The sequence below is a fragment of the Bufo gargarizans genome, chromosome 7 (assembly GCF_014858855.1).
Source record: "Bufo gargarizans isolate SCDJY-AF-19 chromosome 7, ASM1485885v1, whole genome shotgun sequence".
In the NCBI taxonomy this organism is placed as follows: Eukaryota; Metazoa; Chordata; class Amphibia; order Anura; family Bufonidae; genus Bufo; species Bufo gargarizans.
Window position 1 is genome coordinate 186,626,841 of NC_058086.1, and position 141,529 is coordinate 186,768,369.

A 141,529-nucleotide genomic window follows, 5' to 3' on the forward strand; every position below is an offset into this window, starting at 1 on the left:
TGGTGAGGGTTTATTTCCCAGGAGAACAAAAGGATTGTGTGAAAATATTTCTTTTTCTCCCCTGACATTATCTATCAGGGAGCCCCCCATACATATTAAAGGGGACCTGTCAGCAGATTTGTGCCTGTGACACTGGCTGACCTGTTACATGTGCGCTTGGCAGCTGAAGGCATCTGTGTTGGTCCCATGTTCATATGTGCCCGCACTGCTGAGAAATATGATGTTTTATGATATGCAAATTAGTCTCTAGGAGCAACGGGGGCGTTACCGTTACACCTAGAGGCTCTGCTCTCTCTGCAACTACCGCGCCCTCTGCACTTTAATTGCCAGGACCAGGCAGTGAAAACATCATCATGCCAGTCTTGCGAATCTGCTGATAGATGCCCTTTAATTTGTCTGCCAAACCTGCTGGGGGCCACTAATTTGCATGAAGACCACTGTGTTTTCGCCACATTTTATGTCATAGAGATATATCAAAAGCTTTGATCAGCGGGCTCTGAGCGTTGAGACCCCCACGGATTGCTAGAATGACGAGAGAGAAGTTCTTGCATATTGTGCGCCGTGCCCTAGCAGAAGAGGACGGAATTGAGATGCACCTATCCGTAGACTTTCTATTGAGTTCATCCCCTGCAGTGAAGAGAGGGGGCACCGTACGTGAATGGTGGGGGTCTCAGCGCTCAGGCCCCCACTGATCAAAACTTTTGGTATGTCTCTATGGTGTATACAAAGTTTTCTGAAAACTCAGAGACCCTTTAATTTCCAAACCAGCCATAGTGTTCCCATGACATGTAATACTGACATATATTACGTTCGGCGCGTGGATGTGTAAATCCGTCCATTTCCGGAAACCGTATCACCCTCCTCTGCGAGAAAAGACTTCTTCACCTCACTTTTGGTTTTAGCGCTCATTATTAGCTTCTTTAATACTAAGCCTCCGAGCCGTCTCATGGATTATACAGAGATGAGGGGACACTTATCAAGATTAGCATTTTCATCGCTGGCCTTGATTCCCCCTACGCGCCAAAGTTATGCTGTGGTGTAGATGGGCGCATCCTCTAGCAGGCTAAAAGTTACGGCAGCCTCCTAGCTGCCATCGATTTCTATCTTCATTTATGCCAGAAAACTGTCATGAATGAGGATATCTGTGCCGCCCCTGAAGGTGACGGCCGCTCCCGCTCTTGCCCTTTTCTCGCCACTTCAGAAAAGTGGTGAGGAGGAAAAATCACAAGTTATGCCGTAAAAATGGCAAGGGACGTAAACTGCAACTTTAACACCACATTAGTGGCCTAAATAACAGGATAAGAGCTCATGCACACGACCATATGTATATCGCGGTCCGCAAAAAATACAGACAAGGTCTGCGTGCATTCTGTATTTTGCGGAACGGAACAGCAGGCCTATATCAGAACAGTCCCATCTTGGTCCATAATGCGGACAATAACAGGACATGTTCTACTTTTTTACGGAAACAGAATGCACACAGTCATTTCAGTTTGTGGCCCCATTGAAGTAAATAGTTTTGCATAAGGGCCGCAAAAAAAAACGGAATGGACAGAGAAACAAAATACGCTTCTGTGCATGAGCCCTAAATGTCCTCCATTATCCTTAGCTTTAGGCTCCATTCACACGTCCGCAAATGGGTCCCCATCCGTTCCGCAATATCGGGAACTGGTGCGGACCCATTCATTATCAATGGGGCAGAACGGGATGCGGAGAGCACACTATGTGCTCTCTGCATCTCCGGAGCGCGGCCCCAAACTTCCGGGACGCGGCTCCGCAAATAAATAGAACATGTCCTATTCTTGTCCGCAATTGTGGACAAGAATAGGCAGTTCTATGGGGGGGTGCCGGCTGGGTGTATTGCAGATCCGCAATACACCACGGACGTGTGAATGGACCCTAAAGGGGTCTTCCGGTTACAGACAGTTATCCCCCATCTTGACTATTAGATCAGTGGAGGTCTCCCGTGGATCACTAGAACAGGGGTCCCATACCCAATGAAGAACCCTTGAAATGAACGGAGCAGCTGGTCAGAAAGGCCCATTTATTTCTATGGGAATTTTGGAGATAGCAGAGTACAGCATTCTCACAGGGCGGGGGGTCCCAGCGGTAGCATAGGGAATAGTTTCTGTAACAGGAATACCCCTTTAAAGAGGTTGTCCCAGAAACAATGAGCTGGGGCGACCCCCATCTGTCACCAGGGCTATGCAGACTGGAGTCATATATCACATATTCTACTTTCACTGCTAGGACGACCGCGCGACCGGTACGCAGGTTCTTGGACAGACGATGATGTAGTAATAACCGCAATCATTTCCTCCAACCATTGCTAAATAAAGAAGGAAGCGCCAGCGGAAGCGTGACACCAGGTTCTTGCCATTATAGTACACGGCATGATTTATACAGGCTGGAAGAACCGCGCACACGGGCCGTGTAGATATAACACAGATAAATGCTTAAATGGGGTTTTCCGAATGTTTTATACTGACGACCTTTCCTCTGGATAGGTAATCAGTATCTGATCGGTGGGGGTCCGACGCCTGGGACGGGACCCCCCGATCAGCTGTTTTGAGAAGGCATTGCACAGTGGCTGTTCTTGGTATTTCAGCTCAGCTCCATTCACTTCTACAGTGCCTTGCAAAAGTATTCACCCCCGCCTCCCTTGACTTTTTTCGTGTTTTGGTGCCGCACAACCTGGAATTAACATAGATTGTTTAAGGATTTGCATAATTTTATTTACAGAACACGCCGACAACTTTGAAGATGTTTGTGTTTTTTTATTATTGGGAAGCAAACAACAAATAGGACAAAATAACACAAAAAGTCAATGTGCATAAGTATTCACCCCCCTAAGGTCATTACTTTGTAGAGCCACCTTTTGCGGCAATCACAGCTCCGAGTCGCTTTGGATAAGTCTCTATGAGCTTGCCACATCTTACCACTGGGATTTTTGCCCGTTCCTCCTTGCAAAACTGCTCCAGCTCCTTCAGGTTGGATGGTTTGCGCTTGTGAACAGCAATCTTTATGTCTGACCATAGATTTTCTATTGGATTGAGATCTGGGCTTTGACTCGGCCATTCCAACACCTTTACATGTTTCCCCTAAAACCTTAAAACCAGTGTTGCTTTAGCCATGTGTTTGGGGTCATTGTCCTGCTGGAAGGTAAACCTCCGTCCTGGCCTCAGATCACGCACAGAGTGGGACAGGTTTTGCTCAAGCATATCCCTGTATTTAGCACCATCCATCTTTCCTTCCACTCTGACCAGTTTCCCAGTCCCCCCAGCATGAGGCTGCCACCACCATGTCTCACTGTGGGGATGGTGTTCTTTGGGTGATGTGATGGGTTGGGTTTGCACCAGACAGAGTTTTCTTTGATGGCCGAAAAGTTAAATTTTAGTCTCATCAGTGCTCTACCTTCCTCCATACATTTTGGGAGTCTCCCACAGGCCTTTTCGCAAACTCACAACGTGCATTTTTGTTTTCAGCTGACAGTAATGTCTTTCTTCTGGCCACTCTGCCATAAAGCCCAACTCTATGGAGAGTACGGCTTATTGTCGTCCTATGTACAGATACTCCAGTCTCTGCTGTGGAACTCTGCAGCTCCTCCAGGGTTACCTTAGGTCTCTGTCCTGCCTCTCTCATTAATGCCCTCCTTGCCCTGGTCCAGTGAGTTTTGGTGGGCGGCCAGTCTCTTGGCAGGTTTGCTGTTGTGCCATGTTCTTTCCATTTGGTTAGGATAGATTTGATGGTGCTCCTGGGGATCATCAAAGATTTGGATACTTTTTTTTATAACCTAACCCTGACTTGTACTTCTCAACAACATTGTCCCTTACTTGTTTGGAGAGTTCCTTTGTCTTCATAGCAGTGTTTGGTTAGTGATGCCTCTTGGATTAGGTGTTGCAGCCTCTGGGGCCTTTCAAAAAAGGTGTGTATATGTAATGACAGATTCATGTGACACTTAGATTGCACACAGGTGGACATCATTTCACTAATTATGTGACTTCTGAAGGTAATTGGTTGCACCAGAGCTTTTTATGGGCTTCCTAACAAAGGGGGTGAATACATACGCACATGCCAATTTTCTGTTTTCTATTTCTAAACAATAGTTTTATTTATATATTTTTATTATTTCACTTCACCAACCTAGAATATTGTGTTTTGATCCAGCACATAAAATTCGGATTAAAAAAACATGGAATTTAAGGCTGTAATGTAACAAAACACGAAAAAAAGTCAAGGGGGTGAATACTTTTGCAAGGCACTGTATATTCAGCATTTTTTCACGCAGCTCTGGTTCCATAAAAATCAATGGATCTTCAGTAAAAAAATAAAATAAAATAAAAACAGATTGCATCCGGATAGTTGCTAGTTATTTTTTTCATGCACGTGAAAAATGCATCAAAAACTGATTGCACCCGATCGCAAAATACAGAAACACTGAACGCAATCGCAGACAAAGCTGAATGAACTTACGTGCGAAACCATCAGTTTTTTCCTGAACAGATCCTGACACAATCCAGTATCGCTCATGTGAAAGAGGCCTTAACCTGTTAGGGACATAGGGCGTACCTGTACATCCTGTGTAGTTTCGATCACCGCCGCGCGGTCGGCGGTGATCAGAACTGGGTGCCTGCTCAAATCATTCATCAGGCACCCTGGGACCCCACACCCACCGTGTCGGCGATCGCAGCAAACCGGAGGTCAATTTCAGACCTGCGGTTTGCTGCGTTTCCGGGTTATTCGGGTCTCTGGGGACCCGATAACCCAGAACAGAATGGTGATCGGTGGTGTGATAATACACCACCAATCACCATCCTGAGAGGTGATGGTGACATCACCTCTCAGGATCAGCTCTGATTGGTTGCCGGGGCGGGCGGTCCATTCAAATTAGTGCAGCGCTCCTCTTCTCCTCCTTTTGTGTCTGGGAGCCGAGGAGCGAGGAGCAAGCTGCACGAATCTCCAGAGCCAGCACCCCCATCTGTGCCCCAGCACCCCCTTCTGACCCTCCACAGTAAAAGGTATTTAGGGACAGGTTAGGTTCGGCAGGGATATTCAGGGAAAGTTAGTGGGAGAAAAAAAAGTTTTTCATTGCATCACCCGAAATCGGGTGTCTGGGGTCCACAGCACAGCTGTGTGACCCTAGACCCCCCCCCCCCCCCCAGGGGTGCTGCAGCTTGCCCCCCCCCCCTTCCTCCCACAACTTTTTTTGGGGCGCAAGCATTTCATTTTTTTTCTGCGTATGCTGACTGTGGCAGGCGCTCTTAGCCTCCGGCCACTGTTAGCGCATCACACACCCCATTAGAATAAAAAAAATTATAATTTTTTGCCCTTTTTTTTTATTTAGTGCAACACGTGCCCCGATCATCCGGGCCTCTGCATTGACGGTTGCTTCAGGGAGTACCACACTTCCATGGAGTACTACATTTATATTCCCCTTCCCTAATTTAGCCACTGACAATCGGATAAAAAAAACTATGGTTCTCAGACTTGACACTAAAATGAAAAAAAAAAAATTCCAAAATATTTTGTAAAACTAAAATAAATAAAGTAGATATTTTAGGTATCGCCACGTCCGTAAGAATCTGCTCTATGAAAATACCCTATGACCTAACCCCTCAGATGAACACTGTCAAAAAAATAAAATAAAAATGGTGCAAAAATGACAAAAATTGTAATAGCAAGCGATCAAAAAGTCATATGCCCCGCAAAATAGTCCTCTCATCCCGCAAAAAATTAGCCCCTACCTAAGATAATCAGCTAAAAACAAAAAATAAAATGAGACTATGGAGATACTAAAATGTTTTTCTTTTATAAAAAGATAATATAGTGTAAAACATAAAAAATAAATAAAAGTAGACCTATTAGGTATCGCCGCGTCCATAAGAATCTTCTCTATAAAAATACCCCATGACCTAACCCCTCAGATGAACACGGTCAAAAAAATTAAATAAAAATGGTGCCAAAACAGCAATTTTTTGGCAAATTTTCTATTTTAATCCGTTTTTTTTTCCCCCAGTAACAAAGCAAGGGTTAACAGCCAAACAAAACTTAATATTTATTACCCTGATTCTGCAGTTTACAGAAACACCCCATATGCGGTCCTAAACTGCTGCATGACCAAACGGCAGGGAGCAGAAGGAAAGGAACACCGTATGGTTTCTGGAAGGCTGATTTTGATGGCCTTTCTTTTTTTTGCACCATGTCTCATTTGAAGCCCCCCTGATGCACCCCTAGAGTAGAAACTCCATAAAAATTACCTCATCTAAGAAACTACACCCCCACTTTATTAATCCTTTAGGTGTTCCTCAACAGTTTATGGCAAATGGAGATGAAATTTCAGAATTTCTATTTTTGGTAACTTTTGCCTCACAAAAATGTAATATAGATAAACCAAAAATCATATGTACCCTAAAAATAGTCCCAACAAAACTGCCACCTTATCCCGTAGTTTCCAAAATGGGGTCACTTTTATGGAGTTTCTACTCTAGGGATGCATTAGGGGGGCTTCAAATGGGACATGGTGTAAATAAACCAGTCCAGCAAAATCTGCCTTCCAAAAACCACACAACGCTCCTTTCCTTCCATGCCCTACCGTGTGCCCGTACAGTAGTTTATGGCCACATATGGGGTGTTTCTGCAAACTACAGAATCGGAGCAATAAATATAGCTTTTTGTTTGGCTGTTAACCCTTGCTTTGTAACTGGAAAAAATTGATTAAAATCGAAAATTTGCCCAAAAATCTAAATTCAGAAATGTTATCTCCATTTGCCATTAACTCTTGTGGAACACCTAAAGGGTTAACGACGTTTGTAAAATCAGTTTTGAATACCTTGAGGGGTGTAGTTTCTAGAATAGTATCATTTTTGGGTGGTTTCTATTACGTAAGCCTCACAAAGTGACTTCAGACCTGAACCAGTCTCTAAAAATTTGGTTTTTGAAAATTTCTGAAAAAATTCAAGATTTGCTTCTAAACTTCTAAGCCTTGTAACGTCCCCAAAAACTAAAATGGCATTCCCAAAATGATCCAAACATGAAGTAGACATATGGGGAATGTAAAGTAATAACTATTTTTGTAGGTATTACTATGTATTATAGAAGTAGAGAAATTGAAACTTGGAAATGTGCTAATTTTTTCAAAAACTTTGGTAAATTTTGTATTTTTTTTTATAAATAAAAATGAATTTTTTTGACTTCATTTTACCAGTGTCATGAAGTATAATATGTGACGAAAAAAACAGTCAGAATGGCCTGGATAAGTCAAAGCGTTTTAAAGTTATCACCACATAAAGTGACACTGGTCAGATTTGCAAGAAATGGCCTGGTCCTTAAGGTGAAATATGTGTCCTTAAGGGGTTAAAGGGGTTCTCTCATGTCAGCAAATATCATTTATCATGTAGAGAAGGTTAATACAAACCACTTACTAAGATTTAGTGAGTATCCATTTTTCCATCACATTATACACTGCTCGTTTCCATGGTTGCGACCACCCGGCAATCCATTACTGGTGGTCGTGCTTGCACAATATAGGAAAAAGCACTAGCTTATAGGTGATCCCATGGTACCGGCCAAAAGAGAGGCCGGCGCTTTTTCATATAGTCTGCATAGCACGACCACCATGATGGATTCCAGGGTGGTCATAACTATGGAAACGAGCAGTGTATAATGTGATGGAAAAATTAATCCAGCTAGCAAAGGAAGCAATATGGATAATAACAATACATTAGAAAGTGGCTTGTATTAACTTCCTCTAACGTTTTTTTTGTTCTTTGTATGTTTCTAACTAATTAAATGTAAAGGCTTTACCATGCACTTACTGCATCTGTAGTTGCTCCGTTCTCAGATTTCACCGAGGGTCACATGACCTGTGATGTCAGCTGTTCTCCCTGCTCTGATGATGTTTGGTGCACAAGCCTGAGAGAGCAGATATGTGTGTCTGTACAGGAGAGGTCACTGTGCTGGCCACGCCCCCCTGCACTGGGAGCTGCTGCTCTCTGCTCGGTCACTGGATTCTTCAGGAAAAACCCCTTCAGCAGCACAGACTCAGGGCTGAAGGCTTTACTGAGTAGCTGCAGGCAGGTGAGGAGACAAATGCTGGGCACTGGAGCTGATAGATGAGTTCTTCAGAGCATTGCACAAGAACAGGTAGGGGGAAGAGCCTATGTGTATCAGCAGTGTCATTGTACAGCTGGGACTTGTAGTCCTACACATACAACATGATGCTGTTCTCAGCAGGCAGACATGTCACTCAGGGCAGGAATTGTATTCATTCCCTTTGCAGAGCAGGGGAGGGGCAGAGATTGTTGTTACTGCAGGTAAACAGAGGACAGAAGAGAACCAGGGAAATGAGAGAATAGATTTATTTTATTTTTTTAAACTTGCTTAGCTCAGTTATATATTGTTCTGAACGGATACCGTAGTTTGCATTATAGGAGCGGATCCGTCTGTGCAGACACCAGACGGATCCGCTCCGAACGCAAGTGTGAAAGTAGCCTTACAGTGCTATATATATTTTTTATAACTCGGACAACCCCATTAACGGCGGGGGACCAAGAGGTCTGACCCCCACCAATCACTGTTTTGGCATTTCCTCGTGATTTTCCATCTGGGCAGAAGTGTACACAGCTTCATGAAAAACCTCCATAAATATGGCTCGTTAAAAAGTGGACTCACAGACCAATAAATATAAATGGGTTTTATTAGGAGATTTAGAAAAATACACATTCAGAAATGCAGTGGCCGGGTTAGCGTCAGTGACCGTACATGCGCTTATAGTTTCTATACAGTGTTTAGCGGACAATCTGTTAAAAAATAGTTCTGTAAGAAAGTATACAGGACAGTCAATGGAGCCCCCGCCCCACGTGTTATACATGCATTTATAATCTACTAGGAATCAAAGAAATCCAGGGTTAGGCCTCAGGCATACCACCGTGTCCGTATTACGCTCTGGAAATCCATGAATCTGCAAAGTACAGATACCGTCCCATTTTTCTCACTCCCATTACTAGAAATGACTTTTCTCACCCGCAATATGGAGAAGAACAGGACGTGTTCTATCATTTGCAGAACATACAGATTCGGGCTGCACATAGATGAGAGCCATGTGCTATGCGTTGTTTTTTTTTTAGTGGACTCATAGAAAAGAATAGGTCCATGCGCAATCCGCAATAATGCGAATCAAACCCGGGTGCAAAATAGGGTCATGTGCATGAGGCCTACAGATACATTCTATAAAATACATGTTAGTTGTATACAAATCAGGATATAAAATACAAAGTACTTAAAAATCGTAACAACTCAGAATGGTGCAAAGTAGCATTAAAGGGGTTGTTTCATCCAGGGCCTTTGATGGGATATCGCTAGGATATGCCATCAACATCAGATAAGTGCAGGTCCCACCTCTGAGACCCGCACCCATCTCTAAAACAGGGCCCCAAAAGTGAACGAGAGAGCACCGTGCATGCATTATTTCGATGGGAGTTCTGAAAAAAAGCTGAGCAAGCATCCCTGGCTGTTTTCGGAGTCCCATAGAAACTAATGGAGAGCACACAGTGCAAGCACGGCCACAGCTCCATTAACTTCTATGGGGTTGCCGGAAATTTTAAGAGCCAACGCAGATAAATGGAGGGAGGCAGCAGTGCATGATCACTTCTGGTGTCCTGTTCTGGAGACAGGCACAGGTCCCAGAGGTGGGACCTGCACCTATCTGACATTGGTGCCATATCCTAGTGATAGGCCATCCCATGTCTCAGATGATACAATCCCTTTAATGTGATAAAATACATCAGGGATCTACTGCTCACGTTCTTATTTCACAAAGCGGACCCTGACGGCAGAATCGCTCATTGAATTTTGTGGGCTCCTCACCTACCCGCTGCTGCATCCCAATGCTCTCCTGAGCAGAGGTCCACAGCTTTCCTCCTCTCTGCACATCAGGGGGGAGTTCTTTTCCGCTCCTCTGTGTCATGTCAACATGGACACTCTGCTCCCCACAATAGCCACTGCTCTCTCCTCGGCAGGAATGACAACAGCTATTATCGACAGGACAAACAAGTAGAAGAAAATGTAAGGAAACACAATTTCTTGGACTGAAGGAGGTCCATAAGACAATATTGTCCACGGGCCCACCTACACCTGGAGCTGGCCCTGATCGAAGAGTATGCTTTTCTAAAACACCATCATCCTCCAAAATTTCATCATGAAAGTGGCGCCTCTTGCACGTCCATGAGTGGTTCCAGCCCTGTCTATCTCTCCTAGAATATACAGCGAGTACAAAATTCTGAGCAGCCATGTGTAATGATCACGGCCTTGTCTGGACAAATCTACACGCTCCATGGCTTGTTCAGAGACGCTCGATCTAAGGCGCGATGCAGGGGGCTGTATTCCAGCTCCTCCATGTTGTACAGAGCCATGATAGGGCAGTGATAGAAGTATACAGTGCCATAATATACCTGCCCATGCGTCGGATGTCACCAAGAAGCTTCTTCTGTTGGGTGGTGCATCACTGGACACCATATCGTGGAGACATAAGAGGGCAATCACACACACTTGCAGAAATTTCCAGCACTGAAAATCAGTTCCATTCATTCAAATAGTGCAGCAAGCACGTGGATTTCTGCAAGCCCTATTCAGGTGAATAGAATCGAATTTCAATTGTGAAAATTTCTGCAACAAAATCCACACATTGTGTGTGAGTGCACCCTAACCCCCAAAAAACTGCTCCATGCAAACTGCCTACGGCTCCAGGATACAGAGCTAGGCAATGTGCACAGTCGAAGCTCTCTGCTTAGGTGCCCGATGTGTATAGGGTTGGCCCTGCAATGTCCGCTGCCAGGGGAATCATGGACTGGACAGAACTAGCCGCACAAAAGATTTCCCATCAATGTGGAAAATTTGTGTCTATGGTTTGCAGCAGAGCGTCCACATCCGGTTTCTGGGGATCATCCAGCCGGAAATTCAACCTTTTTCCCAGCTATAAGCACTGCCGAATGGTTATACCGCTCCGTTCTCCCGGTATAGGCTCCGGTATCTTCAGATTTTCGGCTCAACTGGGAGGAGCCTGCTGGCGTCTCCTTCTCCCAGGCTGGAGTGCTGGCCAATCGCAGCGCTCAGCTCAAAGCCTGGGAGAAAAAAGGCTTTGAGCTGAGCGCTGCGATTGGCCAGAAGGAGACGCTGGCAGGCTCCTCCCAGTTGAGCCGAAAATCTGAAGATACCGGAGCCTATACTGGGAGAACGGAGCGGCGCCCAGGGATGATAGTAAGTGCAGGGAGATCCCTGGGCGCCGCTCTCCATGTCTGTATGCTTAGTTTATATTTTTTATTGTAGTGAGAGGCCTTCTTTAATTCTAAAAAACAATTTGGGTGTAAACAGAGCAATGAAGAAGAGCAAAATACAGATAACTGAACTATGCAGCTAAGTATTTAAAGGGTCACTGAGATTTGGTAAAACTTTGATATCATAGAGACAGTGGTGGTCTGAGCGCTGAGACACCCACTGATCGCTGGTACGAGGAGAGAGAAGAGCACCCATATTGTGCTCTCCTCGTTGCAGTGGACAGGCTCAATAGAAGTCTACGGGGAGTGAGAGCTTGAGATGTGCACATTTCTCTCCTGGTTCTAGCGATCATGGGGGTCTCAGCACTCAGACTCCCACCGATCATAGGTCTATGACAGATCAAATGTTGTAAAAACTCAGTGACCCTTTAGGAGGCATACAACAGTGACGCCTATAGGTTATGAGGTGACACTACAAGTAAACTGGGCAAACTATTCTAGATTTGTTCATAACATTTTACAAATATCGTGTTGTGTCCCTTTATCTGCAGAAATGATGTAACAAAATAAAAATAAAGAGATCACTCCAGAAGATGATTTATTAGTAATCCACATAAAACCTGTCCGCTTGGGAAGGAATTTTCTGAATAAAAAGACCACAGTTTATAGAAAAATAAAAGTTAGGAGTTCATATATAATCTTATAGTCTTAAAGTTTTTTTTCAAGAGGACTATGATTTTTAACAGATCTGCTAATGTAGTTGCTTACCTCATGAACATCTTCCCCATGCTTTTTTCTTTTTAAATTTGAACTTTCCTGACCCATATTCACCATGTAAACCAATTCCTCTGGTTTGTCTCCATCTTGTATGTACCACTTCCTGTTGCTGTATCCAACCAAACCCATGATGCACTTCTCCTTCCTCTGCCACACCTCCAGCACCACCCAGCTAGTATATAGCTCCTCCCACCCAGCTAGTTACATAGACACTCCACTATCACTGCTCTGCTAATGGACAGAACATCACAAGAAACAGGAAAGAGCAGCATGGACATGGTCATGTGACCACAGCCCAGAACGGGAGATAGAAGCAATAAAAGGTAAAACAAATACATTACAAAATTACAGCTACCAAAAAAAAATGTTTAACTTTAAAAGGATATGAAATGAAATCGGAAAACCTCTTCAGCGTCCATTCACGCTAGTAATTCTGGGTCCTCATCCATTCTGCAATTTTGCGTAACGGGTGTGGACCCATTCATTTCAATGGAGCCGCAAAAGATGCAGACCGCACACCATGTGCTGTCCGCATCCGTAGTTCTGTTCTGCGGCCCCGCAAAAAAGATAGAGCATGTCCTACTGTTAACCGCAATCACGGAGAAGAATAGGCTTTTCTATCATAAGGCCGGCCATGTGCAGTGCGCAAAATGCGGAACGCAATCAGATCCGCAATTTGCGGACCGCAAAACACTTATGAACGTGTGAATAGAGCTTTAATGTAAATTATCTAGGCCTAAAGGAGTATTGAAGGCAATTACAATGATCCCCTATACAATAGTGATGTTAGATCGGTGGGGGTTTGACCAGGGGCACTCTTGTCACTCTCTGGCGGTACATGCTTAGGGCCTCCATCTTCTAGAGTTGTACTTGTATGGTGAACCTGCTGGTGGACAGGGCACTTGGGTTCTGGTCTAGCAAGTGGTGGGGATCCCAGCGCCCCACAAATTTTTTTTTTATCTATGAAACGGGTAAGTGATCAGTGTTATCATCTGGAATACCCCTTTAACAGCCGTGCTTCTTTGGATATTTGGTTTAGGCTGCGGAGGTTGTTAGGAGCAGTCATTGCAGACTCTAGCAAAAAAACGCAGGAAAAACACAGCAGTATTTTTTCCAGCAGAATACCAGAAACTGGACCGACCCCATCATAGTGCATGGGGTCCACCAGGCGCCATTCGTGAAAGAGTCTCTTCCCTTTTCAGGCTGATAAAGCATCATCATAGCGTCACTTGCTGTATGAAATCTGTGTGACAATCCCTCATAGCTTCTACAAATCCAGAATGCTCACACTTCCGCCATACCGTGACCAGCGGGCCAATACAATCCGTGTGCGGCGTGCAGCCCTGCCGTTTGCAGCTGACCCCTCCCTTGGCGTTATTTCAGATATGGGCCGTAAACATGGCACACGGTGTTCCTATATGTATTTGCTGCAAGGTGCCAATTATTTGATCAGTTACCCCCGCACAATGGCGGCATGGGGTACATATGCTGGTCATCCATAAAGAACACAGAGGCTTCACTGTTTAAAGCTTTGTGTTTTGTGTAGTGCTGTAAAAATCAGGTGCTCAAAAATACGTATTTCAGGTTGAATCACATTCTTCTGATACGCGTACGGTTTATAAACCTGGCTAGACAAGACCTAAAAAATAATTTATTGTAGAAAGACCCTATACAACCACAAGGGTCGAGGCTTCACTGTAAAAATGTGCGTTAAAAATGCGATACATTACATCAACATAATTCTCAGTCAGTCAAGTCCTAATGGGATTTTATAATATTTGGAACGATTTAATTAATGTTACCCGCAGTCATTTATAATTAGGATTAAAAAACGTATCAAATTGTAACAGGCAGTAATAATGTCTTCATGGTAAATACTCCAAAATAGCCGGCCTTGATTGTGTACAACTGCAAATCAAATCGCCTTTATGGGTCACTGAGTTTTCAGAAAATTTTTGGAATGTCATAGAGACATATCAGAGGCTTTGATCGTTGGGGGTCTCAGTGCTCATGTTGATGGAACGAAGAGAGAAGGAGTCTCTCACCTCGCTGCAGGGGACGAAACCGAGATGTGCCCATAGACTTTCTATGAAAGGGATTGGCCCATCTCATACATTGGTGGCATATCGCTAGGATATGCCACCAATATCTGATAGGTGCGGGTCGCAGAGGCCCACAAAGTGAAGGAGAGTGCACTTCTTATGCGCTGAGGCCCTCCATTCCTTTCTATGGGGCTGACGCAAATAACTGAGCATTGGCACGGCTATTTCAGTCAGCCCCATAGAAGTGAACGGAGCAGTGGCCACGCTTGCGCAGTGCGCTTTCCATTCATTTCTATGGGACTTCTGAAAATAGCAGTCCCAATCAGATGAATGATGGGGGTCCGGCAAGCGCGGTCCGCTCTCCTTTACTTTCCAGGCACCGTTCTACAGATAGGTGCAGGACCTGCATCTATCAGAGATTGGTGATAGATCCTTGCGACATACCCCCAATGTCTGGGGTGAGACAACCTCTCGCTTCCTCCTCCGCAGCGAGGAGAGTGTGAGATATGTGAGCTAGCCTCTCTCCTTGTTCTAGGGATCAGTGAAGTCTCAGCGCTCAGACCACCACTGATCTTTAGGCCATATCAAATTTTGCTGAAAACTAAGGATCCGCCAAGCTCTCCTGACCAGTCCGTTTCCGTAAATACTTTTACTCTTCATAAAATAAAAATTCTGGTGAATTTTTTTAGCGCTGTCCCATTCTCCTGAAAAAGTATGAATAAATTAATAACTGGGTGCATGCACCTACACATTCAATGTTAACGCCCAGTTGTCTCAGGCTACTTTCACACTAGCGTTTTTTTGTGGATCAGTCATGGATCTGCAAAAAAGGTACAGTTACAATAATACAACAGCATGCATCAGTCATGAATGGATCCGGTTGCATCATGTCTTCTATAGCCATGAACGGATCCGTTTGTATTATCTGTAACATAGCCAAGACGGATCTGTCTTGAACACCATTGAAAGTCAATGGAGAACGGATCCGTTTTCTATTGTGCCAGATTGTGTTAGAGAAACGATCCGTCCCCATTGACTTACATTGTGTGCCAGGACGGATCCGTTTGGCTCCGCTTCGTCAGGCGGACAGCAAAATGCTGCAGGCAGCGTTTTGGTGTCCGCCTCCAGAGCGAAATGGAGACGAAACCTTTTCCATTCAGAATGCATTAGAATGCAAACTGATCCGTTTTGGACTGCTTGTGAGAGCCCTGAACGGATCTTAGAAACGGAAAGCCAAAACGCTAGTGTGAAAGAAGCTTAAGGGTCCATTCACACGTCCGTAGAATGTGTCCGCACCCGTTCCGCAATTATGCGGAACGGGTCCAGATCCATTAATTCCCTATGGGGCAGGAATGGATGCGGACAGCACACAGTGTGCTGTCCGCATCCGCATTTCCAGAGCGCAACCCAGAACTTACGGTCTCCGGCTCCGGAAAAAAAAATAGAACATGCCCTATTTGTGTCCGCAATTGCGGACAAGAATAGGCAGTTTTATGGGGGTGCCGGCCGGGTGTATTGCGGATCCGCAATACACTACGGACGTGTGAATAGACCGTTAGTCATACGTGTCCAGGAAGAATAACAGGAGGAACAGTACAACACAGACACAGAAGAAAAGATGCCCCAGAATGGTTACGTTATGGGGATCACAAGCTCTTTCTCAAAAAAAGTGTGAGGAGAGTGGACAGGAGATCCAGAATGATGCCCGGTCTACCTTTTTGGTATCCAATCACATGCTTTTATATGTGACTATAGGCACCTACCAGTGGGGTAACTGACTACCCCGATCAGATTTTAGCTTAGTGTACTTAGACTTTATGCACGCAGAGTATAGAACCCCAATATCTCAATTGGTAAAAAATAATAATAATAATCTGAAAGTGGACAAGGAGTTAATGCCGCATGTTGATATCTGTTCCTCTTGAAAGCTGCAGTATCCAGACCAGAGCTGTGCCTGGTGCCAAGCACTGTGGCCTCTGCAAACAGGTGATTAGCTGGGGCCCCAGGGTTCGGACACCCACCAATCTAATATTCATGATCTATGCTAACAACAGGCAATCAATATCAAAGTCCCGGGACCCCTTTAAGTGCATAAAGCTGGTAACAAAGCTCTCGCTTTCGCTCTTGGAAAGGAAGGTCTAAATAATTTCATGATTCAGATTTCACTAATATTTCATGGTCAGACATGATTTCGCTTTCCTCTGTGTCCACAAATGAGTCTGTAGCACAACATTATAAAAATATCAGCTATGGATTCTGCTGTAGGTACAGTAGTAAAGAGGCCTCCAGCCTCACACCTGGAGGATCTGCAGGGCACTGACCTATGGTTGGGTCACCATAGTACTGAATGATGCGTGGCCGTAGAATGCCGGACTCATTCAGTTCTTCAATGTCTTATTGCCTTGACCCCACGCGAGTCATGAGCTGGTGGTTTTCAGCAAGATCTCTTGCAAGTCTTCAGGCAGTTCCTGAATGATGGTGTCCACCTGTCCTTGTAGCTTCTGTAACGTCTCTGTACTTACAGGGAGCAGCTCTTTCCGTGCGAAGGCCTGTCAACGGCAACACCGATTAGTTCCAGGTTCAGAAGGGAAATGATCCATAAACTGTCATTTGGGAAAACACCTACAATAAAGAGCAACTTCCAAAATCCTAATTTCCCCAGGACCTCTAATGTATAAATCTCTAGTGTTCTCCAGCGCTCGACACCAGACTGTGATGTAGTGATTCATGCACAACCCCCCGTGTAAAGTTACTGCCCCTATGCTGGATATCACATTATTTAGAAGGGGGAATATTTCGGGATGTATCACACCTTACCTGGAGGAAACAGGCCAGGCGAACCCCCAAGATCACAAGAAAATAAGATATTAAGGCATGAGGGGCAACTCCTGTTACCTTTCCAGACATGTCAATTTTAGTAAATACAAATTTTTGAATAGCTTTCCCTAGAATTCTGTTATTCTCCCTGGAAATTTTTTATTAAATTGACAAATGGACATTACAATTCCCCTTCCTAAGGCTTCTTTCACAATAGCGTTAGGCTTGTCCAGCAGGGGAACAGCCTGCCGGATCCGTACTAACGTTTGCACGCGTGTGCTGCCGGAAGTCCGCCCCAGCCGCATGCACTATAATGGGGACGGGCGGGAGATGCAAACATGCCGAGAGACGGACAGACAAAAACCACTGCCCGGAACGTCAGTGTGAAAGAAGCCCAATAAGGTGGGTCTTACACAGTAACTACCGATTGGGTAGTATTAAGAACATAGAGATACACACTCCATTAAAAGGGGTTGGCCCATCTCACACATTGCTGGCATATCTCTAGGATGTCTTATAGGTGCGGGTACCATCTCTGGCACTCACACCTATCCTTAGAACAGAGCCTGCAAAATATAGGAGAGCGAATCGTGCAAGAGCGTCCACCGCCCCATTCATTTCTATGGGACTGCCGATAATAGTCAAGCACGCCGCTCAGCTATTTTCGGCACTCTCGTAAAAATTTATGGAGGGCAGCAGCGCGTACACAGTCTGCCCTCCTTCACTTTGCGAGCCCCATTGACCTGCACCTATTAGACATTGGTGGCATATCCTAGTGATATATCACCAATGTGTGAGATGAGACAACCCCTTTAAGAAGAGCAATGCTAATAGTCAGCTGTCAAGAATAACAGAGGTACAGCACAACACAGAGTTCTAAGAAAACGAAAGAATTTCTGGGAAATACAAGAATTTACTAAAACAGGCATGTCAAGAGAGCCCATATGTCTTATGGTGGGGGTCCGACTGCTGGGATCCCCATTGATGACAAGAAAAGGGGTCCTGTGGATTGGGCGGCGGTCAAACCGACGCAGTGCTGCTCCATTAACACTCTGTGGGACTGTTAAAGGATAACCGCATACTGAATTCTGCTATAGTCAGCAATGCCACAGCGGCAGTGCACATGCTTGACCGCTGCTGGATCCAAATAGGGGTCATGGGAACCCAGTTCTGGTGATTGATGGGGGTCCCAGCAATTGGGCCCCCACTGATCAGACACTTATCACCTAACCTATGTGTAGGTGATCAGTTGTCATTCTTGGACAACTCCTTGAAGGCTAGGTTCAGACTGCTGCGGTCTACCTGCAGTTCTCCTGAACCAAACTTAGATAATCAGGGGGTTCTATAGTTATCCAAGTTCGTTTTGTAGAACTGAGGCGAGTCCAATCGGTACATCCATAATGTAAAATAAAATGCTGCGACATTGTGGCTGCCTGTACCCGGCTTTAATAAGCACTAGGTATTGTAAATAGCTATAATGGTGCTGTTCTTGCTATTACAGGCATGGGTAGGATAGATCTAAAGGGGTTTTCCAGGAGCAGAATACTGATGACCTATCCTCATCAATATCTGATCAGTGAAGGTCCGGCACCGCCACAGATCAGCCGTTTCAAGAGGCTGCAGCATTCTGGCGAGTGCTTCGGCCTCCTCACAGCAATCAGAGCAGAGCGCTGTACATTGGACAGCGGCTGTGCTTGGTATGGCAGCCCAGGCCCATTCATGTATAGGCCATGTGACCGATGAATGTGACATCACTGGCCTAGGATGAGGCCGCCGCGTTCACCGGAGCCGACAGGTGGCGGTGCCAGGAGCTGGAACCCTACCGATCAAGATATTCATGACCTATATCCCAAGGCTACATCTTCAATATTATCCTCCTTGAAAACGCCTTTAAAGGGTCAGTCATTATGGGGTTAATGGAATTATACAATTCCATTAACCCCATAATAGGTCTCAATAAGGGAACATGGTAACTACTAACCAGTTTATTTTTAAGCTTTAACACCAAATCCACAGATTCCACTTCAGTGTGTTTCTGCATCCAGATGAGCAAATCCTAAAAAAATAAATAAAAAAAAAGGATACAAAGTAATGACAACTCAATACCCATAGAGTAAGAATAAACCTCATACAGCAATCAACCCAAAAAAATAGGAGTTAAAGAGGACCTTTCACTACTCTACAAACGAAAAACTAACTATACCTGTGGGCAGAGCGGCGCCCAGGGGTCCCCCTGCACTTACTAGTAAGTCTGGGCGCCGCTCCGTTCGCCCGGTATAGGCTCCGGTGTCTGCGCTCCCTCTGACTGATTTCTTGTAGGAGGCGTGTCCCTTGCTGCACTGCTGGCCAATCGCAGCGCACAGCTCATAGCCTGGCTATGAGCTGTGCGCTGCGATTGGCCAGCAGTGCAGCAAGGGACACGCCTCCTACAAGAAATCAGTCAGAGGGAGCGCAGACACCGGAGCCTATACCGGGCGAACGGAGCGGCGCCCAGACTTACTAGTAAGTGCAGGGGGACCCCTGGGCGCCGCTCTGCCCACAGGTATAGTTAGTTTTTCGTTTGTAGAGTAGTGAAAGGTCCTCTTTAAGAGTCCCTAATGAATAATAAAGTGTATATGTAAGGGCCACGCGTGTTAAGCCTCATTCACATGTCCGTGATGTAAGATAGTCAGTGATTCATCCGTGAAGATGTCCGTAAAGGATACAGGTTTGGTCCATGTGTCTGTATTTTGCTCTCCGTGTGTCATCCGTGTTTCACGGACACCGTACAGATCAAAATTTATTTTCATTGCATCTACTCCTAATGGTCCGTGAAACATGGAAGGCATAAGTGTTTTTCACGGACCCATAGACTATAATGGGCATGATGGATCCGTGAACACGGACAAAATAGAGCATGCATCCGTGCTAAAATCACGGACCCGCACACTGTGCTAAAACACGGATGTGTGAATACACACATTAAAATGAATGGGTACGTGTGCCGTCTGTGAAGAACAGGTACTGCACACGTCCGTGAATCAATGTCGTGTAATTGAGGCTTCCGGCAATGCCCGTTGCCAGGGTTTATTGTCTACCCTCCTGTTTTTTGGTATGCACACGACCAAAAAGATACGGCCGGTTCCTAGCAAAATCTACAATCTTTTAGCAATGGACTTAAGGCTAGGGCTACATGTGTCGTGCGACATATTTTATAATGCTAGTCTATGGAGTAGAACGGCGAAACGATGTTTTTTTTTGCAACTGTCGCGTCACAGTCACGGTATGTCGCAGTGTGACACCAAGTCTAGCATCATAAAAAAAATTCGCACAACATTACTGAGACAAAATGTCACCGTGCAGCCCTAGCCTAAAGGCTATCTACACCATTTTTTTTATTAATGCATTCTAATAATTTTGGGCTAAAAATATATTTTTTCAATTGGTCTTTAATAAAAATTTCCAGTAGTTCTTGTACTACACGGGTCAATTGAGAATGTATCTGCAGACCGTCAGTGTCTGTTTACCTCCAGTCCTGTCACTCAGAATATGGCTTAATTAAGTGTTTCTGAGCTTTAGGAGATCACAGATAAGGGATTCAAATGAGCCGTCAGATGATGGGATTTAATATAAACACAGAACCCTGCTGCTCTGCAAATACACAGATTGCACCATTATACTGGGAAAATGACTGGAAATTTGTAACAAACACCAATTGAAAAAACAAGATTTTGTAAAACTCACCTGTAAAATCTCTTTCTCGCGGGGTTCATTGGGGGACACAGGACCGTGGGTATAGCTTGCTGCTGCCACTAGAAGGCGACACTAGACTTAGCTCCTCCCCTGCAGGCTATACACCCTCCAGCCTGGAGAGAACATGTCAGTTTGTGCACAAGCAGTAGGAGCAGTAGAAAACATATGCCAAGTAAAGGAGAATGCAACCATAATAAATACTGGGTGGGTGCTGTGTCCCCCAATGAACCCCGCGAGAAAGGGATTTTACAGGTGAGTTTCACAAAATCTCGTTTTCTCGCTGGTATCATTGGGGGGGGGACACAGGACCGTGGGACATCCTAAAGCAGTCCACGGGGAGGGAAAAAGATCCACGCCCATGGAATAGCACTCACAAGAATGCTAAATGCACTGCTGCCTGCGAGACCCGGAAGCCTGGAGCCGCACTGGCGATGCCTAGGAGGCACCTGGCAAAAAAACTTGGATAACGTGCGCCAGACAGACCAAGGCGCTGCCGTACACAACCGCGAAGCTGATGCAGGGTGAAACATGTATCCCCCGAAGAGCTGACCGCTGGTCAGATGTCCCGAACTCCGCTGAGCAGCGTCTTGCCCCGGGAGCGGAATGCCTAAGCAGCCGCCAACCGATCCACCCGGAACACCCCTTGGAGACCATCGAACACTTCCAAGGACCTCCAGGAATGACCAGGTGGAAATATGCACGGCGGAAGAGCTAGTCATGGACAAGCAAACTTCTGAGCTCGAATACATTCTGATGGAGAGCTCACTCTCTCGAGTGTGAGGGAGAAGGAAAAAGATGGGAAAACTATGTCCTGTCGACGCGGAAGGCCTCGACTACCGTCAGCAAAAAGAAGGTAATGGGCGGAGCACTGCCTTATGAGAGTACCTGATAAGAAAAACGTACTTACAAGAAAGGTACTCCCAACTCCCAAATTCGTTGGGTGGAAAAGCCTGCCCCCCAGGAATGCCACAGCCCAGAATAACAAGAGGGGAAGAAGACTCACAGAGAGGGGACATGTTCCTCACTGAAACACCACTAAACGACACCAGGTACCTGGCCCTAACCCTGAATGTAGATGACTTGGAAAAATGTATGTACAAGAAGGCGCCATCAACTCAGAAAGCCGCCGGGTGGAAGATCCCGCCACCCAGAATGCCGCCTTCCTAGAAATAAAAAAGGAGAAGAAGTCCCAGAGGGAAGCCCCAGAGAAGAAGAAATCCCAGTGGTGGCTGGGACGAAGCCGGCTGCTGGCCACAACTGTGGAAGCAGAACCAAAATCCAGGTCCGCAGGGTCCTCCTCTGGTTAAAAGGACCCCCCTGAGAAAGCGGTAACTTGGTAGACTAATGCCCCTAGAGCTTTCGGGCTTGTGGTGAGACTTCTAGCGAGAGAAGCTGCTTGAGAAACTACTGAGAAAAAAAATTCCTGAGCCAGGCGTGCCCAACTGCAGGCCAAAGAACTATTACCTCGGATAAAAGGTAGAAGCAAAAAACGAGGTGAGCATCACCGGTGATGGAAAGCCCCATAAGTGATATATATTGACCATGCGGAGACACTGCCTGGACGGGCAGATGACCAAGAAACAAGAATACTCCTCGTGGAAAAGAATAGATAACAGATTCCCTAGCCGTACAACCCAGTGCTACCGGTCGAGTAGATCGAAGGGGAAGATGGCCAGCCATATCCAGCTAGAGGAAGGACAGGAAAGAAAAGGGTGTCCCGTTCCAGGAACGAAACCCCCAACAGTGGTGGCAAGGCCCGTAGACCACCCCCGGAATGAGCAGTGAAAGGAAAGACCACCAACGGCTTGAGGAGACACAGACAGTAATCATATCTGAAGAAAGGTATCACTGTAGTGGTAGACAAGTGCCGCAGGGACTCAGCTACCCCGAAGAGCGCACCCAAAGTAAGGCGCTGATAGCTATGGCATGTACGTCAATGCAAAGCCAGAGTTGACGTCACCAGAACAACAGTTGTCAGGGCAACGGTCAATTAACAGTAGTATAGACCATTAAGAGGCCAGGGCTAAAGCCCATTGCCATAAGAGACTGGCACTCTACAGAATCTCTTGTTAATGCAATACACCGCCTGAGGAGGAGCCCGGACAAGGGAAGCCACAAGAGTAATGCTAACGCCATACTCTGGCTGAGGAGGAGGCCTCACCGTAGAGGATACCGATTCCAGAGTCAGTAGAAACCCTAGTATGTAGTGGGGGTGCAAATACCCCTTGTACAGTAAGAGCTACAGCATGCTCCGCCAGCGAAAAATCGAGGGAGAGGCCTAAGGATACCCAGAAGTAGCATGGTACCATGGTGTCTCAGTTAAGTGGAGCCATCCTGAGGTACTTTGTGAATAAAGGGGGCTGAACCGGAGCGACCGCCGAAGCAGTGGCAGGGTAGAACTCTTACTTGAGGGGCTGTCCCACTGCCGAGACTACGATCTCCGGCCCTAGTGTGAAAGCTTCCCCTGCTTAGAAGAACACTCTGTAGTTGCCATTGCAGATTGTCAGCAAAACACCCTCACCTAGATAAGGAAGAGTGGTGTCACAAGGACGACACATCTGCTCCCCCAACCAGCACCGGAAGAAAAGGGAGGATACAATATGAGAGTAGCCACAGTATCCATATTTTACTAGATGAAGAGTACAAGGCACCAGGAGTGACGACTGTTGCCACGGCCCACCTGAAAGACGGCAAGGCATCTAGTGTCGTGGCTTAGTTGAAATAAAGCATGCAAAATGCTTAGTGAATTCCCGTTAGTTGTAGAAGGGGGTAATGCCACGACTGTTGAATAGTATTCAGTAGTAGCGCAATCCCCTGGTCAAGGAAGGGGGGTAGCGAGATAATCAGAACCGTATCCAACGGAAGTGTAATCACCCCTCCATGGGGGGGGAATTACCTACGGTAAGCACTGAACTCAGTGGAAGTGTAATTACTCCTCCTATGAAAGGGAGAAAAATATACAGGAAGTACTGTATCCTGAGTTAGCACAAAAACCTTGCCTATGGCAGGGAGTAATGCACCCAGCAGGAACTGGACAATGGTAGAGAATTACGCCCCTAAGGAAGGGGGTAATGCATATGATCAGTCCTGTACCCGGTGGGAAGAGAAATTCCTCCACCTATGTAAGGGGGAAAGCTTACGGTGAACACTGCACCAGTGATATTGCCATAACGTCCCCTAAGAGAGAGGCTAATGTATACTGCCAGTACTGTACCCAGTGAAACGGCAATTCCATCAAGTACGGAAGGAGGGACGTGAATGGCTGGCACTGAGACCAGTGCAGTCAGTCCACCTATCCAGTAGTGGTGCAATGCCGCCTAAGGAAGGGGGTAATGCATACCATCAGTACAGATGCAATACTAGAAAATTGAACTGGATTCATATCAGAGTCCGCAGAACAGATCCCCCCCCTTTCCTCAGAATCAACCCCTGCCGGAAGGGAGGGTTCTGAATATCACCTTATTGAGGAAGGGAGGAGGTGCGGAGGAGACCGAGGAGGAAACATGTCCTGCTCTGGCCCACTCGTGCGAAGTTCTACCTCTCAGCATCAGCCATGGCGGATGCAGGCTGTGTCGGTGATGAAATAACAATCAAACCACCCAGGAGGTGGTACTTACCCACTCCGGACTACTCACCTGCCTTCATCTGTGTTCTTCACCCTTCTGACATCTACCAGCAGAGCCACCTCTTCAGTCCCTGGCACAAGTGACAGGGACCGGGTTAAAGGGTAGGAACAGGTGGCCCTATGGCTGGGGGGAGCAGAAAGGTCCAGCCCTCCTGGTCAACTTTGTCTTTCTTGTGGGAGGCAGAGCGGTGGAATAAGCCCTGGAGTAGCCCTGGACCCCCAACCTAAAAGGAAAATAAAATAAAATAAATAGCCAGAGCAGGGGGTCTGCCTCCTACGACACTAAGCTAAAAACTGACATGCTCTCTCCAGGCTGGAGGGTGTATAGCCTGCAGGGGAGGAGCTAAGTCTTTTTTCAGCCTAGTGTCGCCTCCTAGTGGCAGCAGCAAGCTATACCCACGGTCCTGTGTCCCCCAATGATACCAGCGAGAAATGATTTTTAGCCTAATAAGTAGAATTCAGTAATTTAAAAATGCTAGAGAAAGTGTCCATAGCCTTTAACTTGTATTTGTAAGGGTGTCCAGATGCTTTTCTGTTACCCAAATTTTTAAGTTCTGATTTAAAAAAGGTGTTACTTAAGGGGTTTTCCATGCCGATTTAAAATACAGAAAAGTACCTGAATGCCCACTACACAAGGCAACCATAGCCCAGAATTTTATTTTATCTTGCCCAGCTCTGGACAGTACCTTTGTTTTGATGCTGCCTGGGCTTGCTGTGGGTAGAATTGCCAATGTCATGGACTATGGTTCCCATGGTTCCCATGAATCATCTCTCACAGACATTGGCACTATTTACAGATGCCTGCGTAGACTTCTATTATAATATGTAAGGTAGGTCACACACATCACAGATCAGTCACTGATGCATTGCTCTGCTGTACTACTCACTGAACATCTGCTGCCCAGCATGTGAAACACATTCCCTCTTAAGACAGGAAGGGAAGGTGGATCCAGGAGTAGAGATAAGAGACATGTGATGTACAGCAGGATGAAGTGGATGGGAGATAACCAAGTGAGGAGATAGAGGCATCTCGGCTACAGTGACTCCTCTTACTGCATGTAAAACATCTGGACATAGTTTTTAAAAATCTGTAAAATACTTTTATGAGCCAGCATTAGGCATTCAGATGAGATTACCTCATTACAAAGTGCTTCTAGCTGTAGAGCCTCCAGCTTCTGCATCATTTCTTTTCGGCGAGCTCTAAACCATCCGTCAAAGTTGGGCGATCTCAAAAAATGTCTTCATGGAAAAAAAAAATATAAATATGGAGGAATGGATTAAAGAAACTGACACAGACTCCTTTCTTGCAAAAATTTGAAATGCGATTCATGCGGTATTAGTCTGAAGTTGCTTTAGAGGGCTTGTCCGGGCTTTTTAATATTAATGACCTATCCTAAGGGTAGGTCATCAATATTAAAAAGCCTGGACCTCCTCTTTAAAAAGTGTACCTGCAGTCTTATGGAAAGTTACATAGTGCTCATGCTCGTGGCAGGGAGGAGTGACAGTGTGTACAGCAGGCATGTCAAACTCGTGGCCCTCCAGCTGTTGCAAAAACGAGATTTTTGTGAAACTCACCTGTAAAATCTCTTTCTCGCGTGGTTCATTGGGGGACACAGGACCGTGGGTATAGCTTGCTGCTGCCACTAGGAGGCGACACTAGGCTGAAAAGTGATAACTCCTCCCCTGCAGGCTATACCCCCTCCAGCCTGGAGAGAGCATATCAGTTTGTGCCCAAGCAATAGGAGTAGGAAAAAAATAACCATACGGTAAACAACCAACAAATGATCAACGCCAGCCGGAGCAAACCAGAACTGGGGCCATACTGGCTCCACAACCGCCAACAATCACAGCAAACAGAAATTACTGGGTGGGAGCTGTGTCCCCCAATGAACCACGCGAGAAAGAGATTTTACAGGTGAGTTTCACAAAAATCTCGTTTTCTCGCTGGTATCATTGGGGGACACAGGACCGTGGGACGTCCTAAAGCAGTCCACGGGGAGGGAACAAATCACATGCCCATGGAGAAAGAAACGCCCTCGAGGATGCGTAACTCACTGCCGCCTACAAGAATTTGCTGCTTGGAACAGTACCCGCCGGCGCCTAGGAAGGCACCCGGTAAGACTTGATGAACGTGTGCCCGGAAGACCAAGATACCGCCTTCCACACTGGAAGCTACTGCATGGAGGAGATGGACCCGAGAAACGCCGACCGCTGGTCGGGTGGGCCAAGACTCAGCTGGGCGTTGCCTACCCGAGGGCGCATGCCCGAGCAACTGTTGAACGGATCTATCTGGAAAACATCCCTTGGAGGCCGTCAGCCTTGACAAGGACCCCAAGATAAGAATTGGTAGAAGTCCGTAGGGCTGTAAGCGCTAGACAAGGACAAGCAAGTTCAGAGGCCAAATCACATGGCTGATGGAGAGCCCGGTCCATGTACTACGAGGGAGAAAGAAGAGAAACCCATGTCTGCAAGGCGTGGACAGGCGACCACCTTCTGCGAAAAAAGAGGATCCTGGACGGAACACTGCCCTATGCCATACTCAAAGAAAAAAGTACGTACAAGAAGGCAAATCAATTCAGAGAAAGAAATAAAAATAAAAAATAACGCCACCAAACAGCTGGCTCCTGGCCGCAGCTGTGGAAGCAGAACTAAAAAGGCCAAGTCCGTAGGATTCACCTCTGGCCCAGAGAACACCCCCTAGGGAGCGGAATATTGGTAGACCAACGCCCTTATAGCCATAGAGGCTGGTGGTGAGATTTCTAGTGAGAGAAACTGCCTGAGAATCACTAAGAAACAAACGCCTGAGCCAGGCGTGCCCCACTGCAGGCCAAAGTATCAATGCCCCACGGGAAAGGCAAAGTAAAGCCAACGAGAGCACCGCCAGTGATGGGAAGCCCCGTCAGTGACCATATTTCAACAAAGCGGCAACGCTGCCTGGAAGGGCAGATGAGTGGAACAAAGATGAGAGAAATACTCTTGTCGGGTGAAGTTCGACTACGACGTCCAACGCCTCCACCATACCCGAGGAACCCTGGGTCCGTGAAAAAATAGAGATGGGCTTCCAGAGCCGTACAACCCACGACTACTGGTCAGCTAGACAGGAGGATAAGGAGATCAGTCATCCACCACGAGGGGAGACCGGAAAGGAAACGTGTGATCCGTACCAGGGACGAAACCCCTACTAGCGGGGAACGTCGTAACAGACACCCGCTCTGCCCGTCTTGGGAAGGCTCTCAGTCAACACCCGGAATGAGCAGTGAATGAACAACCACCATTGGCTTGAGGCGATATCACTGACATCTGAAGAGAGGTAGCACCAATGGCGTTACGGTATGACTACTAGAATCCAGGTCCCGCTTAGAACGGCAATCTAGTGTTGACGAGTGCCGTAGGGACTGATCTACTCAGTAGAACGCACTCAAAAGGTAGGTGCTGATCAGCCATGGTAACTACACCATCGCCATCTCCGAGCCGACGACAGAAGGACAATAGTCAACAATAATAATGAAGAGGACCGGCACTCATTGTAGTCTTCAACAAAAGATGATGTCTCTATTGGTCACATACAACACTGTGACGCGTTTCGGCTCACATCTAGAGCCTCTCTCAAACATATGGATATGGATTGGATGTGGCAGAAGGACAACAGTTGTCAGAGCCACGGACCCCCATTGGTAGTAAACCAGAAAGAGGCCAGAACTAAAGCCCATTCCCATGTGAGACTGGAGCTCCACAGCGTCCAGTGGTGATGCGATCCTCCGCCTGAAGGGAGGCCCTACAAGGGAAGCCCCAAGAGTAATGCTCACGCCATACTCCAGCCGAGGAGTAGGCCACACCGTAGAGGTCACTGAAACTCTTGTTAGAGGAATCCGTTGCCTGACGAAAGAACTGTGCAGAAGGAACCTCAGCATGTAGTGGTGACTCAAACACCCCTTGTGCGGAAGGGGCTACCGCATGCTCCGCCAGAGTGGACATGAGGGGAAGGCCTGAGGACATTCAGTAGAAGTGCTGGTATCAAGCTGGCCCAGCCAGTAGAGCTAACCTTAAACCCTCCACCTGACAAGGGCGCTGAATAGGAGCAACTGCCGAATTAGTACCAGGGCAGAACCCCTACCTGAGGGGGGCCGACTCGCTACAGCGATTAGGAGCATCTAGCCCTAGCATGAAGACTACCCTGCGAAGGAGAAGCCGTTGTAGTAGCCACTGCAGATTGCCAGCATAACGCCCTCACCCAGATAAGGATGAGTGGTGGACGAAGCACCCGGAGTCGGTGGAATATTCGGCTTGCTGGATCTTGACCACAGTACTCTGTGCAGTGTGATTGACATGAAACGGTGGAGGCTCATAGGGATAGGGAGTCTCTAGGACACACAAGGCTGGTGACCCCCTTAGAGCACAAAGGCCACAATCTTGTGTCCAATAAGTGCATGAAGAAAAAGGGATACAATATGAGAGTATCCATAGTATCCAGTGGCAGAATCCATATGCCACTAGATGGAGAATATCAGGCACCAGCGGTACCGACTGTTGCCACAGACCACCTGTGAAAGAAACCAAGGCATCTAGAGTCGTGGCGTAGCTGAAATACAGCATGCAAAGAGGCATAGTGATTCCCCCGTAACTGGATCGTTTGTAGAGCGTAATGCCCTAGGAAGTATGTGATGGCAAATGGGAGACCAACGGAAGCGCAAACCCCCGGTTAGGGAAGGGGGTAGCGAGATAGTCAGAACCGCGATCCACGGAAGTGTAATTACCCACTCAATGGAGGGGGAAAAATCTACGTCAAACACTGCGCCCAGTGGCAGTGCCAACGCTTTACCTATGATCGGGAGTAACATATCCAGTAAGTACAGTAACCCGAGGTAGTGCAAATACAACACCCATCGAAGGGGGTAACGCACCTAGCAGGAACTTGCAAATGACGAGTTCTGTGGGAAGTGTCATCATCCTACCCCAGTAAGGGGGTAATGCGTACGTAAACACTGCGACAGCAGTGAGAATGCCATAATGCCACCTATACAAAAGGTTAATGTATGCTGACTATACTGAGCTCAGTGGAACTTCAATTCCGCCACTCACAGAACGAGGGGCACCTATGGCTGGCATTGAGGCTAATGCTAGTGAGGTCAGTCCACCTCAGGAAGGAGGTAATACCCAAATTAAGCACTGTATCTAGTAGAAGAGTAAATGGTGCCTAAGGAAGGGGTTAACGCTACACCAGAACCGGTTAGCACGGACGTAATCTAGGAAAAATAATCCGGATTCATGTCGGAGTCCGAATAACTGTCCTGCTTCGGCCCACACGTGCACAGTTCCACCTCTCAGCCTCTAGCCCATGGCTGTTGCAGGCTGTGGCGGTGTTGATATAAGAACCAAACTACCCCGGAGGTGGAATGGAACTAAAGGTCTGCTCACCGATTGCGCAGACGGTGCTCTATTAACCAAACGACCCAGGAGGGTGGATTGGGAACTTCCAGAGGTCCTCCGCTGAGTTGCGCAGGAGGAGAAACTCAAACAGACGCCCTCGGAGGGTGGATGGGAAGTTTCAGTTGTCCTCAACTGGATTTTTGCGCAGTTGTAGCACCATTAACCCACCGGCCTCAGAGGGCGGATTGGGATCCTCCAGATGTACCCCACTGGATTTATGCAGTTGGAGCATGATCAACCAAACGGCCCGGAGGGCGGATTGGGGACCCTTCGGATGTACTCCACTGGATTTACGTAGTTGGAGCATTATCAACCAAACGGCCCAGAGGGCGGAATGGGAATCCCTCAGATGTACTCCACTGGATTTGCGCAGTTGGAGCATAATCAACCAAACGACCTCAGAGGGCGGATTGGGATCCTCCAGATGTACCCCACTGGATGTATGCAGTTGGAGCATTATCAACCAAACGGCCCGGAGGGCGGAATGGGAATCCCTTCAGATGTACTCCACTGGATTTGCGCAGTTGGAGCGTAATCAACCAAACTGCCTCAGAGGGCGGATTGGGATCCTCCAGATGTACTCCACTGGATTTATGCAGTTGGAGCATTATCAACCAAACGGCCCGGAGGACGGATTGGGGACCCTTCGGATGTACTCCACTGGATTTTGCGCAGTTGGAGCATAATCAACCAAACGGCCTCGGAGGGCGGATTGGGATCCCTCAGATGCACTCCACTGGATTTTGCGCAGTTGGAGCATAATCAACCAAACTGCCTCGGAGGGCGGATTGGGATCCCTCAGATGCACTCCATTGGATTTTGTGTGCTGAGGAAGGCAGGATCTGTATGCGCATAATTTTTTTTTTTTTTTTTTTTTTTTTTTTGGTGAGGACCTAGCCTGATATGGAGAGGAGGTCAGGGAGGGCTGTATACTGCAATATTAAGGCACATTGTGCCTGCAGACAGAAAACTAGAGTAAACAGGGGCCTGAAATGAGGGAGGAAGGTCCGGCCTAGAAGGCCGCAAAGCCGGGGACTAGATTATCACGCCGGCCGACCGAACTCACCGCTAGTCAGCACAGAGCGTACCTGGAGCGATGTCCGGAATGCGGTCGCCTGTGTCCACGGACCGCGGAAGCCCATCGGAGGAGTAAATAGCGTGGCCGGAGGGAAAAGAAAGAAATAGAAAAGGTAGGCCCGAATAAAGCCGGGGCCTAGATTTTGCGGCGTCAGGCCGAGTAGGGGAACCGTTCTGCCTGCTCTCCTGGGACGGCTTAGCGGGCTCCTGAAAAGGAGCCGCCGAGAAGATAGATCGGGAAGGGGTGAAAATAAGATGCCGTCGCCGCGGAATGGGATTAACCCTTTCTACTGAGGAGAGCTGGGCGACGGGTGGAGGATTCGTTACCCCCTCCAGAAGGTGGCCATGTGAGGGGGACAGGGAGGGACAGTAAAACTCACCTGTCTTCATCTGTGGTCTTCACTAGAGATGAGCGAACTTCTGTTTTAAGTTCGGCGTCTAAAGTTCGGGGGCGGGTTAGCGGAGAATCCCGATCTGGAACCGGATATGGATTCCGACTTCCGTTGTGGTCCGTGGTAGCGGAATCAATAATGGCCGATTATTGATTCCGCTACCACGGACCACAACGGAAGTCGGAATCCATATCCGGTTCCAGATCGGGATTCTCCGCTAACCCGCCCCCGAACTTTAGACGCCGAACTTAAAACAGAAGTTCGCTCATCTCTAGTCTTCACCCTTAATCTTGTACCAGCAGGGCCACCCCACGACCGCTGGCACCAGGCATCAGGGGTCCAGGTAGAGAAGGGCTGGAGAGTAGGTGGCCCTCTTGCTGGCGGGAAGCAGGGGAGCGAGGCTGCCCTGGTCCGCTTTGTCTTCTTGGGGGGAGGCAGGGCGGTGGAGCAGGCAACACCGGCCAGCCTCCCAGGGAGACAGAGACGCATGCGAATCTGTGCCCCTTAACCTAATAAAATAAAATAAAATAAAAACAAAATTGTAAAAGAGCCACCCTGCTAAGCAGGGAGGTCTGCCTCCTACGACACTAAGCTAAAAACTGATATGCTCTCTCCAGGCTGGAGGGGGTATAGCCTGCAGGGGAGGAGTTATCACTTTTCAGCCTAGTGTCGCCTCCTAGTGGCAGCAGCAAGCTATACCCACGGTCCTGTGTCCCCCAATGATACCAGCGAGAAACTACAACTCCCATCATGCCTGGGCATACTACAGCTATCAGGGAATGATGGGAGTTGTAGTTTTGCAACATCTGGAGGGCCATGAGTTTGACATCCATGGTGTACAGGGTCGTCCATGCAAGACACCTGCTCCCGCCTCACCACTGCATTCTGTAACCGCTATAAGCAGCATTTTAACACTACATTACAAAAAGGTGCACTTCATGTGCCCATACGTGGACATTAAAGGGTGCATTTTCCCACAAAACCAGCGCCTCTCACGTCTGAGATTTCTGAGGGTGCTTTAAAGAGAAGCTGTAGTCTCCCCCAACATTTCTGTTTTAACAACTACACACGTTCCCAATAATACTACTCTGTAGCTTCTTATCAGATGACTATGTTGTGAAATTCCTCTATTATTCCTACAAGTTTATAAATGAATTGCCAGCAGCTTGCAATCAAGGTGCAGATGGGTATCACCAAATAGGCGTGTGTCCCTGCACAGTCTGACAATATCCAATCAGTGCTGCCAATGGCAGACCGTGCAGGGACACACCCCACAACTGGTAACACCCATTTGGACTTTGAATGCATGAATTACTAGCCATCTGCAATAATTCTAGCAGGAATAATAAAGGAATGGCACAACACAGAGTCATAAGAATAGATGCTCCAGAATTGTATTTCATGGGGAATGCAAGTAGTTGCTCTGGGGTCCTCTTTACCGTCCATTTTGGCCGAATCACATTTAACAAATTTAAAGGGAACCTGTCAACAGGATTTTTTGCATAGAGCTGGGGACATGGGCTGCTAGATGGCCACTAGCACATCTACAATACCCAGTCCCCATAGCTCTGTGCTTTTATTGTGCTAAAAAAACGTTTTGATCGATATGGTAATGAACCTCATATGTGTCCTGTATCCGGAGATGAGTCCAGCGGAAAGGAGCCCAGCACCGCCCCACGTCCTCCGAACCTCCTCCTTGCTGGCTGACGTCACAGAGCTGGAGCGCCGAAATCTCATGATGCGCGAGCTAGCGCATGCGTAGTTCGTTCCCTGTGCTGATGCCAGCACAGGGAATGAACATGATGCCGACACTGCGCATGCGCTAGCTCGCGCATCGTGAGATTTCGGCGCTCCAGCTCTGTGACGTCAGCCAGCAAGGAGGAGATTCGGAGGACGCGGGGCGGTGCTGGGGTCCTTTCCGCTGGACTCATCTCCGGATACAGGACACATATCAGGTTCATTACCATATCGATCAAAACGTTTTTTTTTAACACAATAAAAGCGCAGAGAGCTATGGGGACTGGGTATTGCGGATGTGCTAGTGGCCATCTAGCAGCCCATGTCCTCAGCTCTATGCAAAAAATCCTGGTGACAGGTTTCCTTTAATTAAAATTTTTGCTCCTTTGCCCAGTTACTCTGTCCATTGAAACGGTCTCTTTTATTACAGCTTGTGGCCCACAGACGACACTGACATTTTATAAGGTGGCTGCTACTTGCACAAATCACAAATTATTAAACAAGTATTTAAAGTGGTTGTCCACTACTCCACTTCACGCCATGTTTGCAGCACACTACCACTTAGGAGACCCTCTAATGTAAGGGATCTGCAACTTCCGGCAGTCCAGCTGCTGTGAAAGTACAACTCCCAGCATGCACACTTGCTTGGCTAATCTTGGTTCTTGGAAGTGAATGGAACATGATGGGAGTTGCTGACCCCGGCCCTATAGTTCCTGATGCTCACTGTACAGCTTCCACATGTCATTAATGTGACAGGTTCACTCTAAATATGGATCAGGTTTCTGACATAATACGCTCTGCTCTTCCATGTTTGACAGATGGTGTGATGAACAGATCAGAGCTCCTCCGCCAATCCCATGGGGAGTCATAAATGTATACAGCAATCTGCAGACTTCTGATTGCAAATTACTTACTGAATTCATCTGAACGTCTGCATTATGTACTATAGTCACTTAAAAAAAAAGGCACCAGATGGCTGGTTAATGGGCACGAAGCGCATGTGTTCACTACATACACAGTGCTGGCAAGAGAATAACTTGTTAAGGTTATAAGTGTTAAAAGCTCACATTTAAAGGTCCCTTTACGCTGGCCGACTGACCAGGCAAATATTTGGAACAAACCGTTCATTCACAGTAATTGCCCGATTGTCAGCGGGGGCGTGCGCTGCATTTACTATATTTTTATTTATATAAGACGCACTTTTTCCCCTCAAAAGTGGAGGGAAATTGGCAAAGTGTCTTATGAAGTGAATACTAATGAGTGCTTCCATGATGGAAGCCCTCATTTGTACAGTAGGAACAGGGAACGGTGAGTGTATCGCTGCTAGAACTGGTATCACTCACCGCTCCCTGATCTGATGCTGGAGGACTTTAGGTCACAGTGCAGCACTACAGGAAGAGCGTGCTGGATCTCTCAAGTGGCGAGACTATCCAGAGCAGGAGAGACTGGAGGTCTGACGAAGACTGTGGGGGCCTGGCCGGAAGTCTGACGAAGACTGGGGGGGGGGGGGGGCCTGGCCGGAAGTCTGACGAAGACTGGGGGGGGGTCTGGCCGGAAGTCTGGCCGGAAGTCTGACGAAGACTGGGGGGGCTGGCCGGAAGTCTGACGAAGACTGGGGGGGGCCTGGCCGGAAGTCTGACGAAGACTGGGGGGGGGGGGGGGGGGGCCTGGCTGGAAGTCTGACGAAGACTGGGGGGGGGGGGGGCCTGGCCGGAAGTCTGACGAAGACGGGGGGGGGGGGGGGGGGCCTGACCGGAAGTCTGACGAAGACTGGGGGGGGGGGGGCCTGGCCGGAAGTCTGACGAAGACTGGGGGGGGCCTGGCCGGAAGTCTGACGAAGACTGGGGGGGGGGTCTGGCCGGAAGTCTGGGGGGGGGTCTGGCCGGAAGTCTGACGAAGACTGATCTGCTGCCCAGATCATCAATGATTCTGGCTACAGCATGAACGATTCTTTCACAGTGTCCGCTCGTTCATCGGGTGATCAGCAGCGCATTTACATTGGCCATTTATAAGGAACGACTGTTTGCACCAATGGTCATTCCCAATAAAACGCCTGTGTAAAAAGGGGCCTTAATGCCAGATTTACGCACAAGGTTTAGGTAAGGTGTTTGTAGCATTGGCTCGCTGGTGGTCAACAAGTGAATATGAATTTCTCTACAATGTGTTTCTAGGGATTCTGGCATTTTTCATTAAATTGCATAGTTTACATGTAGCGCTGCTGAAGGCATTTCATCCCCAGAAACGTTTAAAAACTGCAATGCACCCAAGTTTCATGGCGTCTGTGAATCAGGATGCCATTATATCACCAGAGAACCATAACCACCTGTACAGGCCGATCCAGTCTCCTTTTAACCGAGAAGTAAGTTGAGGTCCGGTCTTCTCTAACGTCTTCATAAACTCCTCCTGACTGAAGGGTTTCAGCTGTGGAGGACCCTGCAGAGGGAATATGTGGAGGAAATATAAAGATCCAACCAACAAACACACATTTTATCATTTCCAAAGCTCCATCACCCAGGACACTGACCTTCCATGCAGAGATGCTCTTCAGTAGAGGCATCAGGCTGGCCACATAGCGTTCCTGCAGATGGATAGATTATTACATGGGTCTCCAAAACAATCCAGGACACAACTACCACAAGCCAATAGAAAACCTACTCTAGTGTTCCTCAGGGTCAATCCTCTAGTCCATCACACATTTTCAGGACTAATATTATACAAGTGATATCATTTTATCCACGCATCAGGAAGTGTTCTCTCTATGGGTTATCCATAAAGGTGTCCTACTCAGAGTAGCGTGCCACCTGTATAGATGGAGCTTGCTACATGTGTATAAGCCACTATGCACACGACAAAATCCCTGAGCCACAAAATACAGATGTGGTCCATAAGGCATCCATTGACTTCAATAGGTCTGTGGTCCACAGTTTTCACCCAAGTATAGGACATGTTCTCTCTCTTTGCGGAGCTGACATGGATGCGGAAATCACACGGAAAATCAACTGTTCTGCACGGACCCAGTGAAAACAATGGGACCACAAATAACTATTGTGCGGATCCGCCATTTGCGGACTGCGAAACGGATACGGTGGTGTGCATGGGACCTTAGAGAGAAGAAAAGTAGTCAGGACTTTCAGCGTCGTACCAGAGGAATGATGAAGCTCTGAGTCAGCTCTAAGAAATAACGTCTGAGGATCGCATTCTGCGCTTCTGACGGGCGTTTCTGCTGAACTCCCTACAAGAACAAAAATAAATAAATCAAAAGAACATCAGGATCCATGAAATATTATAGAAGTATAATGTAATATCTAAAAATATAATACCAAGTGTATGATCGGCTTGTCCACTGTGGCTCAAACATTCCTAGTATCTCATACTTCAGAAGCATTAGGCCAAATACAATCAGATACTAACAGGTCAGGACACATGGAGAGTGCTAGAAGTCATCCTCCGCAGGGACACCGCGTACGAGTCACGGATTCTGGTGCAATTTGTGCCAAAATACGTGCAGAGAAAGGTAATACAAGGCACTTTCCAATGTATTGTGATTGTCCATATTACCGCCTTTGCTGGCTGGATTCAGTTTTTCATCACATTATACACTGCTCATTTCCATGGTTACGACCACCCTGCAATCCATCAGTGGTGGTCGTGTTTGCACACTATAGGAAAAAGCACCAGCCTCTCTGGTGGCTAGGACTGTGGGGGAGCACATAGGCTGGTGCTTTTTCCTATAGTGTGCAAGCACGACCACCACTGATGGATTGCAGGGTGGTCGTAGCCATGGAAACGAGCAGTGTATAATGTGACGGAAAGCTAAATCAAGCCAGCAAAGGAGGGAATATGGACAATCACAATACATTAGTAAGTGCCTTGTATTAACCTTGTCCACATGATAAAGGGATTGTCTCACTTCAGTAAACGGCATTTATCATGTAGAGAAAGTTAATACAAGGCACTTACTAATGTATTATGATTGTCCATATTGCCTCCTTTGCTGGCTTGATTCAGTTTTCCATCACAGTATACACTGCTCATTTCCATGGCTACGACCACCCTCCATCAGCGGTGGTCGTGCTTGCACACTTAAAGGGGTTGTCTCATTCAGTAATTGGCATTTAAGTGGAGAAAGCTGCAAATGTACTGACCTAAGAGATGATACTGTGCCTTGTGCACTGTCTGCTCCATCTATCACATAGAGCGTTATATGAGGTTACTGACTCCAGAATGTATACTCTGCCCTGAAAAAACATGTAACACGCCTGGCAGAACCGTGACAGTCAGTGATCACCGGGGTCAGTCTCCCGGTATGATGTGACCATGCCATTCTGCTTGACTTTACAGCCAGACAATTTTACTTTTGTTAGCAGAACTCACATATTAGCAACGGTGGCCATGCTCTGATTAAGCAAGATCCTTCCTCAGGCTCTGTTTTGTAGGAAGTGGTTTATGTTTAGCAAGAAGCAATGGTTGCCATGTATATAAAGGGATGAACTAGAAGGAGAACTGCTGTAAAAAAAAGAGAAATGTTTCTGCCTCTAGAGGATCAGACGTGATCCATTACATGGTCACCTATTGACTTCAATGGACCCTTTTTAATGCTACACTGCTGCAGGCTGCGTCATCTTATTTGGGGCATTTTTGCTGAAGCTTCTCTAAAATTAGAGTTTTATATCACTTTCTATGACTGCCCAATAATCCAGAAACAGGGATAAGCTGGCAATTCCAGATCCATTTAGAGATGGACACATAAAGGACTCCTAGGTAAAAGCGGGTATGGTATGAGACTCCTCCGGCATCAGCTGCCTTAGGCTACTTTCACACGTGCGGCAGAGTGATCCGGCAAGCAGTTCTGTCGCCGGAAAAACTGATGGCATTTGTAAGGGTACTTTCACACTTGCGTTGTTTGATTCCGGCAGGCAGTTCCGTTACCTGAACTGCCTGCCTGATCAGGCAAACTGTATGCAAACCGATGTCATTTTTTCAGACTGATCAGGCATTTTTCTGACTGATCAGGATCCTGATCAGTCAGAAAAATTCCTGATCAGTCAGAAAAATGCATTGCAATACCGGATCCGTTTTTCCGGTGTCATCAGGCAAAACGGATCCGTTTTTTTTTTCATTTTTAAAGGTCTGCGCATGCGCAGACCGGAAGGACGGATCCGGCATTCCGGTATTTTGAATGCCGGATACGGCACTAATACATTCCTATGGAAAAAAATGCCGGATCCGGCATTCAGGCAAGTCTTCAGTTTTTTTCGCCGGAGATAAAACCGTAGCATGCTACGGTTTTCTCTTTTGCCTGATCAGTCAAAACGACTGAACTGAAGACATCCTGATGCAAACTGAACGGATTACTCTCCATTCAGAATGCATGGGGATATGCCTGATCAGTTATTTTCCGGTATAGAGCCCCTGTGACGGAGCTCTATGCCGGAAAAGAAAAACGCAAGTGTGAAAGTACCCTAAGACTGATCAGGATCCTGATCAGTCAGAAAAATGCATTGAAATGCCGGATCCATCTTTCCAGTGGCATCCGGCATTTATTTTTGTCACCCTTTTTTTGGTCTGCGCAAGGACGGGGCCGGCATTCCAGTATTTGGAATGCCGGATCCAGCACTAATACATTCCTATGGAAAAAAGTGCCGGATCTGGGATTCAGGCAAGTCCTCTGTTGTTTTGGCCGGAGATAAAACTGTAGCATGCTGCAGTTTTATCTCTTGCCTGATCAGTCAAAAAGGCTGAACTGATGCCTCCTGAACGGATTGCTCTCCATTCAGATGCATGGGGATAAAACTGATCAGTTCTTTTCCGGCATTGAGCCCTTTTGACGAAACTCTGTGCCGGAAAAGAAAAACGTAAGTGTGAAAGTACCCTTAGGGCACTGACTTTCTGCAGATCCTTACTGTAGTCCCACCTGCTTTAAAGGGGCTATCCAGTAATTTATAGTGATGACCTACACTTTGGGTGTCTGACCCCCGACCTCCGTTCACATCAGCGTTCAGCCTTTCCGTTCTTCTGCCATGTTATAGGACCAGGAGAACGGAAAGGACGGATTCAGCGCATAACGGAACCTAAGGACCCCATAGACTATAATGGGGTCCGTTAGGTTTACGCTCAGAGGAAGATTTTTAAAGCGGAGACAAAAGTCCCGCCTGCACAACTTTTGTCTCCGCTCCAAAATCTTCCTCTGAGCGGACCCATTATAGTCTATGGGGTCCTTAGGTTCCGTTATGTGCTGAATCCGTCCTTTTCGTTCCCCTGGTCCTATAACGGCGCAGGAGAACGGAAAGGCTGAACGCTGATGTGAACGAAGCCTAAGAAGCGCTTGGCCTCTTCCTAGGTCATGTGAGATCACCATACAGTCACATGACCTATTCGCAGCTCATCCCCTTTGATGTGAATGATCGGTGGTGTGCCGGGACACTGACCCCCTCTGATGTGATAATGATAACCTATTCTGAGGACAGGTCATTATCTTTACATGGACAACCCCTTTAAAGGGAACCTGTCACCGGGATTTTGTGTATAGAGCTGAGGACATGGGTTGCTAGATGGCCGCTAGCACATCCGCAATACCCAGTCCCCATAGCTCTGTGTGCTTTTATTGTGTAAAAAAAACTATTTGATACATATGCAAATTACCCTGAGATGTGTCCTGTATGTGAGAGGAGTCAGGGACGGGACTCATCTCAGGTTAATTTTTCATATGTATCAAATAGTTGTTTTTTTTACACAATAAAAGCACACAGAGCTATGGGGACTGGATATTGCGGATGTGCTATCTAGCAGCCCATGTCCTCAGCTCTATACCCAAAATCCACAGGACAGGTTCCCTTTAAGGACCAGTTTAGAAGCAGGGGACCCGCAGTATTGCAAACCTTTCATAATTACCTTCTGCAACTGCTTGATTATTTCCTCGTCTTTGTTCAGATACGGCTTATAAGAGCTATACACCCCTGCAGAGAAAATACAGCTGTAAGGACACGTAATAGCCTCATATAATAGGCATAGTACAGCCGCACACTCACCGGGCTTTGAATCCAAGGTCTTTAGTGTCTTCAGTTTCTTTACCTTGACCTGTTTGGGCACGTCTCCTGCAGCGAAAGCAACACTGGATGTTCACAGGGGTGCAGTTCACTAGAAATGCACTGACTTTATAGCGCCAACATATTCAACAGCACTGTACAGGGATCATTCACCACAGCTCCTATCTGCAATGTGGCTCAAGATCTCATTTCCCATCTCAAATACACCGACTCTCCAGGGCAGGGAAACAACTGAACGGCAGATTTTTATAGTTCGATCCTGCTGTCTCTCTTTTTCAGGCGGTCTGACCACATGTCTCTTGCAACAGCGTCCAGGGCGGTATTTTTTTTTTTACCTAAACAGATCCAAATTTCAGCCAGTTCTCGTGTTTTTTTCTAATAACGGGAATCAAACTCCCTGAATACTTAAAGGGGTTGTCTGACTTCAGCAAATGGCATTTATCATGTAGCGAAAGTTAATACAAATCACTTACTAATGTATTGTGAATCTCGATATTGCTTCCTTTACTGGCTAGACTAATTTTTCCATCACATTATACACTGCTGATTTCCATGGTTACGACCACCTTGTAATCCAGCAGGGGTGGTCGTGCTTGCACACTATAAGAAAAAGCATTGGCTTCTCTGTGGCCGGGACCGTGGCAGTGCACATAAGCTAGTGCTATTTCCTATAGTGTGCAAGCACGACCACCACTGCTGGATTACAAGGTGGTCGTAACCATGGAAATCAGCAGTGTATAATGTGATGGAAAAATGAGTCTAGCCAGTAAAGCAATATGGACAATCACAATACATTAGTAAGGGCCTTGTATTAACTTTCTCTACATGATAAATGCCATTTGTTGAAGTGACACAACCGCTTTAAATACGTTTTCCAGGACTTTAATATGAACGGAACTATTCTTAGGATAGGCCATCAATGTAAGGTTGTTGCGGGTCTAACTCCCACCACCCCTACTGATCTACTGACCAAAGTGGGTGCAGCACTCGGGCAAGTGCCGCGGCCTCGTCACTGTTTATCAGGAACAGTGCCATACATTTTGAAGTGGTTGTGTGTAGTACTGCAGTTTGCTGTAGTTCAGTTCCACTCAAGAGAATAGGACTAAAAGTGCAGCATCATGCACAGCCGGAAACAAATGTTCCTGGTAAAGAAGGACCCCAGCGCGTGCCCTGGTGCTGCACTGCCTCCAGTCAGATGATCGATGGTGATGCCTGGCACTCAATGCCCATGATCCGATACTGATGGCCTATCCTGTGTACAGGCTATGGATATGAGATCAGAGCCAATCTGACTCCTAACACCCCAACCAATCAGTTGACTGAAGGGGCTGCTGCACTTGGGCGAGTGCTGCTGTCTCTTCACTGTCTACCAGGAACAGCGCCATTCATTCGGTACTGGCTGTGCATGGTACTGCAGCTCAATCCCCTTTCAAATGAATAGTACAGAAGGGAACATTTAGACAAGGGACCAACAGAGGAAGGCAAATCCGTGAAGCTCTACCTTTACTTCCGTTTTGGTGCAAAGATAGCAATGCAATGGCAAAAAGGAATGGCGACACAAAGCAAGCCTTCACAAAGCAGTGTCATTTATATTCCCAGTAGGTTTTACCTGCCAGTTTCACATCCCCAATGCGGATTATATGTGGCCAGTGCTGCAGAGTTTTAGCAAAAAATGGATTGGTGACGCCGAAGATAACGGACGGTCTGAGGAGAGGAACACAAGAGTGAGTGTAATAATGCAGCATCAGCATGGAGATGAACACCACTTCTCCTATTAACCGTATAACAGCGCTACACCTCACACCGCCAGCTTTCACATTTACTACATCGGTCTTTAAAGAGGTTCTACAACTTTGCTCAGCCACCCACTGGCCGCAGCAGTGACCTACCTAAGCCAGTGACTGGCTGAGCGACCATTTTCAGTGTATGGAAAGGGATCAGGAAGCAGGAACACACAGTCATGCAGGGGTTAACATGGCAGAATCTTCTTCTTCTTGGGGACTGAACAGACTTGTCTGCTTGCCAGGCACACTCTGACGTCGAGCATGGAGAGAAGCAACTACATGCTGGGCAGGACAGACGCCAAGGCAAACGTCCAACACCCTAAAAGTATTGTGCATCTGCCAGCAGACTTGTACCTACAAAACTGGCTCACCTGTTGCATGTGCGCTTGGCAGCTGAAGGGCGTCCTAGTGTGAACAGGGTCTGCTAAAATCTCATTTTGCAATTAAAGGGCATCTGTCAGCAGTTTTGTACCTATGACACTGGCTGACCTGTTACATGTGCGCTTGGCAGCTGAAGGCATCTGTGTTGGTCCCATGTTCCTATGTGCCCGCATTGCCGAGAAAAATTCTGTTTTAATATATGCAAAGGAGGCTCTAGGAGCAACAGGGAATTTGCCGTCACACCTGAAGGCTCTGCTCTTTCTGCAACTGCCGCGTCCTCTGCACTTTGACAGGACCAGGCAGTGTAAACATAATCACACTTGGCCCTGTCAATCAAAGTGTACAGGGTGCGACAGCAGTTGCAGAGAGAGCAGAGCCTCTAGCTGTAATGGCAACGCCCCCGTTGCTCCTAGAGGCTCATTTGCATATAATAAAACATCATTTTTCTCAGCAGTGCGGGCACATATGAACATGGGACCAACACAGATGCCTTCAGCTGCCGAGCGCACATGTAACAGGTCAGCCAGTGTCATAGGTACAAAACTGCTGACAGATGCCCTTTAATTGCAAAATGAGATTTTAGCAGACCCTGTTCACACTAGGACGCCCTTGTTTAGAACACCGCTATGATAGGTTATTTAGGTTCCATATTCTAATGGACGGAGGTACATCCAGTCATCTGGTATTTTGGGCAGTTAGACCTTCCCCCAGTAATGGATTACTCCAAGAATACATACGGTGCCTGTGTGCGGGTTGTGTACTCTTTGAATTCTGCGTCGTGGATGGTGAAGTAGGGTCTGAAATCGCTGCGGTATTTCAACGGAGAAATGCACCTGAATGCGCAAAAAAGATGAAAAGAAGCAAATGCTGTTTTAGTTGAGACGTGCAACATGGCGCCTTCCGTTTTAGATAATGTAGAACTTGGCAGAGGAGAGCTGAATCTTCATATGATCGGCGGGGGTGCCGGGTGTCGGACCCCCACCAATCTGATATTCATGACCTGAGGATAGGTTATCACTATTAAAAGCCTGGAGAACCCCTTTAAATGCTATGGATTCTGCAGTATTTTACAGAAGCAGCAAAATAGATTTTGCCAATTTCATCTTTGCTTTCAGCGCAGAAAATCCAGAAGAAATGTGCGTCTCTATCCGTAGGACACGTCCACACGGGACAGATACACCGCAGACTCGCATGCACCAAATCCACAGTATTTCAGCAATGTGGAAGAGATGTTTAAGGGGTTTTCAGTGGATTTGATACGGATGACCTATCCCATGTAGGAGAGGATGCGGCTGTGGATGGCTAAGAAAGGAGTCATGTCATCAAATCACGTGACCGCTGCCCTTCTGGTTCCTATGGACTGGGCATGGTTTACATAGCCGGGGCAGACAGCTGAGAGCTCAGGTGGATTAAAAGGAGCCTATGAGTTTCTTGTGGCGCAGCATGGACTGTGTGCCCATTTAGGTTATATTCTTGTTTAAGCATGATGTTCCTTAAAGGGGTTCTCCGGGAATTAAGAAAATTTAAATACTTAAATATCAATTTATGATAAATATATTCCCAAATACCTTTCATTAGTTATAATGGCTTATTTTGTCTAAGGAGCAATCATTAGGAGTAATAACGAGATTTTTGTATAACTTACCAGTAAAATCTCTTTCTCGCTCTTTCCTTGGGGGACACAGAAGACCTTGGGTATAGCTCATCTCCCTAGGAGGCGTGACACTAAGTGAAAACTGTTAAGCCCCTCCTCCACAGCTATACCCTCAGCCTGGAGAGAGAGACTGCCAGTTGCGTGTCCAAGTAGTGAAAAAAGGCAAAGTCCAAAAGTGGAACCAACAAGCCAACTACCCAAAGGGTAAAACAACTCGGAAACCGTGCCAAGAAAAACAAAGAATGGGTGGGTGCTGTGTCCCCCAAGGAAAGAGCGAGAAAGAGATTTTACTGGTAAGTTATACAAAAATCTCGTTTTCTCGCCCAGTTTCCTTGGGGGACACAGAAGACCTTGGGACGTTCAATAGCAGTCCAAGAGGGGAGGGACCACAGCACCAAGGCGAAGCACCCGAAGGCATCAAAAAAACCGCCGCCTGCCGACCAGGCGGCCCAAGGCAGCATACGCCGAAGCCCGAGTATGCACCCTGCAGAACTCGGTAAGGTGTGCAAGGAAGACCAGTGACCGCCTTGCACAAATGCATGGCCGAAGCCTAATGTCTCCGGCCCAGGAGGAACCGACAGCTCTGGTGAAATGAATGGCGACACCAAAAGCAGAACCCTGCCCTTGGTGCGGCAACCACAGCAAAAGCCACTCCGAGAAAGCGGAGGAAAGCCACCCTGGAGGCCATCCACCCTCTGCGCGGACCTCCTGGAAACACAAGAGACCAAACGTCGACAAGAGTCGGAGATCCCCAAGGAAAAACTGCAAGGCCCAAACAACGTCCAAAACGGTGAAGTGTCCGTTCCCGGGGGTGAGAAGGGGAGGACGACTGCCTTGATGAAAGGAAAGACGAACACCACCTTCAGAAGGAAGGAAGAGACAGAATGGAGAACAGCCCTGTCCTGGGGAAAGACAGAAGGCTCGGAACAAGAAGGGCCGCCACTCAGGCACCCGTCATAGACACGATGACTACAGAAACACAACCGTACAGGACAGAAGGAGTAGAGAGAACTGCTGTAACGGTTCCAAGGGAAAGATTGGAGCGCCAAGAGCCCAGTATGTAGTTCCCAGGGCGGTACCGGAGGGCAGTACAAAAGGAAACCAAGAGCCGCTCCACGGAAGAAGGTCCTGACAGGCCCAGAGGGGCGGGGAACGCTGAAAGAGGAAGGACAGCGCAGACACTGATACTTCAAGCAACAGAGTCCCAGTCCCAAGTCCAGGCCGGACTGGAGAAAGACAGAACCATGGAGAGAGAAAGGCAGAGTGGGGGAACGCCCAGCTTCCCACAGAACCCCAAGGAAAGCCCTAATTCCTACCACAGATCCTGGACGAAAACACGGCCAGGAGTGACACTAGCGAGCCCACAATAGTCGCCTGGGCAAGCGGGCGAAAACCCAATGAACAGGCGCAGACCAGTAACCCGGGCAGAACGGTCGTAGAACTGGTCCCGTCGGCCCCGAACAAAGGTGTTCCGTATCCACCGGAGTGGGGGAGCAGAAGGACAGACAGACAGGGACCAAAGGGTCCGTCCAGCAACCGCCAGATGCCAGTACAAGACAGGCTAAAGCCCAAGCCGATGTAGCCACCACAGGAAGACGGACTACAGTCCCGGTGTGGGGGATCTAAAGACAATCTTGACTAAATGGTAGTCCTCCCAAGTTACCGAGAAGGTAAGTCCATAGCAGAAACGTTGCCTAGAATGGAAAAAACGCAATCTGCACCCAGCGGGAGGACAGAACGCGGTAGACCCGGTAAATAGGCACACAGCAAGTACAGCCAGTTTGAACAAGGGGGACAGTACGAGGCCAAAAGGAACACCAGAACCATCAACATGAACAACCATGCTCTCCCCAGAGGGGAGGGCAGTGAAGGAACAGCCTCTGAAGCGTGGCCGGAACAGAAGCCACATTCGGAGTGATCCGTACCGAGTGGGAGCCAAACAGAGACGGCGAGAAAAGGCAGTCGAGAAAGAGGCCGGCATAACACCCTCCAAACGAAAGGAGGAGTGGGTAACAGAGAAGCCATAGGACAGCTCAAAGGCAGAACCCCGCTACACTGAGACGCCCGGTTCACCGCCTCGCAGAAGGCGAATACCCTGAAGAACCCAAGGTGGAGGTCCTCCGGACCTGGGTAAGCGAGCACCCAAGAGAAGTTGGATGACCTTCCCAAGAAGAGTGGCCGAACCTGGTAGCAGAGCAGACTGAACGCCGAGGGCGCCAACCGGAAAGAATCATACCACACCGCACTCGCAGAGGAGGAAATAGTAGTAGGTGAGGGGACTGTAGACCCGCCAGAGCCAACATAGAATGCGACGGGCGCTGCAGACAGCACTCTCGACCATGTAACCACCAGCGCAGGGAAACAATGCCACGGGAGGACGAATGGGTACGTATCTAGGAACCACGAACACTCCCCGGGCGGAAGGGCCAACGAAATGAATGAGCACCGCCCAGCTCGGTGCAGTAGCGAGCAGGTAGAGCCCGTTTACTTATATATATAAAAGGTATTCATTTGTTGTTCATTGGACAACACCTGAGGCTCACACAGGTGGACAGAATGATCTCTGTAGAGAATAATGCAAGTCTTGCTGCAACCACCGACTCCCAAGATAATAAATATGTCGCAGGAGGAAAGGAGGCATACGTACGAGTAGCCCCGTAAGCAGTGAGGCCAACCCACCTACGGAACGAGGAGGCATACGCGGCCCGAACAACGCACGAGAGCGTCCGCTCACTGCAAAAATATCACTCAGCGAAGAGGGCCAGCCACAGAGCGCCACAGAATCTACGGAAGTGCAAAGTGCAAACTGAAAAAGAGTTATGCACAAGACTAGTATTTTATGCGATGGAACGCAAACTGACCGCCCCGAAAGGGGGGAAATGTACCTGGCAAACTGTAGTCTGTAAGAGTGCAAAGGCCCGCCCCAAAAAGGGGGGTGATGCCCAAGGTCGTACCTACGTCAGAGAAGTAGGGCGTACCATACTTCGCCCAGAAGGGGGCCATGCACATAGCCACACAGTATCCAGCAGGAAGTCCACCTAGTGAAAGGGGGACATGCACAGGGCTATCCTAGCATTAAGTGAGTGTGCAACAATCCACCCAACACCGAAATTTCGTGAGAGTGTAACAACTCCGCTAATAAAGGGAAACATGTGCAAGTCCAACACAGCACATACAAGAACAGCCTTGAACCTCGTGAGCGTGCAAATTTCCGCCCAGGAATGAGGGGTGGTCACGCACAAGGCCAGCACCGTATACAAAGGGAGCGTAAACGTTCCACCCATGTTAGAGGGCCATGCTCAAGGCCAGCAACGTATCCGGTGAGAGTGTAGTATGCCGCCCAGAAAAAAGTGGGGGGGGGGGGGGGGGTCATGCACATGGCCAGCATCGCATCCAGGGAGAGTGCGAGCAGTCGGTGAGAATGTGTGTATGTCACCTGAAGGAGGCATGCCCATGGCCGGCAGCGAAACCAGTGAGAGTGCGTACACCGCCCACGGAAGAGTGGTCATGCATACGGCCGGCAGCGGATCCAGTGAGAGTGCAAGCACCCCGCCACGTATGGGGTTCATGCACATGGCCAACAACGTACCGGTTAGAGAACAACCACCGACCGAGGGAGTGTATGTATGCCGCCACAGGGAAGGAGGCATGCCCAAGGCCGGCAACGAATCCAATGAGAGCGCATCGTACCGCCTATGGAAAAGCGGTCATGCACATGGCTGGCAGTGAATCCAGTGAGAGTGCCGAATGCCGTCCACGGAAGGGAGCCATGCCTATGGGCGTCAGCGACGCACAAGTGTAGCGTTCCGCCTATGGAAGGGGGTCACGCACATGGTCAGCAGCGAATCCAGTGAGAGTGCAGCGTTCCACCTATGGAAGGGGGTCGTGCACATGGCCAGCACCGTATCCGGTGAGTGCAGTATTCCGCTTAAGAATGATGGGGGTCATGCACATCATCGGCAACGAAACCAGTGAGAGGCAGCGTCCCACTTGTGGAAGGGGGCCGTGCACATGGCCAGCACCGTATCCGGAGAAACTGCCGTAGTCTGCCAATGAAGAGGGGTTCATGCACAAGGCCAACCCGCAGCCAGGGAGAGTGCAGTATCCCGCCGAGGAGGGGGGTCCTGCACATGGCAGGCGTCATAACTGGAGAGGGTGACGAATCCTGCCTACAGAAAGGGCCGCATGCACTTGACCAGCGCCGTATCGCGGAAGAGGGCAAGAAAAACGCCTAGAAGGGGAAAATGACCCTGGCAGCGCCGCAGCCGGGGAGCGCGACATGCCGCCTATGGAAGGGGGGCATGTATACAGGCAGCACTACTGAGATCAGGCTGCAGCGTCCTGCGCAGCCCACAAGGTATATATAATAGATAAATAAATAATATATATATATATTTTTTTTTTTTTTTTTTATTATTATAACAGCCTCACTGAGGCAGAAAGGTGAGCCACCTATAGGGGCACAGAATCCCTGAGAAGCAGGGAAAAAAAGGGGGGGGCAGCCACACAGGCCCATCCGAAGCCGGCCTGTACCCAAAGGGTTAACAGGGATCCGGCCTGGGGGGCGGCGCTGCGATCCCCTGGGGGCGGGGGAACCTCCAGGCGCGAAGAATTCGCGCCTGGAGAAGTTCCAGCCCCCTCCAACAGAGGCCGGAATTTTGCGGCCTAGCAGGCCGTGAAGCCGGGGCCTAAATTTGTAGCGGCGCCCGGCTGACCGGGGCCGCACAGTATTCAAATACCGGCCGGGCCTACGGAGCGGCGCCTGCACATACCGGCCGCGGATGCCCACCCCGCGGGCCGGAAGAGCCGGGGACCCTGATTTCGCTGCGCCCGGCCGACCGGAATGTTCCGACGGTCGGCCGGGGGCTTGAAGCATAGCGCTCATTTGCAGGCCGCGGGTGCCCACCCCGCTGCCCGGAAGCGAGGACCCTGCGCCCGGCAGCCATTTCACTGCACCATATGGCCGGCAGCCACAACCACCTTGCCCTTGGACCGGTGCCCATGAGGGTAGAGGAGGGTCAGGGGCAGCAAGGCGCGGGCCCCCTGGCCCTGAAGCAGTGGCCGGTAAGAGAGGGAGACCTGAGACCGGGTGCCAGTGAGGGTGGGAAGCCTGCATAACCCCTCCGTCAGGGGCAGCTAGGTGCGGACCTCTGCAGCTCCCTAGGCATCCTTCTTGCAGAGAGAAGGTGCTAATGTCCTATGGAGACCAGGAGAGAGGGAGCAGAATGTCGCCCTGCGGCAGCCCAGGGGCCAGCCTAGTCTAGCAGGGACAGAAGGGTCCAGAGGCCCAGTATGGGGGTCAGGCACGCAGGAGACCGGGGTGGGGTGAGGGGTGAGGGGGGGGACGTAGGGCTGGAGAAGCCAATCTCTCACCATAGCCGTCTTCACCCTCGGTCTGTTCCAGCAGGGTCGCCCCTTCAGCTACTGGCACCGTAGTGGCAGGACGCTGGAAGAGGGACTTGGCGTGCGGGCGACCCTTACGCTGGCGGGATGCAGGGGAGCTAGGCTGCCCTGGTCCACCTTGTCTTCTGTGGGGGAGGCAGCAGTGCGGATGCCGGCACTGGCGCAGCTCAACCCCGGGAGAAACAGAGAGGTCTAGTGCGTCTCTGTTGTCCCTGATGATCTGAAGAAAAAGAAAAGAAAAAAAGTAAAAAGCAAAACTAAAACTAAACAGGAGAAAACAGCCCTGCAGTAGCAGGGAGTGTCTTGCCTCCTTGGACACTAAGCAAAAACTGGCAGTCTCTCTCTCCAGGCTGAGGGTATAGCTGTGGAGGAGGGGCTTAACAGTTTTCACTTAGTGTCACGCCTCCTAGGGAGATGAGCTATACCCAAGGTCTTCTGTGTCCCCCAAGGAAACTGGGCGAGAAAAAATGGCCGCTGTCCTATTAGTGCAAACAAAACCTGTCCTAATCACACAGCAGGACAAGTTACTTCACAGCACTGAGCTAAAGAGCTGCCTCATCCTCCTCTCTGCTCGTCAGTACACAGTTGATAAGATCTTCAGCTTAATCTCTGTAAGAATGGATTTCATGAGGAGACATGAAGTACAGAGGGTGGGATGTGGATAATGAACAGCAACTATTATATGCAGTCTCCATTACCACAGCCTGTCCTGTCCATCCTCTCTGTACTTCATGTCTCCTCATGAACTCCATTCCTACTTGAAGATCTTATCTTTATTCAGGATCATAATCCCTGACAAGAAGAGCGGAGGCTGAGGCAGCTCTTTAGCTCAGTGTTGTGAAGTAACTTGTCCTGCTGTGTGATTAGGACAGGTTTTGTGTGCACTAACAAGACGGTGGCCATTTTGTTTCCCCTGATGATTGCTCCCTAAACAACATGAGCCATTATAACTAATGAAAGGTATTTGGGAATATATTTATTATGAAGTAATATTTAAGTATTAAAATTTTCTTAATTCCCGGAGAAACCCTTTGATGGGGTTTTCTGGGTCAGACATCCGGCATTTCTACCAATCAAATGTTCCCTGCAGCCTCCTGTGCTGGAACTATAGAGTATATTAGACTGCCAGATTTTCTGCCCGATAATCACTAGCGAGCATTCCAATGAACACTCGTCAGCGATCATCTGGCAGTCTAATACTGCCTCTAAATGCTCAATTAACATTCATCAGGCAGTCCAGATCTTCTGGATTTGCAGGTAGCAGATCGCTCTGTTAGGACTAAGTGCTGGGACCTCCATAAATCATTGGACTAGGGGGTCCCCGAGTCCCTTGAGTTAACGGCACAACAGTCGCTCTTATGCATTGCTGCACCATTCATCTCTATGGGTCTGCTGGAGACAGCTGATGTGCTGAGCTCCTCTTTGCAGTCCCATATCACTGAATGGAGCAGCAGCGTGCATGCACGACTGTTGCTCTACCCTCTCGAAAGACTCAGGATCCCTCATCCTCATGAACTGTGGTGTCCTATCGGTCAGACCCCCCCCCAATCAGATACTTACCCCATCCTGTGGGTGATGCGACAAGACAAGGACCCACAGCACACAATTTAAAGGGGTTCTCCGGGAATTAAGAAAATGAAAATACTGAAATATTACTTTATTATAAATATATTCCCAAATACCTTTAATTGGTTTTAATGGCTTGTTAGGAGAAATAAAATGGCCGCCATCCTATTAGTCATATTCCTATAAGAAAACCTGTCCTAATCACACAGGAGGACAAGTTACTTCCGAGCACTGAGCTAAAGAGCCGCCTCATCCTCCTCTCCTTGTCAGGGATTAGGATCCTGAATACAGCTGATAAGATCTTTAGCCGAATCTTTGTAGGAATGTAGTTCATGAGGAGACATGAAGTACAGAGAGGGTGGACAGGATAAACTGTGGTAATGGAGACTGCATACAAGTGCTGCTGCTCCTTCCCCCCTCTTTTCTGTACTTCATATCTTCTCATGAACTCCATTCCTACAGAGATTTGGCTAAAAATCTTATCAGCTGTATTCAGGATCATAATCCCTGACAAGCATAGAGGAGGATGAGGCAGCCCTTTAGCTTAGTGTTGTGAAGTAACTTGTCCTGCTGTGTGATTAGGACAGGTTTTGTGTGCACTAATAGGACAGCGGCCATTTTATTTCTCTTAATGATTGCTCCTTAGACAAAACGAGCCATTATAACTAATGAAAGGTATTTGAGAATATATTTATAATAAAATAATATTAAAGTATTTTCATTTTCTTAATTCCAGGAGAAACCCTTTAATTAACTAACAAACATAAAAAATAAAAAAAGGAGGAATATTTTTGTTGTAGAATGGCCGTCTCCTGAGCTCAATGATAGTACAATTCTGTGTGCTATTAGATTGTGTTTGTCCATAATTGTGATGTTACTAATCAGACCAAATTTTATTAATGATCAATGCAGAAAGGGTTCACATACTTTTTTTACTGCAAATGTATGCATAAAATGAATTATCAGGTAACTGACTTCTCGCAGGAAGGATATAAAAGTTTAGTTCCCAGTTATTAGCAGGACACACAATTGAGGCATTGCGGTTCATACTGCTTCTTCCAACTAAAAAAAAATTTGATTTAGTTTCCTGTAATCAGTAACATAAGAAAGCATTCCACAAAGGTGATTTTCTTTAGGACAGTTACAGAGAGAACCAGTAGGTGGCAGCACTTTGATACTGATATCTGAGCAGAATAATAGGCAACTATAGTTTTGTTTATACCAGAGCTTGTCAGCTTTTTACTATTGATTACCTATCCACAGGTGGACCTAATAAGTTCATTGGAGCCGCAGCGGCTCATATGTCCACGTGGTCCTCGGCCACATCACAACCATGCAGCATGTAGTCTACCCTAAGAGCAATAGGTTGTTACTTGACAGTATAGAGGAATTCCACGGCTCTCCCAAGCTGTGTGAAACGATTACAGCTTTATTAGACTGCCAGGCTCAGACCAGTGCATGTTGAACAACATAATTGGCCCAATTTAAATTTTTTTGTGGTTCTTTCACCTTTAATTCCTAGTAATGTAGTTGGTGATACCCAGCCGCATTCCTGAAGTCTGAAGTAACTGTACATGCGTACTGCACACTGGAGACTTTTAGGAGGGTCCAGGAGGCTAGAAAACATCTAGCTTAGCACCATTGAAGACATCCTCAGGCTAAGATTTGTGTCCTATGGGCGTCAGCGGGGTGCCATATTGGGAAACTGGTCGATGGGGAGCTCGCCCATTTCTTCACGGCTTTGGTGACTGTTACTTTCTTTACGCTATATATTATAGAATATATTAGAGAACTGCATACATAGATAGTATATACTAGATTTACTCATCCTCAGGCTAAGATGTGTCTTGCTAGCAATACCTCTGTTTGTGTCATATGGGAGTCAGCGGGGTGCCATATTGGGAAACTGGTCGATGGGGAGCTCGCCCATTTCTTCACGGCTTTGGTGACTGTTACTTACTTTACGCTGTATGTTATCTTTTGGATATATCATTTATCATAGTTTGGTAAACTTTTATGCACCTAAGCCGTCCAAGTCTATGCTTTCCCAGAATCTCAGAAATGACGATGACACAGGCAGCGTGAGCCCGCTTATCCAGGGAAGGTCACATTTTGACCGAAACGTCTAGTATCTAGAAATTAGGACGATTTGGTTATTCATCAAGCACTGATCTGAAGCGGTCCGATAGAGCTGTAATAGCATCACACACACCTCGGGAGTGCCGTGCAATTTCTCCATTTGGTTTGGATTGCAATAGGTCCTTCACAGGGCAGTTTACTTGAATAATATATTAAAGAACTGCAGGCTGCCATTTATATTGATCTATATTCTTTCTATGAAGCAGCATGTACAGAATACAAGACATGTTAGCTTACTGGATCTGTTCCATTTAAAGGAAATGTGTTATCAAATGGCCTTCTGTTTAAAATCAAGGTTCTGTGTTAAGACATATTTAAGAATTTTTGGCGATTGATTTGTAATTTTCCATGTCACTATAATAATGGGCTGACACTTCCTGTTCTATAAAGATTGCTTCTCAGCAGTCATCTCATTATTATCACAAACAGAATTACAATGACAATATAAATATATACACACACATACATACATACATACATACATACACACACATACATACATACATACACACACACACATACAGCACAGGGTCCACCATCCCCAATAGGCGATGGTCACAGCATATCTACTGCCCCTCCCTGCACAATGACTTCTGCACAGGTCACATAGCATGCCCACAAGACTAGCTCATTGAAGTCAATAAACATCTCCAGTCTATGGGCTCTTGGGGGCCATATGGCTGCTGTAAAGAAGGTGTCCAAACCGCTGTAAATAGTAGCTGAGGAAAGATGTCCGCCCTCATAATCATGTACAGAAAAAGGAATTGGAAAAAAAATAAAAAAAATCTAAAAATTAGAAAATAAAAACTGATTAGTGACCCTTTCGCCAGCATCCCAAACGCAAGTCAATAACCTGTTTCCATCTCCCCGTTTTTGTCCATAAAAAAAAAAAAAAAAATCTTATTAAGGTTAGATAAAATGTTTGTAAACAATAAAAAATTGCTCCTTCTTCATACAGACAGGTCCACCACACGCACCGCCCAGGACTGTAGGTAATTTGTGGACAACCACAGCCCCTGCATGCATTTACACAACCTACAGGACAGAAATTACACCGACACTAAACCATTCATCTATAACCAGCAAACTACAGCTCAGGAGAACCCCAAATGGATACTTACCCCACAAGAGCCAGTACCGTCTCTGAAGACTGTGATGGTGACGGGGCCATGACTACAAGTGGTTCCCCCAATAACACAAGTTCCCAAAGCAGCTGAATATGGAAGAAGACCGGTAAGAAGCACCTGCAAAAAGCAACATGTCAGTATTACGACCTCTCGGACTAGCTCCTATATAAAAAACGAGGCTCCGATATGAAAAGTACTTGCTCGGGTATTTTTGGAAAAAAAGAGAGAGGACACCACACTTGAGCTCCCCATTCATGGTGGGTCCCATTCTTGAGACAGGACATGCACCTATGGGACATTTATGTCCAGATGGGACAACCCCTCTAAGGCTAGGGATAATCTCATGCATTACAATGTCCATGACCTGTTGTTACCCCTCGAACATCCAACCATGTCTAAGACATATTAAGAAACAGGAAATGTCTCATAGACTGAACAATCTCAGTTACCTGAACAGATCGACTTCATGGATGGTTGGCAATGACACCGAGATCTGTGCATCATTCTGAAATTTAACCAAAAATAAATAAAGGACCATATAAGAATACATTGCTTTATGGTGTTACGAGCTGTAGACAGTCAGGACATGCTTGGAGTTGGAGTCACAGACTGGAGATTCCCACCGTAGAAGAAGAAAACGTTAATAAAATGAGATTTGGCTAACCTGCGGTGTCATCTCCACCAATTGTGTTGTCCCTGGTTTGTCGTGACGCGTCGGAATCCGCACCTTGGAAGAGAGCGAGAGAGTTGTGTGTGTACAGTAGGTGTACATTGCATAGCGCAATTTGCGCATACTTTTTTTATTAAGTACTCATGCACACCACCGTATGGATTTTGCAGTCCGTAAAACACGGATCCTCCAAAAAATACTGATGAAGTCTGTGTGCATTCCCTATTTTGTGGAACTGAACAGTTGGCTCCTAATAGAACGGTCCTATCCTTATCCGTGATGCGAAAAAGTTCTCACTGATTACCAAGATTTGCACAAGACAGCTGCTACAAAAAGACTTACCGCACCAGTCCCTATGCAGACCCAGCACTAGACATGTCTGTTATCATATGCTATGGTAAAGGTGTTGTCCCCTTACAACTTAACCCCTATCCACAGGAAAAGGGATAAGTGTCTGATCGATGGAGGTCCGACCTGGGGGGGGGGTCCCTGTTGCCCTGTTTGGAATGGAGCAGTGGCTGAGCATGTGTGCTGCAGCTCCATTCAACTCTATGGGACTGCTAGAGATGGCCGAATACAAGCGCTTAACTATCTCTGTCAGTCCCATAGAGTTGCGCCATTCCCAAAAGGGGAACACAGCCACCCTTCTAGTTTATCCCCTATGGCTTGGAATGAAGCTGTTGTAATGGGACAACCCCTTGACGGTGCCCGAATACCTAAGAAAGAATGGCAGCTAAACTCACCAATTTCAGGGGACTGGTCGACCACCTAATGTGTACTGGGGTGTCCCTATGACAGACGTTAGGGAAAAAGAGGGGTCGGGCATGTCAGATTTTTAATATGCCTGATCCTTATGTTTTCAAGATAGATAAGTGGCTGAAGGAGGTTGAGGCTTATTCCCCAAAGAGAAGACATTTATGTTTGGTCAACTAATCTATACTTTATAGTATATTACAGTAAAAAACTGATGACTTCAAAAAAGAAGAATGAGAATGTACCTTTATTACAAGCCCCATGATCGGCAAAAGCAAAGTCTTCCCTGGCACAGGCGGAGGCCACCGGTCAATTTCACTGCAAGCTACAGGGAGGAGAGTGACAATACAGACAGAATAACTAGAAAGTATGCCCCCGGTGGTCAAAATGTGGTATTAAAAATGCAATGGATTACGGAAAGTTCCAAAGAAGGCGCAAAACAAGAGTTCATGTTAGGAATGCTATTCATTATTTTCTTGGCGATATCTGCCATTATAGCGTCCCTAGACTCCCAAAAGGCAAGCACTGACCGTACGGGTACATTCATATGACCATAGTTATTTTGCAGTCTGCAAAATGCGGATCCGCAGAATACAGATGACGTCTGTGTTACGTCTGTATTTGACTGGATGCATTGGCCTCCTCCAGAATTAAAAAGGTGACCAGATTATCGAAGGAGCTGTGAGCTCTGTGTGCGATACCGTATCTCTCATTCACCAATATGGGAGCTACAGAAACAGTGGTTTGGATTGTTCTTCTACTGACATGGTGCCCCCTAATGGTGAGGTCAACTGCATTTCCAGGGACACAAAATCGGTAAGGAAAGCCTTAAGGGGTGTTCTCCCTTTAGCAAGTGGCATTTATCATGTAGTTGCAGTGAATACAATGCACTTACTAATGTATTGTGATTGTCCATATTGCCGCCTTTGCTGGCATCATTCATTTTTCCATCGCATTATACGTTGCTGGTATCCAGGGGTTATGACCACCCTGCAATCCAGCAGCGGTGGTCGTTACTGTAGGACTGAGCATAGGCACGCACGCGCAGAAGCTCCTTTCCCGACCACCTCATATCTGTGCTGCAGTGATGGGTAAATGAATAAAGCCTGCAAAGGGGGCAATATGGACAATCACAGTGCATTAGTAAGTGCCTTGTATTCACTGCATCTACAGAATAAATGCCATTCGCTGAAGTGAGACGGTCCCTTTGAGACTCTCTCATTAAACCGCCCAAGAATAGGTTCCGAAAAAGATCAGACGATAAACGTTACCTGCTTCCAAGCACGGATCATTCCTCTCAAAGTACTCCGGGGCGATCTGCTTCACCACCGTGTGGAAGAAATTGATGTACGGCAGCTTACTTATCAAAACTAAGGACTGAAGGAACAGAACACAAACACATTACCCAATCACAGAGAAGCCCGCGCAAACGTTTCCCCCGTCCAGCGTATCACACAGGACTAGATAACCCCACAGAATTAAAAGGGGTTATCCAACCCCAAAAATGGCCCCCCACACAGATTGTACTTACCTCGCTCCTTGGCACCCAAGTTGCTTCTGATGCAGGCAAGGCCGCCAATGCTAGGGAGGCAGCGATGCAGGCATCAGAAGTGTCACAGGTGCCAGGGAGCGAGGCAAGTACAATCTGTGTGGGGGGCTATTTTTGGGGTTGGAAAATCCCTTTAATACTGATGGGTGTGGGTCCAAATCCCAAGACACCCCCCCGCTCCATCAGCTGTTTGAAGTGTTAGCGGACCAGCGCCATGGCCTCTTTAATCTATACCAAGCATGGCACAACTGATTGCATTAGTGTTTGCGCTTGGTATTGCAGCTCAATCCCATTCACTTGAATGGCACCGAGTTGCATCCAGTCCATATGACCGATGGACAGGACACACAGGCTGTGGAAGACACCGCCGCACTCGCCCAAGTGCCATGGCCCCTTCCAAGAGCTGACAGTGGGTGGCCATGGTTAACTACTCTTCTAAAGACATCTAAGAGTTAAAGGGTTAACACATCCACAGTCCACTTCTGGGACACACTTCTCTCCACAACCAGGGATCCCAATCCACATCCCGCCTGGCGAGGGGGCCACCGGCTACAGTGTTCCATTAGTGACGGCTCCTGTATTTTCTACTACTGCCAATAGGAATTATGATGGGAGTTATTGCTCCAGCTACTTCTTGATTTCACATAGGGGCTTACTATTACACAGGTCGCTCCGAGCTCCCGCTGAGGTAGTAATACCTAACGTGCCTCTCCTGTACCAAAGCTTCACCGGTCTCCCGCTGGTCTCTGATCTTCCGGCTCCAGGGGTGATGTGTCGACATGACATGTGACTGCTGCAGCCAATCACTGCCCACAGCGGTGACCTCAGAGATGTCAACATGTCACTACTGCAGTCGAGTACGAGACTAGATGGGGGACCCAGAAAGTGTCAGTACAGGAGCGGCATGGGACTGGTCAAGAGGGTATTACTTCTTCAGTTATTTCATCTTAAAAGGGTTTTTCCAGGAGTTCAATACCGATGTAGGTCATCAATATCTGATCATGACGGTCCAAAGCCCTGCACCTTCTTCGATCTGGGGCTGCAGTGCTCTGGTGAATGCTGCGGCCTCCTCGCAGCGCCGTCCATTTTGGCACTGCAGCCCTGCATGCAGTCTCACTAAGTGTGGGCACCCGCAGATGACCAAGCCCATACAAATTATGTCTATATCTGAACCCTGAAGACGTGACAGCTCTTGGGAGCATTACCACTATACAGTGACGGACTGGGGTACCCAGGGCCCACCTGTAAAATTTATTCTGGGGGCCCACTGTACAGCTACATGCTAATATCTGCTCACACAGTGGCCACGGCCGCAAGATGCTCAAGATGAAGAAGGGGGTCCCTGTAGAGACCTGGAGAAGGCAGGTCCCTGGGGAAAGAAGAAACTGGCTGGACTACCGCTGTGCCTAGATGTCTTTTCCGCCACAAGTACAGGTGAAACTCAAAAAATTAGAATATTGTGCAAAAGTTCATTTATTTCAGTAATGCAATTAGAATATTGTGAAAAGGTTCAATATTCAATAACCCATACCCCCTGAGCAAAGGGGACCTCAAAATTGTGACTTTGGGGTTTCATAAGCTGTAAGCCATAATCATCCAAATTATAACAAATAAAGGCTAGACATATCTCGCTTTCCATGTAATGAGTCTCATATGTTAGTTTCACCTTTTAAGTTGCATTACTGAAATAAATTAACTTTGCACGATATTCAAATTTTTCGAGTTTCACCTGTAGAATAATAAACTGGGTAGCTTGCTAAATAATCTACCCAGCTTTTATAAGACCATAGGCTGGTTGAGGCTTTGAGCGCTGCCTGTGTATAGGTAGTTCCATCAGTCTACTGTGCCCTGTGCCTCTTGTGCAGGGGGTGGGGGACTAGGGGGCCCACCGGGGGTTTCACCTGACACTATAGACCTATGAGATGCTGAATGCTGTAGATAAATGCAAATAACTGAGCAATTACTCTTTGATACCCAGAAAGCACAGAAGAAACGGACCCGAGCCTCCAGTCCACGTAAGTAATTACCTTTTGGAAATAACCTCTTTTCAACGTCTTGTCTCGGACTTGGCGGAAATAGACATAACCATAGAAACAGGCGGGATCTTTCTGAAAAACCCAGAAGTGATACATGAGATTAGAAAGAGAAGTCTCAACCCTTCTGTCCTACACCCAGGACTGCGCACAACTGGGCCATTTCTGCCATGTTCATAGGAACAGCTGCCCCTCTCTGTACTTCTTAAAGGGTCATTGAGCTTTCATAAAACTTTTGGTATGTCGTACCAGCACTCGGAGCCCCACCGGTCACACTCGCACGGGATCGGGAAGGGCCTATAGACTTTATATTGAGTACAGAGCGCTACCTCTCCTGCAGCAAGGAAACAGAACGCAACTCTCTCCTCATTCTAGCGTCGGGCGGGGGTCTCACCACTCGGACCACTAGTAATTAAAATCTTTGAGACGTCAAGTTGATCGGTTACGTGGCCTTACGGCAGCTCAGTCCTGTTCAACTGAAAAGCACAGAGCTGCAATTCCAAGCACAGCCAATATACGATGGACAGCGCTGTTCCTGGGATACAAGGAAGGGGCAGCAGGACTCGCCTGAGCAGCGCAATGCTGCCTTCAAGGGATGGGGGGGGGGGGGGGGGGGCTGCAAGTCCCAAAAGAGAAGTCATCGATATTTAAGCCATGGAAAACAATTTAACACAGAAACTGGCACAACTCTATGGATTTTAGGAGCCAGTTAGGCCACAGCAATAGCTACTGCATTTTTCGCTTTATAAGATTCACTCCCCCCCCCCTAAAGTGGGGGGGGGGGAATGGCCGTGCGTCTTATAAAGCAAATACTAGTGAGCGCTTCAATTATGGAAGCGCTCACTAGTATGCATTAGGTGCCAGGAGAGGAGAGTGAAGTGCTGCAAGCGTTCCCTGTACTCGCCCTCCCTGGTCTTCCTTCCTGGGGCAGTGTGTGCACTGTCCTGACCGCGTACAGCATCCGGACGTAGTGCGTGCACTATGACCCAACACTGCACGCAGTCAGGTGACTGTGCAGCGTCGGCCAGAGAAGAGAGGGGAGCGCAACTTCTAAAGAGACCGCCAGACACAGAGAGAAGCCGCTGCGCAGGAGAGGTAGGATCATTTATTTTTATTTTAAGGTCTGATCTGAGGTCTAATGGGGGTCTGAAATGGAGGGCTGATATGATGTCTAAAGAAGGTCTGATGGGGGTCTCATGTAATGTCCTGACATGGGGGTCTCATGTAATGTCCTGACATGGGGGTCTCATGTAATGTCCTGACACGGGGGGGTCTCATGTAATGTCCTGACACGGGGGGGTCTCATGTAATGTCCTGACACGGGGGGGTCTCATGTAATGTCCTGACACGGGGGGGTCTCATGTAATGTCCTGACACGGGGGGGGGTCTCATGTAATGTCCTGACACGGGGGGGGTCTCATGTAATGTCCTGACACGGGGGGGGTCTCATGTAATGTCCTGACACGGGGGGGGTCTCATGTAATGTCCTGACACGGGGGGGGGTCTCATGTAATGTCCTGACACGGGGGGGGTCTCATGTAATGTCCTGACACGGGGGGGGTCTCATGTAATGTCCTGACACGGGGGGGGTCTCATGTAATGTCCTGACACGGGGGGGTCTCATGTAATGTCCTGACACGGGGGGGTCTCATGTAATGTCCTGACACGGGGGGGTCTCATGTAATGTCCTGACACGGGGGGGTCTCATGTAATGTCCTGACACGGGGGGGTCGGGGGGGTCTCATGTAATGTCCTGACACGGGGGGGTCTCATGTAATGTCCTGACACGGGGGGGGTCTCATGTAATGTCCTGACACGGGGGGGGTCTCATGTAATGTCCTGACACGGGGGGGGTCTCATGTAATGTCCTGACACGGGGGGGGTCTCATGTAATGTCCTGACACGGGGGGGGTCTCATGTAATGTCCTGACACGGGGGGGTCTCATGTAATGTCCTATCTGAGGATTGGATATGGAGGTCTGATCTAGGGATCGGATATTTTCACTGGCAGATTGGATTTATCAAATTGAGAACTAAAACTCAATACAATTGACCAAACCTTTAAATAAACAGGCGAGTCTCTGTCCATCTGATCCAGGACACAATGCAGAGAAGACTTCCTTCCCGACTGTCGGAACCTGAAGCAGAATTGTGTGTCTCCCAGGCAGCCTGAAGAAGCAAAATACACATATATTAACGGAAAATCTTGCACATAGAGAAGCAGTGGGGGCACGCTCCTGTTTGCTGGCATCATTCATCTCTAGGATAAGTCTTAAAGGGAACCTGCTGATGGCTGACAGTCTTCTACCTAGTTTTCTCCCTTTCCCTCTAGGAGAGAACTGCCAATCATCAGCAGATGGGCGAGAGAGCAGGAGATTATGGATAACCAGGACTCAGGTAGATTTGACTCTTTTCCAGGCCTGGGCTGCAATGATTATGATGCTGGTTCTCAGCAACCACTTACTTTTATCTCCTGCCTGAGTGACACACCGCTGACATCAGCATGTCTGTCACTATTATATGCTGCCCTCAGTGAGGTCGGCAGAAAGTTGATGACAGGTTCCCTTTAAGCAGAAGGATAAGGGTGTCTTAACACATGGCGGAAAAAGGTGCCAGAAAATACGTAGCATAAAGACTGCCCCCATTTTATCCTCTGGGGTTGAAAAATGTCAATCGCTGCCCTGCGTGCCGCTGCGTCCAGTAAGTTATGCGATTCGTGTTGTGGCTTTTCTTAAGCAGATTTTATCCATTCATTTCAATGGGGGATGTAATTTGCACAGAAATCGGCGCCAAATGCAAGTGTAAAAATCTGCACCTGCGTACTGTATGGTTGATTTTTCCGCCATATGTAAGCGCCCCCAAAAAGGACCAACACCTACCAGAATTAGAGTCAGGGAACGACAGGTAACAGATGCTGGTTTTCTGTGAAATATAAGGAAACACATTACATTGCATACAAATCAAGTCTTACCTATATCTATAGCTTAAAGGGGTTGTGTCACTTCAGCAAATGGCATTTATCATGTAGAGAAAGTTATTACAAGGCACTTACTAATGTACTGTGACTGTCCATATTGCTTCCTTTGCTGGCTGGACTAATTTTTCCATCACATTATACACTGCTCGTTTCCAGGTAGAGAGTGGACTCTCATTGCATTCATTGGAGGCGGGAGAGGTATAGAGTGGGCTCGGCATGCATGTTGGTACCTGGATTTAATGGAGGCCGTTATGGCACCAAAAAATGGTAAAAAGCAGAGTGGACCCAGCATGCATGTGGAACGGGCAGATGGGCCCAAATAATTTTTAACAAAATGTATTTGCCAAGAATCTTAAATGTACTAAATAAGCGTAGTATTAGCACCAGAATACTTTTTTGTACTGTATTTGGTTAGCAGAGTGCTCTTTGTGTCTCCAGCCATGGCAGCGTGCACCTGCGCATTGGGATGTGCTGACTGACCCCCTTTTTTCTTTTCAGCTCGTTTCCATGGTTACGACCACCCTGCAATCCATCAGTTATGGTCATGTTTGCACACTATAGGAAAAAGCGCCAGCCTATGTGAGCTCCTGCGGTCTCGGTCACCAGAGAGGCCAGTACGACCACCCTGACTGCAAGGTGGTTGTAACCATGGAAACGAGCAGTGTATAATGTGATGGAAAAATGAATCCAGCCAGTAAAGGAGGCAATATGGACGATCACAGTACATTAGTAAGTGCCTTGTATTCACTTTCTCTACATGATAAATGGTACTTGCTGAAGTGAGACAACCCCTTTAATATATATAAGACAGCGAGAGAGAGAGAGAGAGAGAGAGAGAGAGAGAGAGAGAGAGAGAGACAGAGAGAGACAGAGAGAGAGAGAGAGATAGAGAAAAAAAAGAGTGAAAGACAGAGAGAAACAGAGAGAGATAGAGAAAAAGAGAGATAGATAGAGACGAAGAGACAAAAAAAAAAAAAAAAAAGAGAACGAGAAAGACAGACAGAAAGAGAGAGAGGAAAAAAAAAAAAAAAAGATACGGAGAGACAAAGAGAGATATATAGAGAGGGACGGAGAGAGTGATGTAAACTTCAGGCATTAGGGTCCATTCACATGTCCGTAAGTGTTTTGCGGACCGCACATCGCCGGCACTTAATAGAAAATGCCTATTCTTGTCCGCAATTGCAGACAAGAATAGGACATGTTTTATTTTATTTTTTCAGGGTCCGCAATTTCCGGATCCGGGCTGCCCATTGTGCGGCCCCATGAAAATTAATGGGTCCGCAATTCCGTTCCATTGCGGACGTGTGAATGGAGCCTAAATCTGCTGAGATTCTGCAGCAATATCTACATGTGCTACTGATTCACTGCAGATTTCACCTTTAGGGCCGTTCACAAGGCAGGATCTACAGCGAAATATTGGCGTGTACAACGGCGTCCCATACATCTCAATGGGAGGCGGCGCTGAGGATCGTAGAGCCCACGGGCCATACAGAGAACAGACATGTCCCTTCCCGGTTCAGCCACAGCTATAAGCTGACGCTCGGCAGCCTTCAGCACTGCCTCCCATTGAGATGTATGAGATGCAGAAAGGACGCGCCCGCCGGCTGGTTTTTGACTGGATTTAGATGTGGCTGTCCACGCCAAAAGTACGCTGGAAAAGCTGTTGTGTGATCGGAGCCTTACACTTAAAGGCCACATAAACATGTTGAGTATTATGTGCTGTTTCTCCTCACAAAATTTAAGTATAATACAGCGCCAGCAAAGTGAATGAGATCCGTAAAATCTCATGTACACACCTTGCTTTTTAATTCCATATGAAAATGGATTTGATGCTTTGCAATGATTGGTTGCATTTTTCGGGTCACATAAGTTTATGTTTTTTTTCCCGTTGAAAAAAATAAAAAAAAATAAACACACCACAGCCAGGCCATGCTGCATTATAAAAGAACGCATCATGGACAGAAAAAGAAATGTGTGAAAAGTGAAGAAAAGGTGCCAAAAACACACATCTGCACTGCGTTTAATAACATCGACTCACTTACAGCTGACATCTAGATGTGTCGCTTTTGACATAAAAAAAAAATTGTCAAAAATGCATGGGAAAAACACGGCAAAAAACTGCATAAGTCTCAAAAACCTCCAGAGGGGAAAAAACTATATGTAAATCTACCGCAGCATATCCTCAACAGAATGATTAGAAAACCTGCAGCGCGTTTCTTCTATCCGCTATGTGTGGATGACGTTTTCAGAACCAGACCACGTGCACTGTGCGGTAATTGTGTGCAAATCTGTCGCGTCTCAACATGGTCTAAGAGTGTACTGCTATAGAGAAGGATCCGTGCGATGAGACAATTCCTTATTCTTATCGACTTACCTCCTTGTCAGTTAATTTGGCATGGGGAGGATACAAAGCCTAGACAAAAAATATATATATATAATTATTAATGAAGTCCATACTGGGTGCATACAATTTAGGCTCTGTTCACATGGAGCCAGGAGAGTTGTCAGGTTTCTGGTATTTTGGACAGCAGGAACAGCAATGCAGACAACAACAACAAATAAATAAAAAATAATAAATAAACAATAATGACAAAAGGCTCCATTGAGATGAGCTGAAAGGTTGCATGGGTGAATAAAGGAGTCTACTTTTTCTTTCGTATGCCGGAATGCTGCCTACTATTTATTTTTACTTCCTGAGGATCCTAGTCCGGGATTCATCTAGGATTTGCACCTGGGACTATATATATATATATATCTCTGACGAGAGACCAATCACTTTCTATGCACAGTGTATTAGGGGGATCGCGGCTCCTCATCTCAAGCACATTTTTTTTTTTTTTTTTTTTAGCATAAATAAAACAGAAAAAATATGAACTGCGTTGATTAAACTGCAGACATGATAGACGGCCTCAGCATGTGTGACACAGACTGGTACAGCGCAGGGACTAGCTGCGGGGCAGACATTCTGCTGGCTCAGCAAAGGCAGGAATCAAAGGTCTGCAGAGACATTCCTGGAAATTTCCCAGCCATAAAACACAAAAAGAAAAAAAAAAGAATTCAAGCAATTACATAATACAATACAGGTAAGAAGTCCACAGTCATTTATCAGCTTCCAAAGGACTCTGCATTGAAGAAGTATAATCTACAGTAATGGGAGAGATACAGAAATGTGTTGCTAACATCAGCAGAAGCCGAGAATGATCTTTACTGTCACCTGATTACAGGGTTTGTAACTGATGACTTATCCTTAAAGGGGTTGTCTGACCTCAGCTAATGGCGTTTACCGTGTAGAGAAAGTTAATACAGGGCACTTACTAATGTATTGTGACTGTCCATATTGTCTCCTTTGCTGGCTAGATTTATTTTTCCAACACATTATACACTGCTCGTTTCCATGGTTACGGCCACCCTGCAATCCATCAGTGGTGGTCGTGTTTGCACACTATAGGAAAAAGCGTAGGCCTCTCTGGTGGCCAGGACTGTGGAAGCGCACATAAGCTGGAGCTTTTTCTTATAGTGTGCAAGCGCAACCAATATTTGATTGCAGGGTGGTCGCAACCCCTGGAAACGAGCAGTGTATAATGTGATGGAAAAATGAATCCAGCCAGCAAAGGAGACAATATTGACAATCACAATACATTAGTAAGTGTCTTGTATAAACTTTCTCTACATAATAAATGCTATTTGCTGAAGTGATACAACCTCTTTTAGACCGGCCATCAATATCTGAATGGCAGCGGGTCTGACACCCAGCACCCCCCTGCTGGGCAGCTGCAGAGCAGAGAGAGGTACTCCACAGCTCCCTCTATTGTGTAGTGGACAGGGTTGGTTACTGCAGCGCTGCTCCCATTGAAGTGAATCAGAGCGGTAACCACTACACAACGGACGGAGCAGTGTGGTTCTGGTGGGGACTTCTGCAGAGCAGGCGATCAGGGGAATGTCGGACCCTGTCGGACAGATATTTATGGCCTATCCTGAGGAAGGGGTTGTCCGGGACTGAAATGCTGATGACCTATCCTCAGAACAGGTTATCCATATCTGATCGGTGGGTGCTCGACTCCCTAAACGCCCCCAATCAGCTGTTGGAAGGAGCTGCGGCACTCGAGTGTCATGTCCATCGGTTGTGTCCTTTCTGCAGCTCAGTCCCATTCCAATGAATAAGAACTGAGCTGCAGTAACAAGCACAAGAGGAGACATGAAGTACAGAGCGGAGGGTGTGGGTAATGAGCAGCAGCTCTTGTATGTAGTCTCCATTACCACGGTCTGTCCTGTCCGTCCTCTCTGTGCTTCATGTCTCCTCATGGAGTCCATTCCTACAGAGATTCAGCTGAAGATCTTATCATCTGTATTCAGGATCATAATCCCTGACAAGCAGAGCAGAGAGGAGGATGAGGCAGCTCTTTAGCTCAGTGTTCTGAAGTAATTTGTCCTCATGTGCGATTAGGACAGGTTTAGTGTGGACTAATAGGACGGCGGCCATTTTATTTCTCCTAATGATGGCTCCACAGACAAAACGATCCATTATAACTAATGAAAGGTATTTGGAAATATATTTATAATAAAGTAATAGTTAAGAATTTTCATTTTATTAACTCCCGGAGAACCCCTTTAAGGCTCTGTTCACATCTCCGCTAGTGTTTCCGATTGTTCTCAGGGATTGCGGCACATGATAGAAACAAACGGAGTCTGAGAGACCCCGTTGACTTCAATGCAGTCCATCCAGTCATGGTGACCCCCGCTTTGCATTGCTGTGCTAGTTTGTCCAGGTTTTTAAACGTAAACTGTGTCAGAGGCTTACAGCGCAGATGTGAGCACAGCCCTATAAAAGCAGAAATTTGTCTCTGCTGTAAAAATATGACTGGGGTGCACATTTTAATTTTCAGTGCATCGAGGTATCACCATTTTATTTTTACTTGCATAGCAAAGCAGCAAACACAAAAAAAATATTAATCGTACAAAGCTCCACATGGCCAGCTCCTAAAAAAAAATGAAACAAAATCTATAATAATAATAATAATAATAATAATAATAATAATAATAATAATAATAATAATAAGGGTCCATTCACACGTCCGTTGTTTCTTTCCTGATCTGTTCCGTTTTTTGCGGAACAGATCTGGACCCATTCATTTTCAATGGGTCCTGAAAAAAAATAAAAAATAAAAAAAAAATAAAAAAATCGGACATTGCGCTGTCCGATTTTTTTCAGGACCTTTTGAAAATGAATGGGTCCAGATCTGTTCCGCAAAAAACAGAACAGATCAGGAAAGAAACAACGGACGTGTGAATGGACCCTAATACTACAACACTGTCCACAAGCAGGTTTTAAATGGTTGCTATGGGTTACATCTCTGAGCTAGCTCATGCCTAATAAAAAATAAAAAATAAAAGTCAAACTTTATTCAAAATCACGCACACGATTCTGCTCAAATAAGATTTATGAGACTTTCTAAAAGAAAACCTGTCCTTCCTGCCGACAGCAACCAATCACAGCACAGCTTTCATTTCATATTCTGCTCCTGAAAAAGGAAAGCTGCGCTGTGATTGGCCGCCAACAGCAACAAAGCCAGCTCTTCTAAATCTGCCCCATCACTGCGGCGACTACCGTCAGGGCCACGTCTCCGGCTTCCAGAGGGAATCCTAATATTTGTCTAGCCGGCCTTTCTGCTACGTGTCTTGTAAACAGCTGAAGGAGCAATAGAGAGAGATATAGATTTTCTGTCCGATGCGAATGGACAGAAGCGAGAAAGCCGTAGACAAAGAAACACTGGAAAACACGCCGGAAATTTGACGAAAAATAAATCCATAGCAAATCCTGAGGAGAAATGTCTTGTAGTACGATTTTTCGCAGATTTTTTGTGTGGAAGCGTCAAGATGGCCTCACATGACGACGGTGAGGTACATGCAGTGTGTACGCCAGGAACGCTCCCGACATAGTTGCTGAGGCTTCGCACACAAGACCGCGTCTGCATTTCGATCCGCAAATGACGGATATGAAAAATCGGAATGCCTTCCATCTTATCAATAGAAATGTCTATTCTCATTCTGACAAACAATGGGAGGCGAATACCACACAGCCGCACGGGGGCTTTTTGGGGTGGAATCCGGGTCAAATTCAGCCTGCAAAAGAAGCTGTGTGAACGCCCCCTTAACTTGTCCAAAGGGTGACATTAAGCCTCGGAGAGGCCAGGACTGCCCCTCTGGGACAGGTTTTCCATGAACAACTGGTAAATACCGGTGAGCTAACCTCAGGATAGGTCATCAATATCAGATCAGTGGGGGTCCGACGCCCGACAACGGGCGTCTTTATAATACACCAAGCACAGCGCCATTTATTGTATAGTGGCTGTACTTGGTATTGCAGCCCAGGCCTATTCACTTGAATGGGACTGAGCTGCAGAAAAGCCATGTGACCGATGGACGTGACGTCACAGGCTGAAAAAAAGGTGGCAGCACTCATCCGAGTGCTGTGGCCCCTTCCGAAAGCTGATCGGCGGGGGGTGCCAGGAGCTGGATCTTCACCAATTTGATATAGGGTAGGTCATCAATATTTAAGTACTGGAGAACCCCTTTAAAGGGATTTTCATATTGATGGTCTAACCTCAGGATAGGTCATCAATATGAGATTGGGGGCGAGTCCGACACCCAGCACCTCTACCGATCAGCTGTTTGAGGGGGAGGACCTTTGTCGAGCGCCATGGCCTCCTTGCAGCTCATCAAGCACAGTGCCGCCCGTGTGATAGTGGCTGTACTTGGTATTACGGCTCAGCCCTAATCACTTGAATGGGACTGAGCTGTCCGTAAGCCATGTGACCAGTGAACGCGACATCAAAGGGCTCAAAGAGAGCTGCGGCCTCTTCGAACAGCTGATTGGCGGGGGTTCTGGGAGTGGGACCCCCACTGATCCGATATTGATGACCTATCCCGAGTACAGGCCGTTAATATGAAGATCCAGGAAAACCCCCTTCAAATGGGAGCCATGACAGCGCATTACTTTAAAATGCTTGAAATTCATGCCATTTTTACAAGTTTATTGTATCGATATAAATCACAGAAAATCACAAGCTTGTAATCATTTTCTAACGGCAGCAAAGATCTCAGTGTCCATGTCGGTGCCAGTCTGGAAGCGATTCAGCAGGTGCCAGCTATGAACTCCGGCTCCCAGCAGAATCGCTGCTATTGTGCCTGGGAATTGTTCGCCCGTTGCCAGGGACCAGAGACCACAAACATGTCGTAAAGCGGAACAGTCAGTTCTTGGCACCACAGCCTGATTGCCAAATAAGAGTCATCTGAAATTCATCTGTCAGGAAAAAATAAATAAAAAATCCTCGGACAACTATGAAGGTCATGCATGCAGCGCCCCAGGGCGACGTGCAGCCCGGACCCTTAAAAATCACATGTACATTTATTTAATAGGAAGATATCCCATTAAAATACTGTAAATGTTTTATATAAGAATACAAAAAAGATAGCATAATCATAAGGACCTGGGAATTCCCAGTGTAAATATCTCACAGGAAATATCAGATTTAAAACACAAAAAAACAAAAATAACACCCATATCCGCGAACATTTTGATTGATTCACTATATGATCAGCATACAGCACACACTACTACCGCCATCTACTGTCACACTGCGGCTCCGTTCACAGCTTGGCACTCAGAGCAATAGAAACCACTACCCGCAGGTTTCAACACTTTGGGCCTTCAGGTCCATGACAATTTCGGGCGTGTCCTCCCCTCCATACAGGGCTTTAAAGCCATTCCTACAGCAGACGGATCCAACGAAGCATAATGTTTCGGTATCAGATACAGTGAGTCATTTTCGGAAGAGATTCATAACGGTAATTATTAGGATGGTGGCCACTGATCTCACTGGATGCAGATGGGGCACTGGGAGTCGGCTAGTCCTGGGTATCCCCCCCATTCTGTCAATGCATACTCCGGTTTCAGAAAACCTTTGACACGTCAGAGGTTTTGATCAGTGATGATCCAGACGACAACACATCAACCAACTGCTGAGTGCCGTGCCCCTCTGTCCACCGAGAGACAGGGGCGAGTGGTGTACGGACCCACAGGCTTAGGCCTCATGAACATCACCATATTTTTTTCCAGACTCCGATCTGCATTTTTGGGGGGGATCGGAAGCAGACCCATACTTTTTGATGAGACTGCAAAGGATCCGTATGTCCACAAAACAGATACAGTCGGGAGCCTGCAATTGCTCATGGGCACAGTGCTCATCTCAACCCTCTTTGTTTCACTGGGGGGGGGGGGGGGTCTCACCACCTGGACCCCCACAGATAAAAACTTCTGACATGTCATGAATGTGTAATAGGTGTGCAAACAATCGCAAAATGCGGAACGAAATTGCGGACGCGTGAATGGGGCCTTAAAGGGCATCTGTCAGCAGTTTTGTACCTATGACACTGGCTGACCTGTTACATGTGCGCTTGGCAGCTGAAGGCATCTGTGTTGGTCCCATGTTCATGTGTGTCTGCATTGATGTTTTAATATATGCAAATGAGCCCCCAGGAGCAATGGGGGCGTTGTCATTACACCTAGAGGCTCTGCTCTCTCTGCAACTGCCGCGTCCTCTGCAGTTTGATTGACAGGTCCAGGCAGAGTAAAGTGATCATGCCTGGTCTTGTCAAAAACATAATTTTTCTCAGCAATGCGGGCACATATGAACATGGGACCAACACCGATGCCTTCAGCTGCCAAGCGCACGTGTAACAGGTCAGCCAGTGTCATAGGGACAAAACTGCTGACAGATGCCCTTTAAAATGGGAAGACCCCTTTAACCCCCTTGTAGATTATCACTCTAACACAGGTAATGGACACGATAACTCATATTCCTAACGTGACTATCGTATTTTTTTGTCTTCCAGACTTTACTCTCTGATATGTACTAAGAGCGCTGGACAAAGTCCTGAGTGACACGCGGGAATATTGGCTGCAGCTTTATCACAGGCTCGATCTAAAGAGATCAAAACATGGCAGACTGTAAAGACGGGAGAGCGCTGTAACTCCTGAATTACGCTCCTTAGTCATATAGGCTACGTCCACATCTGCGTTTTCCTTTCCGGTATTTAGAGCCGTAATAGGATCTCAAAACTGGAAGAAAACGCTTCAGTTTTGTCCCCATTCGTTGTCAACAGATTGCACCAGAATGCATTCCAGTTTGTTGCGTTCCCATACCAGACACAAAACCGCTGCAAGCAGTGTTTTTGTATGCGGAATGGGAAACTGAACAAGCCGGATCAAAAACCATGCAAGTCAGTGGTGCCAGATCCATGTTTTTCCAACATGCAAAAACCGGATCTGGCGCCCACTGACTTACAATGGTTTTAGTGCCGGATCTGTCTTGTTCATTTTCAATATAATACAACCGGATCCGTTCTTAACAGATGCAGCCAGTTGTATTATTCAAACGGATGCGTTTTTATCCGGTTTTGAGATCCTCGGCCGGATTTTAAAACCGGAAAGTAAAAACGCATATGTGAAAGTAGCCATATACTGCAAAAATGTCTGATCAGGAGAGGACAGGGAAATAGAAGGTGCACAAGACACTGAGTCTTAGGCCCCTTTCACACGGGCGAGAATTCCGCGCGGGTGCAATGCGTGAGGTGAACACATTGCACCCACACTAAATCCGGACCCATTCACTGCAATGGGGCTGTGTATATGAGCGGTGATTTTCACCCATCACTTGTGTGGGGACCAAACGCAGCCAAATTGATTAATTCTGAACAGATCCTTATCCATTCAGAATGCATTGGGGCTGAACTGATCCGTTTTGGGCCGCTTGTGAGAACCCTAAAACGGATCTCACACGCGGACCCAGAAACGCCAGTGTGAAAGTAGCCTTACTCCCTGGTTCTGTACAATTACCGAGATACTAAAGACACACACTTTGCAGATTTTTTTTCCGTGCAGAAATTGACCTGCCGTGCGGATTTCAAAGTAAATAGCATGTCAATTATGTTTTCGGCTTTAGCCGCAGATTTCACCCTTTTCAACGGAAGTCTGAGATCTGCGGCAAAACCGCACCAAAATCCGCCATTAGAGATTGTGGATATGCTGCAGAAATGCACATATATCTACACGGAAATTTGTGCAGATCTTATGTGCATTCACCCTCAGGCCCAAAAGGCATATAGGGGAAGGGGGTTAAAGGGGTTCTCCGGGCTTTTAATATTGATGACTTATCCTCAAGATAGGTTATCAATATCAGATGGGCGGGGGTCAAACATATGGCACCCTCGCCGATCAGCTGTATTAGGAGACAGCGCGCGCTGTGCTCGCGTGTCGTCTCCTGTGGGTCTTCCAACACGCCGCTGCTTTGCCATAGATAAATCAGAAGAGCAGGAATGGATGGGAGACCGCATGTACACTCTGCGCGCGCCGTCTCCTCATAAGCTTAGCAGCGGGGTACGAGTGTCAGACCCCGCCAATCTGATATTGAGGACAGTCAGCCCAGAGAACCCCTTTAAGGCTAAATGGCGATCTTGGCTGCGACTGTCAAACATGCACCACACCAGAACTGCCCAAAAAAAAAAACAAGTGCTGGATTTCTAGTGATTCTGGGGGTACGGTAACTTGTGAGACCATTGCTGTGCAGCCCCTGCCAAAAATTCCATGTCTGCATCATGCAGAATCCATGTCAACCACACAGGTCATATTGGCAGCAGTCTGTACTCTGCACAGAGGAGCTGTGGCCAGCCACTGGGACCCAGGACAGTGAATGGACGGGGTAGATGGCACAGGGTGCCAGGGTAACCGACCAGGGCAGCGCTGGATGACACAAGCCACTGCAATGGTGGAGAGATGCAGAATCCAGAGAACCCAGAGGCTTTGCATAGGGATCAGTGCGGGTACCGGGGGGAGGGCTGCCCTCTGTGCCCTGGGATCACCCCCCCAGTCAGGGATACACGGCGCCGTCCATGAGATCCACAACTCACACAACTACTTGTGCACCTCTCTCACCTCCACAGTCTGGCCCAGCTCCAGATCGAAGCCCACCACACAGATGCAGTGCAACCACGAAGAAAAGCGGTCCCAGGGGAGAGACAGAGGGTCCCCGGAGAGGGTCTGCGCCTCCTCGGACCCCTCCATCCCCGGCGAAGACATTGTCTACTAGTTCAGAGCCTCCATCCAGCCGTCAATCAATACCTCGCGTCATCACAAAGCGCTGGGGCAGCGCAGGGCGCACGCTGATGACGTCACGAGACGCGGAGCTGGTGAGGGCAGAGCACTTCCGCCAGTGCGCTGTGCGCGTGCGCCGTACAGCCCACAGTATTATAGTATCAGAGTGCCCCATCTCCATGTGGGAATGATACTGTATCCAGGGCACTACATATACATTCCTACAGTTTCCTCATAGTTTGGGAAAGTGTTAAAGAGATCCAATGTTGTCACCTAGCCCTTAAAATATAAAACACATTCTTATGTTTCCCAGCAAGAAAGGGAATGAACAATTCAGAGGAGACATAAAATGAATAATAATATTTAAAAAGTATTTGATATCTGGATAAGAATAGCCGCACAAATAGAGACTGTGCTATGATACCGCCATATAGTGACAGCACAAATAAAGTTAGACCCAAGACCTCAAAGACTAGTGCCAGCCTGGGCCTCTATAAACCCCTTTTTGGCATTTTAACCTCTTCACATCCAGGCCATTTGCCCCCTTCCTGACCAGGCCTAATTTTGCAAATCTGACATGTGTCGCTTTATGTGGTAATAACTTTGTGGTAATACTTATCCAGGCCATTCTGAGATTGTTTTCTCGCCACATATTGTACTTCATGATAGTCATAAATTTTAATCAATATATTTCACCTTTATTTATGAAAAAATGCCAAATTTACCAAAAATGTGAAAAATTCTCAATTTTCTAAATTTCAATTTCTCTGCTTTTAAAACAGAAAGTGATACCTCATAAAATATTTATTCCCTTACGTCCTACCAGCAGCACAGATGGGGGTTAACTGCCCCCCGTGGACTGGTAGGACCGGCGGAATTTTTAATGAGCCCAAAGAATAAACCAATAAAAGAACTTCAGCTCCCTTAAAGGGAGGGTTCATCCCCCAGCCCACCGTGTTTTTTTCTGTCCTTTGGACAGGTGGACTGGCGAGGTTTTTTCCTCTCTCCTCTTTGAGAGTTGGGGACGTTTTTCTTGACTCTTTAGAGCCACGAGTGTCCCCCTTTTTTCTTCCATGTTAGTGCGCTTATATTTGCGCCTCATTTGCAAGTGGATTAGTCTTACTTTGCCTCGGTCTCCCCCCTGTGAGTCGGCGGCGCTCCGCTGCATGGCTGGTATGGGCGCCGCCATGACCGGAAGTGACGCGGGCTTAGCCGCGACGTCACTTCCGGTCTCTCGGCCGGCCGTTCGGTCCCTGACCGAGGTTTACCGGACGGTTCTTTTTTCTCTAGGGGGGATGGATGTGTGTGTGGGGATCACCACTTATTCATTAACCTTCTTTTTTCAAGGAATGTAACAGTTGAATGGCAGTATCGTTAGGGGGAGGATTATTTTAAAAAAGACCACTCCCCTGGGCGGAGCTATTCTATTTAAGCTCCCTGATTCCATTCAGTCGGTCTCTGGCTGCGCTGCTTTTACAAGCTAGCTCCAGAGTCTCCTGCCTTTGTGTGATATTGCTATTCAGACGGGTTTTTTTTGCTTTTCAGCTCATTACATTGACTCCTCTGGTTCGTGCTCCTAAAAATCAATGCAGGGTTTTTCCCTTATTTCTTCTCTTTTAGGATGCTTTAATTGTTTTCCTTTTTTATTTCAGCTATGGCCTCTCCCAGAGAGCCCGATCAGCTACGGAAAGCAGCTACCAAGAGGAAACACCTGGCTTGCTATGACTGCAATACGCCTCTTGATGAGAGCTGCCCTTTTTCCAGGTGTGACAGTTGTCGTTCCACTACTGCTACTGAGCCTTCGATGCAGGACATGTACCAGTGGGCCAAGACTTATGTTGACGACTCCATTCAAGGGGTCGTACGTCTCCTTAATGAGAGGCTACCTGTTCCCTCCCAAGCTCCTATGGAGGTGACCGATAGGCCTATACCCCTTTCTGTGGGGTCATCTTCTTCTGAGGAGGAAGAATCGACTTCTGGCTTCTTTCCACCGGAAAAGACTCAGAAGCTTCTAAGGTCCATCAGGTCGGGGGACCATGATGTTGACGTAGGGGAGTCTTCCGATCCCGCCTACCGGACCCAGCGGGTCTTTAGGGCAGATGAGACCCTTCTCTCTGTGATGCGCACAGAGTGGAAAAAGCCGGAAAAAGGCCCAGTCCTTACCAGGAAATTCAAACAAATGTTCCCAATGGCTAAACCCTTAGTGGAATCGTGGGGTTCCATTCCTAAGGTTGACATGGCAATTGCCAAGTTGTCCAGGCGCACTCTGGTTCCTGCAGACGATGGGTCTAGCCTGCAGGACCCTTTTAGATAGGAGGACAGAGTGCACCCTTAGACGAGGTTACTCGGCGGCCGCTGCTTCCGCCTCGACTTCCATTGCTGCCACAGAGGTCTCGTCCTTCCTCAGAGCCAGGTTGAATCAGATCCAGACGGATGTCGACCAGAGTGTCTCTCGCGATGATATCCTCGCTGCCTTTAAGTCCGTCAATTTGGCCATGGATTTCCTATGTGACACAGCCCAACTTCAGTTAAAGTTGGCGGCCAAAACAATGGCTTTAGTGTCTGCTGCTAGGAGACCTCTGTGGCTGAAACCTTGGAACGCAGATAATGCGTCCAAGTATAACCTCTGTGGGCTCCCCTTTGAACCTGGCCGTCTATTTGGATCTGAATTAGACACCATTATGGAGGGTCTTTCAGATAAAAAGGGGAAGAGTCTCCCCCAACAGTCCTTTCGAGGCAGGGGCAGACAAGCCCGCGGGGGCAGGCCAGGACAGCAGGTTGGACGTAGAGATTGGGGGGGGCCGCCTAGAAAATATTCTAGACGCTCCCGCAAACCCACCAGGGAGGCTAAACCCTCCTGACTATGGGCCTCTCTGAGGCTCTTGGATAAGCCCTGCTATCCCTGTCGTTACGCCTCTGGTTTTTTCCGTACCCCTTCTCCACCTCCCTCTAGGGGGGCGTCTTTTATCCAGACTCATATGGGCCCAAGAAATCCCGCATCCTTGGGTCCAAAATATTGTAGCCATAGGCTATCTAATAGACCTTGTTTTTCTCCCCCCAGGAAGACTCATTGCTACACGCAGTTTTTTGCCGGCCAGGCAAAGAATCTTGGAGGTCTATATTCAAGACTACCTTTCCAAGGGAACCCTGGAGGAGGTACCGGCAGGGGAGAAGGGTCTAGGGATTTATTCTCCAGTATTCCTGGTTCCCAAGAAGACGGGAGATCTTCGGACGATTATAGATTGGATACTTCTCAATCGTTTCTTAAGGAGGACCAGATTCCACATGGAAACTATAAGGTCAGTCAGCCACCTCCTCAGCTCTGGGTAGGTGATGGCCACTCTGGACCTCAAGGACGCTTACCTCCATATCCCGATCCACCCATCCTCCGGAAAAATTCTCAGGATCACGGTCCAGATACTAGGAGTAGGCAGACATTTCCAGTTTGCCGCCCTTCCCTTCGGAGTCTCGTCTGCCCCCCTGATCTTCACCAAGGTGATAGTATCGGTAGTGGCAGCATTGAGACTCCAAGGTCTGACCATTGTCCCTTACTTGGACGTCTGGCCTCTACTTTCCCATCTTCCTCATGTCGCAATTTTCTTTCCGCTCCACCTAGGCTGGATTGTCAACTGGCAGAAGTCGAACGTGAGCCCTTCGACTTCCATCCTTTATCTAGGATTCATAATCGACTCTCTGGAGATGTCCCTCCAGTTGACATCAGAAAGAAGAATGCAGATTCAGGACCTAGCAAGGTTCCTTTATGTATCACGACGAGTCTCCATATGGACCCTCATGAAGATGGTGGGGCTCGTGTCAGCGGCTGCGGATGCTTGTCCCTTAAGCTTTATAGCACCTCCGGCCCCTTCAGTCGGAGGTCTTGAACAAACGGAACGGCAGCCCCTTGGGGCTAGATTCCCTGTGCCCCCTATTCAACCAGTCCCAACATTTCCTCACATGGTGGTTCCATCTACCAGAGGGGAAGTCTATGACCCAACCAGTTTGGCTCATATTGACCATGGACGCGTCCCTAGTAGGCTGGGGCGCTCATATAGACGGGTCCCCAGTTCGGGGATCCTGGTCTCCTCAGGAGTGGCATCTTTCTTCAAATCTCCGCGAGATGTGTGCTATCCGGCTAGCCCTCCTTCACTTCGCCCCTCAGATTCGGGGCAAAGCAGTGAAAGTCCAGTCAGACAACAGGACTGTCGTGCTTTATATAGACAAGCAGGGAGGCACAAGATTCTTACCCCTTCCGTCTGTGATCGGGGTAATTCTGCGGTGGCCAGAGCTGAACTTATCCCATCTATCCGCCACTCACATCTGAGGCTCCTTCAACGTCATCACGTACCGCCTAAATTGCGGCCTATCGACCATGGAATGGTCACTACATCCGGAGATCTTCAAATAATTAGCCCTCAGATGGGGGATGCCAGAGGAATATCTCATGGCAACCAAGTTCAACGCCAAGGTACAGAGGTTCTGTTCCCTAGACAGGGAGGACAACCCCCTGGCGATAGACGCTCTGACAATACCGTGGAGGTTCAGGCTGGCGTACATCTTCCCTCCCCTTTCCATGATTCCGAGGGTATTGATGAAAATCCGTCAGGATCAGGCCTCGGTAATAGCCATCATACCATTTTGGCCCAAGAGATCCTGGTTTACCCAGCTCATTCAGATGAGTCGGGGACAATATTGGAGACTCCCCCTGGAGCAGACCCTGGTGTCATGGGACACGCATCTCTGCCCAGATCTGCACAGATTCAACCTGACAGCCTGGAGGTTGATCAGTCCCTTCCCAGAGTGGATGGGCTCTCTGAGTCGGTCCTGAGAACTTTATCGCATTCCAGAGCAGAGTCTACTAAAAAGGCCTACTCCCGGATCATGAGGATCTTCACCTCTTGGTGTAGCTCCAACCAGGTGGCGTTTGCAGATCCGCCCCTCGCAGCGATCTTACAGTTCCTTCAGGATGGGATGGACAGAGGTCTCGCCCCATCTACCCTAAAGGTCCAAGTGTTTGCCATCTCGGCCTGTCTTAACAGACCATATTCTCGGGACCCACTCATCAAGCGCTTCCTTAAAGGTTGAAGATTGAAGCCTACAATACTGAAACCCGTCCCTCAATGGGATTTATCAGTTGTTCTCAGGGGGCTAGCATCCCCCCCCCTTTGAACCCTTGGAGGAGGCAAGTTTTAAATTCTTAACACTTAAGATGGTCTTTCTTCTGGCCATAACCTCGGCCAAAAGAATTTCGGAGCTACAAGCTTTCTCCGCGTTATACCCATATACCATGTTTCTACAGGATAGGGTCCTTTTAAAATTTCTACCTTACTTTAGGCCTAAGGTTTCAACTTTTCAGAATATTAATCAGGTAGTCTCTCTACCTGTATTACTCTCTGCCTCCTCCTCTGATGTTCCAGTCCGACATCCACTGGATATATCTAGATGCCTTCAGATCTATGTGGATAGATCCAAAGAATTCAGGTTAGATGAAAATCTCTTTATCCTGTTTGCCGGTAAGTCTAAAGGCCGTAAGGCGTCTAAAACGACTATTAGTCGCTGGGTCAAGGAAGCTATCAGGGAAGCTTTCATCTCTCAATCCTTAGATCCTCCGGAGTTTGTGAGGGCCCATTCTACAAGGGCCGTAGCTACCTCTGTTGCGGAGAGAAGTCTTCTACCCCTAGAGTTGATCTGTAAGGCAGCTTCCTGGAGCTCTGAATCAACCTTCATCTCCCATTATAGGATCGATGCTAGGGTATCAGAGTTTTCGGCCTTTGGGCAGACAGTTCTTGCTTCTGCCGAGCATGAGCCCAATTAACGATTCCCTTACGTCCTACCAGCAGAACAGATGGGGAGATAGCAAGAAGAATCCCCTAGGGAGGGTCCTCATGCCTGACAGAACTAAGAACTGTCTGCCCAAAAGCCGAAAACTCTGCCACCCTAGCATCTATCCTATAATGGGAGATGAAGGTTGACTCAGAGCTCCAGGAGGCCGCCTTACAGATCAACTCTAAGGGGAGAAGTCTTCTCTCCGCAACAGAGGTGGAGACAGCCCTAGTAGAATGGGCCCTCACAAACTCCGGAGGATCTAGAGATTGAGAGATGAAAGCTTCCCTGATAGCTTCCTTGACCCAGCGACTAATAGTCGTTTTAGACGCCTTACGGCCTTTAGACTTACCGGCAAACAGGATGAGGAGATTCTCATCTATCCTGAACGCTCTGGATCTATCCACATAGATCTGGAGGCACCTCGAAATATCCAGCGGGTGTCTGGCTGGAGTATCAGAGGAGGAGGCTGAAAACAAAACTGGTAAAGAGATTACCTGGTTAATATTTTGGAAGGTTGGAACCTTAGGTCTGAAGTAAGGTAAAAACATCAGGAGTACTCTGTCCTGCAAGAAGATGATGTAAGGGTGAATTGCAGAAAAAGCCTGTAGTTCAGAGATCCTTTTGGCTGAAGCTACAGCCAGAAGAAAAACCACCTTTAAAGGGAATCTGTCACCTGGATTTGATGTATAGAGCTGAGGACATGGGTTGCTAGATGGCCGCTAGCACATCCGAAATACCTAGTCCCCATATCTCTGTGTGCTTTTATTGTGTAAAAAAAACTGATTTGATACATATACAAATTAACCTGAGATGAGTCCTGGACGTGAGAGGAGTCAGGGACAGGACTCATCTCAGGTTAATTTGCATATGTATCAAATCAGTTTTTTTACACAATAAAAGCACACAGAGCTATGGGGACTGGGTATTACGGATGTGCTAGCGGCCATCTAGCAACCCATGTCCTCAGCTCTATACACAAAATCCCGGTGACGGGTTCCCTTTAAGGTCAAAAATCTTAATTCCACCTCCTCCAATGGCTCAAAGGGGGAGATGCTAACCCCCTGAGCACTACTGAAAGATCCCATTGGGGAAAAGAAAGAGGCAGAGGGGCAATCTCTTTAGAAAGAAAGAGAGAGCTCCCCTCCACTGCACACTTCAGCTCCCCAAAAGGGAAGCCTCACGCCAGTCCACCTGTCCAAAGGACAGAAAAAGACACGGTGGGCTGGGGGGCGATCTCCTCCCTTTGAGGGAGCTGAAGATCGCTTATTGGTTCTTGGGCTCATTAAAAATTCCGCCGGTCCTACCAGTCCACAGGGGGCAGTTAACCCCATCTGTGCTGCTGGTAGGACGTAAGGGAAAAGCATTTTTTAAACAAAAAAGGATGTTTTAATGTGTCCATGTTCTGAGAGCTATAGTTTTTTATTTTTTGAGCGATTTTCTTTCGTAGGGGCTCATTTTTTGCGGGATGAGGTGACGGTTTTATTGGTATCATTTTGTGGGACATAAGCCTTTTTGATCACTTGGTGTTGCACTTTTTGTGATGTAAGGTGACAAAAATTGCTTTTTTTGACACCGTTTTTATTTTATTTTATGGTGTTTATCGGACTGTGATATATTTAGAGCCGACCGGTAAAATGTTTTTTTAATTCCTTTTTTTTTTTTACATGTGAAACCTTTTTTTAAATTTTTTTATTTTAACACTTTCTTTTTTTATCTTTTATTTTACCCTTTTCGTCCCAAATAAGGTCATACAAGACCTCTGGGGGACATTTAACTTCACTTTTTTTTTGCTTTTTTTCACTATGTCAGCCCCAGTTACAGGGGAAATACACCCCCCAGAGAGGCTGTACAGCGGTATACTGCGCTGTACAGCCTCAGTGCAGGGCTGATCGAGGTCTGTGAAAGACCCAACAGCTCCTGCACTCTCATGACCGCCGGGCATAGCGCTTCCTGCTCTGTACACACAGCGCTCGGTGAGCGCTGTGTATACAGCAATCTAGAAGGCAGGGACACCTGGGAACTGTCCCTGCCTTCTCTCTGGGTTGCCCTGCTGTCCCTAACAGCAGGCAACGTGCTCTGCAGCTGCACGATTAGCGTGCAGCTGCGATCTCTGAATGGACGTTCAGAAACGTCTATTCAAAGATAGAGAACCACCTCCCGGACGTTTATAGTCAACGAGCGGACGGGAGGTGGTTAAAACTGTGCCTCTATAGAGTAGTTTTACCCTGTGCCTATATCTATATACAGTGTGTGTGTATATATATATATATATATATATATATATATACACACAAACAGTTGTCCTGTGCAATATTAGAGGAAAGGGTATGTTTATTAGCAGGGCCTTTTCTAGGGAATTTTACCAACAGGGCGAACATTAAAAAAGGGCCGCCCCCCCCCCCCCCTCACTTCAGTAAGTTGCATTTCATGTATCAGTATTACACATGATAAGCTCAGATACAGTGGTTCATCCGGCAGTATCATGCACTGCCTTTGGCTGCTATCAGTAATATTTTCCTTTTTAATCTACCACTGCATTTCCAGTAACAGCCTTCCCAGCACACGATGACAGCGCCTCATACCTCTTACATCCAGTGACGTCTCCTTTGATGTAGATGTTCTCTTTCCTCATCTTCTCCTTTCAGACCAGACCATCATTTTTCAGGCATTTTTTTGTTTACTACTTTTCCTTCATCCTCCCATCTTCTGGACAAATAATCCTACTACCCCCAATACTGTGCCGCTGTGCTCCACAATACTATACTGTAGAAACCGATAAACCTCCTGATAATACTAGGCCCACACAGAGCCCCCCATATAAAATACCCCTTCTTTGTGGCCTCAGTAGAAGCCCGCATAGTTCCCCCCAATAATGTGCCAGTAAGAAGTGCCCCCCAATAATGTGCCAGTAAGAAGTTCCCCCACAGTGCCCCCCAATAATGTGCCAGTAAGAAGTGCCCCCATATATGCCCCCCATCATGTGCCAGTAACAAGTGCCTCTTCATGCCCCCTCCAAATCATTTGCCACAAATATTTTCCTGTATAAAAATAAACGTCATCGCCTGCATCGGCCTCTGATAGGCTGCGGGCCTTGTGGCCGGCAGCCTATCAGAGGAACAAGGAAGGGAGACGCCTCTATGTCCCCTGCCGCAGCACTTCCATCTGTATCACTGTCCTGAGGACGGCGATACAGATGAGTATGGAAATGAGCGCTTCCACAATGGAAGCGCTCATCTCCCCCGATCCACTCTCCGATCGTTGGCGCCCCCCCTCTTCTTGCTGGAGACACACGCCCCCTGCGGTCGCACCCCTGATCCGGCTGTAGAAATGGCCCTGTTTATTAGGGAAAACAGTAGAAATGAAAGGAGGCTCAAGGACCCTGTGGGGCTGCTTATAGCCTGGATAAAAGATGAGACACGGTTGAGCATGGAGGCATATAGGGGCAGATTGGCCATAGACCTTGCAGAGAAATTTCCCGGTAGGCCGATGCCTAGGGGGGTGCTTGAGTCTCTTCATGGCTGGCCAGTGGATGTTTTTGGGAATGTATTTTGTGATGGACTGTGGTATTTGGCTCTGCTGGGGCAGTATTTTGTGCCACAATATGGTATTGTTAGCCCCGCCTACTTGTCTTGACCCTGCCTTCCATCGATTTGCACCCAACTACAAAATGGGGCCACTTTTATTTATTTTTTCCAGGGCCACTTTAAGTTCCCAGTCCGCAGCCTGGAGGCATACAGGTTCCGTATACTATCCTGCGGCACATTTGCCCACAGATGTTTTAGCTAGGCCTGTAGATGTGCAGTGCCTCAGAGCAGTTGTTATGTGCAAATGGTTTGTTATTTGATGTTATGTAATGTTATTTCATGTATTGTTATGTTATGTAATGCATTGGATGGCACAACCAGAGTTAATACTCCTGGTTCAGCCCTTTGCAGGTTAGTCAGTATGTAGGAAGAGTTCAGAGAGTAAGGAAACTGTTGCCTCATGCTGCCTGTTCTCATGCCCACCGATCTTCAGAGACTAACAGATCTCTGCAAGATCTGACAGAGAGAGATAGAGAATTGGAGAACTTGAATCTGCATGGCCAAGCATAGGCGTCAGTAAGATAATCTGGCTGCAACTACAGCCATTCAGACTTTGCTGCTGTGAGAGACACCATTAACACAACCTTCACCCTTGGACATGTCCTGGCCAGACGTGCTTTCAAAACCCTGTATCCCGCGGAGGACAAGAGACTTTGGCAAGATAGAAAGGATAGACAGCCATAACTCTAATCTTTGCACACATCGCTATCTGGGAGAGAAACTCACTGTGTACGATTGGAACTGTGGCTACTATAGTTGGATGTACTACAACTCCTATTTTGCATTTGAAAAAAGAGAGACGTTTATTCTTCTACCTTTGGCCTGGTTTTATAACTCCTACACCATACGCCGACCATTGCACTTCACACGCCCTGTCTTGCACCCCTACAGAGACCTAATGTCATGGGCACCCCAACTACCATCAGGCAGGAGCCCCAGAACCAAGGTGTGCCCCAGGGGGAAGAGAGGGTTTGCCCTTCTGTCGCTGCATGGCCCTAGGGAGCAACGGTGTGAGGATAGCTGCCGTGATTGACTGTAACTGCCAGAGCCATTACCACTGCCATCCTCCGCTCCTCCCGCGTCGCTGCAGATGCTGCACACCCTTAGGTTGCCGAAGCCAGCATCCCAGCTGGCCCCATAAATGCTCAATTGGTGATAAATCTTAAGAAGAGGTAGGCCAAGGAAGTGTTGTAATCTGGCAGAGACAATTCTGGGAAACCTTTTCTGTGTGTGGGCATTATCCTGCTGAAAAATAAATGCCAGTTGGCAGCCCTACCATGAGAGGCACTAAGCTGTTAGTGTCCCTTGTATCACTACTAGGTGTGACCGACCAGGCTCGGACTGGCCCACAGGGGTACAGGGGAATTTCCCGGTGGGCCCCTGAGCAAGGTGGGCCCCTAGTCTCCCACCCCCTGCACAAGTGGCACATAACACATTAGATTTAGTACACTACATACATATATTCAATGTACAGCACCTCAACCAGCTTATGTTCATATAAAAAACTTGTTAGATTATTTATTATATTTGAATGTATCTGTACGGTGAGCCACCAAAATAAATTTTACTGGTGGTCCCTAGGTACCCCAGTCCGACACTGTGACCGACTGTTATATGCGATGGCTCCACAGCAAAGTCAGAATTGAAGGGCTCATCAGGAGGCCTCCATACTTCATACTCCATGCAATAATAAGTGTCTGCAGAAGGGTTGCCACCTGGCCGGTAACTCACTTTCCAAGGCCAGTATTTAGTGTCCCTGCTGGTGCCGGGAATTTTTTTCAACCGGCAATTATTATATATTTTCCTATATGGACTGTTATTAATGATTGCTTCCATTGTGGGGCGCTCTTTTGTACAGCCTTTAACTTCCACTCGAACTTGTGTTAAGAAGAAAAAGAAAAAAACCTCACCTCATCCATTTGATGGTGCTCACTGGAAGCTCAGATCAGGACCTGCGAAACGTCATCGCGCTGAAGCGCACGTCCTGTCCTAAGCTTCAAGTCTTCACAGTGGTGCAATCAAATGGATGAGGTAAGTTCTTTTTTATTATTATTTTTTTTTTAATGCACAAGCAGAGAAGGGGGCATTAATAATATTGGGGGGCACTAATGGGGGCATTAATATTGCTGGGGGCTCTAATAGGCGCACTATTAATTCTGAGGGGTGGTAATGGGGCCATTAATATTACTGGGGGCACTATTAATTCTGGGGGGCACTAATGGGGGCATTATTAGTTCTGGTGGGCACTAATGGAGGCATTACTATTACTGGTTGCACTTATCAGGGGCATTATTTTTTTTTAAACTCGTTTTATTCAAGGATAGCAAAACAAGTATGGCACACATATGACATCACAATGACCCACGCAGGGGTTAAACGTAAATGCAGAGACAGAGTAATACAAGCGTTACAATACCATAAGTCTGAGGGTACACAAGTAAGATGCGCACGACAATAACACATGCACTGCATATGTGAGGGGGCCCTAGTGCACTCTCCAAGAAAACAGCTGGCGTTTAGGGAAAGCGTCAGTCGCCGGGGAGGCCCTAAAGGATCAAACAAGCCCCAGAGGAACTCCGGTCGGCCTTCATGGGCGTGTTACGTGCAGTGTGAGCGGTGAGGGGCACCAATCAGACCATACCCTGTCAAACCTCTGCGGGCATCCCCTATGTTTGTAGACCACTTTTTCCATGGAGATCGCATCATTAACCAGCGAGAGCCATTGACCCTTCGAGGGAAGAGACTCTCCCATCCAGCGCAGGGCAACTGCCTTCCTAGCCAAGAACAGTGTCCTTTCCAGGAGAATCCTGTGATAATGCGACCAAGACTCCTCATCAACTATACCCAAAATGCACATCTTTGGGCACAGCTGCAGTGTCGGCGGGACCAAAGTCATCAGGGGCATTATTAATTCTAGTGAGCAGTAATGGAGGCATTAATATCACGGTGGGCACTAATGGGGGCATTACTATCACAGTGGGCACTAATGTGGCATTATTAATACTGGGAGCCACATTAAGACATAGCGACGTAACACCCTGTGTGAAGCCATGCCCCCATAATAACACCCCCTCTGGGGTGTGGCTCAACTTGGCCGGTATTTTTTGTTGGGAAAGGTGGTAACCCTAGTCTGCAGGCAACCGTGAAGCATGGTGGAGGTTCCTTGTAAGTTCAGGGCTGCATTTCAGCAAATGGAGTTGGGGATTTGGTCAGGATTAATGGTGTCCTCAATGCTGAGAAATACATGCAAATACCTACCCATCATGCAATGTCATCAGGGAAGTGTCTGATTGGCTCCAAATTTATTCTGCAGCAGGACAACGATCCCAAACATACAGCCAATGCCATCAGCGTAAAGAAGAAGGAGTCCTGGAAGTGATGCTATGTCCCCCGAGGAGAGCCCTGATCTTAACTTCTTTGAGTCTGGGATTACCTGAAGAGACAGAAGGATTTGAGCAAGCCTACATCCACAGAAGAACTGTGCCTAGTTCTCCAAGATGTCTGGAACACTCAGGCCATAGGCATCCAGTCACTGTCCTAATTTCCCAATGGCCAGATTAAGAACATAGTGATAAACATGGTGGCGGTAGCGTGCTGGTACGGGGATATAGAGAACTTGCATTACTGAAGCTCCATAAATCTGTATGATACAAAAATGACTTTATATTGCTCTTTATTAGAGGAGGAGATGATAATCTGGAAGTAACTCCAGAGGGTGCTACTCAAAGAAGAAGGATTACCAGTGGGAAAGTGAGATAGTACAGGTGACACATCTTGCTCACGGACACGCCTGGTGCTGTTCTTGCTTCACATTTTGGCCGTACCTGTCTGACCGGATTCCTCTTTCATTCATCGGCTAAGTATAAAACCAGCAGTCACAAAAACAAGCTTTTGTAGAAAACAAAGTCAACTCACCAATGTCTGTCACTTATAGGAGCAGCTTCCTTCGAGAATGTTAGCCGCCAGGCTGACCAATCAGCAGCTACGGGGCCCTTAGGGTACGTCCACATGGTACGGATATGCTGCAGAATTGCATTGTACAATATCAGCAAAATGGATAAAATGTTATGTAATGTCGTACACACACAGCAAAAAAAATCAACAGCGTAAATTGATCGTTGTTGCAGAAATGTGAAATCTGGAGCATATCAATTTATGGTGTGGATTTCCACCGCAGATATCACACTTTGCCATAGAAAGGGTGAAATCACGTAAGGGACAGTGGGTGTAGACCTACCTGCCATCTAACCAGTTTGACTTTGGGCTAACCTAAAAGCATTGTCCTGGTGGTTCCCTGGTATTCACCCTTTAACCCCTATATAGGGATCTGGACCTTGCTGCAGGGAACCAACCAGGCCGCTACCTCCTGGTGTAGTTAATAGCTGACCCACGATGGTTAAGGGCACTGGTACGAAGCACCAAGGAGTCAGGCAAAAGGCACAGTCTGAACACAGTCCAAGATCAGGGCAGGCTGAGTACGCGTGTATTCCAGATAGCAATTCCAAGGTTGGGGCAGGCGACAAGGAGTAGAATCGCTAGACAGGCAAGGTACACAGGTGGTCAGACAAGAGATCACACCTTTGCTGGTTACTAGAGACTAGAAACCTCAAAGCTCAGGCAAGGAGGTGAAACCATAGCCCAGCTAAATAGGGAGGCTGATCGTCAACTTGGCCAGCAGCTGGACAGGGGCAGGAAAAAAGGATTAACGGAGTAATCTGATAACTAAAATATCCCCCCAATGCCTGGGCCCCTTGTATGGATTATACTTACCTGCTCCCCAGCAGGTAAGGCTACTTTCACACTTGCGGTAGCCTTTTTTCGGCAGGCTGTTCTGGCGGAGAAACAGCCTGCTGGAACCGTGCTACCGCAAGTCCACCGTTGGAAGTCCACTCTGGCCCTATTCACTATAATGGGGGTGGGCCGGAGGTCCTGCCACAGCACGGCAAACGTACCGAGAGGAGACCCGACAAAAACTACAGCACGCTGCGTTTTTTGTCCAGTCGCCACTCGGCATCTTTGCCGTGCTGCGGCTGGACCGCTGGCCCACCCCCATTATAGTGAATAGGGCCAGAGCGGACGTATCATAGATTCCAAAGAAAAACAAGAGAGACAACAATTTCCACCTATGATGAATTGGGTCCTGCAAATGTTAATTTGCCAGATTATTGAAGTGCATCTTCGAACCCAGAATACCGATTGCTACAGAAAATTGCCTGCAGTAAAATCTGTATATTAGCTTCCATATGATGGGTCTACGTGTTCTAGTGGCAGGCCCTGCAACTACTGTGGGGCCCATACACAGGGGGCCACAGCTCAGGTTTGCCCAATAGCGTTTTCTCATGGTTTGAATAATTAGAAGAAAGGTTAGTGCATCCAACATCCTGAACCAAGCAAGTTCCAGGGAGGGCGGTAGGATTTTTGCACTGGGCCTGCAGTGACCCAGTGATTCACTGCTAAAGGGTTAATACTATGATTTACTGCTAAAAGAGTTATTGTTCAGGTTCACCACCTCAAAATGTTTACTGAGATGAAATTTGTACGAGAAGATTGGAGGATATCTGCTCTGTGACCTTTTCTATGAAATCAAGGAATCCATAGCTTCCTCCGAAGTGATGCTGTGCTTTAAGCAAAAACACTTTCAGCACATACTTTCTCTAAAATGTTGAACAAGTACGGGTCCATTCACACGACCGTAGTTCTGGCTCCACATCCGTTACGCAATTTTGCGGAACGGGTACATACCCATTTATTTCAATTGGTCCGCAAAAGATGCAGACGGCACACTGTGTGCTGTCCTCATCCGTTTTCCTGTTCCGTGGCCCTGCATGTGGACTGCAAAAAACACATACAGTCGTGTGAATGTAGCCTAAATTTGGATACGGCACATGCTGCAGTGATAGTCATGTACTGAGCATAACCGTTATAGTGAATAAGCAATGAGTATGGCGGTGACACATGGTCACATGCTCACCGGAATCAATTGACGCCCATTAATTGCTATGGGAATCGCTGCAATGTCCTTGCTAATTGCAGGGGCTCCCACTAGTCAGACCCCAAGGGGAGCCCACAATGAGCAGGGGTTTCTGATTATTTTGTAATACATATTCACATATAATGGTTATTACATAAGCCTAAGTCTTGTTTTCCAACATTACAGTTGTCTCCCCATATTAAAATTTTAACAGGAAATTTTAATTATTTAAAAGAAAAAGCATGCTTAGTAATAACTGGAGTAGATGTATAGTGTGGCATCTCAGCCGCCGCCTCCGACTGGCACCATTTCTAGTAAATCCACACTGTTGTTTTATTAAACATATATTTTTATTGTAATTTTACATGTTTATAATACAAGGAAATAACCACACATGACTAACAGTTAAAGTACCTTTACACGAGGCGACTACGGTATTTTGTAAATTATCGCTAAATCGAGCAAAACTGCACGATTATCGAGCAGTGTAAAAGCAATGAACGATAGAGCGACGACCCACAATCGGTAGATTTCTCGTTGGTTCGGTCGTTTGTGTGGGCACAAAAATCATTGTTGGACGTAAACAGGACTCGTTCACTGCACGCCACTCAAATGTCGCTTTGTGTAAATGCAACAGTCTGCAGTACAAACGGTGGAATAAGCGATCGAAATTATGATTTTGTAAATGATAAACGTTCACTACACCAAGAAACGACTCAATCTTACCGATCATCGGCTTGTGTAAGGCCTATTTCAGACGGGAGTCTCGGATTTGCTCCGGATGCGTCCCGGGAAACCCGCGCGAGTGCGCACGCATTTTCAGTCAGTTTTTACTGCGATTGAGTTGTGTTGTTCAGTTTTTTTCCGTGGGAGCGCAATGCATTTTGCACGCACGTGATAAAAAACTGAATGTGGTACCCCGACCCGAACCCGGACTTCTTCACTGAAGTTCTGGTTTGGCTTCAGTGCTGTATAACATGGTTATAAGGGAAAATGAAAGCATTCTTAATACAGAATGCTTACTAAAATGTGACTTGAGGGGTTAAAAAATAAAAACAATTGACTCACCTCATCCTTCTATCTTCATTCAGCAGGACCTGCGCTGACGTCACCACGTGGTGAGCGCGATTACGTCATCAAAGGTCCTTTTGCAGGTCCTGAAAGATGAAGAAAGAGGACGACGCCGGCTGCGCGATCAAGTGGATGAGGTGAGTTAATTATTATTTTTTAACCCCTCAATCGACATTTGACTAAGCATTCTGTATTAAGAATGCTATTATTTACCTTTATAACCATATTATAAGGGAAAATAATACAGTGAATTTACTTTAATCAATTAACTTACATCATCTCCTAGCAACCATGCGTGAAAATCGCATTGCATCCGCACTCTCTTGAGATTTTCATGCAGCCCATTCATTTTTATGGGGCCTGCGTTGCGTGAGAAACGCAGAATATAGAGCTTGCTGCGATTTTCACGCAACGCACAAGTGATACTTGAAAATCACCGCTCATGTGCACAGCCCCATTGAAGTGAATGGGTCCGGATTCAGTGCGGGTGCAATGCGTTCACCTCACGCATTGCACCCGCGCGGAATTCTCGCCCATGTGAAAGGGGCCTAAAGGTACCTTTAAAGAGGACCTGTTACCTGCTCCTGACATGTCTGTTTTAGTAACTACTTGCATAGATAGATAGTAGATGGATAGATAGACTGAAAATGCAAAAAGGCAGGACACACTCAAATATACAAAGTGAAAACCTTGTTATTCATCCATGTGGACACGACGTTTCAGCTCAACACTGGAGCCTTTCCTTAAGCGAATTGTGATCGTGTCCATGTCATATATCAATACAAAGTGCATGCACAATTCATTTCAAATCAATCAACATGATTACATATAATAATCCATTCTAAAGTGCTGAATATGGTACAAGGAATTCCTTGTATTGTTATATGACATGGACACGATCACAAGTTGCTCCAGTGTTGAGCTGAAACGTCGTGTCCACATGGATGAATAACAAGGTTTCACTTTGTATATTTGAATGTGTTCTGCCTTTTTGCATTTTTATTTATTTAGGCCTCATGCACACGACCGTTGTGTGCATCCGTGGCCGTTGTGCCGTTTTTTTTCGCGGACCCATTGACTTTCAATGGGTCCGTGGAAAAATTGGAAAATGCACCGTTTGGCAACCGCATCCGTGATCCGTGTTTCCTGGCCGTGAAAAAAATAGGACCTGTCCTATTTTTTTCATGGCCAACGGTTCACGGACCCATTCAAGTCAATGGGGCTGTGAAAAATCACAGATGCACACAAGGTTGTCATCCGCGTCCGTGATCCGTGTCCGTTTTTTCCTATCATTTCAATGGCAAACTTGACTTAGATTTTTTTTTCATTTTTCATGTCCGTGGATCCTCCAAAAATCAAGGAAGACCCACGGACGAAAAAACGGTCACGGATCACGGACCAATGGAACCCCGTTTTGCGGACAGTGAAAAAATACTGTCGTGTGCATGAGGCCTTATTTGGGCATTTTTCTCATCCCATTAGGCCTGTACCTCCTCTTTATTTTTCATTGTCTGGTGCTCCCATTTTTCTACACAGATAGATAGATAATAAGTAGATAGATAGATAGGTAGATAAATACATGATAGATAGATAATTAATAGGTAGATAGATAATAGATAGACAGATGGATAGATAGATACGGTAGATATATAGATAATAAAAGTTTGTTTGAAGTACAGTGCCACTGGCAGCGAGAGTCAGGAGGCCTCCATACACCTTAGATCAGGGGTAGGCAACCTCCGACACTCCAGCTGTTGTGAAACTACAACTCCCAGCATGCATACCTGCTCTGCTCTTCTAAGAACTCACATGGAAATGAATGGAGCATGCTGGGAATTGTAGTTTCACAACACCTGGAGTGCCGAAGGTTGCTGATCCTTGTATTAGATGGTCAGCCGGTCCTGCTGTAATCGGTCATCTCAGCTGACGTAAATCTTATGTGTATCCCCAGCCCAAGGGCCCCTTTTCTAGGGGCCAATAATCCGCCAATAAGAACGGCTCTGAACATCCCACCCAACAGCAGGGATTCTGCAGCAGAACGTTCCCAGACTTAACAGCTCATGCACACAGCCGTGTCTTGCGGTCTGCAAATCGCCTTTTTATATATTTTTTTTACTCCTGCAGAAATGTCCTATCCGTGTCCACAAAACGGACAATAATAGGACATGTTCTATTCTTTTGTGGGGCTGCGCAATGGACTTACGGATTCAGACAGCACACAGGTGTGTTGTCCGCATATTTTGTGGCCTCATTGAGATGAATGGGTCAGCATCCGATCCGCAAAAAAAAAAAAAAAGCGGATCAGGTGCGGACCAAAAATACGGCCGTGTGCATGAGCCCTAAAGGTCATAAAGGACATGAGCGTGCACAAGATTGCCAAATTATACTGGACTCTATTAAACTAGATCCTAGGGTGCGCTCAGAGACTATATGGCTGGACCAGAAAAGATTAGTCCAGTAATGAACCCCCACTGCGCGGCGAGCACAGCGCTTTATTTTCCAGCCCGGGCCTGCCTTCCATAACCTCTCTTGCAGGATTAATACGGAGACCCCTGCTTAGAGAACGCATGTGGTCATCAAATATATACGGCTAGTGCTGCCATTTTCAAGTATGACTTTGCTTTTCCTTTAGGGCTTAGAATGATCAAATCCTCCCAGGCCCCCGGAGAGATCTGGATGACTGAACTCGGCCCAAGCTGCCAAGTTTCAGTGCAAATGTTTTGATTTGGAGCCAGCTCTTGGCAACGCGTTACGGTTTTGTTGTAGGAAGCTCTGCATCATCAGCCCTCCCATGGTACAAATGCCATTTTTCAGCTCGGTGCCAGCGGATCTAACACGTCCTTGATGAATGAATCAAAAGAGGTTCAATTTAAAGGGGTTTAAAGGCAAAATATTGATGACCTACCTATCCTCAGGATAGGTCATTATGTATATGATAGAGGGGGTTTCGACTCCCTTCACCCCCACCGATATACGCCGGTGATCGCTGCAGCCTCTTCTTAGACCAATGATGTCACACTCATCGGTCACATGGCCTAGGCGCAATGTCACCCAGGCAGCCCCCCTAATATGAGCATCACAGCATTTCAAGCTCTGATGCTCTCCACTGCCCTGCGCTGAATCTCGCATGGCAAAGGAATTTTCAGGAGATCGAGTGACGTACCGGGCTCTCTATGAGGACTGCCAGGCGGAGGCTGCCGCCTAGCAGGGAGCCCTGTGACGTCACTGGCACTGATGGGCACGCTTTAGTGCTGCCCTAGCCTGTAAAAGAGCTAGGGCAGCGCTAAAGCTGGCCCATCAGAACTGGTGACGTCACCAAATACACTGCTGGGCGGAAGCCTCTGAGCCGTCAGCTGATGGGTTTGAGAAGTGATACTCTGCAAAGAGACTGATTTTTAACCCTTGTATCTCAAAAAAAGCTGAAAATGTAAAGGTCAATTGAAAAAATCATTTTTAAGGCTACTTTCACATCTGCGTTTTTGCTGGATGCGGCACGGGATCAGCAAAAATACCTCCGGTCAATAATACAACTGTCTGCATCCGTTCAGAACGGATCCGGTTGTATTATCTCTAAAATGAGCAAGACGGATCCGGCACTAAAAACATTTTTTATTTCATGTCCCAAAAAATGGATCCGGCACCATTGACTAAGGGCTCATGCACACGACCGTATGTATTTTGTGGTTCTATTTTTTTGCAGAACGGACATACGGAAACGGAATGCACACGGAGTAACTTCCGTTTTTTTTGCAGACCCATTGAAATGAATGGTTTCACATACGGTCCGCAAAAAAAAAAACATTACGGACACGGAAAGAAAATACGTTCCTGTGCATGAGGCCTTACATTGTGTTTTATGCCGGATCCGTCTTGATCAGTATTCCATGACGCACACAAAAACGCTTCTTGCAGTGGTTTTGTGTCCGGCATGGGAACGCAACAAACCGGAACAGAATGCATTCTGGTGCACTCTGTTCTGTTCAGTTTTGTCCCCATTGACAATGAATGGGGACAAAACTGAAGCGTTTTCCTCAGGTCCAGGTGCGCATGGATTTTAAAAACACACAGAAAAGATGTGTGTGAAGGAGCTGAACTGACACTTTGCTTTCCTGGAGGGAATGCGCAAGAATGATGCGCTGCAGCAGCTGAGAGTCAGGCTGCAGTACTATCATTCACCAGCAGAGGGCAGGGGGCTCTATGGCTGTGAGTTGTACACTGTTGGTCGTTATAGGTTATTATTTCAAGGGCTTTATGGGGTTAATGTTAGTTAATTTATATGAGAAGGAAATGTCTGGGCCGGGTTGCAGCGCAGATGTTAAAAACTGTGGCCAATGGTGTCCTGTAGTCATCAGAGGTGTGCAGGGCCTGTATGGGGGCAAAGGGAGTACTGCCGAGCTATAGGCACAGCGTGTGCCCAGTATAATGAGGATTTCCCCCCAAAAAGCAATGATCGTAGGGGAGAACACCTCCATAATATGGTATATATGACATGTGATGGAAGCTTTGTATCCCCCCATAGACTTCTACATGTGTCTATTACCATAAAAAAGTCAAGTGTATGAACGCTTAAAGGGGTTGTCCAAAAACATATAGGGGGTCATTTATCAAACGGGTGTAAAGTAGAACTGGCTTAGGCCCCTTTCACACTTGCGGCAGGACGGATCCGGCAGGCTGGCCTCCCTGTGGGATCTGTCCATCCGCTGTTTCGCCGTTCCGTCCCCATTGACTATAATGGGGACGGAGCTCCGGCGCAGCACGGCGAAAGCCGCCGGACTAAAAAGTCGGACATGCAGGACTTTTTAGTCCGGCGGCTTTCGCTGTGCACCGCCGTGCTGCGCCAGAGCTCCGCCCCCGTCCCCATTATAGTCAATGGGGACGGAGCGGCGGTCCGGCGAAACAGCGGAAGGATGGATCCGACAGGGAGACCAGCCTGCCGGATCCGTCCTGCCGCAAGTGTGAAAGAGCCCTTAGTTGCCCATAGCAACCAATCAGATTCCTCCTTTCATTTTTCACAGCTCCATTGGAAAATGAAAAGTGGAATCTGATTGGTTGCTATGGGCAACTAAGCCAGTTCTACTTTACACCAGTTTGATAAATACCCCCCTCCTCAGTGGGACCTGTCAAGAGAAGCATAGTTACCTGCTCCCCAACGTTTGGTACCGGCTCTGCGGGTCTAACGCTGTCCTCACTGCACTTCGATCCCTGCGTGTAGACTCCAATGACTGGCCGCAGCGGAGACGCGTCCCCAAGTGGAGTCACTTATACATGGCTGGCGTAGATTTGCTTTTCTGGCGTGCGGACTGTCGGAAGATCCGCCAAATGAAGAGGCCTGCGCCTTGACGGATCGTACTGCAGCGCACTGATAGGCGTGGATCCCGGAGGTGGGACCCGCTCCTATCCTTAGAATGGAGTCCACAAAGCGACGGAGAGCGCACCACGTATGCGTGGCCGCTCTTTATTCATTCCTATGGAGTGGAGCGCGCGGCTATTTTCGAAAGTCCCATTGTCATGAATGGGAAGTGCACAGCGCAAGAGCGGCCACCGCCCTATTCCCTTCTATGGGCCTGTGGAAATAGCTGAGCCAGCGTTCGGCGCTCCCATAGAAAAATCTGTCGTGTGAACGCCCCCTTAGACTTTCTGTGAGGCTCTACACGACTCACGCTGTTCTCCGAGGACAGGTGATCAGAAGGGAAGGGGCGCAGTCCTTAGCTGAACACGGACCCCCGCTGATCAAAATGTTTATTTTAACTAGGATAGTAGGATCAGAAAATAAATGGCGCGTATCGCTTGACGTGTGGGCTGCTAGAGTGAGGGATGGTGTACAGGTAAGGCCAGGGGTGGAGGCTACACAGAGGTCAGGTATCATGGAAAGGGCTCATGCACATAAATGTATTTTCTTTCCATGTCCGTTCTGGGTTTTTTTGTGGACCGTATATGGAATCATTCATTTCAATGGGTCTGCAAAAAAAAAACGGAAGTTAGGGTCCATTCACACGTCCGTTGTTTCTTTCCTGATCTGTTCCGTTTTTTGTGGAACAGATCTGGACCAGTTCTGTACTCATTCATTTTCAATGGGTCCTGAAAAAAATCGGACATTGTGCTGTCCGATTTTTTTCAGGACCCATTGAAAATGAATGGGTACAGAACTGGTCCAGATCTGTTACGCAAAAAACAGAACAGATCAGGAAAGAAACAATGGACATGTGAATGGACCCTTACTCCGTGTGCATTCCTTTTGTCCGTTCCGCAAAAAAATAGAGCATGTCCTAATAGGGTCCATTCACACGTCTGTAATTTGGGTCCGCATTCGTTCTGCAATTTGCAGACCCATTTACTTTCAATTGGGCTGGAAAGGATGTGAATCCGCATTTTCGGGATCCGCATCCGAACTTTCGGGATCAGCATCCGTTTTTTCGGGATCTTCAATTCCGTTCCTGAAAAAAATAGAACATGAAAAGGCATTTTCTATTATAGTGTCTGTGACCGTGTGAATGGACCCTTATTGTCTGCATTACGGACAAGGACAGGACTGTTCTATTAAGGCCCCATGCACACGGCCGTTGTTCACAGCCGTGTGCGGGCCGTGGAACCGCGGCCTGGATCCCTCCTGAGAGCAGGAGCGCACGGCGTCACTGGTTGCTATGACGCCGTGCGCTCCCTGCTGTCGGCACAGTACAGTAATACACTGGTATAGATCATACCAGTGTATTACTGTATTGCGGCGGCAGCAGGGAGCGCACGGCGTCATAGCAACCAGTGACGCCGTGCGCTCCTGCTCTCAGGAGGGATCCAGGCCGCGGTTCCACGGCCCGCACACGGCTGTGAACAACGGCCGTGTGCATGGGGCCTAAGGTTCGGCTGTTCCGTTCTGCAAAATACGGAATGCACACGGACCTGAAACGTATTATTTGTGGATCCAGGTTTTGCGGACCGCAAAATACATACAGTCGTGTGCATGAGCCCTAAGTAAGAGCGCGGACATCACTCACAGGTAGAGGGGAGACATTTTCTGGTTTTCCTGGAAGTGGCTGATAACAGAAAGCAATAGTCAACAGCACAGCCGTGGGTGTTCACTTTACATTGAGGGACATCCCTATAAATGACACAAGTCATCCCAACGTGACTGAACGTCGCCCGGTCACGGAGCAGTTACCGATCGCCAGGGCCACCCCGGGTCACTGCCCCCGGTCACTACCGGCGGAAACTAAAGCCCCGCCCACGGTTTCTCTTTGACAGTTTCGGGTGGGCGGAGACAAGCAAGGGATGGGCGCCGGCGGTGATTGGCTGCCGACTTCGCCACGCCTCTCCAACTTCCCGCCCCTCGGAATCCCCGCCCGTTGCTTTGGTGACGCAGTAGGCCGGCTGCTGTGCGGCTCTGCGGGGAGGTCGCTAGTATTCAACATGGCGGCGCGGGAGGTCGGGGAACGCGCCGGGGCTCTGCTCCATTAAACGGCCGGATTGTGTCACTGGAACGGAGGCTGCGGAGAACGGAAGGCCGCCTGCCTCACGTCCGGCTCAGTAACTTTCCTTCACGTCAGCGGTGTTTTTTTTTTTTTTTCCTTTCCGCATCCTCGGTGCTCGAGTAACTCCCCACCGGGCCCCAGGTTTCCTGCAGCGGGGGTAATACTCCGGCCTATATCCCCCCGCCCGGGGAGGGCAGGGCCGTCTCCAGCCTCTCCTCCTCCTGTCAGGGCTGAGGATGCTCCTTCCGTGAGCCGCCATCCGTCCCACCTGTCAGCTTCTCCTCACCTGGCCGGACTATGGCAGCCGCTGGATGTGCCTGGGACCTGCTGTAGTGTTACCTGGAGATCCCCACAAGCTCCTCCCCCTTGGCAGTGACTGGCCCCTGGGTCACCAGGACTGCAGCCTCACCAGGGAGCCTGCCGGGGCCTGGATGTTGGCACAGGGTGGGCAGCAGGCTGGCACATGTTGGTATCTTGACCATTCCCAATGATGGATTAAAAGCCGGATGCCCTGAGACCAAAGCAGCGCATCATCGGGCGGTCTTTCTTATGGGACCAGTATGGGGGATCGGCTGTGGAACTGGAAGGATAGTTTACAGACTGAGCCGCGGTCCCTTCAGTCCTAGATGTCTTATGAATTGATGGTGATTCTCTCCGCAGTGGCGTTTCCAGAGGTGCCAGCACCTGGCGGTCTGGATTAGGGAATTTTTTTTCCCCCTTTTTTTTTTTTCCCCCTCCCCTTTTTATTATTTTCCAGTTGGAGTGCCTCCACCAGACGCTGTCCCAGATGCCTTCAGCCTTTGCGATCTTCACCTGCCGTCCAAATTCCCATCCTTTCCAGGAGCGGCATGTCTACCTGGACGATCCCGTCAAGATCGGGCGCTCGGTGGCCCGCTGCCGCCCCGCGCAGAACAACGCCACCTTTGACTGCAAGGTGCTGTCCAGGAATCATGCGCTGGTCTGGTTTGATCACAAGACTGGCAAGGTAAAGGGAAAAAAAATCGGATTGAATTTAATTTTTGGAGATTCTGCATAGTCCTTCCGCTGGGGTTGTCGGGAGCGTACGCGCTGGGGTTGTCGGGAGCGTACGCGCTGTTAAGTGCAGTCTATTCTGTGTATGGGTCCGTGACACTGGCCTTGAGAATGAAGGGGGGGATTGTGTTTCCTTAAAATGGAAATGTATGTCCGCCTGTGATGGTATAGATTTACACATCCAGCTGCTCCCACCCGACTGACTAGAGGTTTGGAGTATAAATAGTAGGGGTGATGGTGCGTCTCGGAGCCCAGGGTGGTGGGCATGCTTCCGTACAATTGCAGGACGCCTGTATCCGTACCGATGGCATAGAAATAGCGTGTGCCATGTATTCATTTTGTTGCCTCCTGTAGTAGTTTAGATCCCAGGACTCTACAGTTGTTACAAGACTACAACTCTCAACATGTAGCTTTGCACAAGTTGGCAGCCACTGACTTAGAGTATGAATAATGGGGGGCATGTAACAACATTGTATCCCAGCCTGAGACTGTACCCAGTCAGGGGGGCCTTTATCGGTTTAGGCTACTTTCACACTCTCATTTTAACTTTCCATTTGTAAGATCCGTTCAGGGCTCTCACACGCGGTCCAAAACGGATCAGTTTTGCCTTAATGCATTCTGAATGGAAAAGGATCCGCTCAGAACACATCAGTTTGCCTCCGTTCAGTCACCATTCCGCTTGACGAAACGGAGCCCAACGGATCCGTCCTGGCACACAATGTAAGTCATTGGGGATGGGTCTGTTTTCACTGGCACAATAGAAAACGGATCCGTCCCCCTCTGACTTTCAATGGTGTTCAAGACGGATCCGTCATGGCTATAGAAGACATAATACAACCGGATCTGTTCACGACTGATGCATGCGGTTGTATTATGGTAACGGAAGCGTTTTTGCAGATCCATGACGGATCCGCAAAAAAAGCTATTGTGAAAGTAGCCTTCGCCGCTCAGTCTTGAGCAGTGACTATAAGTACTGGGAGCATGTAGAGCGCTGATGTCTAGCATTTACTTACTGAGGACCATGAAGAGGTACTGTCGCCCAGTGCGGAGTGTGAATAATTGGCATGTCGGAATATAGGTAGTAGGGGGCACGTATATCGTATATCAGCAACAGCGTTTTATGTACCCAGAGCTGGGGTGACTATTTAAGAGTATAAAGGAGAAGGGTAAAACTATCAGTATTGTATTCTAGTGCCCCAACAATAGGGGGCATGTATGAGTGACACCCAGGCTGGACCATAAATAGAGGGGGTCATGTATGAATATCACCTGGCAAATACCGAGGGTCATGTATGAGTATCGCCTGGAATACGGTATAGGTACCGAGGGTCGTGTATGAGTATCGCCTGGCATACGGTATAGGTACCGAGGGTCGTGTATGAGTATCGCCTGGCATATGGTATAGGTAAGGGATGGCACAGGTCAGCTGACCCGGCAGACCATTTTCTTCAGATGCTTGTTTTTTCCCTCTTGACCGTTCGGTAATGGCCACTTGTGACAAACAGGACAAACTAGAAGCTGAGTCAGCGGCACTTAGAGGTGCGCTTGTACAGTAATAAGTATCTGGGGTAATTTTAGGGTGGACAGATCTGAAGACTCCTGTGATCAGCGCCTCCACGTCCATGATCCGGCTCGGTAACGCTCCACCTGTTCCTCGCCGAGGGCTGAATCACGAGGACGGTCTTAGAACCTGGGTGATTCAGCGGGATTGTTACTCTTCGTCTGGTTTCTTCTCCACTTTTGGGATGAGGATGAGCGCCATTACTAGGGCCGCGCAGACGAGCAGTTTCAGCAGCAGCCCAGGCGTGTCCGATCCCGCGCTCCATGTCCGAGGAGGCGGCTGGTGGGTGCAGTCCTGTTATACAAGGGCTGGAGGCGCCCAGATCTTGCGTGATCCGTTTTATTCGTTTGTAGATCAGATTTTTCAAGACTAATGAAAAAGAGGATCAGTTGCCCATAGCAACCAGATGGCAGATTTAATAAAAAAATGAAAGCTCTTGACAAATGATATCCGGAAAGTGATTGGTTGTTGTAAATCTCCCACTTTATATCTTGGTAACAATTTTCCGAGCACCTGTCAGTATGATGGATATATACCCACTTATAAAGCGGTTCTCTGGGCCTTTTAGAAAATCGGACCTTTCTTTAAACCTGTGGAAGAAAGACAGTTTAGGACTCATGCACACGACGGTATGTATTTTGCGGTATGCAAAAAAAAAAACAATCCGTAAAAAATATGGATGACGTCCGTGTGCATTGCGTATTTTGCGGAACGGAACAGCTGGCCCCTAATAGAACAGTCCTATCCTTGTCCGTAATATGGACAATAATAGGACATTTCCTATTACGGAAACGAATGCGCACGGAGTATCTTGCGATTTTATAGTCCGCAAAAAAACACAGAACGGACACGGAAAGAAAATACGTTTGTGTGCATGAGCCGTTAGTACTTACCCCTCCGGCGCACAGGCTGCGGGCACTTACTATGATGCCGCTGAACAGGCAGAGAAGGGCACACATTGTCTGGACCCGTGTGGAAATGTCCGCATTCTTGTGAATGTGATGGTCGGGTAGGCTAACTAAACGGCCTTTCTTCCACAGGGCACAAGAGCTGATTTACTAACTTGTCCGGAGTGCCCCTTTAATCCTCCCGTGCTTAGAGGTTCTGCACTTTTGGCTTTTTTGGCAAAAAACGAAAGCACTTCTGGTGCTGCATGGTCAGATGGAGAGTCACATGATTAATCTGGAAAAGTGTCATGTGACATAAAGTACATCTCTGTAGAGTCACTTAAAGGGAACCTGTCATGTGGATATTTGATTATAATCTAACTAATTATATGCAATCATTAACTACTAAAAAGTACCTGAGATGTATTCACTTACTGATGTGACAGATGGTTACCTCATAATATACACACAAAGATGCCGCATGCTAATGAGCTGATTCGAGTCCGCCGTGAGGTCATCGAGTCCAGCGTATATTTAATTCAGAGCTATAGCCACTCCCCTGCCCACCTGCTGCTGATTCCTATGGAAACAAACTCATTCAGCAGCAGGTGGGCGGGGAGAGTCAGGGGCTCATGAATATTCAGGAATCATCATTATCAGCTGGAGCTTTTCAATACAAGATGTTGGCAGATTGACTGGGTCAATTAAAAAAAGTGACCCAGCATTTTGTTAAGAGAATAAGTCACTTATTTATGTTGCCCTTAGTTAGGACACCATAAAACTGGTGACAGGTTCCCTTTAAGTTTTCAGAGCTGCTGACTGGCTGAGATGAATCATGTGATGCATCATGTGACACTACAGGACCAGGAAGTGCTTTGGTTTCAGCCCCTGGTTTGACACTTTGGGGCAGTTTAATGCCCTTAACCTGTTCAGTAGATGCTCTGAATTAAAGGGATCTGTCCCTGTGACTGGTTCTCTGTGCAGACACCTCCTCTGTGACCATTAGTATTGAGATGTTTCTGTTCCGTGTCTGCCAGACGAAAGCGAATCCATATGTCACCATTTCGGCTTCCACTGACTGTTCTGTGACGGATAATATGCTCTGGTGCCCTCATCTCTGTCCGCCATGACAGGCTGGTCCATGGAGACCTACCTGCGATTTCTCTTCGGCCCACAAAGGTGAGAGCGAAGCTTCCACCCCACCCCTAATGTTGCTGTGTGATTCGCTGGTGCACTGATATTGTCCTATATCTGTAGATATTGGGCCTTAACAAGTTCTCGTCAGAATATTTAAAGGGGATGTCTGGGACGTTTAAAAATGCGGCACTGCTCTGGTGCTTCCTCTGGTCTTTGCTAGTGCGGTGATGATACTGCTGCCACTCAAAGGGACCACTGCCAGTTAGCGGGTGGTAATTAGTTGCTGCAGTGACTTGTGGGTAGTTTGTGTCATCGCTCCAGGCCGGCCACAGGGATCACATTTTTTTAAATGCTGTGGACAACCAATCTTTGAATAATTCTCGGTCTTCATAAACTCCGAGGTCAGTGCAGTACGTGTATGTCCAGAAGTGGTGACAGTAATAACGTGATAATTAGCCTGTCACATGGTCCTCATCTTCTTCTTAAACTGGACAATTGCTTCTTAGGCCAGGAAAGCTGTCTCCGAACCAATGGTTTCCAGGGATGGCAAGAATGCTACTCTGAGATTATTTTTTTACTGATGACCTGTCCCCAATCAACTGTTTTGAGTAGTCAGCGGCATCGCTTCCTTCTCAGAGCTTACCAGGCAGAGCGCCGTACATTGTATAGCGGCTGCGCTTGGTATCACTCTCAGCCCCATTCACTTCTATGGGGCTGAGCTGCTCCCAGGCCATGTGAACGTGACGGCACTGGCCTAGGGAAAGCTCAGAGGAGCGCGCTGCCTTCTCGAACAGCTGATTGGTGGGGGTCCGACACCTGGGATCTCCTGAGGATAGGTCACCAGTAAAAAAAAAATAAAATATCAGAAAACCCCTTTAACCCTACAGGATAGTGGATAAGTGTCTGATCAGTCAGTCTGACCACTGCCTGGATGTCTTGTGTCGTTCAACCCCCCCCCCATGCATGTGCTCGCTGTTACTCCATTCAAACTCTATGGGACTTCTGGAGACAGTGGAGGGCTGTTCTCATATCATCTGCATTTCCATAGAGTTGAATGCACCAACAGTACCCATGCATGACCGCCGCTCCATTCAGACAGAGAAAACTGTCTCTGTTGCTGCCACAGTGACTATTTTGGAGCTCTGACTTGGTGGTAAAGACACACAAATTCACAGGTAAGTTGCACTCGCACACGACTTGCTTTGCAGTCACAAGTCCACCATAGTTGGAGTCTGCGACGGTTGTGCTGCATCGCGATCCCAAGGCCAGTCATTGGATGCAATGTTTAGCACTTACAGTATGTCTTAAAACGTTACTCTCCTTTCTATGTCACTCCTGTCCCGGAGTAAGGGTGCCTTCTGCGAATGGAGCTCGCAGAAATCCTCGTGCTTTCTACCAAAGCCGCCACTTTCAGATTCATGGAACTGATTTTCAGCTCCCTAAAATTGCATGCAATGAGCATGGAGATTGCATCCTGCGGAAAATCTGCAGTGGATCGCAGGCGCGCCTGTCCTCCCCTGCGCGTGAAGCCGACCGGAGAACGCCGCAGAGCTATAGCGCCATCTGCAATTCACAGTTGATCATTAACATGAAAATATGTGTCCCTTACAATTGTCAGTGAGGTTTGTAGAAAAGGAAATTCCAGCCGGCACCGCATTTTTAGTAACCTATCCTAATCTGTCAGGCTGATTGATGTGTGCGACACGTTCCTCCGCACGGTGTCCTCTACATGTGCCGGAAGTGCTGAACTACAGCAGGTGATGATGTGGCCCCGGCTAAAGGGAACAGCTTGATTTTACGTTTTTTTTGGGGTTTTTTTTATCGGGTGTAAGCTGAAGCCGCAGAAGAAAAAATATCTATTGCTGTAAATTGCTGCCCGTCTGCTACTTGTGAACTTATTCTTAGTGTATTTGTGACTCTCTTTCTTGCTGGTGATAAACTTTAAGACGTATTCCCGTTTTGGCCTTTAATGGGCGGCGCTATGTGAACAGCCTCATCTCCGGAGTTTACCGGAAGTTGCATCGCTCGCCACGCTACAACGTTTTTCTTAAGCTCCCATTCATTGCTATGGGATCTATGGAGCACAACTGGCTCAGATGTTTCCGTCATTCCGGCCACCCTTGGCTATTACCATCTCAGCCATGAAATGCCAAAATGGAAATATCCCTTTAAGTGGGCAGCAGGGTCACTGGACTCAACTCTGTGATTCTTTTACTCAATTAGTGAGGGGTAGTGTGTAATAAAGGGACAGTTCTGATGAACGTCGCCCCTGAAAGGCATTGTAGAGCGAGTTGGGCTGAAACCAGAGATCAGGTTTTGGTCCCGTTCACACTAGGATTTTCCTGATCAGGGGTTTGTACAGAGATAGATGCCAACAAGTTCACTTCAGCTGAAATGCAGACCCTCATCCCCTTAGTATTCTGCAGTCCTTCTGGGTCGGCAGTCTGTCAACTACTGGCCCATTTACTCTGCATGGTATAAATGGTCTCGCCGCTCCTACCCTCTGATACAGCATGTCCTGCTTCTGTCCCGTTCTCAGCCTCCACTGCAAGCATTCAGCCGGTTTGTCCCGTTCAGCAGCGCCTTTTGGCTCTCAACAAATGCAAAACCTGTAACCTTGTGGAAATGTCTCTGCACTCATATAGTTAATATCCTGCAACCACACCCTGGATACCAGTGACCCGATCCTCCCTTCTTCATCAAAATGCATTGTTCTGTATCTCTTAAAGCTTAAAAATGGGGCCCAGGCAGGATGCTGAAATTTGCTAGGTTCCTTTTGTAGAATGCGCTTAAGGCCTCATGCACACGACCGTGTGCCAGCCGTGCCCGTGCTGCGGATCTGACCGCACAGCAAAAAAGTAGTGCATGCGCTATTTTTTGGCTGTACAGAAGCACTGACGGAAAACCCACAGAAGCACCCCTTACCCTGGGTTCAGACCTGAGCGTTTTACAGCGCGTTCCTACGCGCTGTAAAACGCACAACAGGCAAGAACCAATGATTCCCTATGGGAATGGTTCTCACCTGGGCGTTTTGCAGCGCGTACGATCGCGCTGTAAAACGCCCGACGCTCAAACAAATGCTTGAGCTTTTTTTTGGGCGTTTGTCGCGCGTTCCCGCACATAGATATTCGGGAACGTGCGACAATGTGTGCACGCCTGTCTCTGTATGCGCGATTGTAAACGCCCGTACAATCGCGCATACAGAGCGATCGTTTCAGAACGCTCAGGTCTGAACCCAGGGTTAGTGCTGCAGAATTGTGCCTCCTTTACATACCGCACCGTATCTTCCGGATTGCGGACCTATTCAAGTGAATGGGTCTGCATTTGTGAAACGGTACGCACACGGCCGGTACCAATATATTGCGGACCCACTGTTTGTGGGCCGCAATACGGGCCCAGACCTGCTACATTCGTGTAATTGAGGCTTTAGAGGGCGTTTTTGTCCTGTTTGGAGGTTCCCTACAGAAGGGGAATGAGAATTGCCTAAAGTAGAGCTCCAGTATATTCCGCACCCTGCACAGCTGGCCGCTGAAGAACTAAGGCCTCTTTCACACGGGCGTGACGGATTAGGTCCGGATGCGTTTAGAGTGCGTTCAGTCAGTTTTGTCTGCGATTGCGTTCAGTTGTTCAGTTTTTTTTCCGCGTGGGTGCAATGCGTTTTGATGCGTTTTTCACACGCGTGATAAAAAACTGAAGGTTTACAAAACAACATCTCCTAGTAACCATCAGTGAAAAACGCATCGCGCCCGCACCTGCTTCCGGATGCAAAGCGTTTTTCACTGAAGCCCCATTCACTTCTATGGGTCCAGGGCTGTGTGAAAAACGCAGAATTTAGAACATGCTGCGTTTTTCACGCAACGCAGAACTGATGTGTGAAAACAAAATGCTCATGTACACAGACCCATTGTAATAAATGGGTCAGGATTCAGTGCGGGTGCTGTGTGTTCACGTCACGCATTGCACCCGTGCAGAAAACTTTCTCGTGTGAAAGGGGCCTAAGGGCTCGTTCACACGAACGTGTGCTGCCTGTTGCCGTATTGTGGACCGCATTTGAGGATCCGCAATACGCGGGCACTGTTCCATGTGCATTCTGCATCACGGATGCGGACCCATTCACTTCAATGGGTCCGCAAATCCGGAGATACGGAACACTACGGGAGCACTACGGAGTGCTTCCTGGGATTCCGTTCCTTGCCTCCGCACCGCAAAAAGATAGAACATGTTCTATCTTTTTGCGTAACGGAAGGATCACGGACCCATTTAAGCGAATGGGTCCATGATCCCCAAACGGCTGGGCCATGGTCGGTGCTCGTGCATTGCGGAACGCATTTTGCAGTCCACAACACGGGCTTCACACGGTCGTGTGAACGAGCCCTAAGTCTGATGGAACAAATCAGATTTTGGGTAGTTCTTCCAAATTTATAGGAGTCCTGTAGTATTTCTGTGTGTAGGTGGAAAACTAACTACTTGGAGGAACCCCCTGTAAGCATGGAGAGGAAATGTAGAAACCTTTGGAAGGTGGTCAGGTTTCGAAAACTTGCAATGGGGCTCCTTGGGATCATGGCGGCTCTTCTATAGGCATACAGCCTGAGCCTCTGTGCTTTATCTGATGGTCTAAGTGTACATTGTCTAAATTAGGGCTGCAGTAAACGAATATTTTTGTAATCGAGTATTCTATCGATTATATTTCTCGATTCATCGAGTAATCTAATAAGAAAAAGCTACTTAAAATAACGTACGTAATTAGGTATGTATAAAGTTATTGGTTTGAAGGGGTTAATAACTTTATACATGCCTAATGCCAAGGTGCTTCCATTAACCCCTCCAAACCAATAACTTTATACATGCCCATTGGGTTTGGAGGGGTTAATGGAAGCACCTTGGCATTAGGCATGTATAAAGTTATTGGTTTGAAGAGGTTAATGAAAGCACCTTGGAGGTGCCTTCATTAACCCCTCTCTAAACCAATAACTTTATACATGCCAAGGTGGTGCTTGCAGCCTCCATTAACCACTCTCTCTCCATCTGCCTCCCCCCAGCCTCTGATCTGCTTGCCCCCCCAGCCTCTGATCTGCTTGCCCCCCCAGCCTCTGATCTGCTTGCCCCCCCAACCTCTGATCTGCCTCCCCCCCCAGCCTCTGATCTGCCTCCCCCCCCAGCCTCTGATCTGCCTCCCCCCCAGCCTCTGCCTCCCCCCCCCCAGCCTCTGATCTGCCTCCCCCCCCCCCCCAGCCTCTGATCTGCCTCCCCCCCCCCCCCAGCCTCTGATCTGCCTCCCCCCCCCCAGCCTCTGATCTGCCTCCCCCCCCCAGCCTCTGATCTGCCTCCCCCCCCCAGCCTCTGATCTGCCTCCCCCCCCCAGCCTCTGATCTGCCTCCCCCCCCCAGCCTCTGATCTGCCTCCCCCCCCAGCCTCTGATCTGCCTCCCCCCCCCAGCCTCTGATCTGCCTCCCCCCCCAGCCTCTGATCTGCCTCCCCCCCCCAGCCTCTGATCTGCCTCCCCCCCCAGCCTCTGATCTGCCTCCCCCCCCAGCCTCTGATCTGCCTCCCCCCCCCAGCCTCTGATCTGCCTCCCCCCCCCCAGCCTCTGATCTGCCTCCCCCCCCCCAGCCTCTGATCTGCCTCCCCCCCCCCCCCCAGCCTCTGATCTGCCTCCCCCCCCCCAGCCTCTGATCTGCCTCCCCCCCCCCCCAGCCTCTGATCTGCCTCCCCCCCCCCCAGCCTCTGATCTGCCTCCCCCCTCAGCCTCTGATCTGCCTCCCCCCCCCCCTCAGCCTCTGATCTGCCTCCCCCCCCCCCCCTCAGCCTCTGATCTGCCTCCCCCCCCCCCCTCAGCCTCTGATCTGCCTCCCCCCCTCCCCCCAGCCTCTGATCTGCCTCCCCCCCCCCTCCCCCCAGCCTCTGATCTGCCTCCCCCCCCTCCCCCCAGCCTCTGATCTGCCTCCCCCCCCTCCCCCCAGCCTCTGATCTGCCTCCCCCCCCCTCCCCCCAGCCTCTGATCTGCCTCCCCCCCCCTCCCCCCAGCCTCTGATCTGCCTGCCCCCTCTGGTTACGCCTGCCCCTGATCTGCCTGCCCCTGATCTGCCTGCCCCCTCTGGTAACGCCTGCCCCCTCTGGCGGTCGCTCCTTCTCATAGGTCTGTGCGGCGCATTGCTAATGCTGTAAGCATTAGCAATCCGCCGCACAGACAGAAGAAGGAGCGACCGGCGGCCACAGCGCACGTGAGTATAATGCGCTGCTCTCTGCTCACTAACATACCATGGCAGCCAGGACTTCAGTAGCGTCCTGGCTGCCATGGTAACCGATCGGAGCCGCAGCATTACACTGCTGGGGCTCCGATCGGAACTGACACTGCCACCAATGAGGGGGGGGAGGAGGGGGACCCTGTGGGATATGGCCGGCACATTCATTGGTGGCGCAGTGGCCACAGTCCCTCCCCTCCTCCTCCTACTCTGTCCTCATTGGTCTTCAGCGGCAGCCGCGCACAGTGGGGAGGGAGAGACTCCCTCCGCTGTGCCGGCTCAGTCCTGCCTCTCTGGCCTCTGGAGGACACGGAAGCAGTGAGTGAGACGCTTAATTTCACTCCCGCTCCGTGATCACGTGATGTAAACGATTCCTCGATGCAGGGAAACTGCATCGATTAATTTTTTGACTCGATTTAATCGAGTTATTCGAATAATCGTTTCAGCCCTAGTCTAAATATTACACAGGATTAGTACATCTGCCCCATTATGTGGATCCGAGTCACTTTCCACATGACTTCACATTCTAGCGGCTTCCAGGAGCCGAGTTGGTAAAATGCAGCTCAGAGGCCACGTCTTGGGCCTGGTGCATAAAGGCATTGATGGAATCCAGTAGCTATAAGGGGAATGGGGGTGCATTGATGTTACTGGAATGATAAAGGGGCTGTCCAGTACATTGGTGACCTGTCCTGAGAAGATGCAATCAATGAGGAGTTATCAAATGGATGCGGGTCCCTCCCATCTATGGCACCCACACTTCCCTCAAGAACAGGGCCTTGAAGTAAACACAGAGCAGTCCTCGCACATATAGCTTCCTCTCCAGTCATTGCTATTGGACTTCAAAAAAATAACTGAGCTGAAGTCCCATAGCAGTGAATGGAGAGTGCGCCGCACAAGCCGACCACCCCTGCATTCACCCCTGTGGGAGTTCCAAAAATAGGCTGGTTTGGCCATTTTTGGAAGTCCCATAGCATTGAAAGGAGGGGTGGTCACGCATGTGTGTGGCTTGCTCTTCTCTCACTTCGGGGCCCCATTCTGGAGATAGGTGCAGGTCCACTTCGGGGACCTGCTGCTCTCAGACATTTATGGCAAATCCTACCGATCTGCCATTAATGTCCCAGACGGAATTACTGCTTTAAGGCAATAAGATGCATTGGGTCACCAGCTCTGGAACGTAGTATAGCAGGAATACAAAGTGAAAGGAGTTGGCGTGTTTTCTCTAGGTAGACGATTGTGGGTTCTACATGTAATATTTAATAGTTTGTACTCATTTGAACTCGCATCCCTGCATATAGCGTTATCCCACAACGGCATCAGGCCGGAAGACCCCTAGCGTCTTCTCTGATCCTCTGCACTCCAGATTTTATTTGAGCATGACATGATTGTATGTTTATGGGGAACCTGTCTCCTTTTAACTCCCCAAAAATGTCTCGCACTGGCATGTGCAAACTGGAAATACATGGTGGTTCTCGCAACCCATCCAAGAGGAGGATGCACTGAGCCCGTGTGGGAGCTGAGCTGCACTAACTCCTTAGGCCCCTTCATGGAGAATGGAGCTGTCTGCTTCTGCTCCACACTCCGTGTTACCTCCGGTGTCGCAAACGCTGATTGGTGGGGGTTCTGGGTGACCTATCCTAAGGCTTCATGCACACAGCTGCAAAATGCCGATCCACAAAACACCGATCCTAGCTGTGTGCATACCACTTTTGTTTTTTTATTTTTCCCCAAACTGCTCTAGAAATGTCCTACCCTTGTCCGCAAAATGGAGAAGAATAGGACGTGTTCTATCTTTTGTTGCAGCACAGCTCCTGCCCTGAACTTCCAGCACTGCCGGGGTCGCATAGCATTATATTGATTTATGATGCTATGTAACCCTTACAGTTCCGGAATGTATAGGATAACACTGGCATTCCATAACTCTAAGGGTTACATGGCATCATAAATTAATATAATTCTTTGCGACCCTCGGCAGTGCTGGAAGTTAAGGACGGGAGCTGCGCCGGGAGTCTGCAGAGTGACACTCGGTCGTCTGAAAGCAGCCTCATGGTTCTTTTTCTTAATTTGCTAATTAGGCCTTTGGTGCAGTGAGGACATCACCATTGCTCTTGTTGCCCCTAAGCTTTTTCTGCAGTCAGCCCCTCCCTTGCTTCTTTGCCACTGTTTGGACCTGTCAATCAAAGCAGCGATTGAAGGGCTGATTGCAAAGAGAAGCGCTTGGGTGCAACAAATGTAATGGTTATGTCCTCATTGCACCGAAAGCCTGACTTGAATATTAAGAAAACTTATCATAACTTGGGAACGGAGCCTCGGATCAACAAACGTAAAACTGCTCTTTAATCAGGCGAGCCGCACCTACTGTAAGTGTCTATGCAAACAGTTTGATAGGTATCTGGTGACAGATTCCCTTTAAGACCTCGTGCTCACGGCCGCTGAAGGTCTTCCGCAGGGTTTCTCTCCGTGCCTCCGCACTTGTTCTATTTTCTTTTTTTTTTCTTTTTGCGGTGCCGACGGATCATGGACCCATTCAAGTTGGCTTTCCGGGACGAACCTGTATGTAAAATGTATTTTCGTAAACTTTTCCCTGTAACGTTTTCCACTTATGTGACTACATATAACAGAAGACTTGAGCTTCCTCACAGTCATTTTTGTGGTTAAAGAGGACCTTTCATGGGTCCAGACATTATGAAATAACTAGCAGGTCATGTAGGGCATAGTCCATGGATGTAATATTGATCACTAGTTTGGCTGTGCCCCCCCCGTTCACTATTCCCGCCTGATATGAGAGGCCAGGGTTTCTCAATGGGCGTCTCCTTCTCCGCTGTGATTGGACAGCGCTACAGCCAGGGAGAAGGAGACGCCCATTGAGAAACCCTGGCCTCTCCTCCCTGTACCGATGATATTCATTAGCATATCAGGCGGGAATAGTGAACAGGGGAACGGAGCAGCACCCAGACAAAATAGTCCACAGATGTAAGATCGCTTACTATGTCCTACTTAACCTGCTACTTATTTCATAATGTCTGGACCCTTGAAAGGTCCTCTTTAATTTGATAATAACGTTGATGATGTTTTTTGACCTAGTTCCCAGAAGAATGAGCACTCGTGCTCCCAAGATGAATTTCCATGTTTTGAAGTTATTGCCCTACTTACAAGCTACTTGTCCATTTCAACTTTTTGGAAAGTGGTCAGCCAAACCCTCAGCATCCCCTCTAGACGTGTAGCTGGGTCACTTCAGTGTAGGAGATGTAAGGACTGTAGCTATCTCTAGTGGCAATGATCTTCAAGGAAATCCAGCCCTGTCTTCTCCTCCTTGTAATAATCCTCCTATAATTCCTCCCTGTAGGAGGTCACGCCTGGATTCCCTGACAGATCTTTATGGCAGCACAAGGCCTTATGTTCTTTCCCTGGACATTTGTAGTCCAGATGCTTCAGCAGATAAATTATATTGTTTTAGGTGCAGAGGTTTCTCCGACCACTACGGCTTCTCTTGGCATTCTTTTCTGGATCGTTCTTGAGTTTCTTTCTCATTTGCGATTTCTTACCATCCAAGGCCTCATGCACACGACCGTTGTTTTGGTCCACATCCAAACCACAGTTTTGGCAGCTTGGATGCGGGCGCATTCACTTCAATGGGGCTGCAAAAGATGCAAACAGCACTCCGTGTGCTGTCCGCTTCCTTTGCTCCGATCCGTGGTCCGCAAAAAATATATAATTTATTTTGCGGACAAGAATAGGCAGTTATATCAATGGCTGTCCGTACCGTTCCATGTTTTGCCGATCCGCAGTTTGCTGACCGCAAAACACACTGGTCGTGTGCATGAGGCCTAAACCACTTGGTGGGCTCCGGTAGGTCGCGGATTGTTTGCAGTGTATTTCATGACTTAATTTGTTAATATTTGTGAGCACTTTAACCCAGGGATGCCCAACCTGCGGCCCTCCAGCCGTTGCAAAACTACAACTACTAACATGCTCTGATAGCTATAGGCTGTCTGAGAATGCTGGGAGTTGTAGTTTTCCAACAGCTGTGGGGCCACAGGTTGGGCATCCCTGCATCAATCCATTTTAGCTTTAGTTTTCATATGTTTAGGCCACTTGTGGACTCGCTCTTCACTTAATGTACAGATATTCTGCAACAAAATGCCACAGCAAATAGAGATAAGTGATCAAATTAAAACTTAACTTTTAATAATCAATACATAGAAAATTGGCCCCAAGATAAATAATGTACATAATTAATACAACAATATAGAAGCACGGTAGGTCACCCCACAGATGATTGTGGCACTCGGTGACCAGAACACACTTGAATTGAAAAAGGTGCCGGCTGGTGAGAACATGATGCTCGCTGAGCGCGCCGTGTGCCATGTTCTCTAAGAGATACTAGTCTGTGCAGTAAGAAAATGGCAATTCCTGGTATCAAATCGATCCAGGTACAAAAGTATCAATGCCGGTGCAACCCGAGACTGAAGTAGTGCATGCTCCCGTGAATTTTCTACCGACCCATTTTTCTGTGGAAAACCACTGATGTGTGAACAGACACATTAACATCAATGCTTATGTGTGCTGTGCATGAAAAACGGAAACGAGGTCTTAGCAGTGATCGCTTAATGCAGTCAGATCCCCTGTGTCTTCCGGTTTCCTCCAGAAACTGGACGGTCCATTTAAGGGACCCCACCAAAGGAGACGCCTTGTCTCTAAAGTGGGGTGTTACCTACTGAAGTCCATATGAAGGCGTTTTGCTGAAAGTATCGCAGACAACTGTTTTTTGCTTTTTCTCCCCTTGTTTTCATGCATAACCCCTTCAGTTTTGGGAAGGCCAGGATTACTCCACACACCCTGGACGGCTGCATTACGTATCACGGCGAAGTGTTTTGATGCCTGAGCCCGTAGTACATCACCCATCATGTGTCACGCGGTGCTTGTCAGTGTTTATGAGATGAGATAACTGCAGCGCTCCTCTCCAGGGGGGGCCGTGTGCTCTGGTGAATGTGGGAAGGAGGTGGGCGCATCTGAAAGGTACAGGCCGGATCCTTCCAGCTGTAAAGCATTATTTTTCTACACAGGAAATTGCAGGATCGTGTTCTGTCATCCATGTTTTTACATATCGGTGACGAGCTGTTCTGGATTACAGTCTAAAGCCGCAGAGACCGGGCTTGCTGGCTCTCCTCCCTGTCTTGGGGTCATTGCCGGCTGCTCGCTCTCCGCTCCAATTACATTTTCAGAGCTCACTTTTTACGCTCTCTTGCCTGCGCACATCAGAAATGCTGTTTTTCAATTAACAAGTCTAATCGTGGCTCTAAAAGGGTGGGTGCTAATGGCGCTGGTGATGTCCGGGATGTTTTTAGAGCAGCGGCCGTGTACATGTCTATGTGGTGAAGTCTTCTGATGGGAATGGAGAAATAACGTGAAAGGTGCAGGTGAATGAGGCCACGCTGCAGTTCTCCGCTAATGCGTCGTCCTTATTAAAGAGGACGCGTCTTGTTTTAAAGTCATCCCCTATCCACAGACTTAAGGGCTCATGCACACGACTGTATGCCCTCTGAGACATATGGTCTGTGAGCGGGACATATGTCCCGGAGCGGCATACATCGTGCGCACTGGAGCGCACAGCATCATGGGTTACTACGATACTTTGAGCATCGGGCCGCCCGCGGGACTATTGTCCCGCACTCATAAAATCATAGCATCATCATAGTAACCTATGATGCTGTGGCTCCCAAGCGTGCAATGTATGCTGCTCCGGGACATATGGCCTGCTCACGCACGGACCATTTGTCTCAGAGGGCATACGGTCGTGTGCAAGAGCCCTTAGGCCTCTTGCACACGACCGTATGGCTTTTTCAGTATTTTTCGGTCCACAAAAAATGGATCTGTAAAAAATAAGGATGACGTCCGTGTGCATTCCGTTTTTTGCGGAACGGAACATCTGGCCCCTGATAGAACAGTACTATTCTTGTCCGTTATGCGGACAATAAAAGGGCATGTTCTATCTTTGAACGGAAATACGGAAACAAAAGGCATACGGAGTACCTTCCGTTTTTTTTATTTTTTTTGAAGATCCATTGAAATGAATGGGTATACGGAACACAAAAACCAGAACGGAAACGGAAAAAAAAAAACGTTCGTGTGCATAGGGCCTAAGGGTGATTATCTGATGATTGGAACCCCCACCAGTCCCCAGAAAAGAGACCCCATTCTCCATTTGAATGTGCGCCGCCGCTCCATTCATTCTGTATGTGACTGACTGAGATTGCCACAGGATAACTTTTAAACATGGCACGACCACTTTAAGTGGAAAAGCGCCCATGCACGGCACTCTCTTGGTGTTATTCAGTTGCCATGGCAGCCGTCTCACGCAGTGTACAGTAGTGTCTCTCCACGCCTGATGTCGGTATTTTTTTTAAAGGGGTTTTCTGTAGGTTGAATATTGATGACCTATCCTCAGGATAGGTCATTCGTATCTGCTCGGTGGGGGTCCGTCTCCTGGTGAGCGCCATGGCCTCTTCCTAGGGCAGTGATGAATTATTAACAGAAATTACCGTATCTGCCAAAATAGAATAACCCCTCGACAGGACGAAGCTGGAGTCTATGCGGGACGTGACTCTTACACGATGTCCGGATTTGGGGACAATCTGAGGCTGTTGGGGTTGGAGTCGGCTCTTATGCTTTTAGGCGTTCAGGATGTCTTGTGTGACAAATGTGAACTGTCAGTGTGACGGCAGTGATCCTTAACCATTGCCGTGCTGGAGTTTTGTAGAACTTTTTGGCTTGTTTCCTATTGATGGATAGATATCGGTAGATAATAAACAGACCGTTTTTTCAAGCCACATAAGTTTATGTAACCTTTCCTTAAGACCTTAGGCACACGAACGCATGCCAGCCGAACCCGTGCTGCGGACCGCAAATAGCGGTCCGCAATGCACGGGCACTGACTGTAGGGCCGCCGTATGCAGATCGCGGACTCATTCACTTGAATGGGGTCAGCAATCTGCTTCCGATGGCACTGCAAAATATGTAGGACATACACTACCGTGCTAAGAGAAAATGGATCCGCATCCGTGATGTGGGGTGCATGCTGCCGGTGCCCGTGTCTAGCGGACCCGGGCAATGGCTGTGTGCATGAGGCCTTGGTGGTGACCATTCAAGTCTTGTCCTCCATGGCAGCATGGTCTCCACTTGTGTAAAATCCCAGGGTTTCTACAAAATATCTTGCGAATGCCACCAGAAATCTACATACTGGGAAAGCGTCACCCTGATGTATCCACTAATCCTAAGCGATGCTGTGAAATCCTAGCCTAAAAAAAACCTGCTGCGTACTCGGGCATCTGTATCATCCTGAGGAAGGCCAGAGGGCCTAGTTGTACCTGCGGAAGCCGATCTGGTCGCCTCCGCAGACAAAGGGGGATCATGTGATGGAGAAGAGGGGCACATGGTCAGGCTGCTTCTAGCCCCATGGGGGACACTAATTGGGACTGGCACCATGTGTGAGTGTTATCAGAGCATCTCTAAGAGGGTCAGATTTTAGCACCATATGTATTGGGGGAGGGGGGGGGGGGGAAGTATTCCCTTAATACAAGAGAGCCATAGACTATAGTCTGCTATTATGTGCTGGTTATGTGTTGTGTTTAGGTGAGATCATGGCTCCATCCTGACATTTCTGCCGGTGATTCCCACTCCAGCCTTCTGTGTGGATGGAGGAGGGAGCAGCGATTCCTCGTAACCAGGCGCTGCAGTGTTGATTCACGCGTTTCAGCCCTGCAGTACGCTGTGTTAGCCAAGTGATGAGATCAGAGTCCGCGCTGGGACTGTTTCCTGTTCTGCTTCACAGGCAGAAAAAACTCCTCCTGTTTATTTACATGATTTTACGTCGGTTTCCAGGCGCAGAGGTTTCACCAGTTTACTTCCGGTATTATGTTTCCTAATTTCCCCGGAGATTACCCGGCCTGTAGTCATCGCTCACGTGCGCAGGGCCCCACGTTCAGACTGAAATGTTTCTGCTGGACTCCTCATTACTGAACCCCAGTGTGTTTTTATTTTATTGCAAAGGCTTAAAGGGCATCTGCTTCGCTGTAAAATGGTGCAAAAATATAAAAGTCAAACAGAAATCGGGTCACCAGCGACCTCCCCGACTGCCTGCAAAGACTCATAGCCGTGCCTCACCTGAATAAAACGCTGGTTTTCTTTTGTGGATCCGAGGCTCCTTCCCGGAGTTGTTATGCTTTTTCCTAATATGCAAATTAGGCATTTGGTGCAATGGGGGAGTCACTGTTGATCTTGTGGGACCCAAGCTCCACTTGTTTCTGTGACCGTCCCCTCCCTGGGTGCTTTGATGTACAGGACCGGACAGTGGCAAAGCAGAGAGGTAGGGACTAGCCACAGAAAGGAGCAGAGTTTCGATGAAACGAGAGCAATGGTGAAGTCCTCGTTGCACCAAAGGCTGAATTTGCATATGAAGAAAAAGTACCATAACTTGGGAACGGAGCCTTGGATCAACAAATGAAAAACAGCGTTTTAATCAGGTGACCCACAGCTACGTTACTGTGCCAGGGATGGCAGACCTGAGGCTCTTTAGCTGTTGCAAAACTACAACTCCCAGCATGCTCACATTGCCTATAGCGATCAGTCTACAGCAGGACATGGTAGGAGTTATAGTTTTACAACTGGATAGCTGCATGTTGGCCATCCCTGGTCATCCTGGTTATTTCTGTTTGACTTATTTTTATATTTTTGTACTATTTTTTTATAGCAAAATAAAACCCTGTTGTCCGCCTTAGGGCGGGGGGCTCCATTTTGATTGCAGTTTACATACGATACAGTGTTGCAGATTCAGGGATTTGGTTCTAAAGGCTTGTCCATATCTCTGTGAGAGGTTCGGTTGCAAAATCCGCCAAAAGGAACAGAGAGAAAAATCCAGTACACAGAACTTTTTTCCTCCACTTAACATGGACTCCCGAATGGACCACATTGTAGTCAGCGAGGTCCATTCTGGTCAGTTATTTGCTGAATCCAGCACTTAGTTGTTCTGTTCCTCTGACAACAATGCTGGTGCGAACGCCGCCTAAGGCCTTATGCACGCGGCAGGATCCATGCCTCAGCCCCCAAAAAAAGAATTTTGCTAAATATGTATAACTTCCATGTGCATTGTCCGTGTTTTTCTCTCTCCCATCAATTCTCATCCACAATAGGACATGTAATATGATTTGTGAAATGGGCCCACAGATGCAGGAAAAATAACCATGTGTGAGTGACCCTGTAGAAATGAATGGGTAAGGGCTCATACACACGAACATGTGCCAGCCGTGCCCGTATTGCGGTCTGCAATACCCATTGACTTGAATGGGTCCGCAATCCAGAGTATACGGGGCAGAAGGCCACGGAAGCTCTACGGAGTCCATCTGTGGCATTTCGGTCCATGCCTCCGCACCGCAAAAAATAGAACACGCTCTTTTTTTTTTTTTTTTTTGTGGTGCGTACAGATGGTGGGACCCATTCCCATTCAACGTAGGCCACACGGATGGTTTGCATCTGCAATTTGTTGTCCCCAGTGCACGGCATGGGTGGCCCTAAGTGTGTTATCCGTGAAGATGACATTAATGTACATGTGGCCTTTAAGGCCAGTAATGTATGGGTCAGATTATAAGGCGGCGTTCACATGGGCAGCATTTGCCAATCCATTGAACAAATCGATTGCATCGCGCCCTACACAGGATACGTGGGATTAGGAGGCAGTAAGTGTAATGTGAAGTGTCGCACAGCGCAGTGTCCGTTTCTTCATGTGAAATGCAGCTGGTTACATACAATGGATGTCAACATTTCCTCTGTGAAGCGAATGTATTCTTTAAAGGGGAGCTGCCCCCCCCCCCCCCCCCCTCCTGACATGTAATAACTGTTCTGGAGCATTTATTTCTAGAACTTGTATGTTGTGCTGTTCCTCTGTTATTCCTACTAGAAGTATATAATTACCACCTGGGTGTGACCATCATTCACTTTGTCAGAGGGTTGTGTTCTTCCACAGTCTGCCACCAATTATTAAAAAACGGCAAGTAGGAACAATAGAGGAACGGCACAACCTAGTCATAAGAGAGGAGGCTCCAGGTTTGTCACTTCATGCCGAATACAATTATTTACTAAAACAAGTCTGTCCATGAAGCGAGCAGAGAGCAGCCACCCTCTTGCACAGCCGTCCTTTATTCACAGATATGGGAGTTCCTAAAATAGGCAAACTGGGGCTTGGCCATTTTCAGCAGTCCACCAGTGGCGAATGGAGAAATGTGCGCGCTCCATCCACCACAGTGGGACGGCCGAAAACAGCCGAGCGCTCCGACTTGGCTGTTTTCAGAACTCCCATAGCGGTGGATGCCATTTAAAGCAGTGTGTGCGCCATTCACTTTGAAAGCCCCGATCTGAAGAGGTGGGACCCCCGCCTATCTGACACTGATGGCATTTCCTAGTGATATGCCATGGGTGTCCCAGTTGGGAGTACCCCTTTAAGTTCCTGGTCAGCCATCAATCCCAGTTTGTATTTTCATCCGTCTAAATCTGTTTTTCCCAATCTACGCCCTCTTATTGTAAATCTCCGACTCCCAGCATGCTTTGACAACTGTTTGCTGCCTTGGCACGATGGGAGTTGTAGTTTTGCAACAGCTGTCGAGCCACAGATTGTGAACCACTGTTTGGCGCATAGCGCGTTACATTGTGGAAGTGAAATCCTCGTTCTGGATGAAGCATTATGTAATGAAGGCTCCGGAGAGCCTGGAACCCAGGAATGTCAGGGGTTAAAAATTATATACCCCCTTCCCCGTTCCCCCTGGAATGAACCGTTGGTATCATGTCCAGTGTTAGGGTCCGTTCACACATCTGTATGTTTTGCGGATCCGCAAAACACGGACACCCGCAATGTGCGTTCTGCATTTTGCGGACCACACATTGCCGGCACTCTTATAGAAAATGACTTTTCTTGTCCGCAATTGCGGACAAGAATAGGACATGTTCTATTTTTATTTTTTTGCGGATCCGTAAATGCGGATGTGGACAGCACATTCCGGCCCCATTGAAAATATATGGGTGCGGACCCTAAGCCTGTGAAGCTGCCATTGATGACCTTGGGTGTGTCCCTTGATAGGTATTTGTTTTAGAAACCATACATTGCTGCTGTGTTGCTGGCGCGATGCCAGAATGTTGGTCATGTGGCCCTGGCACTCCAGAGTGCAGCACTGGGGAGCTTAAAGCTGACGGCATACTTGGAATGGTTGTAATCTTCTGGGAAAGGCGTGTGGACGCTTTTTTTTTTTTCGTGTTACTTGTGTGTAGTTTATATGCTGGTTGTCAGTGGGTTATGGGGGACATTCATAAGCAAAGGTGTGACTTGCTAATTATTCTATTGTCAGTCTGTTCCCAATTTAATACCTCTGCTTGCTGTCATGATTAGTATGCTGTACAGTGAATTCATGCCCCGCTGTCCTTTTTATAGAGCAGGGATCAGCAACCTTCGGCACTTAAGCTGTTGTAAAACTACAATTCCCAGCATGCTCCTTTCACTTTTGAGAGTTCTGAGAGGAGCAGAGCAAGTATGTATGCTGGGAGTTGTAGTTTCACCACAACTGGGGTGCCTATCCCTACTATAGACTGTTTGCTCTTTGGTTGCAAACCCTCAGCTTCGTGAGCAGCCTTTGACTGATGCCATTCACTGACAGGTAGCAGAGAACCTGACAATCATCAAAGGCTTAGAGGCCCTATCACCATTCACCACTCCTGACATCTCCACTGGCATTTTAACCACAAAAAAGCACCAAAAACCACAAGTCCAAAAAAGCCACTAAAAGCACAACTGTGCGGAGAAATGTAATTAAAACCTCTGAGTGAACCCAGCCTTAGTCTGTGAAGTGTAGTCCGACTGCTTCTTTAAGAAGTTCTGAAGCTTCCTTAGCGTCGCTGTACTTTCACACAATTTCATTTAATAGACAATGGTGTAATTAGCAAATTTCTAAGTCATTTAAAAAAATCTGCCTGCATCCACCTGAAAAAAAAAAAGCTGTAGACTCATTGTCACTAGGGGTCTCGCATCCACATAAGTTGCAGTTTGTTGCCTGTTGTCAGGCAAGATCAGTCCCTTGTAACAGAGACACAGAAGACGGCTGAGAGGAAGCGGGGGTTGTGTCGGAGCAAGAGGATCCTGAGCCTGATAAGAGCGGCTTCTATACTACTTCTGGACATCACACGAGCCTCCTGCCTTTCTGTAACTGTGTTTTATTCCTCCTTATCAGCTTTCTAAGCTCCCTAGATGAAAACACACATAATGGGAAGTGAGGTCACTGCATACAGTATAGCAGAAGGGAGACACCTCCTGCTTCTGAGAGAAATGCATCAAGCTGTGCAGCTGAAACAGGGAATAATATGGCATGAAGAGACTTTATGGAGGTCCTGAAAACACCAGTTCCTTCACAGCTATGATTGAACAAGGAAGTGGAGCTTTTTTTTTTTGTTGAAAACTCTGGAAATCGGTTGTCCGTTTCATGCAGCCCAACCAGTCACATTACAGAAATCTATGTTTTACCCTGAAACGCTGCAGCATTTGCCTGTAGAGAGAGACCTGTCAACAAGCCAGGGAGCCGCCCAGTGGAGACGTCTCCTTGTTCCCGTCGTGTTTTTAAAACTGTAGGGCCGATTTTATGAAGCTGCTTAAAAATGAATGGCAGCCAGTCACCGCACAGGCTTCCTATCCTGTAAGTGCTCTCTAGTAAATGCAGGCTGGGCTGTACAGAGTCCTACGTGGCGGTGAAGGTCATTCAGTGAAAAGTGACAGTGAGGTGAGGGACCAGGTGATACCCTAATGGAGCAAGAGCCGAGCCAACTGTGCCGTACAGTATATGCTCAGCGCCAGAGTATGTGTCTACAAACTGGAAGCTTAAAGGGGTTGTCCTGCTGTTTCCGTGTGGACAGCTCGGCAACCACGATCTTGGAATATTATCTGCAGTATTACATGAGTAGTACTACAGATATGGAGTCCAGATTGCTACTTTTTATTTTCCTAGTGCCCCCATTTCTCTGCTGTCAGCATTCAGAGCTGCACTGACATACATTGTCAGGACTGTTGTGCATGCGCACAGAACGCATGTGTATTTCTGCGCAGCTTTCAGCGCTGACAGCGGGGGAACCGGGGGCAGTAGGAATATGAGAGATCTGGACTCCTTATCCGTAGCACTGCTCATGTATTGCTGTAGATCAAGGATGCCTGACCTGCGGCCGTCCAGCTGTTGCAAAACTAACTCCTAGCATGCCTGGACAGCCTACAGCTATCAGCTTTTTGGGCTTTGTAGTTTTGCAACAGCTGGAGGGCCGCAGGCTCGCTACCAAATTGTGGTGACAGATTCCCTTTAGGGGTTAATGGCTTTTGTTTAACCAATCAGGGTCACTGAAGGCTCGGAAGTCTTCTGTATGCTTACATTTCCCAAGCAGGTTTACCCAGGTAGTGCGGCACCCACAGCGGGGGTACAGGGTCCCTATCGGGGAAATAAAGCTTTCTTCCAGGGATTCTTCAGTGCAGAAGTCGAGCGGTCACTGTGGCATGCAGCGAGGCGGACGTAGTCCTGGGAGGGTTATGGCGACACCCTGCAGTGTAACCGGTTATAATCTGCATGTTACACATTGACCTAGTGCGCTGTATTATAGCAGTCATTGACAGGAATGTGCGCAGTCATTGCAAGTAATAACCTGAGCCCAGATGAGTCTCCAGCTCATGATGGCTGTGAGGAGCGGCGCGGGCTGGACCTCGCCATGTTTTATACACTAGTATGGTGCATGTGTGCCAGGGGGTTGGCCAGCTTTGGTTTACACGGTTCTTCCCTTGTGTTTAGCATGCCTGTTGGCATTTTTCTCTTTTGATTATTTTTCTTTTCAGAAAATATGGCTGGCACTATTATATAAATAACAATTGCGGACAAGAATAGGACATGCTCAATCTTTTTTGTGGGGTCGCGGAACAGAACTACGGATGCGGACAGTACACAGTGTGCCTGTCCGCATCTTTTGCAGCCACGTTGAAATGAATGGGTCTGCACCCGCCCCCGCAGAATTTTGGAACGGATGCGAGCCCGTTTATATGGCTCTTTTCAGACTCGAGATTTCCTGTGGAGAGGAGGATTCAGTAGTTGGATTTCTGCTCCTGATCTGTTTGTAGAGGGGAGATAATCCGCTGCAGATGCATCTTGCTGCGACTTTCTCCCCAGTCAGAGCACGTGCATGCTTATCTAAGGCTACTTCACACTCGCTTTTCTATTTTCCGGTATTGAGATCCTATGACTGATCTCCATACCGGAAAAAAAACTCTCCCGTTTTGTCCCCATTCATTGCCAACTGAATGCTCCAAAATGCATTTTTCTTTCCATCATGGGATACGAAGCAAGACAGATCCGTCATGACCCACAATGCAAGTCAATGGGGACGGATCCGTTTAACTTTGACACTATCTAACTCAATAAAAAACAGATCCGTCCCCCATTGGCTTTCAATGGAGTTGATGTCATATCAGTCTTGGCTATGTTAAAGATAATACAACCGGATACGTTCATAACGGATGCAGACGATTGTATTATCAGTAACGGAAGCGTTTTTTGCTGAACCCTGCCGGATCCAGCAAAAACACAAGTGTGAAAGTAGCAAGTGTGAAAGTAGCCTAAGCAGAGCATACATGTGTGGAGCTGACAGCTATGTAAGGATAGACCATCAGTTGTGCAGTCCGGGATACTCCTTTAAACATGCAATCCAGGCAGCAAAGTCAGTACTGGCTGCACCTGATGCCCACTACCTCTACATACACATACCAGTGACCTGCACATTCAGCCAGGGTTATACTACTTTTTCGAGTGCCGGATCCATGACGAGCATTTGTGATTCTTGTTCCTTTTGTCTTGTGAACAAAGCCTTACTGACCTAAGCTGCCAGTATTTCAGGATCTGTACGAGCTGAAGTTATGGCGGTGGACGAGGCGCCATAGAAGTAAAATATGTAGTGATCAAATCCAGAGGATTATTTATTTTATGCACTTATATAGCGCTGACGTATTCTGCAGCACTGTACAGACGACATCTCTCACTGTCCCCAATGGGGCTTAGTCTGAGGCCTCTCGCACACAGTTTTTTTTTTTTCCGGTTTACGTTCCGTTTTGTGTTCCGTATACGGACTGTATATAGAACCATTAATTCAATGGATCCGCAAAAAAAACGGAAGGTACTCCGTATGACTTCCATTTCCGTATTTCCATTCAAAAATAGAACATGTCCAATTACTGTCCGCATAATGGACAAGGATGGTACTGTTCTATCAGGGGCCAGCTGTTCCATTCCGCAAAAAACAGAATGAACACGGACGTTATCCGTATTTTTTTGCAGATCCGTATTTTGCGGGCCGAAAAATAATGAAAAAGCCATACGGTCATGTGCAAGAGGCCTAAGTTTCCGATCAGTATGTCTTTGGAGTGTGTGAGGAAACCCACAAAAACTCTGTGTAGAAGTTTTTGGTCAGGTTTGAACCTAGGATGGCATTCTAGGCCTCGTGCACCCAACCCCGTCCATATTGTGAACTGCAGTTTATTTGTGGACCCATTGTTATCAGTATTTTGCCGACTCGGTCTCATTTTTGCAGAATGGACTTACCGATGCAGAAAACACATGAATGATCCGTGTGCCTTCCGCATCCGTATGTCCATTCCGCAAAAAGATAAAACATGTCCTATCCTTGTCTGCAAAATGCAGACTGTGGTTCCATTGGAGTCAATTGCTGACCGCAAAATGGATACAGTCATGTACATGAGGCCTTAACCATAATTTGTTTTCTGCCAAAATAGCAGCAAACCTGCTTCTAAAACCTTATGCACACGGCCGTTGTTTTGGTCCGCATCCGAGCTGCAGTTTTTGTGGCTTGGATGCGGACCGATTCACTTCAATGGGGCCGCAAAAGATGCGGACAGCACTCCGTGTGCTGTCCGCATCTATTGCTCCGTTCCGTGTCCCCGCAAAAAAAATATAACCTGTCCTATTCTTGTCTGCGCTTTGCGGACAAGAATAGGTAGTTATATTAAAGGCGATACGTACGCGGTTTGCGGACCGCAAAAAAACTGAACGGTCGTATGCATAAGGACTAAAACATATTGCCTCAGCAGAAGCTCTGGGGGACCCCTCCGGACTTTGCTTATTTTCATGACTGCTGCAGCCAATCACTTGCCTCAATGGTTTTCTAGTGATGAGCAAACCGAGCTTCGGATATTACATCCAAAGTGGCTTTGCGCAAAACTTCAGATTAGGGGTCCATTCACACGTCCGCAAAATGGGTCCGCATCCGTTCTGCAATTTTGCGGAACAGGTGCGGACCCATTCATTTTCAACGGGGCCGGAATGTGCTGCCCCCATTTGTAGGTCCGTACTTCTGTTCCCCCAAAAAATAGAACCTGTCCTATTCTTGTCCGACAATTGCGGACAAGAAAAGGTATTTTCTATGAGAGTGCCGGCGATGTGCGGTGTGAATGGGCCCTAATGCTGTACGGAGATCCGTCTCCTACTACTTTAAAACATGGAACCAAACTCTGCTTTGGTTCCTAGGTTCCAGTCGGAACCGAATCTGAGTTCAGTTCCAAGTTTTAAAGTGGTTTTCCTCTTTAAAAATCAACTAACAAAGTTATTCCTTGAAGTCTCGCGCGACATGGATCTCCGTTCAGCATTAATCCGAAGTTTTGAGCGAAGCGACTTCAGATGTACTATCCGAAGCTCGGTTTGCTCATCACTAGAAAACCGTTGCGGCCAGTGATTGGCTGCAGCAGTCACGATACTAAACGGCACAGCGTCGTTCCAGGAAAACAAGCAAAGTCCGGTGGGGTCCCCCAGAGCTTCTGCTGAGGCAATATGTTTGAAAAGCAGTTTTGCTGCCATTTTGGAAAATTGTGCCACAACCAATAAGATGACCACGACGTTCAGATAAAAGTATTAATGCCCCCCCCCCCCCCCTTCCTCAGAAAATTAAAAATCATGCAAAATTGTCAATAATATGGCAGTGAGGTCTGTCTTGGGACATAAGAGCATTGCATTTTAACTAATGCCAGTCCCTTCTTGTTTGTGCTTTTTTTGATTGTCCGCTAAGGGGGCCCCCAGGCTAAATGTGGTGCCTGAGTCTCATTCTTTTTTATTTTATTCTGTGTTTTATACTGTTTTATGTTTATCTGCATTGATGAAGCGCTGGGAGAGTTGGGGGTTTCTCTAGTTTCTTCATGTCTGTAAATCTCGTGCCTTTATCCCGATTCTGAGCTCCTTTAGTTTTCGGAAAGTCCTCAAATGACATCTGACCTACATCAGCGTCCTGGTGTAATGTTGTGATCTGTGCCAGGAAGCTTGCTGTGCCCGCTCTCCTGGGTAACCTTAGCACCACCGCAACGCCCACATGAACCAGGGGTGTCTGGTTTTACAAAGTACATAACATTCATGCAATTTTACATCAAGATGGCATTACTGACTTTATGTAACAACATTCAAAGAAAGCGTATACACAGTGTTTGTCCTAAAGTTAATCACAAAAGCAGTGTTTTCTCCATTTTATATTGCATCTGTTATCCCTCATTTCAGTGTGTAGCTGTCACATTGAAAATGCAGCACTTGGCTAGAGAGAGAGAGCTGTCAATCACTGATGGGACCACCCACTAGACTCCTAAGCCCAGAATAAGCAGAGATTTAAAAGGGTTTTACAGGATTTTAAAACTGGTGACCTATCCTCCGTATTTTGTTGGTGGGGGCCCAACACCCAGGACCACCGCCAATCAGCTGTTTGAGAAGGCACCGACGCTCCAAGCACAGCGCCGTACATTGTATAGCGGCTGTGCTTGGTATCGCAGCTCAGCCACATTCACTTCTGGTGGGCTAGGAAACGCTGCAAGAACACTGCAGCGCTCACGGGAGCAGCGTTGCCTTCTCAAACAGTTATCAGCAGGTGTCCTGGGGGTTACCCCCACCAATCAGATACTGGTGACCTTTTCTGAGGATTAGTCATCAGTTATAAGGTCTTCGAAAACCCCTTTAATTGAATAAATTCTATTCTTTTCAAACAAAACTATATATCAATCTGCTCAGCTCTTCCTGCACTATAACTTTTTTGTCTGATAGATTTTCTTTAAATGGGTTATCCAACGGAAAGTATTTATCACCCATCCACAGAATAGTTGAAAAATATCGGATCCCATTGGGTCCGACAGCTAAGACCCCCCAGCAATCCCAAGAATCACAAAGGTTCCCTCTCTGAATGGATTGGTAGTACAAATCTTCGGCCGCTGCCTCATTCTCTTCTATAGGGCAGACTGTGTGCCGTCTACATCCGTCACATAGAAGTGAATGGAACGATGGTTTGCCATGCTTGCTGCTGCCCCATTCAGGGAGATGACGCAGGGACCCCTTATTCGCTGATTCATTGGGGTTGTAGCTGAACTACCCAGCTCCCTCTGTTGTGTAATGGATAGAGCTGGTACACTGCAGCGCTGCTCCCATTGAAGTGAATGAGATGCTGTGCTACATTAACCAGCCCCGGCCACTAGAGGGAGCAGTGTAGTTCTGGCACTGGAGCTACTGCAGTATGGCTGATTGCCAAGGATGCAGGGTGTTGGATCCTTCACTGATCAGATATTGATGTCGTATATTGAATATAGGCCATCATTATAAAAGTACCGGAAAGCCCTCTTTAACACCTCATTGTGGTGTTGCATATGTCACTGTTGGTGGAAGCTTCAGGCCCTAGGGTAAAGTCACCCTCTAAATTGTAGAGGAGAATATTAATCCTAAATAATTAGTGGAATTGTTATCCCCTCCATTTACTGTAACTTCTTTTTTCCCTGGCCGTATACTGAAATACTAGTCGTAGTCAACGGACAAGATGAAATAGTGGTTAATTTTTTGCTAATCTCATATGACTAATAAGGGTTTTCCAGGGCAACAATTTTAGGTGGACACCCATTGAAATAAATGGGTCTGCATCCTATCCGCAAAAAAAAAAAAAAGGAACGGACACGGAAACAAACAACGTGTGTGCATGTAGCCTAAGTGTGTATACAGAGATCGTTGTACACAGGGAGGTGTTATCAGTGATGGTATTCTCTGTGTAAGTGTGTATACAGAGATAGCGGTCAGTCACTGATAGTTGTACACAGGGAGGTGTTATCAGTGATGGTATTCTCTGTGTAAGTGTGTATACAGAGATAGCGGTCAGTCACTGATAGTTGTACACAGGGAGGTGTTATCAGTGATGGTATTCTCTGTGTAAGTGTGTATACAGAGAAGGCTGTCAGTCACTGATAGTTGTACACGGGAGGTGTTATCAGTGATGACATTCTCTGTGTAAGTGTGTATACAGATATAGCCATCGCTGATAACACTTCCCCCTGTGAACAATGAAGTCAGAAATAGCAGAGATATAAGTTTATAAATTTCAGATTTCACTGAATCTTTACCCACAAATATCTATTTCTGCTCAGCGCCTCCTGCTCTATAACGCGCTGCCTGCAGAATACTCTGCATCTCGTGGTCACGGGTCCTCTTTAGGTTTGCAGGAATGATGGGGGCACACGGTTTGTCTGTCAGTTTCAGCAGTGAAAATAAATGTTTCATAGAAATTACGTTATTTTGGCTATAAAGCTTTGATTTGTTTTAAACTGTTCTCCGCAGAGGAAGCCGTTCTCAATATACTAAACTGAAGCAGAAAACTGTCACTGTAAATAGTTATAGATGATGAACAGTAGCTGAGATTTTTTTATGTGCACTTCTACAGTTCTACTTGCACTTGACAGCGGCAGTCCACAAGTTAGTACGTGAAGTCCATCAGTATAACTCATGTGCCCAGACAGATCAGCCGTGTGACTGCTCAGGAATCTAGCCGTAACAAACAGTAACGTTGCTCCCTATGACTTATAGGGGTTCTCTACTTTAGATAATCCCTACTTGTTACAGGTGTGCATTGACAATAAGCAGATCAGAAAGTGTCCCTCTGCCGAGACCCCAAGCAATCAGCTATAATCTTGCGGAAACCTGGCAGCAATAGTAGAATTCCCCTGCAGCGCACCCACAGGTGGCGTGAAGCATTACATATCAATGGGCTGTCTTTGCAATACAGGACAGTTCCCCCAGAGCGAGAGAGGCTCTTGTCAAGAGATGAGGATCCTGAACAGAGAGCGCCCCTCAATTAAAGGGTATTTTGCCTTTATCAAGTTCTCAATTCTCCGATCACGAGAATGGTAGCCCGTGTCCCAGGAGGACTCTCAAAATGAATGGTGTGGCGGGTCAGTCGTGTATACTGCGTTCCATTCATCTCTACAGGACTGCTGACAGTGCCATTCATTTCGGAGGGGGGTGTTCTGGGCCACTGATCTCATGATCAGTGGTGGTCCCAGTGGTGTAGAACCCCCACAATCTAATAACTGATAACTTGATGTAGTCAGAATACTCCTTTAAAGGGGTTGTCCAGAATTGCAAAAACTTTGCTGGCTCCTTTAAAAAAAAAAAAAAAAAAAAAACACTAAACGAAAGTGCCACACCTGTCCATGTCTCCACCTGTGAGCTGTTTTTTAAAGAAAGAAGCCATGTTTTTCTGATCCTGAACAACCCCTTTAGTTCAGAATTTCCCAGTAGTTTATATTTAAGCAGGACAATCCGTTTAAAGTGAACCAGGGCTAGCCGATAAAGGGACATGTAAGACATAAAAATGCAAAAAGAGGGGGGTTTTCCAGTGTGTATCGGCCTCTGCTGATCAGTTTTTTGAAGAGACCGCAGTGCTCATACGAGCATTGCATTCGTTTCACTATTTATCTTTACGCCATCGATGCTTCGGCCATCACTTGAATGGGTCAGAGCCACTAGCGTTACACTGCCAACTGTGTACGGGTAAAAAGCTAAGGTAACGTATACGTGGTCGTATCAGCGCCTCTTCAAACAGCTGATCGGTGCAGGTGCCGGAAGTCAGATCCCTGCCAATCTGATATTGACGACCTATCCTCAGGAGGATAGGTCATCAGTATAGGAAACTGGACAACCTCTTCAAATACCATAGTAACACTAGACTACTTGCCTCCATTTTGAACATAGTGCACAAGTAGGGGTGACTGCTAGTTTTGCAAACTCCCCTCTCCCCCCCCCCCCCCCTTCCTGATGATATGTCATCATTATATATTAGAAATCCAAATCTTCGCCTTTTTGCTTAGAGACCCCATCTAATAAAAGCTTGTATGTTCTTTCACCTTCATTTTGTATCTTTTTTGCTTCTCATGACCTTCATTTTATTTTTTTTATTTTTTTCAGTTTTACCTTCAAGACACTAAAAGTAGTAATGGTACCTTCATAAACAGCCAGAGGTTGAGTCGAGGGTCTGAGGAAAGCCCGCCGTGTGAGATCCTATCAGGAGACATCATTCAGTTTGGGGTTGATGTAACAGAAAACACCAGGAAAGGTAAGTGACAATTGTACCGCTCATAGAGGTGATTATTTCGTATTTTCACCCGCAGAGGCTGAATCTGTATCCACGTCTGGTTAGAGCATGTTGGAGCTTTGTAGAGGTGCTTGGTCTTATAGGGGTTACCCCATCATAAGGACGTATTCCCTATCCACCAGATCCAATCATTGGGGCCCTCACAAAGTGTCGGAGACCACAGAGTTAGGGTCCATTCACTCGAACGTGTGCTGCCTGTTGCCTTATTGTGGACCGCATTTGCGGATCCGCAGTACATGGGCACCGTTCTGTGATGCGGAATGCACATGGATGCGGACCAATTCACTTCAATGGGTCCGCAAATCCGTAGATGCGGGACGGAAGCACAAAACAGAACAGTACGGAAGCACTACAGAGTGCGTTCTGGGGTTCCGTTCCGTGCCTCCACATCGGAAAAAGAGAGAGCAAGTTCTATCTTTTTGCAGAATGGATGGATCAGTTGAATGAGTCTGCGATCCCCATGCGGCTGCCCCACGGACAGTGCCCATGCATTGCAGACCACAGCACGGGCACAGGCTGTGAACAAGCCCTTAGGGTCTATTCCCACGTCCATAAAATGGGTTCGGATCCGGACCCATTCATTTTTAATGGGGCCGCAAAAGATGCGGACAGCACACAGTGTGCTGTCCACATCCGCACTTCCGTTCTGCATCCGCACTTCCGCTCTGCATCAAAATAGAACATGTCCTATTCTTGTCCGCAGACATGGACAAGAAAAGGCATTTCTATTTATAGTGCCGGCCATGTGCTGTCCACAAAAGGCGGAACGCACTTACCGGTGTCCGTGTTTTGCAGATCCGCAATTTGCGCACCGCAAAACACTTGCGGACGTGTGACTGGACCCTTATTGGATTTCCAGCCTTGCATGTGCACTGCCTTTCCCTCTATGGGACTGCCAAAGGTGGCTGAGCACTTGGCTTCTCTTCGACAGTCCGACAGAGTTGAATGCGTGTCCGTTGCTTCATTCATTCTGTTGTCTCTGGCCCCTCATTTTTGTGATCACTGGAGGCCCCCAGAGGGCAGACCCCCACCATTCATGTGGGCACTACGACAAGTTCTTACAATGGCAGAACCCCTTTAACCTCATGTATCATCTACTTTGCAATCCCTCGAGCAGGCCGTATAGTCTCCCATTTCTCAGATTGCGGTTTGTGTAACATTTTGTAACCCCTCTTTAATTGCTGTCCCTGGAGGTTTGTGTTCTTGGATGTGACAGTTTGTCATATGCCCGCTCCAGGGTAACGTGAGCTCTTACTACGGTGTATGTAATGGACACCAGTCAGCATCTGGCGTCATATCTAAAGCAGTCCTGGCCTCACCTGCTGGATATAACTTTTCCTGTGTTGACGTGATTGTTAATGGTCAGAAATGCAAGCTCGTATAATGCTATTTGATTCGTTGGGTGGCCAAAAGTATGAGTAGACTAGTAAGCCCAGACAAATTAATTTACCATCCGGTCTACCTACCTACCTATCTCATAGAGCTATTAGTACAATACTTTATAGGTTATCGGGGTTGCATATAATGTTTTTTTGTCGTCTTTCCTCTAGTGACCCATGGTTGTATAGTGTCCACTGTAAAGCTGTTTTTGCCTGATGGATTAGAGGCGAGACGACGGTCAGAGTGAGTATCTTGCAGTTCTCTCATATATGCAGTGAATTGTCTGCTCAAGGGGTAACCCGTCACAGGACAGGAGGCATGGTTGTACACCACGACCACTATGCCGTTGAGTGGCTCTTGGGCAATTTACTTTCCTAGTCTTGTAGCTTGTTTGACATGAATGGGTCCCTGTTTCTGACCATTTTATACCTTTGTTGGTCTGTAGGGGCAGTCAACATGAGAAAAAAAATTTACTTTCAGAAGTCCCAGGCAGGGAGAGGTGGTAAATGTCTGTCCCTTGAGGACTTCATTGATCAGTGGCATCCTGAGACCCTCCTGACCACAGTGGGGAGGTGGGAAGCCATGAACCCTGCCACGCATTCATTTCTATGGGGTCGATTAGGCCTGCTCGGCTGTTTTTAGTCTCCCTCATAGATGCTGAATGGACCAGCACTGTGCAGATTTGACCACCTTTCCGTTTGGCAGTCTAGTGAGGAGAAACAATGGGGGGCTCAGGACCCCCATTCTAGTGATTGGTGGGGCCACAGCCATAAACATCTAATGAAGTCAGATTTCTCTTTGCCTGGCAAGTATTACCTTACATGGTTGGTTAGAAAAATAGGTAGGTAAATCCCTAAAATTAATTAAAGCAGCAAGAACCCCTTTGTCAAAGTGCTTCTGAGGCCTCATGCACACGACCGTATGTATTTTGCGGTCTGCAAAAAATATGGATGATGTCCGTGTGCATTCCATATTTTGCAGAATGGAACATCTGACCTCTAATAGAACAGTACTATCATTGGCCGTAATGCGGACAATAATAGGACATGTCCTATTTTTTTGCAGAACGGAAATACGGAATGCACACGGAGAACCTTCCGTTTTTTTGCGGACCCGTTGAAATGAATGTTACAGCATACAGTCCGCCAAAAAAAAATAATGGAATGGACACAGAAAGAAAATGTTTGAGTGCATAAACCCTAAGGCCCCTTTCACCCGCACTGAATCCGGACCCATTCCCTTCAATGGGGCCCCATAGAAGTGAATGGGTATGCGTGAAAATCGCAAGCAAGTATGCATGGTTGCTAGGAGATGATGGGGATGAAAGCAACCCCGGACCCCATTAAAGTCTATTCACTGTATTTTTTCCCTTAAAACATGGTTATAAGGGAAAATAATAGCCTTCTGAATACAGAATGCTAACTAAACTGTAGATTGAGGTGTTAAAAATAGAAAAAAATAACTTACCGGTTCCAACAGATCGCGCGTCTGCAAGGGGTCCTAAGGCTACTGTCGCTGAACATTGTGAGCTCCATGTGTTTCTTCTATTAGTAATGGAAGCCATGTCCATGTTTCAGGCTCCTTTTGGGTTTCCTAGAAATTGGCGGCTGGGGTGGTTCGCTGTTTAGCCTGGGTCCTGCTCCTGCCACCGTCAGGAAAAAGGTGATTTTGTCGGGGGATGCCACAGCCAGCCGGACATTTCCTATACAGTGGCCACTGCTGGAGAAATGTAGTATTACATGGCGTCCATTCTGTCTGTGTCAAACAAGGATTGCTTGAGTTGGCCACAGCTGCAGCCACTCATGGAACAGCTGCTCTGTTCTGGCTCATAGAGGGGGTCCCAGGCAAGAGAGAAGTCCATGTGCTCCAATTGCTAGTAATTATGTCTAATGACTTCATGGCGACATCTTAAAAAAAAAAAAAAAAAGTAAATTTTTCAGGGGATCCAGCTAGAATAGTCGAAGCTTCAGCGACCACCATTAAATGGGCAGTCGCAGACCGTCGCCATAGCCAGGCTTTCATTCACTCCGGGAATAGGTTTGTTGCATTAGCCCTGGATCCAAATACCCTGGACAAAGCCAAGTAGTTTGTTGGAAACCCCCCACCCTGCACCAAAATGGCCAAAACAGACTCAAGGGAGGACATCACTCCCTTGGCACAGGTAGGAGTCCAGGAAGAAATGATGGGTGTGATTGCCACAATTGTGCGCATCCTTTTACATAGAAACATAGAATGTGCCGGCAGATGAGAACCATTTGGCCCATCTAGTCTGCCCAATATACTGAATACTATGGATAGCCCCTGGCCCTATCTTATATGAAGGATAGCCTTATGCCTATCCCATGCATGCTTAAACTCCTTCACTGTATTTGCAGCTACCACTTCTGCAGGAAGGCTATTCCATGCATCCACTACTCTCTCAGTAAAGTGATACTTCCTGATATTACTTTTAAACCTTTGCCCCTCTAATTCAAAACGATGTCCTCTTGTAGCAGTTTTTCTTCTTTTAAATATTCCTTTATGTATTTAAAAGTTTCTATCATATCCCATCTGACACCACGACACCTGCCCCCTGTGGTGGTGAGTACACGGGCACCTCCATATTTATTGTGCGTGGAAGAGAACGGCGATGGGCTTTCTTTTATTTTTTTTTTAATTTTTTTTCTTTCTTTCTTGTAGATGCCTCTTTAATTGCATTTGCTTTCTTATGTCCCGGCTGATTAATATGTGGGAATATTACTGTCCAGGAACTGAATGTTGTAATATTTGTCACGTCGCCTTTTTAGTAGTCGGATCTCTGTGTTTATCAGCGGTTTCTGGTGAATAAACGCACGCCTTGTTTTGGATGTGCTGTGGAATTTTTTTATTTTTCTGTTGTGTTTAACAGCAGTTCTGACAGATTGGAGGAGAGTCCGCAGCACATAGTGCGTGACACCTACTCTCATCATCCTATTTCACTGTTTACATTACCAGTAGGAATTTCTGTATTTGCGTCTATGGCAGTGTCACCCACAGGTTCAAGGAGTTCAGGAAGGTCCTCCGCTCGGGAAATCGCCATTTTCTACATGTCGGTCACTCACTAATGGATTGACTCCTCTTACTGTGTCTGTTTTGAGTCTTCCTCTCTCTGATAGGAAGCAACACTTGGGGTCCATTCACACGTCCGTTGTTTCTTTCCTGATCTGTTCCGTTTTTTTGCGGAACAGATCTGGACCCATTCAATTTCCATGGGTCCTGAAAAAAATCGGACAGCACAATGTCAGATTTTTTTTTTTTTTTTTTCAGGACCCATTGAAAATGAATGGGTACAGATCTGCTCCAGATCTGTTCAGCAAAAAACGGAACAGATCAGGAAAGAAACAACGGACGTGTGAATGGACCCTTAAGGTTCTCAGATTCCCCTAGTTTTCTGCTTGCTTTTATTGTCAAGCCTATCGTACATTCACTGCTGTGGAGCTGATGTGGACACGGCTCAGTCCTATAGAGATGAATTAGGTGCTGGGCTGAAATTCGCACTTAGTTCGGCTCCATGTAGAGAGGAGGGGGAACCCTTGTTTTTAGGATCACTGTGGGGTTCCAGCAGTCGAACCGCTCTTGACCCAAAATCGCCTATCCTATGGCAAGGTGATTATTATTATTATTTTTTTATTATTATTAATAAAAAAGGTGTTAAACATACTTAACACATGCCCCACATTAGCATCATTCAGTGGTTGATCATGCATGCTGCCTATGGAACTGACAGGAACAGCCAACTACAGCGCCCGGCCATAGATTTTGCAATGACCGGTGTCTCTGTGGCTGTATCGGTTGTTCAGATCGCTGACATCTTGTTATCAAAGACCCTGCTGATCCAGTGACAACCAGCAGAATTAAATGCTGCATCTGTAAGTTGAGGCGAAGCGTGATTCCGCTAGCAGGAACGTAGGTCATTCAGCGACTTAAGCGAGGCATGAGACACCTTCTGCCTCCGTCATGCTCCTGTTCTCTAGCTAATGTAAAGTTTCAGTTGTATTGATTTAACGTGACCTTTTTTTAAATGTATTTTTTCCCTTTTTTATGCATTGTTGCTTTGTCGTTGCACTTGTATTGACAGTTTGTATTGTGAGGAACACGTTTGGTGCCATACGAAGGACGAGATACTTGTTTTATCAGGTGGGATGAGATCCCAGTGTCTGGAGGTTTTAAACTGAGGTTCACATCTGCATCATCCAGTATAGGAACAGAAAAGCAAAATGGAAGTGCCGACTCCGGCATAAGCTGGACACTGATCCCGTTGACTATAATGGGGTCCATTGGGTTTCTGCATCTGTGCTAGAGAAAAATACCGCTACTTGCATTTAGTATTTTGGGCTTCTTTTAGTTTTTTTCAGAATCTCTAAATAAGATTATGCAGAGACATCTTGCAAAAAAATAAAAAATAAATTAATATATATATATATATATATATATATATATATATATATATTATTCCATACAAATCCCAGCAGCACAATCCAATATGGTATTGATATGGGTACCAGCGTCGATACCCTTGATTCTTGGTGCATCAGTATAGAAGAAGAAATTTCACATATATAGTGAAAAGTGTCCCTTATTCCACAGCTGTAACATATATATATATATATATATATATATATATATATATATATATATATATATATATATATATATATATATTTATATTATACACTGCGCTGCAGGAGCCTATGGGCTACGTATGCTTTATATGCCCAAATAGTGACGTATTGTATGAGGTGTATATCGGACAGTTCCTCCTCTCTCTCTCTCTGACAGGATGCTGGTATAGTAGTGACATTAGTTTTTTCCTCTTTTCCTGGAGATTTTTACCAGTACAGTTTATATACGTCGCTAAGATCATGTGATAATCCAGGATATTTAATAATCCACAGTATGTCCTCTTACTGTAAGATGTGTGTGTAGATCAGGGATCAGCAACTTCCAGCTGTTCTAAAACTACAACTCTCAGAATCCTCCTTTTACTCCTATGGGATTTACAAGAACCTATGGGAGTTACAAGAACAGCTGAGCAAGTGTGCATGCTGGGAGTTGTAGTTTTGCAGCAGCTGGAGTGTAGCCTGCATTAGACTCTCCGCTGACTTCCTTGCACTGCTCTCTGACACTTGTGTGATTAGCGATCGGTAGGTGCGGTCTCATGACTTATGTAACAAATTCCAGCTCTAAACCTGTCTTTCCCCTGTAGCGCCCCTTAGTGGACGGTCATGTCCTCATCTCCTGATTTCCTTGCAATGTCCGCAGTCTTCAGTTTTCTGTTTCCTAAGTCTCTGCGTACGATTGCTGGTTCCGCTCCTCTATCCTCTGTGATTCTGCTGTATATCAGGGATGTTTCTCTTCTTGTTTTCATACATTTTGAGCAGTAACCTCGTTCTATCCGATCAGTTCTCATTTCTTTCCGGCCGTTCACATATGTATTTGTATAACCCCTGGTGCACGGCCCTGCAGCATGTTTGCTTCCCCAAGCAGTGGCTGCCAGTTGATCATTTACCTGCTTGATCCCACAGAAACAAGTTAAATTACTTGTTTTTTTATCGTCAAAAATATTATACTATAATAGAGTACATCGACATGTGACTGAAATGCCACGTATTCACTTTTGTGGATTTTCGCGCAGCAAATCTGCAGCATGGTACAGTACCAGCAAAGTGAGTACGTTTTTTTTTTGAAATACTGCTAAATCTGTAGCCGAAATTCACCTGTGGTGCAGATGTCAAGGCATGCCGTAAATTTTTCATTGTGGATGACACTATTTTCTAAACAGAGTGAAATCGGCAGCGTTTCCACAACCAAATATGCAGCATTTTGGTTGTTTTTGCTTCTGCTGCGGAAAATCGGCAGCGTTCCAGTCACATGTGAACATAGCCTTTTACTCGCTTATCTGGAGGACTTTCTTCCCTTCCTTCCAGCTCATCAAGGGCGTCATCTCTCAGGATGCATTGCAATTAGCTCTTGTTAACCCCTTCTTCTCCGGCCTAGAAAATAGCTCCTCGCATATAGCCCCCAGAGATACATATGACCCACGATTTGCTTCCCCTGTCTCAAACGCTATAGCTATGTATTTATATGGATTTAGAAGTGGGGATGAATGAAAGGAAGGTGGGGCGCTTCTCTAGGAGATCACTGCGCAGGAAGGGCATGTCAGTCCACCACTGACTGCAGGAGAAGGTGGACAGAAGGCTAAACAGCAGGGGGCGCTGCCAGAGAGGAAAATGTAACGCACACGAAAAACGGAACTGATGGTTTAAGTACATTTGCTTTCTCCTTCATGGCGCTGATGGAAACTGCTGGGCCGTGTTTTTCAGTGGGGGGACAGCGCCTCCACCTGACCGCCACTTCATGCCCGTTATTATCGCTGACATTGGCAGCTATGAAACGGCCTAAGCGGAGGACAAGAAACCTTGGAGCCGAACTGGCTGAGCATGGGAGTGTGTGCAGGGTCACCGCAGGTTCTGGAGGGCTGTCAAGTTCTCATTTTTTGGCTGGAGAACCTGTGGAAGACTATACACAAGAGGTCGGTTCAGGGAGTTATCTTTCATGGGAGGATTTTGTTTTTTTATTACATGGGCTCTGTGGTGCAGTTTTCCTATCTGAGGGGGCAGGTGATGAATACGTAATCTATATTGTATACTGACTGCAGAGTCCTTGGAGGGGGAGGCTGACGGTAATACAGTAGAGGTAGCTGAGGAGTGCTCTGCAGATGAGGATTTGTTCCTGTATATCCAACCATTTCTGTCCATAAGGCCTCATGCACATGACTGAATTTTCCAGCCGAATGTTGTGAAATCTCATAAAAGACCTCATGCACACAACCGCATTGGGTCAGCAATCCGTTTCAGGGCTCTCACAAGCGGCCCAAAACGGATCAGTTCAGCCCCAATGCATTCTGAATGGATAAGGATCTGTTCAGAATGCATCAATTTGGCTGCGTTTGGTCTCCGTTGCGTTTTTGAGGCGGATACTAAAACGCAGCTTGCAGCCTGACTATGTGGAGCCCAACGGATCCATCCTGACTTACAATGTAAGTCAATGGGGACGTATACGTTTTTACTGACACAATATGGTGCAATTGAAAACTTTCAATGTAAGTCAAGACGGATCCGTTTTGACTTGGGCCTCTTTCATACGGGCATGGTTATAAGGGAAAATGGCATTCTTAATACAAAATGCTTAGTAAAATAGGGCTGGAGGGGTACAAATTATATAAAAACTCCCCTTAATCCACTTGTTTGCGCAGCCCGGCTTCTCTTCTGTCTTCTTCTTTGAGGAAAAGGACCTGTGGTGACGTCACTGCGCTCAATCACATGATCTTTTACCATGGTGATGGATCATGTGACGGACCATGTGATGAGCACAGTGGCGTCACCACAGGTTCTTTTCCTACTGCACAGCAAAGAAGAAGAAAGAAGAGAAGCCGGGCTGTGCGAACAAGTGGATTAAGGGGAGTTTTTATATAATTTTTACCCCTTCAGCCCTATTTTTACTAAGATTTCTGTATTAAGAATGCTATTTTCCCTTATAACAATGTTATAAGGGAAAATAATAGCAATCGGATTCCCATCCCGATCGTCTCCTAGCAACAGTGCGTAAAAAAAAGCATGGATAAAAATGGATAAATTGCAGGTTTTACTGAATCTTTTTCCTATAAAGCTACATATCGGTCTGCTCAGCTCCTCCTGCTGTCTAAGGCTACCTCCACACATTGCGGAATACGTGCTGTTTTTCAGTGTGGATTCCTGTGCAGAAAAACCGCAGCGTAGTACAGTGTCGGAAAGGTATACGAGATTGCACAACTCATGTACATGTTGCAAATTTTTATAATTATTTTTTTTTTCCTGAAATGGTCCTGCCGTGCGCATTTCCAAATCCACAGCATGTCGATTTGTGCTTGTGGTTTTAGCTGCAGATTCCACCCTTCTCCAGTGCGGGATGAGATCTGCAATAAATCTGCAATTGCGTGTTTTGGTGCGAATGTGTTGCAGAAACGCACATAAACCTGCACGGAAATTCGTGTGAATGTGACGTGCATTCACCTGCAGGCGGCCTAACATGCTGCCTGCAGATTGCCTTTAACAGCATAGCCTGACAATGTTACTGGGCGGCACTACACTGTTTCTCACAGCTCACCCGCCATGGCATCGCATTACCAGTATTATATGCACAGCACTACATGGGCATATGTATGACTGTGGGAAGGAATTCCAGCGTGGCTCTGGTTACCCCCAGGATGAAGGGACCGTGTCCTCTACAGTTTACTTTAGCTGCTGGCAAAGATCCCTAAAGTAAAATGAGTCTGAAATCCTCTTAGTGTGATCCTTGGTTCACGATATCGTGCCCTCGGTGTTCTGGCGACATTATCCACGGAGTACAAAGAATATAGAGCCACCTGATGCAAGAAGTATGCTCGCTCTCATGGGTTACTTATAGTATATGCAAGAAATGGTCACCTATGGCACTGTTCATACAGAGCTGCCTTTCCTGAATGCAATTCCATGATTGCAGTAAAGACTGACACAGAAGCGAATAGGCAACAGGAACAGATAATCTGTTATAACAGTCTATATTGTGTTCTGTGGAACCTGTGAAGGTTTGGTTTTTGCATTGTTTGTGTGTAGTTATGTTTTTGGGCCTCCTGAGCTGTAGCTTGGTACCAAGGCCTTGTTAACATGTTAACATTTCCGTGTCCGTTTCACGTCTGTGGGAAAATCCGTATGTGTTTTATCAGTGTGTCCTCCATGTTCCGCAAAAACACTCCTAGGCTGAAGATTAATTTGCAGAGCTGACAGAACATGGCTGCCATCCGCGTTGCGTCAGTGGTTGTTCACGTACCCATAGGCTTCAATGGGCTTGTTTGGGGCTCCTCATGGATTAAAGTAGTGCACGCCCCCGGGATTTTTCTACTGACCCACAGTCCATGGAAAACCACTGATGTGATGTGAACAAACACGTTAAAATCAATGGGTACGTGTGCTGTCCCTGGAAAATGCAGATGGCGGCTGTCTGTGAAAAACAGAAATGTGAACGAAGCCTTATTGCAGTTAGGGTACTTTCACACTTGCGTTAAAGTTTTCCGGCACTCAGTTCCGTCCTTGGGGCTCAGTACCGGAAAAAAACTGATCAGCTTTATCCTAATGCATTCTGAATAGAAGGCAATCCGCTCAGGATGCATAAGTTCAGTCCCTCTTATGTTTTTTGGACGGAGAAAATACTGCAGCACGCTGCAATTTTCTCTCCGGCCAAAAATCCTGATCACTTGCTGGAATGCTGGATCCGGCATTAATTTACATTGAAGTGTATCCGGCATTAAATGTTCCGGGAAAAAGGAATGTGAAGACCTTTTAAAAATTCCCCAAAAATTTATACCGGAACCATTTTTGCGGATGACACCAGAGAGACTGATCCGGTATTGCAATGCATTTGGGAGACTGATCCGCATCCGGATCAGTCTGACAAATTCATCCATTTGCGTCCGGATTGCCGGAATCCTCTGCCGCAAGTGTGAAAGTACGCTAAGAGAACCGATGAGGAATTGGATTATTTCATTTGTCTTTTTCCCGGTTTTCTGTGTCTTTGCTTCACCCACAATTATACGTGTACTAATGGCCGTCCCCATCCGTCAGCGACAAATGAGTGCTTCATAGAGGACGCAGGCCCAGACACCTGACCAATGTATGTAGTAATGGGGTCTACAGGCCTGGAGATGGGGGTCCTGTAAGTAAGATTGGGTAGCGGACTAGAGGGGGACATAGCTATAGTCACAGACGCAGCTCTAAGGAGGCGCGGTCGCCCCTCCGGACATGTCTGTTGTAGTAATTACAGCTCTGGAACGTCTTTTCTCACAACTTTGATTTTGCGCTTTTCTTGTGTTACTCCTACTGGAAATGTATGAACAACTTGACAACAGGGTGGTACCATTGCCCTCGTCAAAGGGGGAAAGTCCATATATAGTCTGATGTGTGTGTAGGGGCACCCCCACCTGGTAACACCCAGCTGTTTGCTCTGACTGCCACAAAATTACGAATAAACAATGTTCAAAGGAAAAAAAATGCTCCAAATATTTAAAGGGGTTTTTCGAAACCTTTACTACTGATGATCATCGATAATTTTAATTTTTTGTAAATCCCCTTTTAAAGAGGACCAGCTCCCCTGACCTATACCTATGTGTATTCCTCCTTAGAAAGGTTTTCTGAGACTAAAACCTCTTTTCTATAGAGAGCCAGCAAGCTCCCCCGACAAGCCCCAGTGTCTTCTTAAACTGCTGATCGGCGGGGGTCCCGGGTGTCAGTAGTAAAGTCTTGGAAACCCTTTTTAATTGAGAACGCAAGAATTTACTAAAATAGTTATGTCAGGGGAGCTGGCTGGTCCTCTTTAAAAGGGGGTTTTACTTAAAAACTGTTGGAAAAGGTTAAAAATAATCAATGATCCCACCCCCACCATCGTTGATCCCCTGTTGCTGGTCAGCCACTCACTGGCTGAGGCGGGCAGTGCAAGCCACTTTGTTGAGGGTGTTGATCTATTATTTAACCCATTCCAAACCTGTTCCAAAAGTTTAATTTTTTTCCTAAGGAAATACTTTTTAAAGTTCCAGCGTAAAATCGCTAACCACCCCCACCTACTGTTTCCCATTCTGATTTGGTCTTAAGGGGGTTGCCTCGGGCACTATCACATCGGTGTGATTGCCCTTTCGGCACCTCCTGCGGCTCTGCACCTGCCC

General features: G+C 47.3%; 2 protein-coding genes across 4 annotated transcripts in view; one reads left to right on the top strand and one right to left on the bottom strand.

Annotated features, from left to right (window-relative positions):
• Window positions 1-15,370: 15,370 nt before the first annotated feature.
• DENND6A (DENN domain containing 6A) lies at window positions 15,371-73,173 on the bottom strand. The gene is made up of 20 exons (XM_044300706.1): window positions 72,969-73,173; window positions 64,353-64,391; window positions 61,881-61,923; window positions 61,061-61,170; window positions 58,996-59,076; window positions 56,691-56,796; window positions 55,665-55,744; window positions 54,661-54,723; window positions 54,446-54,501; window positions 53,991-54,113; window positions 42,845-42,940; window positions 41,552-41,646; window positions 39,925-39,990; window positions 39,788-39,852; window positions 36,039-36,128; window positions 35,421-35,474; window positions 35,220-35,329; window positions 25,400-25,502; window positions 18,888-18,962; window positions 15,371-16,638 (listed from the first exon to the last, which is right to left on the bottom strand). Exons 1-20 carry the CDS (start codon window positions 73,110-73,112, stop codon window positions 16,507-16,509), a joined length of 1,731 nt encoding a protein of 576 aa, XP_044156641.1. The 5' UTR covers window positions 73,113-73,173; the 3' UTR covers window positions 15,371-16,506.
• Window positions 73,174-96,951: 23,778 nt separating this feature from the next.
• Window positions 96,952-141,529, top strand: part of LOC122944046 (sarcolemma associated protein) — a 114,904-nt gene continuing 70,326 nt past the window's right edge. For 2 of the 3 annotated variants that reach the window (XM_044302254.1, XM_044302255.1), the window contains exons 1-3: window positions 96,953-98,024; window positions 129,213-129,360; window positions 130,950-131,022. In XM_044302254.1, coding sequence (XP_044158189.1) covers window positions 97,827-98,024; window positions 129,213-129,360; window positions 130,950-131,022 — 419 coding nt within the window. In that variant the 5' untranslated portion in view covers window positions 96,953-97,826. Of the gene's footprint in view, window positions 98,025-129,212; window positions 129,361-130,949; window positions 131,023-141,529 lie in introns of all 3 variants that reach the window. The other variant, XM_044302253.1, reaches the window with a different exon arrangement.

Bases quoted from the DNA above. Each gene is read 5' to 3' on its own strand.
- DENND6A (XM_044300706.1), bottom strand. From the start codon at position 73,112: ATGTCTTCGCCGGGGATGGAGGGGTCCGAGGAGGCGCAGACCCTCTCC. The intron at 54,724-55,664 runs GTACATTCTCAT...CTCTCTTCCAAG, and splicing joins TCATGGGGCTTGTAATAAAG to GTGCGGATTCCGACGCGTCA. The intron at 18,963-25,399 runs GTAATCTCATCT...TTATTTTTTTAG, and splicing joins TAGAAGCACTTTGTAATGAG to GATTTGCTCATCTGGATGCA.